This window comes from Sander vitreus, chromosome 11, assembly GCF_031162955.1.
Source record: "Sander vitreus isolate 19-12246 chromosome 11, sanVit1, whole genome shotgun sequence".
NCBI lineage: Eukaryota > Metazoa > Chordata > Actinopteri > Perciformes > Percidae > Sander > Sander vitreus.
This window is the reverse complement of record NC_135865.1, coordinates 5,330,927-5,475,105: the sequence shown is the minus strand read 5'-3', so window position 1 is coordinate 5,475,105 and position 144,179 is coordinate 5,330,927. Positions and strand designations below refer to the sequence as shown.

General features: G+C 40.5%; 1 protein-coding gene across 6 annotated transcripts; it reads left to right on the top strand.

The window, feature by feature from the left end:
* Positions 1–47,007: 47,007 nt before the first annotated feature.
* On the top strand, positions 47,008–143,548 carry gulp1a (GULP PTB domain containing engulfment adaptor 1a). Of its 6 annotated transcripts, XM_078263182.1 has the most exons (13): positions 47,008–47,129; positions 67,873–67,989; positions 81,830–81,915; positions 103,490–103,570; positions 121,706–121,767; positions 129,180–129,269; positions 134,628–134,726; positions 134,880–135,017; positions 135,231–135,347; positions 136,223–136,309; positions 137,606–137,747; positions 138,857–138,951; positions 142,748–143,548. In XM_078263182.1, exons 4-13 carry the CDS (start codon positions 103,543–103,545, stop codon positions 142,817–142,819), a joined length of 930 nt encoding a protein of 309 aa, XP_078119308.1. In that variant the 5' UTR covers positions 47,008–47,129; positions 67,873–67,989; positions 81,830–81,915; positions 103,490–103,542; the 3' UTR covers positions 142,820–143,548. The 6 variants fall into 6 exon arrangements, with proteins under 6 accessions (XP_078119308.1, XP_078119307.1, XP_078119310.1 ...); XM_078263181.1 differs by lacking the exon at positions 67,873–67,989; XM_078263184.1 differs by lacking the exon at positions 81,830–81,915.
* Positions 143,549–144,179: the final 631 nt, after the last annotated feature.

The window sequence follows — 144,179 nt, the reverse complement described above, 5'->3', positions numbered from 1 at the left end:
AACCTGAAGTCCAGCCAGGAGTCATTTGCTCTGTGTGGCCTTTCCCTGCCTGACCTTTCAGTGATTAATGCAGGGCCAGTGCCTCTGAGCTAACCGCCCAACACCTCTGGCACAAGCTGCCCTCAGCTGTTAGATTACCAGCCAGATGTGGAGACTAAAGGGACTGGGACATTTTGTGTGCTGTGTGTAATTATTGTGTTTGACAGCACATTAAATTTAGACCACTTACAGCGTCTAAAAGCTCTCTGAGGCACAATGCTACGTCACTTGCAAAGCACTGTCACGCTGGTTTCAGCACATAATGTGTAACCTATTTTCAGCCATTTTTTATTTTGTGTGTGAGGCATTTGCTTTTGATGTTTACATTAATGTGTCGCCAGCAAATCTTAGCCAGAATGCAAACAAGATTAAAAAATGAAAGGATCAATGTGTAACCTCATTCACCAGGAATGCACCCATTGTCATCAGGAATGCACCCATTGTCTTTGACAAATTGAAAAAGGAGATGCTTGGAGACTGTCCTAAAAACGCCCATAGAAGTTGTTTGTTCAAGCTGCAATGATAATCTCCATTTTTGTTCAAAGTAACGCCGCCCTCTAGTGGCCGTAGTAGTTATGACGGGAGCAAAGCAGGAAGTGAGGTGACAAAGTGTAAGAGCGCCAAATTTCCAAGGTATGTTGAGGTGGTGGATGAGTCAAAGGTACACAGGACTTATACCCAGGAGACCGGGGTTTGAGTCCTGTTTGAAAATAAAAGTAAACAGCGGGTGTGGGTTATAGGAAGTGAAGTAGCAACTGATTTTAACCAAAACCACAATCTTGGTGGGGTGGGGGGGGGAGATGTGTCAATGAAGCGACCCATTTGTATGACGTCCTGTTGTGTTCTTAAACCTTCCAACAAAGCACAAGTAGACGTGTGCTTTGTTACGTTTCTCCAAAAGTTGAGTCGGAGTCAACTTTTCGCCGCAGGCCCGTCACATTTTTTTAAATGTTCCCCCTGCGGCAACCCCCCCGCAGCCTAAACATTCAAAATAAATGGAAAGACCTGCGTTTTTGCCAGACCCTCGGACGGCCAATGCATGCAGAGTGAACACGGCCTTAGAGCGTGGGAATAAACGACCGATATTGTTGTATGGTTTAGAGGACTTGTTGGATGCTTCTCTGAAACTTTAAAAGATGGCTTGAGATTAAATTGAATGACTTGTCAACAGTGGTACTGTATTTAGGATGTATTCTGTGTAGCTGTGTTGTGTTATTACTTTGAATTTGGGGAATTTGAAATAAAAGCACTTATTTTCTGGATAAGAAGTCCGTTTTCTGTCTGTATATTTAATGGGTAATTCCAGCTCAATTACACCTTGTGTCTTAGTTTTGTAGGTATTGCTATCACTCCTATTGATAGTGATAACATTGTACAATCCTGGAACCCTGAGACATTGCTACAATGAAGACCAACAGGGAAAGAAACTAGCACTCAAGACTATCAGACAAGCAGTCAATTATAGCCACATAAGCATTTTTTTTTAAATTGCAAAACCAAAGTTAAGTGCATCTAAAATGTTAGTAATAATGTGTGTTGTGCGCAGAAGACTGTCAAGCCAAATACCTTCATTGCACGTCGATCCTCGTTTTTCTCTTCTTTCTCTCATTTCCTGTTGGTGCAGAATTACAGCCACTAGAGCCAGTCCCACAATTAGCTTTACTTAGGATGTGCCATTTCTGTGTCTGTAGCTTTAAATGCTATTGAGGAGGAGAGAGGGGAGGGGGGGGGGCAAGGTGGAGGGTGGGGATGTGGCCTTGACCAACTGCCACTTTGCTCGTTTGAAAGCCATGATGTCTCTCGCTCTCATTCTCATTCTCTGGGCGGGTAAAGCAGAGAAAGGGGAGGTATCCTTGCTCCTTATGACGTCAGAAGGAACAAAATTCCAGATTGGCCCATCTGAGCTTTCATTTTCTCAAAGGCAGAGCAGGATACCCAGGGCTCGGTTTACACCTATCGCCATTTCAAGCCACTGGGGGACCATAGGCAGGCTGGGGGAAATCTTATTAATGTTAAAAAACCTCATAAAGTGAAATTTCCATGCCATGGGACCTTTAAAAAATAAATAATGCCCCATTGATCTTGTATTATCCGGTAACATATGTATTGAAAAGTGCTAAATAAATACAGTTTATTGTTATACATTCTCCAATTTACAGAGTACAGCCCTTTTTAATTTCATTTTCACTGATGGGGAAACACACGGGTGTAACTAATTACATTGATGAGTGAGTGCCAGCACAGCAGAGCCCTAACCCTGGAACACTTCATTTGGAGTGCACACGTTAAAGTTATTAGTTACACCTGTGTTTTGACAAGTCCAAATCTCCATTTATGTACAAGTTCCAAAATGGCAACGTTAAGCTGCTTAATATCTGTCCACAAAAACACTATTTTTTACAACTACGGCTTCAAGCTGTCAATTATCTTCACGCGAGCTACAGATTCTCTGTCAGGCTGAAGCTGCTGGTGTGGTCGCTGGGAGCTGAAAAAAAGAGTTTAAGGCTACCTGTGATAACAGTTGCCACAGGTGAAACTCTGCAATAACTTAAAACAGCCAACACACACACACACACACACACCAAGAAAGTGAGACAAAAAAACAACACTACCGGCAGAGAATTAAAATATGCAAAATAAACAAAGATACCATACAGGGCTGTGAAAACTATACAGTAGGCAAATGACATTTATAAGAAAGATAAGAAATAAGATTGTTTAATTTTTCACATACAACTCTTATTTTTTAGTAGCAATAAAAATGTATATTTAGCCAAAAAATAAGTGTTGACTGCACGTTGTTCCTACTGGAGTCATACATATGGAACAGTATTTCCATGCATACAGATGGTGTTCTTTCTTCCCTCAAGGGACATAATGAGTTCAGGGTACTGCTGTAGATATAGGAAATCGATACGAGTAAGACGTTGCGTCATGCTGATACGTTAGAAAGGTCCCTATTTACATACTGTATAACACTGTATGGTCATTGATGTGCACCTTACATCTCATGATTTGTTATTGTTTTCACCATAACTAAACATTTCTATCCATAAATGAATAGCACCAATTTTGTTTGCTTGAAGAAAAAAATACTATTAAATATGTTTTGTTTTAGAAATCACAGACTAACTTGCACCCATTTTCCCTCTTGGAAGAAGGTCAACTGATTGCATATCTGTATTGCTCTTCATTTGCACAATGCTGTGATGCAGCCTTTCCTCACAGACGATTTAAGAAACTTCAGATGTTAGCGCAGCTTGGCCTCTGCTTGAAAGGATTGCGCAAATATGCCGTGAACCTGGAGATTTACATAATGAAGAGAAAGTCCTTTCAACAGTTGCCATCAACAATTATATGTGTGGCAGTAAGCGAGCGTGTACTTGTTATTCAAAGGAAGTACACTATTGGACACAGATGTGAAACAGTCCCGCATGTGCCTGCCAAATCCAACACTAACAACATGACACTAAAAGCAACAAAGGGTTATTTTATTTACACACTGTCATGTGGCATTGCAACATACAGCATTTCTGTTAAGAAGCAAGAAAAACTTTAGCAATTAGGCCTTGTTCAGACCTGGTATTAACGTGTACTGGGTGATCTGAGCAGAAGTGGACGGCTCTGAGTACAAGTGTGAACGCACCCAATTGAGGACGCATTGAGATCTGATTGCTCAGACCACATTCAGAGGTGGTCTGGGCCGCATATGGCCACATTCTTCTAGCAGTGTGTACGCGAGAGACTGTCCTCCCAACACATTCTCACTCCCATCGCGTGATAGAGGGACGCTTGGTCAGGTGCCTTTGGTCTTTGTTATTGACGCAAAAAAGTCTCCTTTAGCGTCATATTTAGACGTGCTTGGTCAGGACTCTTGGCATCACTATTTGACGCTCTCGGGACTCGCGTCCAGCCCTTTTGCGTCATATTTAGACGCGTTTGCCCGGGACTCTTGGCATTACTTTTTGACACCCCTGGGTCGGGACGTACGTTTAACTGACATGCGGCACAAGAACGGGACAGTTAGGTTTAAGAAAAGATCGTGGGTGGGGTTACAAAATGGGTTACGTTTCAGTGACACGCGGGACACAAACCCTGGTCTCCTGGGTGAAAGTCCTTTGGTGTTTGACCACCCCAACCAACCTCTCTACGTGGATTTAATACTGCATCATCTGAAGCTCTGTGTCGGTGGCACGGAGGTCCCCAGGGATGACGGTTGACAATAACCATATTTATATGTTCATAAAATGTACCCAAAAATTCAAACATTTTATACACATACCGCCATACAGAAAAAAGTTACGCCCTTCGGCACAAAAACAAAAACTGTAGGCAGGGCTTTTCCATTAGTCATCTCAATAGACTAAACAATGTGTGATTCATGTTAGAGTAACAGTTGAAATGTATGCACACACACAAGATAATATAACAAAAAAAAAACTTTTAGTAAAATATGTATTTTTATATGAGATCCGATCACAAGTGGTTACTCAAGACGCATGTGGAGCGTATTCTAATGCAAGGTGTGAACAGACGTACTTAGAGCTTTTCATCTGTGATGCATCACCCAAGGCGCATGTAATGCCAGGTCTCAACAGGGCCTTGGAGTCCATTAATGAAGATTTGAAATAGGTGGTGGAGAAAAAACAGTAGGTGAAAGATGGAACATGTCAACTAAAACAATCAGAACCAGAACAATCTGAGGATCATCGTTGTCAGGTTTCCATCCAAGTGTGGCGCAAAATGTTTACAGAATTTTGAGAAAATCAGCAAAAGAAAATGCAAATTTCCATCCACTACTGTTATGTAAATATGTTAGGAGTGCGTCAAGATAAACAGCTGGTGCCGCTCATTATCCAGTCAGGTGCCGTTAAACCATTGCAGAAGAACAGGGTACAACAAGATGATGTAATAGTTAAAAGAGCAGCACTCAAAGATAAACAATAAGTAAGAATGACGTAGAAAAACGTGATAGAAATATGACATTGTTTCTTTCATGTATTCATTTTAGGAAGGTTACATTCTGCACATATTTGATGTTTTCATCCGCCGGCATTTTTCGTCTCTCCAGTGGAGCGGAGGCTTCAGTGGACGTTTAAATCACATGCTTCATGGATGACATACAGCGTGTTTTTATCGATACACCTCCTGTTCCACCTCAGCTAAGTGTAAAAACTTTTTTGTGCATTCAGACTTACATTTCAGATGTTTCCACTATGTTTTTCTTTTGTGCATATTGAAAATACTCACAAAAACAGGAGGGTTGGAAACACACTTAAAGAAATACATGACACAAGTCCCATAATTCTCATCTAATACGAGCTTTTGGCTCACCATCACTTCAGTCATTTGAAATCAGGGAGAGGACTACAGATCCGGTCTTTCTGTTTATATGTTAATCACATGCATGATCTCAGATGCTGCTGATCATACTTTGATAAAACCCATTACACACGTTAGAGACATTACTTTGGTCATTAGTCTGCTCATGGGCAAACTGCATTCAGTGAGACACTTCTGATGGAAAGGAACAAGAAGCATGACTCATCTAATCGTGACAAAATGACATGACTGGTGATCAAAGAGTGGCCACAGCCATGTGGGGAAGTTAGAGGAATTTGTTACTGACCTGCTATAATAAGGGGCGACAGCATTCATGGACCACATGCCATGGACCCTGCTGCCTTTCATTATTCACATGCTGTCATTCCAGGGTTAAACTTGGAAGCAGAAGCAATCTTATGTAAATATAGAGTGGTATGTGGTTATTTGGGTAACCTAATAGTAGTATTGTGTTATCTGTTTCTTCAACCAGTCCTCTAATTATGGAAACATGCAGCGTGAATCTTTTTCATTAGGGATCCCATTTGTATATTTTATGCCAATGTGCCAAGTGGATGTATAAGCCCACTAAATTTCACTAACAATTTATCTTCATGCTCACCTACCCAACTGTGACTTATACAATTGAAAGATAATTCTGGCTTATAGCAGGCTGGGTTTTATTTTGTTGCTTTGGCCAGCATTTTTTTTCTCTGTTCAGCTCAGTATTCTTAGGCATAAGTACTGAGGCACAAATGCTGGAAGTAGTGTGCCTTTTATGTATTGAGACCACAATCTTTTCTAAACCTCCTACCCTTAAAGAGTAACTCTCGCCAAAATGCAACCTAGGGTCTTTTTGTGAATGTACCCGAGTCAAACTTTCGTTTAAAAGCATAATTAGGATGGAATCACGAATCGGACGAAATGTGACTAAAACTTGACTATGACTATTTGGTCCAACTCTATCTACAAACAAATACGTAAATATTGGGCAATTCTCCAAAACCCTGGCTTATGTTCAGTTACGTTTCTTAAAATCCCGCTTTCTACAATATTGGCGTTTGTCAATGGTATGGTTAAAGCTTAACTCTCGCCAAAATGCAATCTAGGGTCTTTTTGTGAATGTACCCGAGTCAAACTTTCATTTAAAAGCATATTTAGGACGGAATCGCCACTTTTAACATTTACTGTATTTTCGTTTTTCGGTCAAATGGTCTTTTGAATGGGAGTAATAGGGGCACTTTTATGCTAGCCTCAAAACATCTATTTTTAAAACACTAAGAAGGCTCGACACAACATGAAACTTTGCTCGAAGTATCGCCAGGGCCTCTACACCTTAACGAAAGCACTGACAACATTGTTTGTGTACCCAGAGTTTAAAAAAAAGAAAGGTTTTGAGCAACTCACGTTAGCAGTTGTTGTTTACGCTATCCGCCATTTTCCCAGTCAATTTTTCGATCTCCGAATGCGAATGAACGGACTCCATAGGAGGAAATGTCATTCCTATATGAGGCTCCTTTTTCAACTACAAGGTCAATATTGTGTTTCACTAACGACAAAACAACCAATTATACGTGCATTTATATGAAACTAAGCTTTAGGAGATTTCCATCTTTACTCTCCTCCCTCGACTATTTTTGACTGGCTCGATAGACGGCGACCGGAAGAACAACAGCTACAGTGAGTTCTTCAAAACTTTTCTTTTTAGTAAACTCTGTGTACACAAACAATGTTGTCAATGCTTTCGTTAAGGTGTAGAGACCCTGGTCATACTTGGAGCAAAGTTTCATGTTGTGTCGAGCCTTCTTAGTGTTTTAAAAATAGCTATTTTGAGGCTAGCATAAAAGTACCCCTAGCACTCCCATTCAAAAGGCCATTTGACCGAAAAACAAAAATACAGTAAATCGTAAAAAGTGGTGATTCCGTCCTATATATGCTTTTAAACGAAAGTATGACTCGGGTACATTCACAAAAAGAGAGAGTTAAGCTTTAACCATACCATTGACAAACGCCAATATTGTAGAAAGCGGGATTTTAAAAACGTAACTGAACATAAGCCAGGGTTTTGGAGAATTGCCCAATATTTACGTATTTGTTTGTAGATAGAGTTGGACCAAATAGTCATAGTCAAGTTTTAGTCACATTTTACAGAGCATATGCCGGTTCAATTTTGACCTGACAGGAAACGAGGTGAGAGAAAGATTGACATGCAACGAAGCTAAATTCTAAGATGAAAAAAAAAATGGATCTTTGAGCTGTCTTATGTCAAGGTTCCCTGAGACACAATATGGGGCTTGTCCTTTTTTTCCCCTAGTGTTGTCTCATCAAATAGATGCAGTAGATAAGTTCATCTAAGTCTGGTATTGTTTGAGGCAAGTTTTTTCTTTGGGAGTGGAAGAATATTTATTGTAGGCCAGGAAATAACACAAGCTTGTGTGAAATAAAATATAGACCAAAGTAGTCTGTATTTTAAGAAACATCACTGAAATATGCCTTCAAGGGGCGAAGGTTGCCTCTGTACTCTAGGATTAAGGGCACCGCCAACAGCGAGCAGTCAAAAACTGCTTTGTCTAGATTGATATCTCTAGTCTCCCTGAAATCCCACGTAAGTTGATGAGCACCTCGGAGCCGCCAAAGCCAGATTCCCTTCAGCACTCCAACAGTGACATCAACATTATTGCCGCTGACAGTGCCAAGTCCCGACGCTTTGATTTTTTTCTACCTCTGCCGTGCACTTCCATGAAAAATGAGTGAGTGTACTCAAATATCAGTATGCTACTGAAATAATAGAGGCTGCACCCCCACATTACGTTTCATTTGATTCCATTCCATTGTATAGAAACAATACACTAGACTTTATTTATTCATTCTGCAAAGGTTGAGATGTATTTGTTTATTTCCGCACTCATTAAAAAATGTCATATTCTTTTTAATGACCTATTTGAAGAGAGCGCAAACATACTGTAAGACCAAAAACAGTGCTGGTGACCAGGCACTTGATGCAATTCCTTTTCAATTCAGACACAGTGGACAAGTCCTATCAGAACTCAGCCGTCCTATCATTGTTTGATGCAACTGTTTCATTCTAGTGTAAATATGGGGGGAATGAAAAGTGTTTTGGGCCGCTATGAATAATGAAGTCACAGCGGAGAGGAGGACCTGTTTTCTATTTTCCATCTGAGTTTCATTTTTGACAATTTACCAGAAATCACTCCACAGTGCAGTATTGTTTATATCCCATTTATTGTCTATCTCTCATGTCTTAATGCTGTATTTCCAGAGTGTGACATCCTTCCTACACATATAAATATGTCATCTTAATAATTGAAGTGCTGAGAAGCCATGCTAAAAGTTTAAATAACGATTATATAATCTCGTGCACACACACACGAGGATGCGCATGCACGCAGTGATGCAATGTACTATCCTGCAAATGGTATCGCACCATTTCACTATATGTGGTTGTAATGCGCCAAGATATGCAGCAATGCACCAACGAAGACAAGGAAGAAGAAGACTGCAGAAGTACAACCTGCAAACATCTTGCTGTGAGGCGACAGTGCTTACCACTGCACCACAGTGGGCCAAATCTGTGGCATGGCTCTAGGGATGGTAACGTTGGTTAGTCAGTCGGTCCACCACTTTGGTCCAGATAGAAATATGTCAACATTGATGGATTGTCGTCAAATTTTATACATTTTTGGTCCCCTAGTCTTGCATTGCCAGACCTATCCACCACAGTGCTGTGGAGTAAGGTCTGGCTACAGCACACATACATTCCAGGATAGGAGAAAAGCTATTGATGATGAGCTATTTAAATTAACTTGGTACAACGTAATTTGCGCTTACTAGTATATCGCTGTGTACTTCTTGCACAGCAATCCCCACCAATCGGTCCCAAAACGTCCCAGTTAGATACTAAATACCGTAAACATATTCTTTGTAAATCTTTACAATCATTCACCGAAAGAACCAAGCTGGCCTGCCTTGTTGCATGATCAAAATTTTCTTCAAAACTTGCCATTTTCAGCGTGTAGCTTGCTAGCTCGAAGTTTGTTGTTGTTTCCAGTAGTGAAGGGATTTTGAAAAACGGCAACACACAGAAAGCAGAAGCAAAGTGGCAAAGCCTCACATCACAGGCCGGATCAAAAAATGTGGCACATTTTGCACAGCCATTCATGGTTTCGAGACCATAAATAAAAAAAATATTAAACCTTTTCTGATTCTGATAAAACCTTTTTTGATGTATCCCAATGACTTTTGGATGCATGCTAATCTAGCATCTAGCATGCTAACATGTGAACATGTGAACATGTTAGCATGCTGACTTTAACCTTTAGAGTAGGGTGACCAGATGTCCTGGTTTGACCGGGACAGTCCCGATTCAGAGTTGCATGTCCCGAGTCCCGACAAAAGCCTGTCGGGACGCTAAAATGTCCCAGTTTACACCAACCACTATGCAATTGTCCCAGTTGTCAGCGATTACATAGCCGATGTGGTCTTATTATAGCCCGATCATTAAGCGTCCAGCATATGATTTTAACAGTGTGTGTGTGTGTGTGTGTGTCAGTCAATCGTAGCGGTCTGCGTCTGCATAATCTGTGCAGCCAGCGTTGCAATGTATATTTGTAAACATTGTTGCAATGCCTCTTCTCATCTGTCTCGTTTTAACCAGTCCCTCCAGGTCCGCTGGGTGGAAATGTCTAGGTCTCCTTTGTCAGTTCGCCATGTGTCTACTGGGCACAAATGCTCCCGTTGAGCGGATCTTTTCGCTCATGAACAACACATGAACTGACGAGAGGAACCGCATGACCATTCCCACGTTAAAGACGCTACTCGTCACACGGGCCAATTTTGCAATTTCACAGTAGGCTTTCAGCCAACAAATTGATTATTGAGCAGATTCACTCCTCTAACAAATATACGGAATGAACGTTTCCAATAGGGAAGCTATCTGCTCTATCAAATGAGATTACATTTGTGTGTGTGTTGTTGTTGGTTAGAATAACACTGGTAACACTTTACGGTAAGGGTACATGAATTATCATGAATTCATGCATGAATTAATTGATGTAGGCTATGTATTATTATGCATTATGTAATTAATGATTTATGTGTTACTGCATACCTTAATATCCCATGAATCATCAGGAATTGATGTGTTCCTCTTTGTGACCTCATACATGAACAACACAACTAAAGCATTAGGTACGTGGGAACATCATTATGAATTAGGATTTATTAAGCATGATCATGATTATTTATTTGTCTGCAAAAAAATGTGGTCATCACTGCGCAAATTCTGATTTGAACATAACTTAATAATGCATAATGATGTAGCCACCTTACCTAACACTTTAGTAGATGTGTTGTTCATGCATGAGGTCATGAATGAGAGGTTATGAACTCATGTCAATTCCTGATGATTCATAAGATATAAAGGAATGAAGTAATGCACAAATCATGAATTAATTCATGCATGAATTCATAATTCATGCACCCTTACCGTAAAGTGTTACCATAACTTTAGTTCAAGCCTGTGGCAGCAGTTCCAAATAATTCATTTAGTGCCATGCAATGAAAAAATACCTTTTTACAAAGTTTTTCACAAGTTCAGTGGGTGCATTTTCCAAAAGAATGCTTTAATTCTGAAAAATAAAGTTGGTCCCACACGAAACTCACTCAGTGTCTTTTAATATTATTTCTTAGATATGTAGGCTACATACCAAGAAAATTCATGAATATTAACTGAGATACCCCATTATGTTGTGAGCAGTAGGCCTACATGTGCTGTTGGCAACCTTGTGTCTAATCTGTCTGTGTCTATGTCTGACCTGGGCTGGCACATGTTCACGTTAAAATGCGTGCACGAGCACTACGGTCACGCGCGAAGTGTCTCGGTTTTAGTTCCGGGAAATCTGGTCACCCTACTTTAGAGAGTCATTCACAGTGTGGCTACAGATTCTTTAAACAATTAATGCATTTTTTAAATGATTTCTTTGGTATGGTATGCATAGGGAAATATGTGACAAACCAACAATGGTTAATGTTAGGCTTCACTATATAATGTACACACTACTTCCTGCATTGGCACTGAATGTCGGTACCAGACATTCAGTGCCAATGAACAGTGAACTGTCCACTAAAATAATAGTGATACTGAGCTCCACCTTGTACAGTGAGTAATCTAATACATGGTTAAAGTACAGTGAAAATTTGGGACTGAGTTGAAGACTCAGGAACAATCGTGATCTACAGTATAGTACTGTCTCTGGAACTATCATCCATGAGTTTGAATCATGTGGCAACTTGACGATTCAGCTTCAAGAAAAATAAGTGCTTGTCAGATTTAATTTGAAAAAGCGGTTATTAGCTTTCTACGTTTTCCATATCCGAATACCTTCTACAAGACAAATTCTTTGTTATTGAGTTACCTGGTAATGGATGTGAACATAAATCCACAGTAGCCAATCTCCACAGAGCACACTCTTAATTTCCAGTCAGACCACTCAGCCTGAGCTGCTAGTTCAGTATGTCTGAGCTTTTTCCAATTATATACTCTATGCACTCTGCATGCTCCCATGCTCCATGTGCTTTACAAGGTCTACTGAGAGTTAAACCCCAGGTTAGTTCTTACTGTACGCTGTTGCTAACAATCTCTCATGGGACAGAAGCTGCTGTGCTGTCACACACCTGCTCACACACTGTCGCCTCTCTCATCTGCCCAAACTTGTGTTACGGTTCCCATCGTGCTTCATTCTCCTTCAAGTACAGATGTAATTTGGAGCAATTTGGAGTCTGTTTAAGTCTATATTCTCTCCAACTCCTCAACACTTAACAATGTGAATGTATGCTGTCAAGTGCTTTAACCTTAGGAAACATTCACTCTGCACCCCAAAGAGATTTGAGTGTTTTATTAAGACCAGTGGGAAAGCTAAGCTGTAGCTCAACAGCAACAGCCTGACAGTGTTGATGCCTCAAGTGACACTCAAAATGTAGTCAACACATTTTCTATTTCACTTTTATTGAAGCATACTCACCCAATTTAAGTTCAAGCCAAAATTCACACAATAATATACTCAGAAACTACACTGTGGCCTTCTCTTAAACTCTAAATATTTTGTGGTTAGTCTCAAACAAACATACATAAATTCCTACCTACACTGCTAACTGCTGTGTGTTTCATGGCTTTAAAGAATTAGGCTGGTATTATTCTATGTTTTTCTTATTAAAAATTTGTTACAAATACAGTTTTTCATTTTTATGAACTCAATGTTTTCCTAAAGCAGCTGGGCACTGTAGTTTTTAGCAAACGTTACTCAAACAGGAGTAAATGGTGCATTGGTTGGGGACTACTTTGAGCAGCGAATTATGATTATTTGTGTTGTAGTGAGTATTCACAGCCGCAGAGCTGTTTATATGGAATTGATTGCAAATAAACTGCTATAATAGGCTTTGGTTAAACATAGCTAACATAAATAAAAAATATTATAAAATCACCAGCTTTGACAGAGATTGGGTATGAGTCCATTTCAGTTCACTTTATTTAAACATTTAATTATACAACTCTGAAAGAGGGCATGAAGAGGATGTTAAATGAAAATGAAACAGACCTCCCGTAGGTCACCACAGCTCTGTCTCACCCTGTAGGTTTGGACATGAATTACAACACAACATGATTAATGCTCCAGACCAATCAGACAAGGGGACTATGTGGGGGCTCCTTTATAAGTGCAGTACCCTGGTTTGATTGATAATGTTATTCATTCATTTCCTTGATGGAGTCTCCTTCCTTTTAATTCATGAGGCATGATGAATGATTTGATGCTCAATTGGTGAAAAAAAGAATCTCTCTCTCTCTCTCTCTCTCTCTGTCTCTCAAGTTCAAGAAAAAGGACATGACATGTCTATTTACTCAATTACAGTAGACATAAGAATGGTCATATTTGCATAGGCTGCTACAACACAGTGCTGAAACACATCTGCATTGCTACAGTGAGCACTGCAAATGTATTTTCCGACTGATGGATTATCCTGATGTGGCAGACATGTCCAAAATAGCCTGACAAGCTCAGTGTCCCTCGCAGCAACAATTCACAATGAGGGATATAATATGTGATTCAAACCGATCATCTCTATGGCCAATGGAGGAGCATGGTGAATAATTAGTTCAAACACAGGCAGTGTTTCCTCTGGACAGTGAGACAGATGTAGCAACGGATCAACCGAGGGTGCTTCATGTGAAGTCGCTTATTTACTGTCACGAGAAGAATAGTTTTATTTATATATATATATAGAATAGAGCGCTGCGGAGGAGGGTCTGGCTATTCCACACAGCATTCCGGGATAGGAGAAAAATGTGCTCTGGTTTATTGGCATTTGTTTAAACCAATCACAATCGTCATGGGCGGCGCTAAGCACCGGACAGAGCCATGGTGCTGCTGTAAAATAGCCTCGGGAAGGAACTTGTTTAGGTTTTACGCTCAAAAGTTGTTTTAGTCATGCTAACCATAGTCCCTCATAATTCGACCGGAGTTTTACAACACAAAGAAAGCGGAAGGTAACGGACATCGAAAAGAGGGACGTCCAGCGGAATTTCCGCGGCACCGGAGCAATCCCGGATATGGAACATCGTGGATATAGACTACGAGAAGCACAACAAGAACCCAAAAAGAAAACCTTGGTAGCCTGCTATACGAAACAATGTATTTCAATGGTGTCTATTGGGTAGTGTAGGAACATTTGGTTAGAGGCACTGTTCAACATTTTTGGGAAATATGCTTTTCACTTTGTTTTTTGAGAGTTAGCTGAGAAGTGGTAGCTTGAGCTGGGATGCAATAAGCCTAGCTTAATTAACATAAAAACTTGAAGCAGGAGGAAACAGCTGACCAGGCTCTGTTCAAAGTTTTTTTAAAAAGCCTACCAACAACTTAAGTGAAGTGTGGGTGTGTTTTTGAACTTTGGAGAGAGCTAGCTGTTTTCTCCTGCTTCTGGTCTTTACGTTAACCCAGGCTAATCCCTCTCTGGTCCACATCCATTCTTATGGTAGGTGTCCATATACGCGTTGTTTTTACGGATGGGATCGCCCCCACTTCACAGCATTGCACGCTAGTGGGCTTGCCACCAGTTTCTCTTTAATGACCATTGACAAGCAAAGAAAACAGTCTCCACCCTCCTACAACCGCAATGGCTGCACCTGATACCGGACAAACGCCTCAGTTTGGTCTGGCTGCTCCGGGATTTCAAAAGCGACCATAAAAGCCACTCGCTCGAATATGATCTCTTATTTTACGAAAAATAGTTCACCGAAACATGTTTCTGAAAACATTTTAAGCCAGAAACAGGCCATGCAGTTGCTGAATCTGTCTTTATTTCAGATCGACAATTTGAGTGTTTTATTAAGACCAGTGGGAAAGCTAAGCTGTAGCTCAACAGCAACAGCCTGACAGTGTTGATGCCTCAAGTGACACTCAAAAATGTAGTCAACACATTTTCTATTTTACTTTTATTGAAGCATACTCACCCAATTTAAGTTCAAGCCAAAATTCACACAAAAATATACTCAGAAACTACACTGTGGCCTCTTACTCATATTTTGTGGTTAGTCTCAAACAAACATACATAAATTCCTACCTACACTGCTAACTGCTGTGTGTTTCATGGCTTTAAAGAATTAGGCTGGTATTATTCTATGTTTTTCTTATTAAAAATTTGTTACAAATACAGTTTTTCATTTTTATGAACTCAATGTTTTCCTAAAGCAGCTGGGCACTGTAGTTTTTAGCAAACGTTACTCAAACAGGAGTAAATGGTGCATTGGTTGGGGACTACTTTGAGCAGCGAATTATGATTATTTGTGTTGTAGTGAGTATTCACAGCCGCAGAGCTGTTTATATGGAATTGATTGCAAATAAACTGCTATAATAGGCTTTGGTTAAACATAGCTAACATAAATAAAAAATATTATAAAATCACCAGCTTTGACAGAGATTGGGTATGAGTCCATTTCAGTTCACTTTATTTAAACATTTAATTATACAACTCTGAAAGAGGGCATGAAGAGGATGTTAAATGAAAATGAAACAGACCTCCCGTAGGTCACCACAGCTCTGTCTCACCCTGTAGGTTTGGACATGAATTACAACACAACATGATTAATGCTCCAGACCAATCAGACAAGGGGGACTATGTGGGGGGGGGGCTCCTTTATAAGTGCAGTACCCTGGTTTGATTGATAATGTTATTCATTCATTTCCTTGATGGAGTCTCCTTCCTTTTAATTCATGAGGCATGATGAATGATTTGATGCTCAATTGGTGAAAAAAAGAATCTCTCTCTCTCTCTCTCTCTCTCTCTGTCTCTCAAGTTCAAGAAAAAGGACATGACATGTCTATTTACTCAATTACAGTAGACATAAGAATGGTCATATTTGCATAGGCTGCTACAACACAGTGCTGAAACACATCTGCATTGCTACAGTGAGCACTGCAAATGTATTTTCCGACTGATGGATTATCCTGATGTGGCAGACATGTCCAAAATAGCCTGACAAGCTCAGTGTCCCTCGCAGCAACAATTCACAATGAGGGATATAATATGTGATTCAAACCGATCATCTCTATGGCCAATGGAGGAGCATGGTGAATAATTAGTTCAAACACAGGCAGTGTTTCCTCTGGACAGTGAGACAGATGTAGCAACGGATCAACCGAGGGTGCTTCATGTGAAGTCGCTTATTTACTGTCACGAGAAGAATAGTTTTATATATATATATATATATATATATATAGAATAGAGCGCTGCGGAGGAGGGTCTGGCTATTCCACACAGCATTCCGGGATAGGAGAAAAATGTGCTCTGGTTTATTGGCATTTGTTTAAACCAATCACAATCGTCATGGGCGGCGCTAAGCACCGGACAGAGCCATGGTGCTGCTGTAAAATAGCCTCGGGAAGGAACTTGTTTAGGTTTTACGTTCAAAAGTTGTTTTAGTCATGCTAACCATAGTTCTCATAATTCGACCGGAGTTTTACAACACAAAAAAAGAGGAAGGTAACGGACATCGAAAAGATGGACGTCCAGCGGAATTTCCGGCAGCACCGGAGCAATCCCGGATATGGAACATCGTGGATATAGACTACGAGAAGCACAACAAGAACCCAAAAAGAAAACCTTGGTAGCCTGCTATACGAAACAATGTATTTCAATGGTGTCTATTGGGTAGTGTAGGAACATTTGGTTAGAGGCACTGTTCAACATTTTGGGAAATATGCTTTTCACTTTGTTTTTGAGAGTTAGCTGAGAAGTGGTAGCTTGAGCTGGGATGCAATAAGCCTAGCTTAATTAACATAAAAACTTGAAGCAGGAGGAAACAGCTGACCAGGCTCTGTTCAAAGTTTTTTTAAAAAGCCTACCAACAACTTAAGTGAAGTGTGGGTGTGTTTTTGAACTTTGGAGAGAGCTAGCTGTTTTCTCCTGCTTCTGGTCTTTACGTTAACCCAGGCTAATCCCCTCTCTGGTCCACATCCATTCTTATGGTAGGTGTCCATATACGCGTTGTTTTTACGGATGGGATCGCCCCACTTCACAGCATTGCACGCTAGTGGGCTTGCCACCAGTTTCTCTTTAATGACCATTGACAAGCAAAGAAAACAGTCTCCACCCTCCTACAACCGCAATGGCTGCACCTGATTGGACAAATGCCTCAGTTTGGTCTGGCTGCTCCGGGATTTCAAAAGCGACCATAAAAGCCACTCGTTCGGAATATGATCTCTTATTTTACGAAAAATAGTTCACCGAAACGTGTTTCTGAAAACATTTTAAGCCAGAAACAGGCCATGCAGTTGCTGAATCTGTCTTTATTTCAGATCGACAATGGTCAGTTTAAAAGATTTTCGTCAGCTTTTGAGAGGCGGCGAGCCGAACCGGCTGCTCCTCATTTAGTTGGTTGGATTCAACTTCATGCAAATGAGGAGTGGGCGACTCGACGCCCTGCTTCACCAAAGTCCCAGTGACGCTACCAGAATGCATTGCATGGCTGCTCCCATAGAAATGAATGGGAAGAGTTCAAATGACGCTTACACTGGAAACACACCATTAATGTGTGAGCCACGATCAGTGTTGGTCTGTGATGTGATCACTTTCTTTCAGTAACTTTAAAGGTTTACTGCTATTAATTACTTAGACATTTTAGTTTTCTGTCACAGCAGGAGTTTGACGGTTGATATCAGTTTGGTCTCTCCGTGTTCAGTGAAGTGACTGCTGGTATAACGTGTTAGCTTAGCAGAGAGGCCAGAGGCAGTTAACCTCTACAAGTAGCACAGAGGTGCTACTTCAAAGTTGTCTCATGTGAACATTAAGGGCTCTTAGCAGGCTTGCCACTGGTAAATCTCCACTTACGAATTAGCTGGATGTGTGGAGGGGGTGTGAACCCCCAACCTGAGTGTGAGGATGGGATTTCCGGAGTGCTGTGTGCAGTCACCGGAGCTAAGCTAGCTGTCAGACAGTAATACCTCTAAACTGTAGGCTGGTTGCTTGTTGAATGTTAATTTTCCAAGTAACTTTCCCAACACTGACATAACAAGAGAATGGTGTTGATATTCTCATCTATCTACTCTTGTTGGCAGATAATCGTCCTTTATATTGTGTTTTTTCTCTGCACATTAAACCTTTTCAATAGGACAAATAACTGTAGTTATGCATTCACAATTTGTCTTTCTGCAGTTCCACCTAGTGCAGCTCAAGCTGTCCTGTCCTTAAGGCTGCTGCTGGATGTTTGGCTGGACTCTGGCTCATCAATAACTGGCCCTCTGGCAGCCTGCTCACACTGACTATAAAAGCAACAGCAGCAAATGAGACTGACAGAACACGGCATAGGTCATTGATGACTCGTTGCAGTCCGTGCACTGTTGCATATCATTTAGATGGCCACGGTATAACTATTTAGCACTTTAAAAAATGCTATAAATCAAACGCAGGGCAACAGATCAGCAAGCAGCATTCATTACATTGTGTAATATGTATTGATAATATGAGCATGATGTTTTACTATACAAATGACATCATCCATGTATGGGGAGATGCAGGATAAAAAATGCACAGGTTTAACTTCAAAATCAAATGGTGGACATTCAGGTCAGAGAAGAGAGTGAATGGGCATGTACTATATCCCCAGGTATCCAAATTTGATTTGCAAATGTGCAACATTAAAAAAGAAATAATAATATGATTAATAATAATCTTGGGTTTTAGCCAACATTGCCAGCAAACAGATAAACTGTATATAGGCTACATAGATACTGCATTGGTCGCTGCTGTTCATTGGAGCGATACATCACAGGGCTGTGGTCAAGTCCACCTTTGTCGAGTCCAAGACAAGTCCAAGACCAGGACTAGTTGAGGTCGAGTCCAAAGAGGTTCAAGTCTAAGTCAAGACCGAGTCCAAATGAGAGACAGTCAAGACCGAGACAGGAAAAAAAAGAATCCTCTTCAAGACCACTTACTTACCTGTTCATAACTTATGTGATGTGAGAGAGAGTATATCTTCTATTTTAGGATGATCATTTTGCATTATTACTTTTAATGATCAAAAAGCAAGTGCAAAGTAACAACACAGTAGGATCAAATTAGGCCATATTATTTACTTTTAAGTGGCTATATGTAACTTTCAGTTTGTGTTGATTCTAGCGGCCGCTTTGGACAAAAGCGGTAGTGTTTTTTCCACACCTGCTGTCGTAAATATCTTTTCTTTACGGTGCTGTATTGCTCACTATAGATTACTGAGTTAGCGTTACTGGGAGGTCATATAGACCCAATAAATATTTTGCTCAGACAGAAAATCATTCATTTACAATAAAAGAGTAAGTTACACATCATTGCATTTTACCGTGCATACAGTAACTTAGCCTACTTTGGATGTATCGTGAGCTAAACCAGGTATCACTGTCACTATGTCACGAGCTGTAGCATTAAGAGTTTGTTGTAGCAACCAACATAATAATAACTTAGATTAATATAGTGGATTTCATGAAACACACGAGATATCGCGAGATTAACATTCTTTTTGGCCTAGCAAACTTTGAAGTTTTTTTCACATGCTGTTGCAACAACTAATAACGTTAGAAAAACTACAACACTACACTGGATCTTGTTAGACCAGAAACAAAACAACAGGCAAGCCGCACACACTTGTTTGGGCTTGCCAAAGAGTAGTAGGCTAACGTTATGTTTTAAGTGGATGGCGAGCGCGGGACGCCGAAATGGATGCCAATAAGACTCTGAATGGAAAGTTTACTTTTAAAAAGTTGCCCAATGGTTCCATTGACAAGACCAAAGTGATCTGTGTGTTTTGTCGTTGTGAACTGAGCTGTCATCGCAGCACGTCCAGTCTGAAATACCACTTGATGGCCAAGCACACAGCTGATGCCAATTCTCCGCCCCCTCGTCAAAGCCAGGCGACAATGGATCACTTCAGACAGAAGCACATGGATACAACAACTAAGAACAAACTTACTGCAGCCATAGCTAAATGGGTGGCTACTGCATGTAGGCATGTTAACGTTGTGGAGGACGAGGGTCTAGCTGCTATCATAGCATTAAAATGAGAAAAAATAATGGGACAAAAAGAAATCAAGGGACATTTAGAATAGATAAAAATGTGTGATTAATTGCGAGTTAACTATGACATTAATGCGATTAAAAAACGTGTTGAGTCCGAACTCAAGAACTACAGCCCTGATATGTCGGAGTGGCCGCCATTTGTTGCACTATTAACTTTTGCACTTTACATCCCACTCCATGTGTACTTCTCTTGAAATTATGTCTTATTTGTATATTTGTATTTTTGTATATTATGTTGATATGTTTCATACAAAAATATCTTATCTTGTGTAGCTAGCACTCGCACACGACTAACATCATTTTCAGCATCTCACTGATATAGTACTAATTAATAAAATAAAAATACATCACCTGACACAAGCTAGGATTCGTTTGGTTCACTATCAGGACAGTCACTTAACTATATGTTTGCTGAAAAGAAAGATTACCGTTTCCTGTTGTGATATTAAATTCGACACGTTCCTAACAGTAAAATATTGTAAAACATCTTTTTCATCCGTGAAATGTTGTCCCATGTTAGCCTCGTGAGACCGTCCTGATCTCGCGAGCTCCAGTTTTCCACTCGCAGATCAGTCTGGCATCTTTAGATAGAGAAAATTTGGAGCCGTTCGCCAAACGACCGGCCAATCAGCGTTGGTTTTGAGGCGGGTTTAGGTGTGACGCAACGAGAAGCGACTGTTCAGTCTAAACAACATGGCTGCTTCCACGGATGAGATGAGCGTAGCTATCGCGCAAGTTTTATCTGAATTAGAAAGTATTCCTTCATTGAAAGAACAGCAAAAAATGGCACTGGAGGCTTTTCTCGGAGGAAAACATGTTTTTGCTCTTCTCCCGACTGGTTTCAGCAAGAGTTTGATATATCAACTGGCTCTGCTAGTCTTGAAGAAGGTGGTGATAGACAAATGGTTTATCCAATCAGCTAACCAGTATTTTTGCCCCTTCCCAAAAGTTCTCCAACGGAAAGTTCCCAGATGGATATGCCGAGCAAATGCGAAGCAATCCATCTGGCGGAGTCAGGTTAGTCCCATGTTGCTTCATTTGGAATTTCTTTTGCATGGACATCGTCTTTTTCTACAAGTCTTTATGGTCAGAACGGGTCAGATGTCTGTTCCAAGATAGCTACGGCAGAGATCCATCTCACAAGCCGGAAGCGGTTACTATAACCCGCAAACCTTGCCTTTCAGGGCATCTGTAGTTCAGGGAAGTGTGTGTTGAAAAGAAAACAGGGAATGGTGGCGTCACCAATCACTTGAAGCAGCCAAGAGAGTCTCTTAGTTCAATTATTATGATGTGTCCAGCCAGTTCTCAAACAGTAATATCAAAGGCATTCCTCAAATATTTTTTTGCTATGTGACTTGTTTTATTCATCCATTCATTCATGTATCTATCTTACATCAAGCAAAAAAACACTGCCCTGTCTTAGCTGTCTCGGGGTTGTCGGTAAGAACAAAGTAGACCTTATTCCATCAGAAGAATCTGTTCGGAACCAGGGTGTGCGCCAAATGGCTCCCCACAACCATTTCAATGCCTGCACGTCAGCTCAGGATGCAATGCACTCTTGTCGCAATGACACACAATAGGAGTCACACAGGATGTCACAGCATACACTTGCTGTGTCTAGTAAACTTCGCCAACATACTTGCTGCCCAAGGCAAGATAGAGACTATAGGGGGGACTTGGAGAAAAAGACTTGGCATGGAAATCTTACCAGATGCTCAGGTACGGTGTGGAAGTGGCAGTCGGCTCTGCATGCGGGCTGCAGGGAGGTATTGTTATAAATGCGTATTTATATAGGAGGATATCAGATGCTTTGGAATGCAGTCTAGATGACACATTACATGAATAAACAATTCTAAACGTAACGTGAATACAACTTGAATCGATTAACTCGTGAAAAATATACATTCTTATCGGCAATGGTGGTTAAAAATAAAGACGAAAACAACTCCCAAGATCCCACGCATCTTCACGACCTCATCAAAAGTCGGTGTTTACATCCCTGGTTTGGATTGAGAGACCCCTAGCAGCAGGAATTGACATATTGTGCGTAAATTACCTATTGTAAATAATGTAATATGATGAATACCTCTTGGCTATTACATCACAGTTAAGGAGGAGCCACAGATTTCACCTTAACAATATTAACATACGCCAACATAAATCTATTTGATTAAATGTACAGTACAATAGAAAATGGTTGAATGTCATTGTCCTCTTTAAAGTATAAGGCTGGTGATATTCTGTGTTTTTGTTATTGACTTCAAATGCCATTGAGACACCGAATTCATACTGAAGACAATCCATACATGCGATGCTTACGCTTTCATTCTTAAATAAGGCTGAATTTTTTCATTATTTTTCGTTTTTATCATAAATTACTCAAGAGTAAAGAGTGCATTTGTTGTGAACTTTTTTCAGCTGTGGTGATTTACAGCAGCAGGTCAAGTGTGTGAGGTTGACTCAAAATGAAGCACAGTGTGTGTTCATGGTAATGAAGGAACACCCAGTGCAACAGAGTGGCTTGAGCATCAACATGAACATCGACATGTCTTATAGATCGTCTCAACAATGGAGCTCTGTGGCACAGTGGATTAAAGGCATACTATGTGACTTTTCCCTCTTCGGTCCCCCTACAGGTTGTCTCATTGGAACTACAGCTTGCGCGGCTGTAGTTCCAATGAGACAACCTGTAGGGGGACCGAAGAGGGAAAGGTTACATAGTATGCCTTTAAGAAATATCAGGCTGTTGATACAGAGACAATACATGTAATGGGATCAATTCATTGATAGTTTGAATTTGATCAGATTTGTAGATAATACGAAAAATGTCGAATATCGCCACTTATCCTTTAGTCTCGCATTGCCAGACCTATGTCCACAGCGCTATGGAGTAAGCTCTGGCTACACCAAACATTCATTCCAGGATAGTAGAAAAAAAAATCTATCTTACATCAAGTAAAAAAACACTGCCCTGTCTTAGCTGTCTCGGGGTTGTCGGTAAGAACAAAGTAGACCTTATTCCATCAGAAGAATCTGTTCGGAACCATTTCAATGCCTGCACGTCAGCTCAGGATGCAATGCACTTTTGTCGCAATGACACACAATAGGAGTCACACAGGATGTCACAGCATACACTTGCTGTGTCTAGTAGACTTCGCCAACATACTTGCTGCCCAAGGCAAGATAGAGACTATAGGGGGGACTTGGAGAAGCGCTCCGGGTTGTTTGCAGTTTCTCGTAGCGAAGTGATTTTAAGAACAGCAACACACAGAGAGCGGAAGCGGAGAAGCAAAACCTGACATCAGGCTCCATCCTTGAAATATTCTTCCGTTGATCCAGATCGCTAATCCTTAAACATGATATTTTTTTCCCAAATGTTATTGCAAAATAATTCAACATAAATTCAGATGTCTCATTTGATAGAGCCGAAGAGCAGTCTCAGATTGAATCCAGCAGTGTGATAATAAAAGAATTATGTAATGTGCATTCTGAATCACATTAGTCCGGCAAAGCGATGAGATGCGTCTCATCCCGGCGTAGAACTCCTAATGAGTAGCTCGCCACTGTGGCCTTGTGGAGAATGCTTGCACTGTGTTTCTTTTCCAGCCGTGCACACTGATAATAAGCACTGTGTTTTTCACTTGAGGCGTGGAGAGGGGCTGATGGCTGGCCCATGCTAAAACCCTGAATGCTTCATTCACTCGACCCATGTTGGCCTCAACTGGGCCTGCACTGGACCATTTGGCTTTGGAGAGAAGGAAACAGACAAATGATCACTCTTTTGTTGCGTTAGTGGGTCGTTCCACCGTGGAAATGCATGGCTGGTGGAATGCCAAGATTCATTAAAGCCTTGATCTACTTTCTTGCACATTCTTTTGGACATTAACAGCTTTGTTTTCATTTTGCACATTCGGTTTGTCCTCTCTTTCATCTTCGTCTGCCTCTTTCACTCTTTCTCAGGCTTTTTTTTTCTGTCCGTCTTTCTTTGCAGCTAACACGCTCTGTGACACCCAGGCCAGAGGATGTGGTTTCAGCACATCGGAGAAAAAAAAAAAAAAAGTAGGAAGTGTTGATAGAGCAGAAAATTGCCCTTGTTGGTCCCTAAAGTGGGGCTGGGAAATTAGGTAGCCATGGTGATATACCTCCATAGCTGCCAGAGAGGTTCCACTTAGCAGCTTACCACATTGGCAGGTATCGATCACTTCCCTTTGAGCACCCGGCTAGCCTCAGTCTTTACCATCCAAATCCAAATGCATTAAGACTCAGGGTAAACGAGGGGGTAAGCAGAGGGCCACATCCAGCAGGACTCTGAAAGTATGAGTGACAGTGTTTTTGTTTACCATTTTTCCATGTGTGGCTGGCATAGCTGTAGGGTAAGCAACCCCCGGTGAGGAAATATGTTGAAAAATATCTATAGATGCATTCTTCACCCACGCCATTGTCATTTTTATTCCCCCCGAAGAGGAGTTTCTGCTGGCCTGTGTGATATTGCTGCAGGCCATTTCCGCACACAATGAACAGCTTGGGTTGGCTTTCCAACGGCCTGATGAGCTGTCATGAAGTTGTCACTATAATGGAGCTCAGCCTGACCGGTATGTTGTGTTACAAACAAAGCAGTTATTCTTCGTCCTATGTTTCAAAGGGCTTATCTTTCAACAACATTTGGCAATGGAAATATCATGTGTCCAACTGTGTTATCCCTCTCTCTGCTGACAGTGCTTTAAATGTGTCGTAAGTAGTAAATTAATCACTGCTCATACACACACACACACACACACACATCATGGCACACATATGTCCCATGCTCATTGACCTGAATTAATATGCATCTAATAAACATTTTCATCACACTTCATAAACTGGGTGACAGGTGGGGAAATATAATGTGATCCGACTGTAAACAGTGTTTATTCAAAATCTGCTTTGTGTTTTTATGCACTTCCCCCCTGAGGTAATATTAATCGTCTAGTGCAAATTTCTTTTTGATGAAGTCTTATATGGTGTGATTACTCCTAATGAGCCAATCTGCCGGCACCCTGCTGTAAAATCTTGCTCATGATAGCATTAATGCGTGCAATTGTGGACCACATTGCCTCTCACCTAGTTAGAGACCACACACAAATATAAGACCTCGATGCGATGTGACTGATGATATGGCTCCTCGGAATTCTGTAAGGGTTTTTGAATGATTAACCTGTAATATATTTTGGATTTTTACAGTCATGGCTGCATGTGGATAGATTCTTAAATAGCAGAATTGCGCATGATTCATGAGCTTTTTTAATTCAAAGAAAGCTTTTTCATTTGTTACAAAAACACTCAACGTTTGCTTTCAGCTTCTTTGAAATAAGAAAGACCAAAGCCGGCAGTGTTTGAGAGAGCAAAGTTTATTTGTGTCCGAGCACAGTATTGTCATGATAAAATGTCCTTCAGGTTCCCTCTTTATCCTGAAAGCTGTTCATATTTTCTCTGGCGCATCTTTCTAGGCTGGAGGAAAATCAATAGGTTCAGCTAAGTAATGAATTCCTATTGGCCTGCAGCAGCATGCGCACTGGCACTGCCACTGTGCAGTGCCAGTGACAGACTCCAAATGTGTTGGAAAACAATTTCACTTCTCACCGATGAGCCATAATTCACCCTTTAAAGACCACTCTCACCATGATATCCTTATCAATACAGCATGCTTCCCCTTGGCTATTACTTCCTGATTTGGCTCTGGACAAATTCATTTTTCTTACAGCGCATAAAAAAAGAAATAAAAAGTTGCATAAAAGAGGAACACAAACCTTTTTCTAAGATAGATTCTTATCTGGAGCCTTGTTTCACTGACATGTATGCGTGGGGAAGTGAAAGTGTTGGGTGAACAAGTGCTGTTAAAGTAAAGCATCAAGCTGGTTCACATCTATCTAATGAAATGCTCCCAAGCAGTTTCGTGCGTAACTGTTTTTCTGATTGTCTGTCGATGTGGAAAGCCAACACAGCAAGCAGTCACAGTAGTGGCCAATCCCTCAACCTGCCTGAATTTTACTTATGTTCATGAAATCACTTCTTTTTTTTTCTTCTTTTTTTTTACTGAAAAGAAATATTTGGTAGTTCATATACATTTTTTTTTTTTTTTTTACATTTCATGACCCTTCTCTCTGTTTCTTTTTCACGGTCCTGTTCTGCGGCCAGAGGCTTTCAGACTTTCTGTTGTTTATGTACTTGATTTAAGATATGTGACAGTTGCACAGTTGTGTATTTGGGCTTTTCTGTTTCATTCATTGTTTGAGTTTTCTGTGTTTGTGTGTACCTCTTGTGTCTCTTTAGCCCTGCCCGGTATGTCTTCCCTTGTCAGCCTGTCTTGTCGTTATCAGTCTTTGTTGTGTTACCCCTGTGTTTACCCCTGGGTTTTGTAACTTAACCTGTTTTATTTTGTAGTCTTTCTGCTTCTCCTGTGTCATGTCTTGTTTTACTTCCTGCCTTGTGTGACGTGTTTCACCTGTTCATCAGCTCTCATGTCACCTGTCCCTCGTTACTATCCTCGTTACCTTGTGTATTTAATCACTGTGCTTTCTTTAGCTTAGTTCAGAACTATCTGAACTAAGCTAAAGAAACTATCACGGAAATAGTATCACTATATAGTCTGTTCGCCGTTTTGTAGTGGTGTTCAAATTCTCCGCGGTTCATTTCATTCACTACTCCACTATAAAATACCCACAATGCACAGCTAATTTGAGTGTACATACGATCAAAGATCCCTTATACTAAAGATAGCGCATTTCAAGCAGCGCGAATGGTATGAAACGGTACACGCTTCCTGTCTCCTAAATGGGCGTGGCCTGGTTTGAACGCGTAGTGAATGCCGTGTGGATGGATGAAAAGTTATATTTGAACAATTTATTAACATGTTCTTTTGCTAACGTTAGATATTTACAGAGCTAAAAGACATAATTAGCATCATGGAGATTAGTTTTGTTAGGGCGTTCACAAACGTTAGCTGATGTTAGCTTCTCTGTGTCGCCAGATCTCGCGAGAGTTTGGTCCTGAGACACAAACAGGTCTCAAACAAAGTAAATTTTCTGTGTCCGTCTCAAAAATGCCATTTAAGTGTCAAAATGTTCTGGAGATGTGTGGCTTGTGAGAAATGGGTCCAATCTCTACTTTGGTGACTATGGGGCAAAAGGATCGCTCATAATCTGTGTTCACGTTTACTTCTCCCACCGGAATCAATACACTCCGCTTGTCTCCTAAAGAGGCGTGGCAGTGGCAGAGCCCACGTGAAACAGATACAGGAAACTACTCTGAGTTGGGGCGTCTCGGTTCTAAACCGTCTCTGACACGATGTACGCTACATTTCACTCCCGTATACCATAATGCAACGCGGTCGTGTTTTCCCGGAGGAGAAGAAGAAGAAGCAGAAGCACCCGTGGAAACTGAAAGGAAAAATGGAGTGGCCTTTCTTTTCTAAACAGCGGAAATGTAACATGTAACATATATACACAACCTTTAAATATCCTCCTGAGTGCTCCGTTTGTTTCAGGGACGACATCAAACGCAACAATGTTTTCAGTGTAGTGTCCGAAATCTCGTTGGTCATTCCCTATATAGTTCACTATTTAATAAACACTATATAGGGAATAGTGAGTGAATGAGGGAACTGTTTCAAACACAGCTTTTGTCTATTGTCAGATCGTCATCATCCCTCTGTCTTTCTCTGTGAAGTCAGTTCCTTGGTGTTCTTTTCTAGAGTTCCCAGTGTCTTGGGATTTGTTGGATGTTCTTGTATCCTGTTCCCATATTGCCATGCCTGCTTCAGGACAATTGTAGTTTTAAGCCATTTTTTTTTTTTTTTTGATAAACCTTCAACATCTTCTCTTTCCTCGTCTCTACACTCTGCATTTTGCGTAGTGAAATTCTTCTTCCATTCATTTGACACATGCAATTTAACACAATGGATTACAATGCAGATGATACCCCAAAAAAAGCCACATTGTTTTACTTGAATGCACATTAATATCTAATTCATGTTTCAAGTTCCTATTTTTGTAAATGTATTTGTATTCTGAATACATGGCATTTCTGAAACAATATAATGCGGTATTGCACTGCGATCAATTTTCCCTCCGCTGTCTGCTTTTGGCATCACCCCCTTTGGTGATGCTAAACTATCTCTTTTCACACACTCTGACATATCACTCCTCCCCACCTCCCTCACATATGAGAATGAACATTTGTATAGATTGTGAAATAGTTGAAGACAGACTAATCACCCATGAACACTTACCTTAGTGTTGTAGACTGAACCTGAAAGCTGCACTAATCAATATTGTTAGCCATAACAACCTAAGAAGGCTATGTCCAACGTGAGTGTGATGTTCAGCATGTTGTGGAGTTCTGCCCCCAAATGGGCCAAAGGAAACTGATTAATTCAGCTTTTTCTGCTTTTAACCATTATGTTGTCGCCTTGTGACATAAATGTAGGTACTCCGTTTGACAGTTCATTTGTAGACATTTAAGACGTGGACATTATCACAACTTGATGGGGGGGGGGGGAAAGCATTCTCCTTCACGACACTCAGAAGCACGTCTTTCTTCAACCCGTTCTCACACCTGACTTGTCAAATACGGACGTTTGGTCAGTGGCTCTCCGCGCCAAATACGACGCAAAAAGCACCCTTCAGGGTGTGTATGGAACGCACCGGGCAGAGCTCCGTGGCGCGCAAAGATGACGTAGTATTAAGTGAAAATGGCAGCGAGTAGTATGAAAGCCCAAAATGCAGCATATGGAGGTTGGTTGGGGTGGTGGATGGGTCAAACAACAGAGGACTTTCATCCTGGAGACCGGGGTTCGTGTCCCGTTCTTGTCCATGTCACTGAAAACACTTTTTGGTGCAAACGCACGTTTTGCATCTGTTGGGCCTATCATCCAAACGAATCCTGTAAACGCACTGCCTGAAGACGCACTTTTTTTAAACCTGGTCCCAGGGTGAAAAAATTCAAAAACGCCGCCCTCGCGTCTTCGTTTGGACGGCGAGGTGAATACTTGCGTATCGATGATGTCATCACCACACCCCCTTGACCTCTAGCCTTCGACCTCTTACCCCGGGACGACATCTCATAACAACAACAACAACACCTACATAAACATGCATCCATCCTAATGCCCACAACCACACGGCACTGTAGCATCGAAGGTAGCATAAAGCTACCTAGCTTGTGTTTGGTTTCTTCTTCTACTGTCTGTTTGTATACAGCGCGCAAGCATGCTACGCCTCTTCTTCTCTGTTTTTGGTGAATTTCTGTAGCAGAAACAGCGCCACCTATAGGCCTGGAATATGGAGTAGCGTGTTGAGTCATTTACAAATGGATCCGTTTGGATGCTAATTTTCTTGGAACGATGCCAGGGAAGATGGAGGAAAAAAAGATTGGTTTGGTACGTGTGGACGTGGCCTTAGATATAATGCTAAAGGAGACTTTTAGCGTCAATAACGCCAAATGCACATGCCGAAGCTTCTGTATTTTACACGATGGGAGTGAGAATGTGTTGCTTTCTTCCTGAACTCCGAACCCAGTTTCTCAGCCTCTCACAGCTGCTCCCAATCTCCACCTTCGTAAATTCTCAGCTGCTTGCAAGCAGGTAAGCCACCCTCACCTAGCCTGGCAGTAAGCAGAACAGCCAATAGGAAAGATTGTGCCGTGACAATTTGTGTTAAAAACTTGGAAAATGGGATACACACATTTCCAGGTTAGGGACCCCATAAAATAGACATTTTGGAACCAGGAAATTAAAATACTAAATAATAATTCGCAGAGGTCCAGGGTTCAAATCCAACCTGTGAATATTTACTGCATGTCTTCCCCCTCTCTCTCCCCTTTCTCACTTAGCTGTCTTATCCATTAAAGGCAGAAAAGCCCAAAAAATTATCTTAAAAAAATGCACATCATGGACCTGAAACAGGAGGTAGGAGGGTGAATCTTGGCAGTATTTTATGTATTTCTGCAGAGTTTGTTTTCAAACTAAATAGGATTTGTTGTGTTTCATTTGCAGTTCTCTTCATTTTCAAACTGCACCCCATCCTCGCCCTGAAAGGATGGAAATGTTGAGCTGTGAAATTGTGAATCACTTGGAGCGCTATGCACTCATCATCTCTCTTATCGGCTGGACCATTTTTAATGGGATTTCCAATTCCATGTGTTCTGTGCATGTGGGTGCCATCTCGTGTGGTGAACACATTTGGTCATCGCCCACTGAGAGAGAGAGAGAGAGAGAGAGATTTAAGCCTCCCATCCACACATTCACATTCATTTACAGTATTCATATAGCTAGCCAAAACACACATTTAGACACCTACTCACAGTGTGTATTCAGTCAGCAGACACACATAAGCAAATGTATAAATGCGCTTGTAGCAAATTGTCATTATCTCCCTTAGATGGAGGACTAAATTCATCAGTTTTTGTAAATGAAACACAAGCACGCATGCATGCACGCACGCGCACTTAATTACTCTAAAATCTAATACACCTCTTTTATGAATACATTAAATGCTTTCATGCATACGTGTAGTATTCACAATTTGCATGTGGTGACTTTTAATCTGCAAGATTTATTAGCGATATATTTTTTTTTTTTATTTTGCCAGCAAGTTTCATTATGCCATTGTTACATAGTTACAATTAAACTGGCCAGTGTCAGGTTTTGTGTGGTTTTCAATGAAGAGTGATGTGTGAGTGTGTCTTCATGGTTGCCCATCTGGTAGATAGACAATGTGCCCTCTATGGTGGCCCTATGTGCACTAATGGGTGGCCTACATGCTAGAAAATCAGTTGGTTATAAGGTTATAAGTTATACTTTAAATCTGAGTCACAAAATAGAACAATTTTAATCCTAATCAGAGTTTGAAACTGTTTCGCTCTAAATGCATCAAAAACTTGGTACCCCAGCGCCTGCAGCTGGTGCCCTCAGACAGCTTGAGTCCACACTGAATGTGTTTTATTTATTGTCTGTCGGAATACAGTCATTACTAAATGTATAATTTGCTAATGGGAAAGTCCCACTACATTTAATGAAAGTTACAAATGGAATACATCACACACACACACACACACACACACACACACACACACACACACACACACACACACGTGTAAACCTCTCCTCCGTGATATTACCTAGATCTCAGTGCTAAAATGTTGCATCTTAAATCATTGATTGTACGGTTGCCTGCAACTGTTAACTCCACACTATCATATTTTATTTAAGGCTTTCCAGGACAAAAATAAACCATGCAGGAGTCTGCAGTGCACACACACACACACACACACACACACACACACACACACACACACACACACACACACACACGGACATTGACATTACCAAGATGAAAAGTCCTCTTTTGTGGCCTTTGATCTTCTATTTCTCTACATATCCTGTTGGTGCACAGAGCTGGATAATGAATCAGGAACAACACTCCTGGATTCGTCACGTAAGCAACAAGCTGCGCCAGCTGAGCTGAGCCAAGTCAGACTTGGTTTGACCCATGGATCTGTGACTGTATATGTGTATAAATCATCTACAGGGTCATTTGGGGGGCTCCACATGTGACCTTGTTAGTGAAATCAAGCCATGCAGAAAGACATTCGATACATTACGGTTGAGAGGATTCACTTTACGTCATGGTCACTGCAGTGTTAAAATAGCTGTATACATTAGATAGTGATGCTATGGATGGATGACATTAAGTGGACATTTAAAGAACCATGATGTCCTTCAGTGTTATCCAACCGGAGCTCTTTATTCTCTAGAAGGGGCAGTATACCATTGAAAAGAAGCACAGTATAGCAACGTGTAGGAATGTGCTATGGAAGGAGAGCAATATTAACGTTTTTCATCCTATACATTTTCCACATCAGAGCAAGAGTAGGCAAAATTGGAAATTCTCCCTTAGTCCCTTGGAGGCATTTTGAGTATGCAGCCAGACCTTTGAGACCGATGTGTATGGGAATGGGTAAAAACCAAGAAACTGATTTACACAAGTCATTATGGCTGGCTCTGTACACAGTAACTAGAGCCAGGACTTTGTTGTGGTTAAAGCCACCTTCGACCTCTGCAAAGTCCTGAGCAAGGTTTGATTTTGATGCCTGTGACAGTGGTCACAGGCAGGGTGCGATTTGCCGAGGGGGATGCGTGGGATTTCCCCCTTTCTGGTCTATACAGTGGGGCAAAAAGTATTTAGTCAGCCACCAATTGTGCAAGTTCTCCCACTTAAAAAGATGAGACAGGTACACTTCAACTATGAGAGACAAAATGAGAAAAGAAATCCAGAAAATCACATTGTAGGATTTTTAATGAATTTATTTGCAAATTCTTCTGTCAGGGTTTTGGTATTGTTCTGTCTTATTGTGGTAGTCTTGTTTTTCTGTTATGTTCTGTTTCCTGTTTTTATTTTGTAGTCTGTCTTGTCTCCCTTGTCTTTTTGATTGTTCTGCCCGACCCTGATTTGTTTCACCTGTTGTGTCACCTGTCCAGTGTTAGTCCTCGTTACCTGGTGTATTTAGTTCCTGTTCTGTCGTTGTCTCTTGTTGGATCATTGTATTTTGTTGCGTGCCGTTTCTGTATGTCGGATTCTGTGTTTCGTTTGTTTCCTGCCTGGCTACCTTCCGGAGGACATTTTGTGTAAGACTGTTGTTTTTTTTTTATAAATTACTTCTAAACTGCATTTGGGTCCAAGCCTCGCCACACACTTGACAGATCGTGACATCTTTGGGAAAATAAGTATTTGGTCACCTACAAACAAGCAAGATTTCTGGCTCCCACAGACCTGTAACTTCTTCTTTAAGAGGCTCCTCTGTCCTCCACTTGTTACCTGTTTTAATGGCACCTGTTTGAACTTGTTATCAGTATAAAAGACACCTGTCCACAACCTCAAACAGTCACATTCCAAACTCCACTATGGCCAAGACCAAAGAGCTGTCAAAGGACACCAGAAACAAAATTGTAGACCTGCACCAGGCTGGGAAGACTGAATCTGCAATAGGTAAGCAGCTTGGTGTGAAGAAATCAACTGTGGGAGAAATTATAAGAAAATGGAAGACATACAAGACCACTAATAATCTCCTTCGATCCGGAGCTCCACGCAAGATCTCACCCCGTGGGGTCAAAATGATCACAAGAACGGTGAGCAAAAATCCCAGAACCACACGGGGGGACCTAGTGAATGACCTGCAGAGAGCTGGGACCAAAGTAACAAAGGCTACCATCAGTAACACACTACGCCGCCAGGGACTCAAATCCTGCAGTGCCAGACGTGTCCCCCTACTTAAGCCAGTACATGTCCAGGCCCGTCTGGAGTTTGCTAGAGGGCATTTGGATGATCCAGAAGAGGATTGGGAGAATGTCATATGGTCAGATGAAACCAAAATAGAACTTTTTGGTAAAAACTCAACTCGTCGTGTTTGGAGGGGAAAGAATGCTGAGTTGCATCCAAAGAACACCATAACTACTGTGAAGCATGGGGGTGGAAACATCATGCTTTGGGGCTGTTTTTCTGCAAAGGGACCAGGACGACTGATCCGTGTAAAGGAAAAAATGAATGGGGCCATGTATCGTGAGATTTTGAGTGAAAACCTCCTTCCATCAGGTTAGGGCATTGAAGATGAAACGTGGCTGGGTCTTTCAGCATGACAATGATCCCAAACACACCGCCCGGGCGACGGAGTGGCTTCGTAAGAAGCATTTCAAGGTCCTGGAGTGGCCTAGCCAGTCTCCAGCTCTCAACCCCATAGAAAATCTTTGGAGGGAGTTGAAAGTCTGTGTTGCCCAGAGACAGCCCCAAAACATCACTGCTCTAGAGGAGATCTGCATGGAGGAATGGGCCAAAATACCAGCAAGTGTGTGAAAACCTTGTGAAGACATACAGAAAACGTTTGACCTCCGTCATTGCCAACAAAGGGTATATAACAAAGTATTGAGATGAACTTTTGTTATTGACCAAATACTTATTTTCCACCATAATTTGCAAATAAATTCATTAAAAATCCTACAATGGTGGCTGACTAAATATTTTTTTGCCCCACTGTATATCCCTACTTCTGCTGAAATGTATCCCCCCCCTCAAAGTGATCAATGCTACTTCACCAATAGACCATATATTATATTACCTAAAATAGAAGTATTTTAAGCTAAAGCACTGTAACGTGAACAGTGCGATAGAACGATAAAATCCGAGCAGCAGTTGCTGGTTGTATTTAACCACTACAGAGCTCCGGGACGCTGGCTACCAGCGGCAGTGGTTTAGCCGCCAATAGGCGACTGTGAGCCGGCTACAGGCACCGCCAGATGACGGTCCTTTCAGGGACCACGGTAGTGGAGTTTAGCCACAAAAAGTGAGCATCATGGGACATGACAGTTAAGTTTAGGCACCAAAATAACTAGTTAAGTTTAGGAAAAAGATTGTGGTTTGAATTAAAACACTCCCGAGGAACGAACAAGCTATTCCTGGGTGAAAGTAGTTTTTATTTTTGGAGTGAACTCCACTCACTGACTTGAAAGCGCAGATTATTTTCCATTGTATATTGAAGTGCATATTTAAGTGTTTTAGCATGGCTGGCTCTATCCATGGTATTAAAAGGGGGGATTTCATTATTGCATGTTGTGCATGATCAAAAAACATCCCCACCTCTGCTTTTTTCACAAATGGCACCCTGGTCACATCAAATGTTATCCAGCAGCCATGTGTTCTGACTTTTAAACACATTAATACTGTGTTGACATTTCTCGCATTTTACGCGAATTGTGCAGCGCGATTACATTGCCGTCTGTGGGCACCCAGAGCTCTATTGTACTTGACTTTTTTGTACAGAGAGAAGACAAAGAAGCTCTCTTGGAGAAAAAGTAAGCGAGGAAGTTGGACTACCTGATAAGTTCTGAAATGAGTTGAGTTAGTCACTTCACCTAACTTATAGTTACAGTGCTTGAAATCACAAATATGTAGTTGTTTTCATGTCTGCCAGTTCAACACATAAAGAGATAAAAGTGTATTTCTGAACTTTAGACAAAGCCAAGCTAGCTGTTTCCCCAAGAACATCTGCTTCTAGAGTTTATGCTAACTAAGCTAATCGCCTCCTGGGGTAAAGCTTACTACTTAATGCACAGACATGGGAGACATATTGATCTCCGCTTCTCTTGGTAAGAATGAAAATAAGTGTATTTAAAATGTGAGTAACCATTTATAACGATCATTCTTTGTCGGTGTTAAGTTTAGCACTGATATTATGGGGATATTTTGCAGCATCTTATAGCCACACAGTACAGTGTTGAAGTTTGTCCTAGAAACAGGATAGGTTCATGATAAGTTATTAGTAACGCTGAATTAATTTAATCTGACAATATGTCAGACACAAAAAGATCAAGAGGAGCTCAAACCAAATGGGGGGCCTGACTTAGACACTGGAGGAAAGCATGCTTCTTTAGCACAGGGATTGTATGGCTTTTCCTTCAGAATATAAAGTTTCCTTGCCTTTTAAGTTTTTAATTCCAGATTCCCAGCAATTAGCTCATTTGCCCCCACCACATTGCTCCAGAGAATCCTAAAAGGTTTCTCCAAACAAACTCTTTAAGGTTGCAGTCCCAGCTGGATGCTTAAGTTCTTCACTAGAGTGGCATCATGTGGCTGCGAGGACTCAAAGCTGCTGTGCCTCGGATCAAGAACAGAACCCGATACCTGCACGGAAGCAACGTGACAGGGAGCTCCTCTAATCCTCTGTTCTAATCCACCTCTGCTAAAGGCAACTTGCCCACTTTTAGCAGAGGTACATCACTCGCCAGAACACATGATTCAGCAGGCACAGTAGCCACATGGCTGAAATCTACAGAAATACAATTTGATCCTATTATGGTAATATGATAATAAAAGGGGAATGCGCAGACAGCACTGTATTCAGTGGGAGCTTTGTGAGCCATTTTTAGTGGCATTAAACTGTTTATAATAGCTCTGGTATTTTCTATGGAGTTCTCGCTGTGGTAGTGGAATGTAAATACAGAAACAAATTATGTTCACAATGTTCACTACAACACAAAAAAGACTTTATGCAATAATATACAGGTCACAAAACACGTTATGTCTTTATGTGATGAATAAGGTAATAAAATATAGAAATATCAGAGCCAGCGTTCTGATTCCAAAGTTTTTTTCACTGTCTGTCTCCTTCCGTTCCTACAAGACATTCCAGCATTACATACCCATAACAGGCAGTGGTGGAATGTAACTAAGTACATTTACTCAAGTACTCTACTTAAGTACAAATTTGAGGTACTTGTACTTTATTTGAGTCTTTTCTTTTCATGCCACTTTCTACTTCTAATCTGCAACATTTCAGAGAGAAATATTCTACTTTTTACTCCACTACATTCATCTGACAGCTTTAATTACTAGTTACTTTACAAATTAAAAGTTTTGCACACAAAACACATGTAGTTTATAAAATGCAATGTTTTATTATAAATGAAACTACACAACAACATATAGGCCTACAAGTCCAGCTGAAATGATTAGACCATTAAACACTTAGTTGATTGTTTGTATTGTTTCCAGTTTTTAAAATGTGAGGATTTTTCTTGTAACAGAGTATTTCTACAGTGTGGTATTAGTACATTTACTTTGGTAGATCTGAATACTTCCATACTTCCACCACTGGTTACAGGTGGGGAGTAAATCTGTTCTCCATTCAGCGGCATAAGCTCTGCTCTGAATGTATTGCATGTTTGGGTTGATCTTAGATTTGTTCATTACATGCAGGCTTTTGTTCCCAGGATTATCATGCTGACTGACGGGGAACGGTTTCACTTTGTGGAGGGGATTCTCGGGCCTGCAGGCCTCTGATAACAAGAACACTAATTGGCAGTGTCTTTAAAGAGAATCGATTAAAATGAAAGGGATGGGTGTTCTAAATTAGTTTCTGGGAGAGGTGTCTTATAATCTGACTGATGACTTTTGCTGAATGGGTAATGATGACTCATTTGTGTGTAGACCTAATCTGTCATCCAAAGTGTAACAGAGCATAACCCTACTAAAGAAAGCCGAAATGATCGGGGGCATGTGTTTTCTGACTGGATAAAAACATTGGAAGGAGAAATAGCATGAGCTAAGCATACACCTGTCTGATATGGGCTAAAACAAAAACTAAAGAGGTAGTAGAATGGTGAAGGTGGGACCTTTGTTTATGATTTTAAATTGAAGTTACAGAGTTGTTCACCTTTGTCTGTTTTCGCTGCAGGGCGGTCTAACAATGACAATTTCCACTACCCCATTTGAACAGGTTAACTACATCTTATACATTGTCTTTGGCTATTACCTCAGACAGAAAATGAGGCTGCAAAGCACCAGCTCATTCTCTTTTGTGTTCCACCAAGGAGCATAGTAATGAGGGTAATAACATCTGTAACACATGGACTCTTCAACGCCGTAATGGAGATTTGATTTACTTGTATCTGCCCTCTGGGTCTGAGTTGCCCGAGGCTGCAATCACACTCAAAGCTTTCTTGCTCCGTTCCAAATGGCTTCTCATATCTCTCTTTTTTTTCTTTTCTTTTTTACTGTGTTTTTGGTCCGCTGTACGCTAAACACGCTAAATATAGCATGTATGGAATACATAAAATGAGGGCAATTATTACACACGACTGCACAGGGGAGCATAATTAATATTTTTTTCATGAGATTCATGAGTCATTAAGATTAAGGGAAAAGTAGGTAATTTTTAAGATATCAGCCCGCATGTTGCAAATTTGATTAGATGTGCCCGAGATCAGAATTAAATTATGAGGCTCCAAACAGATTGTTTAGATAGATCCGTGGTCATGTGTGAAGGTAAAAACCCAAGAAACTCTTGGCTACAGTGTGAACATAACCTAAAATAACTCTCCACCTTAGAAAGGAATGCTGAAGTTGATGCTGCAAACAGAAACTCAGTGTGAGTTTTATTAATTACCTTAAATTGCAACGATGATTTGACATGGAACAACTGTTAAAATAACTTTAGGCCCACTTTAGAAACGTCTTCCAGACAGAGAGAGAGAGAGAGAGATGGGCCCATTGTTAGTTAATTATAGTTGATAAGTGTATCACACCTGTTCCTGTAACGATAAAGAACTATTACCACGTCACCATATGTCATACAGTTCAAATGGCCTAAACCTGATTTCTTCAACATGGCATCATGACTTGGCGTAAAACATACACGCCAAATTTCTTAAACCAATTGGCGTGTTATCTGTACGCATTTTGAGCTATCCGCGTGTATGTCTACGCTGTATACAGCAGACGGCAGTCTGTAACGTCACAGCGTAAACACACACGCCACGTGGCACTTTCTAAAGCCATGTGGCATGTTATCGCGAGGCTACGTGTTATTGCGAGACTACGTCACACGCGGATTTTAGGAAAACAAGAAACGGACAAACGGTTGGAATTAGGAAAAGAAAACCAGGTTGGGTTTAGGAAAACAAGAAAGGGGTTGGCTTTAGTAAAAGAAGAAAGCGACGGTTGAGTTTAGGAAATGAACAACTGGGTTGGCTTTAGGAAACGCCACACGTGGGACACGAACCCCGCTCTCCTGAGTGAAAGTCCTGTGTTTTACCCATCCACTACCCATCCACCACCCCAAACAACCTCCCTGTGTGGCGATTCGCCCTTTCATACTACTACCTACGGCGTCAATTCACACGCAATCGCAAGGTAATGTAAGTCAATGGAGGCCAAACGGCGTTGATAAACACGCTAAAAAGCGAGTATGCGTCTTGATAACACGCCAATAATGGCATTCGAATTGGCGTGTCATCCATACGCCATTTCATGAGATCAGTCTGATTACTGCATGGTGGCAGCATATTTAAAAAGAAATATCAATGTGTCCTTATGTGGACCGCAGTCTCTTGCTAATTAGCTACTACAACTTCAACTTTATTTGTGTGCCAGAAGGGCGATTAACTTATTAGCTACTAAGCTATACTACTATAGATGCTGTGTCTGTTTCATTAGTTATGGAATATTATTATTATATATATTGTTAGTGTTGCTGTTATTTAGTACAGTTGACCATATGGTGTTTCATTACAACCAGTAAACATTTTATTGACACTTTCAGTATCAACATTTTTATGACATGCCAGACAAGTTAACATTAAAAACATTTTCTCATTTTGTCAGTAGAAAAGAGTCCAGTCCAGTCTGCATTACCTTACCTTGAAAACCTATTTGCTTTTGCAAATCCAAATTAATCATCCAAATTTGTTAAATGGATATGGTTGAAGCAGCACCATTGCACCCTCTTTTCCCACATCACTCATCTTAAACAGCTTCAACAGCTGTCTTTTTGGCTGAACTTGCTTCTTCAGTTCTTCAGTTCTTACAATAATGTTCTTTAAAACATTGCCATTTCAGTTAGATTCAGTTACACCATTGGAGAAAAACAGAACAGAAAATAGCTGATAATGATGATGACTCCACCACATGATAGCATTGCGTCACAAAGCTACTAAAAACATGCAATGAGACTGATTGTGACACAAATTTAAGAGAAGCCTGCTAGCTGAATATACAGTAGAGTTTTATGATGTTGTTTATCCTGATATAGTGTCCTGGCTCTATCAAATCTCCTCAGTATTCTATTTTGCTGCTGCCACTGTGTTGTAACTCTTCATTCTTCAATGATTCATGAGAGGCCATTTCTTCGCCTAGTGAAGCTATTAGGATCTTGGCACCAGGCTGGGCCATCAAAATTATGGACGGAGCTTCCAGGCCTAAAAAAAGTGAAGTCATTGCGAAAGTGCCTTAAACCTGCATTCTATGTAATTTCCAGCAGGGGGCGACTCCACTGGTTGCAAAAAGAAGTCGGCTTGTATGGACTTCTATTGGAAAATTACCCTACTTCTCACGTTATTAATGACTTCAGTAAACCCTCATAATGAGTTTATGGTCTCAGTTGCTTCAAGTCTTCTTCAATACAGCGTGATGTTCATTTGTAAATTATGGTCCCATACACAGTATTTTAAAATAGAGGATAATGCTGCTTAAGGTTGCTTTAGTGCGTGGCTACATGCCGACCTGTGAATTAGGATAGGCTTAGCAATGCTAACCATGGCACTGTGTATATTAAAATAACCATGAACTTGTTTTTGGGTGTAAATCATGTTTTCGTCCTAAACTTTGACCCTCTAGCTATGTGTTTCCACTTCATTAATGTTAATTGGAACATTCTGGTTGCCTAAAAATGTCTTGTTCAGCATTCGGTGGGTTCATGCACCTTACCAACCAAGCTAGCTAGCTAACGCAAACATTAGCTGGTAACTTAGGAGAACATCTACTGATTTTCAACCAGCTCAGTAAACTGCTGTATATGCAGATAAATGGCGCTAGTACCTGGAGGTCCGCAATTACCCGCAAAACTGCTTCAGCTGGTTGAAAATTGGCAACTTTCGGAATATACGCTTTGGTTCCCGGAAATACCGTGGTCCCAAACAGCTAGGTGTTAGCACATTACGCATTTACTGTAGTATTGTTAGGGGCCACAAAATATGTCATGGCAGGTGTATTGCTAAGGACCCAAGGAAAGTGCACTGTGAGTGTGAAGTTGCTTGGATGAGCAATTCTCCAGAAAGCTGCAAAGCAGTAATATGGCCCGTTCTGAGCATCTTTTGAATGGGCACAGCACTAGTTTTGATAATAACTCCAATCAGAACATTTACAATTCAGGGTGAGGCCTAACCTGCAACCTGCTCCAGACAGCAAAGGTATCTTTGGAAAACGGAAAGGCAGCATAACGCGTTTTTTTGCAATGATATCTATTTAGATACATATTTACCAATTATCATGATGTGACTATTTAGAGATGCAAGGCCTGAATAAAGCTCACTTCTATATCAATGTCAGATTTGCCGTCAGACTCACCCTTCTGTCTGGATCCTGAACACCAAGTGAGGGAAAAGAGGGGAATGAGTAATTGATGTGGGTAAGGCATGACAATACATGCAATCATGGTTACATTTTTGGCCAATAACGTCACACAAAGATGGTTAAAATGGGCAAAGCAAAGCTCCCTAATGGCTGCTTTATGTGACATCACATCAATAGACCCATGCTTGTCTTCTCATGAGGTTGGATATGCAGGGTATAACGCTCTCCTTTTAAAACAAGCCCTAGCTCACAATGCTGCTGCATGGATTTAAAATCCAATTATTGCAGCTGCAGATCACATGACTGCTGAATTTGAAATAGCCTGTGCATAAAATGTAGCCTTGACATGGCGTACGTTTACACATCGCCTTAGAAAGAAGATATACAGCACAATGATTTTTGTTAATACACATTTCTATGTTGTGTGTGACTGCTTATATCTTATATCTTTGAAAAGCCATCCTTCCACTGTGTTTTATCTGAAAAACTTAAACACGTTGAAGGACTTAAAAAATGACTTTGAAGCCATGAGAGTTTCTCTTGAAAAAGCATATAAGAAACATAGTAAACTAAACGTGCTCATTCTTCAAAGAGACAGAACCAGACCTTGCATACTAGATAGAATTAAAGCTGTAAAATTGTCAATGAAGTTTCCGTAGCTGATACTGTGGGAATGTGCAACAATGTTGGATATGTATATCTGTCTTTAGCTCTGCTTATAATGTGCAGCCTGATCTCACCCACTATGGAAACGGATAGATTTATTGGTAAGTATTTTCTAAAAAAGAGACCCTTGTGAAATAGAGGTAGCTCAAAACCAAAAGCTGCTGCTGCGTGAAGCAAGACCTTCAGTGCAACCACTTTCGGATCTCTTTCTATGAAAAGAATAAATCTGCATGGTGGAGACGATGTGAATCTGTAATACCTGCCCGAAAATAGCTGTGGTACTGACGATACACTAAAACATACACAATAAATAAATAAAAAAAAACCAATCAACTAGCAGGGTTCAGCATGCATTTAGAATCAGCAGGCTTTGATATAATTCAGACGAGACAGCATTTGAATGCATGGAGCCCTTTTGAAAAGCATTTTATTCTGCTATTTTTTTCTACATCAGTGTATCTGCAGCAGTATATGCCATGGCCACAAGTGCAACCAGCCTTTAACACTTAAAATAATATATAAACTGGATCTTTATTTTACATTCCTAATACAGTATACCGTATTTGTCTGCCCCTGAGATTTGTTCTAAGAGGCAAAAAGGAGGTTTGATGTTTCATCTCATAATCACACAAAGACCATGGTAATAAAGAGTTTCTAATATTCAAACAAAACAAACGATCTTCCTGTTCGGTAGCTGTTTGGTGATACCCTCTAATCTTCAACGGAATTTGAAGAAATCTTTATCTTCATCAAAGGCACTTAAGAAGGACTAGAGCTTGTTGCTTGATGCATTCTGGGAAAAAAGTAATGTCTCCTGAATTTGTTTTCACTTATCTATGTTCTTGCTGAATGAATCACTGACAATGTATTTTGCTTTTAATTTTCTCTGCAATATTAAAAATATAAATGGTTTAGTCATATCTGCTCATATCATTTTCTTGTTCCTGTTCAGGGGATCTAAACTCATGGTTATGCAGGTCTTGGTTAAATATTGAAAAAGACAGCATTGATTTAAAGACATGGCGTATTAACTTTGATAAGATTTGACCAAAACCAATTTTCCCTAAACCTAATTTTGAAGGACAAGGCTGTAAATATTCGACATTCTGATATTCTATTTTGTCATTGTCAAAAGTCCAATGAAAAGACAAAAACTTACAAGGTTTTAGCCAGTAGTCTGTCAGCAATTCTTTTGACTGCCCTGTTACCCTGTTAAAGGCAACAAATGGGCCCCAGGTACGTTGGCTCCTACTGAAGATGTTTCAAAACAGATCACAAGTATATTGTTTCTTTTTTTAAATAAGCTTCTAGAATGTATTCAAACAGCTGGCCACTGACATTATTAGCAAAGGTTACCCAAACCGGGATAATTAGTACATTTGTGGGGGACTATTTTCAGCAGGGGATTAATACACATTTGTTGTTCTAATGAGCATTCAAGGCAACGGGATATGTGGGATTAACTAAAAAAAAGTGCCCAGGCTCCTGTTAATGAAGGAACATGTCACAGAGTGCAACAGTGTGGCTGATTAATATGTTTTTTTAATAGTTCTTGGACAAAAATGGAGCTCTGAGGCACACAACAATATACGTTAATAGGCTTTCTCAATTGTTTCTTTTATTGGTTTTGGTCTTATCATTGGGGTACTTCTGTTGTCTTAACCCAACTTCATTGGGAAATGTTGCCACTGGCCGTAATCCAGGCAGCAATTAAATTCCCAGGAAAAAACACATTTGACAAAACAAATTAGTATATAAATGCAATGTAGGACAATGGTTTGTGTTATCACTGGGGATTCAATCCAGACTGTGCAGGTGAGGATAAGGCCTATATATTTTACAGGTGAAAGTATACAAGATAGGAATGCTAATTAAAGAAGGAAGGTTATCTATAAAACATAAGTCAAGTATTCCTATTATTTATCATCATGGACAGTTTCATCCATCACATCGAACCGTGTCGGCCCATGCAGGCACATACTGTATCTGCAATATCATCAAAAGTGACTCTGAGGTTGGTCAGAGAGGGAGAGACTGTAAATACTGTGACAGCACATGGGGTTATTCTGCTGTGATATTCAGATGTCTTCCCCCTGAAACTTAGACAGCTTTAACCATAACAGATTTCCATTACACACACAACAAAAACTCTTTTATCTCATATTTATCTCTGTTGATTTGGGCACTCTCATTCAGGTTGTGTTGGGAGAGAAACTTGATACTGAAAAGAGCAAATAAAAAAATGGGAACATATGCGCCACTTAGTGCACTCTTCTATCAGCATGCAATGGTTTAATTCAATGGGGGGGTGGTGGTGGTTTTAGATGGTCCGGTGAATTAATGAACAACACACAGCACAGCATTAGCTTCTGCTAGTGTGAGCGTCATAATCCTTATACACTTAACATAGCAGCAGCCAAGGGAAGTTACTCATTTTGAAGGACACTGAAGGACAAATTCAACAGCCTCTCAATAGTAAACCATTCATTCGTCTCATATTTACCACGAGCTACTTTCAAATTTCACAAGCTTTTGGCTGACTGGTAGCTGGTGCTAATAGACCTTTTTCACGGCAGACATGTCATAGTAGGAAAAGCACAGGTGTATTCAGAACCATTAATGATGGCTGCATTCCACTTAGCAGAGGCCCTGGTACTGTGCATGCTGACTCACTGAAATAGCTCACTGGGACACTTGATGGAACTGAGTCATCGTTAAGGTTATCAATTTCAGCTGTGCTTTTCCTACTATGACAAGTCAAAAACGTCTGCTGTGAAAAAGGTTCATTCCCGTCTGTGCCTAGCTGTGACATTAGGTGCTTAGCAAAGTTAGCTTATTTCACCTGTTAGTATCTTTACTCGTTGATGCCCGGAACATGTCCGTTATTTTGGAGCATTTCGCTGCCTTCCTCCTCCATCATTTTTCTTGACCTTCTCAGTGCCCCCTTTCCCTTTTCTTTTTTGGCTTTCCATCATTAGACTCACACAGTGTCTGTTAACGTTACCGATAGACTTCCAAACGTGACGAGGAAAAAAAGAGGTGTTATATGTTATATGCCGACCAGGGCTATGCCATTTGGGGAGGGGCCGCGCACTGATCCCCCCTATATTTCTGAAAATCCTAGACATGGTTGTGACCTGCACTTCGTTAGTGCTTTCTGATTAGCCTGTGTTTGTGTTGAAATAAGAGGCTGCTGTGGCCGCCGTACGGGTTGAGCAGAGGCTGCACAGTTTGACCAGCAGGCAGGGGCCGCACACCACGCCGCAGGATGGTGTTGCTAAGAACTTAAAATGTATAACTATTATCAGACCGGCCCTCGCGGCCTCGAAACACTATCGGCCCACTGGGAAAAGTCCCGACTCTCCCGATTGCCACTCCGCTACTGTCGCCCCTGATTATAATCTTTTTGTCACATTGTAACTGGCCTTAGCTTTCACTACTGTAAAGATAGCTAGAGGTCTTCTTGTGCTTCAACTCCTAAATGTCAAAGTTAGATTTAGGGAAGTAGCCTTCTGAACTGTATCAAGCTTGTGATTGTATTAGATACTTTACTATGGACTTTCCATACATTTTTTAAACCCACATTTTAAAATGTGTTCAACAAGTCCTCAAAACCTAATTTATACACTATAATACAACCCAAAGGAGTGTTTCATAAATAAGCGCCCTAGCGGTGGCAAAATAATACGACCTACAGGAGCGTTTACCGTCCTCATATATACAGTAAACATAATGGTCACTGTTTAAATTAAAGTTGTGAAACGGTCCCAGTTTGTTATGTTACTTTACCTTGGTTACTTAAAAAAATGTTTTTTTCGCTGTTTACATTTCTTTTCAAACGAGACACAAAGCCCGGTCTCTCGGGTGAAAGTCGTGAGCCACGTTCAGCCCGACAAAATGTAGCAAAACACGCCTTTTTATTACCACGAGTTTACAGACACATCTCTGCTGATTGGGTATCACCAAATGACAGAAAACATATCTCAAAGCCTATTGCACACCGTTTCACACCGTTCCGAGGAAACATGTCGTTCAACCAGGAAACCATAGCAAAACGGTGCACACCGTTTTGAGATTGAACGTGCCCCCTGTGTTTGTTTGGCGCTCTTATACTTCCTTAGCCTGACAAGACTGGGAACTCACCATCAGCAGGGCTCAATCCGAGGGGCGGGATAAACGGTTGTCTTTCAAATTTCCCTCTGCGCGCAATAGGATAGCGCTACAACCAACCAGAGCAACGAAGAAGCTAGCGGAGCTAGTTCATAGATTATACTTTTGCCGTATCCGGTCGGCAAAACTCCGAACACATCTTCCATTTTTAAGAATGATTTCAGTGCCGTTCTTTGTTCTTTTCTCAAAGAAAAGCTTAACTCCAAGTCTTCCAGAAGACCGCTGTTCCCAGCACCAGCAGCCATAAGCCCGCCCACCGACTCTATACACGATGTGATTGGCCTGACCAGAGTTTGGTTTTTCCAGCTCGCAAGTCAACGGAGAGTGCCTAGACCCCCCCTGGCTGCTGCCAGGGTGCGTTTAGATTTCTAGGCTAATACTTCCTGCTTTGCTCCCATCATAATTACTACGACCACTAGAGGGCGCACCGCCTAATAATAAAACCTACACATCAGCCATAATTGCTGATTGTCCAAACCAATTATGAAGTTGGTTTTCAGGGGAGGATATAGTCTCGTTGATATAATTATTAGATTGTTTATTTAATTAATTACCTCTTTTAATTTGTTCATTAATAGCCTACAATTTGGATATGCAGTTGATTCTTTTTGATTTTGCATGGTTTGGGATAAGAAAATATAACTTTTGTTAGCCAGCTAGCATTACACTAGGCTAGCTACCGCTGGCTCAGCCCACTCAGTTACTGTATTAGCCAACAGCTAAAACTATGTATTTAACCAAATTCAGCTCATGTGATAGTAGGACCTACTTATTTAGATTTGACATTATTTTTTAAATGACTTGTTTGTTTGTTTGTGCCACTGTCTTTGCTTTTCATGAATGTATACTGTAGAGGTGTCCATCTTTGGGTGGCCAAATGCAGAAACCCCAAGCACGCAGGCGCCCTCTTTGCAGGCAATTGAGGCTGCCTCATAACTTTCTTTAGCAAGGCAAAAGTGTAGCACTTCACCGGAAGCGACTTGATGTGTATTCTCAAATGTTACGTTCACTTTATTCACCTTTTCAAAGCTGAGGATTTTTGTTGTTGTTGTTGATGATGAATGTGGCCATTGTCGTGAAAGGCCGGGTAGCCTTTAATGTGGTGCCTGTGCCTCCCCGATTCTTTCCGGTCGCGTCTCTCCCGGTCTCTCCCCTCCTTTTCCATGTATTATTCAAGTTGCGACCGAAGAGCTCCCCCCGGTTGAGACTGAGTGCTTGTTGACGTCAGCAAACTTCTCCAGCAGCTGTAGAGGCGCTGAGGAAGAGGAGGAGGAGGAGGAGGAACGAGACTGCTGGATGTTGAGCTCTGACTGTGGAGCGCCGAGGACCGTGAGCTTTTTTTTTTTCTTCTACGGGACTGTTTGGACTTCTCGTTCCAGCGTAAGTAAAGGCGGTCTCATTTTTTTCCCCCCCTGTCCTTGATAACTAACATTCGCTCGCCGCTGTTTGGAGTTAGCTGTCGAGTTTCTCGACTGCTTGCAACAATCTTTTGTAGCCTACATTGGTGCACACATTCGCCTCTGCCGATATTGTCTGCCGTCAAAACTCGTAGTTGACAATTGCTGTGGACTACTTAGCACATGCTTTCATGTTCTATTTCGTCGTGGAATATGCTACACTTGTGTTTCTGTATTAAATACACTCCCGACCTAACGGGAAACTTTGTTTCGCAAGTCCGTGCAAGGTGGACTCTGGCTGAGATAACGTCGAGTTTGCCTCTCTTTCTTGGTCGTCAAGCTTTTGCCGTTTAGGGTAGGCTACTAGTTGTCACTTTGGAGTGAAAACACGGGGAATATCTGCGTGTCATTCTCTCGTCTTGACCCTATTTGATCATAGCTCGCTTTTCGTCGCAACAAAAAAAAAAAACTGGCGCTGTCATTTGTAGGCTTGCGGTGACGCTAGATATTTGGTGTCATTGTTGTAAATGATGGAGGTAACTTAAGCTACAATAAGAAATTGTCTATTGCACCGAGTATATAAATATATATAAAACAGAAAGCACGAGTCGGGTTCAATTGCTGTACCTCAAACACATATTCTTAAGCAGTGACCAAATATAGCCTAGACCTAAAATATCTTCTGAGGCACTATTTCAGAGTTTTGCTCATATTTGCTGAGTGTATAACCTCCATGGGGTGTGCATTTGTGTGGTGTGTAATGCAGGCTAAGGCTTGGGATGTATGACAGCGTTTTCCTATTATTATGTTAGGACAGCAGAGACATATTGAGACACTCAACCTTCAAAATGAGCAAGGATCTATACAAACGGCATTCACCTTTTTTCATTTCCACTTGTCAGATATAACACAGCAGATATTCAACATGACAGTAGCTTTGTGTATTGCGTGCCATTTAGTGCTGTGGCATATTAATATCTTAAGTAATGGATGTAGGTCTACCTATTATACTTTGATGATGGCTAAGCATCTGACTGTACAGCACTTCTGGTTTCTGTTCCACTATTCTCATTTCCTGGCCGAGGAGTCTCCGTTTTTCTGTGTTTGGGGAAAAAGAGGTTATTTGGGAGACTTGCTGAAGTCAGCAATAAGCATTGCTTTTTAACAGGGTGATGGTGTAACACTCATTGAATGAGCTCTGCGTGTTTTGCAGCCACTAGTAGCAGTAATCGAATAGCTGCTCTCCAAGAGGCTCAAACTGAATAGGCTATAGAAAATCAGCATGAATTAGCCTTGAGGCTTCTACAAATTGCAGTTCAGGACAGTGATTTTTTTTTATTTATTTTTTTTCCTTCCTGTTCCTATAGTGGAGCAAGGTGGTCATGGAGATGTGATTTCAAGCAGAGTTAAATAAAGGTCATGCAAATTAAATGACAGAGTCTTACTCAGCTTCGACAGCCTTGGCTGGTGGCCACCTTGTGTTTCACTGTGTTGTTGAGTGAGTTTTGTGCTCCCCACTAACCAACCACATCACAAGTGTGGCTGAAATATACCCGCAGGGGAATATTGTCATTTATAAACAAGTCTGCTGTCATTCGTGTCCAGCTGCTATCAATCCAGGTGAATTTAAAGAGAATGTATTTCCTCATTTAATTTTAGAGTTGAATGGTGGCCAAAATCCTAAAATTGGGAATTGCTGGCAATGTTGTTAGGTTAGGAATGCTGTAAAAAAAAAAAAAAAGTCCTGCAAAATATCTAGAATTCACTCTTTGAAAATTGGATGAACACAAATGATGCAGATTTATGTTTTACGGGAAACATTACTTAGAAATGAAATGGCAGGTGCACACTCAAGTGGAAAATATTTGTATCCATCTAAGGGCCCTCAGCTGTTTTTATTCAGTTTTCTTTTATTCACAGGCTTTTGGCATTGTCACTACATGGTTAATTAGGTATGTCATATGTTATTTGAAGTCATCATTTGGCATGTCAGTCTCTCATGTTCTGGGAGATATTTTTTGGGAAAAAGAATAATTCTCAATTTAAAAATTATTTGGATTTTTTTTTTTTTTGCCTCATGTCCGTAGTTTTTCAAGTTCAGTGTTTGGGGGATAAATGAGCCATTTTGGAGGAAATTGATATGCTTATTTTTTGGTCTAACCACACATACAGTAAAGCTCATTTTCATTTTGTCACTCCTATTGTTTGCCTTTTCTTGTTAAATGAACATATATATGTTGGGTGATATAAAGAGGATGTATAAGGTTGTCATGGAGTGAGCTTTTTTTAAGCCTATATTACACAGCTACATGGAAGATCAGCGGGATCACTTTTGAGTCCGATTTGATTTCTCAACATATTTATCCTTAGTGAACAGCAATGCAAGTACTGCATAAGATTAAGAAAGAAAGTTGTGATTCAATTGCTATGTTTATGCCCCTGAGAAAACGGGTGGGGGGTTTAACATGCAACAGGTTCAGACGGTTAAACGTATTAGTACACTTAATGCTAGCACACATGTAGCGTTAAGTTACCTGTGGCAGGATTTTTGCCAGGAAGTCGACTTAACAGAGGGGTGATCGCAATCAATCACCTGCTGAGCTCAATCACACACATCCTGAAACGTCTCACTGTCAGTGTAGGTATTTGATGGCAGTGTAAACAGCAGCCCTCGCTCATTATGCTAAATTGTATATTTTACAAACATTAGTTGTGCTTTATGTGGTTGATGTTGGAGTGTGATGGTATGTGGCTGTGAGTTGCTCATCAGGATAGGGACAGTCAACTTGCCAATCTCCTGCGGGCTCTGCTATAGCCTAGGGTTAGTAGAAGCCCTACTTAAATTGAAAGTTATTGTTAAGTGAACAAAACATTGTTTGTTAGACATATGGGTTTATTCAGCATGTCGGTGTATGATACACTAGTCACACATGGCCAGACCTATCCACCACAGCGCTGTGGAGTAACGTCTGGCACCACAGATACATTCTGGGATAGGAGAAAAAAACGCACTGGGTTGTTTGCATTTCTTTAACCAATCAGTTACCAGTCGTCTTGGGCGGCACTTAGCTCCGGACGTAGCGACGGTGGCTCTGCAAAACAGTCCCGGGAAGGAACTTGTTTTAGTGGAACATTTGCACCCGGCGAAAGAAAACGCCACACACAACATTAAATGAAGTTAACTGACCACACAATACAGTAACTTGAGCAATATAAATTAGCTGGATAAGTGGTTAAACGTAATTTGCTCTTACCAGTTTACGCCGTGTGTACTCTGTCCACATCCCCGCCTATCAGTCCCAAAACGTCCCAGTTAGATATTAAATTCCGTAAACATATTCTTTGTAAATCTTTACAATCATTCCCTGAAAGAACTAAGCAGGCCTGCCTTGTTGAACGATCCACATTTTCGTCAAAACTTGCCTTGGAGTTACGGCAACACGCGCAGAGAGCGGTTAGGCAACAGACACCTTACTTGCGATTATCCGGGAGATGATGTGATGTCGTTGATCCAGACTGGCGTTACATTGACCCCATCCTCTATACAGTATGTGTGGTCCTCTAGCCTGTTAATATGTCTGGAAGACACTCGTGCAGAATATAGTGATTCGCAGAGGTTGTGTTCACATATATATTGATGGCATCTGAGAAATGACTGCATCTAAGCAGCGCATTAGGTAGTCAGTTAAGAACATCTGCATTTAGCTGCTGTGATGTTGACAGCACTCATGTTTACCACTCACTGCCTGCCTGTAGAAGGTTCTGCAGACACTTCATCCATCAGTGCAAGATCGCACAGTGACTGATATCATCATTACTATCAGCCCACGCTCCCCATTCCTCACTGTCACCAAAAACTCTATTACATCAAGTTCATCTTTCCACCTAATAGCTGTTTGTTGGTCACATCGCTGGAAAGCCTCATCCTCACGGTCGGAAATGTCAAACGGCGTTTCATCCACTGTGACTATTGCAGCTGTTACCTCTGGAATCGAAATTGAGCAGGAACATTACACTCCTGCTTATTACTGGCTCAATTTTCTTATCGTCAAGATAATTGATATTTTTTGTCTTGCTGGGCGAAGGTGTTGACACCTACAAATGTCAAAGCCTTCATTCTCAACATCTCTGCGATTTAATTAATCCTCTCGGCATTTAATATACATACTCAACCATCCGGCTTTTGCAAATGAGACAGCTGAGGGAGCCGTGTGTCTGCATGTTACTGCCTGTTTTCCATACCCCTGTTTCTTTTGTCCTGTTTTTCTTGGACAAGACTGGTTTTGTTTCATTGAATAGAGGCTCCTTTCCAGCGCTAATGGATCCATTTTATTGTCCGTGTGAAGTGTCATTCTGGAAACATATATTAAGATGCACAAAGAGGAAAAAATAAATGAATGAAGTCCCAGGCACATTAAAAGGTATATTTTGCACTCGGTGCTTTGATGTTTTGAGCTGGAAATAAAACTTTCATGCCACTTTCTTCAGCATAAATCATTTTAGAAGAGCCACATTGCAAACCAAAAAGGTAGTGTAGTAATGTATGGTGGTTGAAACATTAGTGGACAGTAGTTTCAATTGTATTTCAATAAAATGTGCAATACAGCGTGCAGTTATAGCTGTATAAATTAATCAAAATACTTTTGTTTATTGACCTCCATGTTCATTTTAAATTATTTTGATGCGGATAGATGGACTCAGGGTATCTGCCGATACCAAGTACCGATCTGATGCCAGGGCTTTATTCTTTTGCTAAACATGTTACGCCTCCATAAGGAAACTCCTTGGAATAATGTTTCGTATAAGGTAACACTGGCGCCAAAAAACAACGTTGGCAGCCCAATATCACCGAATGAATGTACAGTAATTGGTAGCAGAAACACAGAATTTTATAATAACACTGACAAAGAAAACGTATTTGGTCATGTCACGGCCGATACCTGATCTGCTTAAGAAGGTCAATATCAGGGCTGATTCCAGTCCAGCGTACAGTACAAGATCGTTGCATCCCTGTCTGTTAGGTCGGTTTAGTCTTTAGTTAGTAGGGATGTCCCCGACTAAGAATTTGTCTTTGCCTATCCTCGATTGATCGTAGAATCATGTGGGTGGAGGGGGGGCTTGGGGGCGACCGTCGGTCACGGAAAATGGAAAGTGAAACTGAAATCTGTCATGGGGATTTATTTACCCACTTGGAAAAGATGTTTTAGAAGCCTCAAAGATTCGCGACGAGACGAAACCGATTTAGAACGTTGCAGGGAAAGGTTGCAGCGGCCTGAACGAGCGACCGCAAGCACAGTATATGGTCGCGTGACCTGGAGAGTGACTGAAGAGAGCGAGCGTCGTCAAAACAAAGCAGTGAGTCGGAGGAATAAAACGTTTTCGCCGTTTCATCAAGTATCTCACTATCGCTGACGCCATCCACATTCACATTTAGACGCAACAAATGATATCCAGCTACAAAAAAAGCCTGAAAGTCGGAAGTTAGGACGGACGTACAAAGAGTCGTTTCACAACGTTGCTGACCGGGGCATTGCAAGTAGCTGCAAGTGTACACTCGTCTCGTCCAGAATCTTTGGTCTGAACTCGACGCTGCGAAGATTCGACGCTGAGACTGGCAGTCGAATCAGGCTCTTTTCATCGAAGGATCGAATATTTGACTAGGGGATATATCGACTCAATATCGTTATCGCGATATCATATCGAAAGTGTTGCGATAAGTATGCAATATATGTGTTTATATTGTGGAGTGCTGCTCCCGTCCGTTGGCTGTGTGGCTTAGTTGTGTTTGATTTAGAGCCCACTTGAAACGCTATGATGGTCATCATTTCATTGGCCCGTTACCGTGCCACTTGCACATGTTAGTGCACGTCAGCGCACGGGTCCACTACGTGACAAACCCTATGGAGCGTACCACGTGGGTTCATATTTCAACAGAGTGACAGTGGGAGTGATGAAATAGAGACAACAAAACGGAGCGAATCACAGAAGAGAAAGAGAAGTTGTGTCCTGTTCTCTTTATTTATTTATTTATATTATACTGTCCAACCAGTAAAACATGTCCAATATGACATACCATGTCGGTTGAAAAAAACCTAATTTTACATATGTTCAAACATACTGAAATTAATATATCACAATATGACATTTTGTCAATATTGTGCAACCCTACCTCGGGATCACAGCTATTAGTATAGTTTCTGAAATGGGTCCATCACTGACTTTGGTCAATTCTGAACTACTGAGCAATCAAAATGTCCTGGACACCATGTATTGGACAAAGTGCAGCCCATGGAGGGTGCCGACGGCTCTACCAAAGTAAGTGACATTGCTTCTGTAGTTCTTTAAGAACTGCCACTGATCTGGACACACACCACTGCCTGTTGACTCAGTAAGAGGTTTGTAGAGGTTGATGTGATAGACTCATGACCACTAACAGAAAATGGAACTAGATAAAATACAAAAAACCAAAGACAAAATTAAATAAGGCTGTATTATGGACATTTTCTGTTTACAGCAGTTGGACCCGCTCCCTTTAAAAAGACAAATGAGTCAGGGTTAAATAAATCTGCCAAATAAGTGAATGCAACAAGGTGCTGGCCCTAATGAAAACTTTCATCGTGATAAATGAGCCATATTATTGGCCTTGCTCCTCAGTTCGCCACATAACAGACCAAAATGGAAATGTTTTTTTTTCTTCTGTAACATACTTCCTTTAGTTGTGCCTTAAGGTGTGTATACAGCATCAACATTTACTGTCTCACTTTGTGCAGTTGGACAACCTGCCATGCAATGTTTCTTCTCTCAAGGTTGGGATTTGTTTTTAGTGTTATGGTCTGATAAATCTTACACACAAACACACAACATGATAGAGGTCGACCGATTAATCGGCCGGCCGATTTTTGGCATTTTTTTACATAAGCCGATTAATAGGCAGGCGCATCCGCAACAACCCAGACCAGCTGCCTCCAGCCCCTCCCCTCCTGAATTCTTGCGCTGTGTGTCTCGCACAGTCACTTCAGGCTCAGACGCTACCGTTAGCAGTAGCATGTTGCTGGTGTTCTTGCCTTGGGATTAACTGTACTAATACAACCGTACAAAACACTGCAGCCACACCGCTGTGGAAGCTCCCCGAATGTCATTTATCAGAGTCTGGTTGTTACCCCTGTCCGTGGGAGTCTTATCCACTCCTATAACGGAGCTAACCGCTAACAGAGCTAATCGTTGCTAACAGAGCCTTCAGTTCTCCGTGCCTGTATCCATTAACTGCTATATATCTGTCTATATCTATGGACTCGAGCACGAATAAAACCCTTAATTTTATTAAATTGGCTGGACGAGTTTTAAATTCCAACTAAGAGTTGTTTGAATGACAGAAATCTGCTCAGATAAGATCCTAATGAGTGCAACAGGACATGTAACAGTAGGATCCCCAAAACACAGATACAACACTTCACCAAATGAAGAATGATCTAACAAACAAGGTGAACAAGAACTGACTTTAGAGAGCCCTGGTCTGATGTGATTCAACAGGAGTTAGGAGGAAATAGTGTTGAGATTAATAACAACATGTCACTTTCTGTGAAGCTTGCAGATTTGTATTCTCAGAGGTTTAATAAATGCTGCTAAGTGCACTAAACTTTATTTTTTCATTGAAAAGTTTATTTGACAAAGTTTATTTTCTTCTTACCTATTTCGTTTATTTAATATATTTTTCATACAATATACAGTATGTTTTTACATTATACATTTTTAATTGAAGTATACAAGTGTAGATTGGTGAAGTGTTCAATAAATGTTTTTGTTGAGAAATTCTGTGTATATTAGTGTTACATTTTATCTTTCAAATAGAGGTTTAAAAACAAGCACATATCGGCCAAATATCAGCCAAAATAAATGGGCAGCATTTATCGGCCATCGGCTGACCCTGATTTCTAATCATACCATCAGTGGTCACATACTGATATATCCCAGAGTTGTTATAATCATCACAATTAAAAGAAATGAACATTTGAAATATATCAGTCTGTGTGTGATGAATGAATATAATATACAAATTTTACTTTTTGAATGGAATCACTGAAATAAATCAACTTTTTCATGATATTCTATTTATATGACCAGCACATGTATATTTGTCAACTGACAGGTCATCATTTCGTTTGACATTTCTAGAACGCAACTAATGATTATTTTCATTATTGATCTGCTGATAATTTTCCCAATTAATTGTTAATAAAATGCCATTCTAATGAGAAAACGTTTTACCACAAGTTCCTGGAGCCCAAAGGGACGTCTTCAGATTGCTTCTTTGGTAATTTATGATTACTTGATTATTGTTGCAGACAACCAATGCATAGATTTATCGTTTAATCGCTACATTTTTCTGCTCCAAACATAGTATACATTATGCTTAGATATTTCAAACTGGCGTTTGTATATTTCAAACATGCCACTTGAAAGTAATTTGTAGCTAGGGCTGGGCGATATGGAGAAAATCAAATATGACAATATTTTTGACCAAATACCTCTATCAATACCGCAACGATATTGTAGTGTTGACTAGTGGTGCTTTCACAAAATATTTACACAATGAGATTTTTGATAAATAATCATCAGTAATGTGGATATAATGACTAAGTGGGTAAAGGCAAATAATAGAACAGTTACAACAGTCTGGTACGTTCAGAAAATGACATCACTTTACTGTAATGAGGCCTTTAAAACCAGGAAAAGACAACACTTATGCCATATTACGATATCCAAAATCTAAGACGATATCTAGTCTCCTATCACGATATCGATATAATATCGATATATTGCCCAGCTTTAGTTGCAGCAATATCTGAGTTATGTACAGTTCTCCTAAAAGTGCACCTTTTGTCAGTGTCTTTAATGTCTCACCAGAGCCCTTTAAACATTAGTTGCTAAGACGGACAAAAACAGGTGAAATAATGCGGAAGGTGCTTTTGTATTCATAACTGTCTGTTGCTCATTGACTTTTGAGGGAAATGTCGTTTTACTGTCACGGCGATGGGTCATATCGATCTCGTAAGTAAATCACAAGTGAGACAAGGGAAGCCATGAACAGAGAGAAATGAGCAGGCGAGCTGATGAGAAGAAAGCTCCCATCAGCCTCGTGACATTATTGCTTTCACACTGACACTGACTCTAGACTTCCTCTGATTTGAGGCAAATCACAGCCGCTGATTTGATTTAATGTGGTCTATATATTTGGCTCTGTGTGCGCCGCTGCATGCTGGGCGCTGTTTCCATCTCCCTCTGTTATACTTTTTTGCCCTTCTTGTCTGAATTCAGTGCGTGGCATTTGTAAAGCAAAAATGGCCTGAAAAACTGAAATCAGTCACACATTTGCAGACAATTAGCTATTCATGAGCTTTATTCTTAAAGTGTGTCATTTCACTGTTTATTTTTAAGGATGAGTGCCTGTGTTAACGTTTAAATTTAGCAACAAGAACCTGTGACCTGGGCATGTTTTTTGTGTCATTGAAGGGTGGGCCACAGCTGACATGTCATTGAGGATTGCTTGGCATAATTTAGGCATGGATAAGGTTATACATATAGACTAATGAAAACCCTGCAGTGTAATTTCCTGATGAATGTGGCTTCTGCCTTTTGTAAGAGATAAGCTAATGGGATGAGAAACATGGCTTCTCACAATTATTTTGATTAGTGACGATAGCAACTTTCACTAGACACAGCAGGCGTGGACACGGTGCTAAATTGGTTTGAGGTTTTGCCTCGTTCCTCACACCTAATCTTCCGTATCTTATCTCGACAGCGAGCTCCTACACATCAAAGGAGATGACCTTTTAATTCTGTGGAAATCCAAGTTGTTAAACTCCCTTTTCTGTCCGTTTGTGGTCAGAAAGATTTCAAAAGTCCACATCCACAGGGCAATGCATGTTTTTCGCTTAGGAGTACATTTGTATTCTAACAGCTCTGTGAATGATCATGACCCTGTGGCGGTGCATTTGGGTCATGGCTTACCCATACTGTAGTGCAGAATAAGTTATCCACTCGCCTCTCCCCACTCTTTCACTTCGCTCAAACATTTAATGAAAACACTTGCTACTGACTAAAATGATTGCACTGCCAAGTAAGTCATGGAAACCACTTGAAACTAAAGGTGTACTTTGTTTCGGCGTCGGCAGACTTGTACCGGTCACACAGATGCACACGCGGTTCCATGCATTTTGCATATTGAGGGCCTGCCTTGGTCTGGCGTTTAAGGCATGTGCTTTTCCCGATCCAAACTCTATTTCAGTTGGTGGTCTTTGTGTCCCTATAAAGATGGCGGATGTCCTGCTTTAACACTCGCTCTCCCCATAGGAAAACAATGGAACAGCCAGCGCAGACCATGTGTAGGCGACTTGACTCTTTAGAACTTTATAAAGTTCTGCTTAACTGTCTTCAGCTATCTTCTTCTTCTTCTTCTTCTTCTTCTTTGCAAGCCAGCTAGAGTTGCATACCGGTGCATATGACAGCAACAGGACTGGAGTGTGGAACAACTGGAGCGTGTGCAGTAGGCACGCTTGCTATTTGCACAGTCTGCGCAGCACTTTTTTGGGCTGCATGCAGATGGTCCTCCCAGACCCTAGCGGACATGGGCAAATGGCGCCTTTGACGTCACGCGGACCAAACCGTGCTCCTGTGCGCGAGCTGGGCCAAGCCAGGACAGTCTGCGCCCCTCAACCGCGCTGCTTCTTATGTTCAGCGTTCAGAAGAGTTGCTGCACTTTAACGTTTTGTTCATCTGCTGTTTCAATGTTTTGCCTTCATCTAACAGACTGTTGTCTGGTTTCCTTTGCCAAGCTGTTCTTTCTGCTGCTTTTCATGTGAAAAGAGTAGAGACACACCTCCTGGAAGGTTGTCAAGTGTCTACAGTATTATAATGGGAGCGCATGTCACTGAGGTTAGTGACCAACTGCTCACTCTCAAGGCCAGATGCAGAAAAGTCAGACAGAAATGTGCATTATTTTTCATCAGGTTTATGAAGCCAAACGTGTGCATGGTTGTTTCTCAAATCTCAATCATCGGGGAACTGGGCGAACATGCACAATCCTCATTTATACAAACCAGTTTATGCGTTGGAAATGGAGTATGGATGTTTATATATCTGGCCCCTGGTTGATGTAAATTATCTACATTTAAAATATGTGCACATATTCTGCACACAGATTTTCAGATTTACATCCACATATACTGTAAGATGGGAATGCAAAAGCACGTGTGCCACAGTGAGCTGGCTAGATGAAGATGTGTAGGTGACAGGCGCATCATGTATCGTATGCAAACATTATGCTGTAACCTTTCTGTTTTTATGGAGGAGCACTTGGGCACGCGGACATGGGTATAGCAACCATATAGAAATTCGGCACAACAGGCCCCTCCATGTGTTGCCGTGCATCTTTTGTTTGGTCATATTACCGAAAAGCATGGCGCAGATAAAGGCTTCAGATATCTGCATTTCGTCATGCCATCACAGATTGTGTTTGCCGTTTATGGAGCTGACAAACATTTGGAGCTAATGTTCTCTGAGCCTATCAGACAGGGAGACAGACTAACACTGTCGGCAGTGGTGTTCCAATTTGGCTGAGGCTTTATAGCGCGTGTCTTCTTGATCCAACACCTCCAAAGAAATCACTGGCATACGCTTCTCTAAAGCGTCCCAAGTTAATTCAAGAAGTCATTCCGTTGTGGGCGAAAACAGACCGCTTTTTATGGCTCTTTTATTTCTTGATGAGTACCGTTAATTTCAAGGGGCAGGCCTCAGTGCTTTGCAGCTGGCATTTCTTTTTGTTTTATCCGCTTGAGACAACATGACTGCATTGTCCCCCTTCTGGTAATGAATTGGCAGGAGTTATGCGTGTTTTATTGGTATTGTTTAGCACTTTAGTTGGGAGGCTGATTTCTGTGTTCATTCTCTGAGTATACTGCATATCTCATCCTTGCAGGCTTGAATGGCTATTTATGTGTTGTTGACGTTTTGCCAAGGCTGCAGTCTGGAGTAAACACTTATCCTTCTCAAGTACATTATTTATTTTCTTCTACACTATCAGCCTGGAAGCTTCCTCCATAAAGATCATTCACATTAAAACTAATTAGATTTATTTGGGCGATTTACAATGCCGCCTCCCTGTGCAAACACAGTTAGGATTTCAGTGTTGTTCTATTGCCGTTGTTTGTGCTCTAAGTTGATGACAACATAAACTAGGGCTGGGAAGATTACGTAAATGCGCCGACGCAAATAATTTGAGCGTAGAAATCTATAAATAACCGGCTGCCTCCAGCAACAGCGCAGCCGCGCAAGTATGGATTCCTCGCAAGTTCAACAACACGTTGAGAAAAAGGCTCGCACACGGTCTTCTAAAGTGTGGGAGTATTTTACTTTTAATGCCAACAACAACGTGGTAGTCTGTAGACTTTGTAAAATGCCTCCCTGAGTCAGGATAACAGCAGCGAAACATCATAAGTTCTGCTCACCTTTTTGTACCTTTATTTATATATATATATATATATATATATATATATATATATATATATATATATATATATATATATATTAACACCAGTGGTGAGGTGTTAAAAAGTTTTATTGCCTGTGGTAGGAATGATTTCTTGTAGCGGTCCGTGTGACAACGAAGCTGTTGGAGCCTCTTGGAGAAGGTGCTCCTCTGTTGGACCAGTGTGGGGTGGAGAGGGTGGTCGGGGTTATCCACAATAGATAAGAGTTTGTTTCAGTGACCTCCTCTCCACCACAGCTTCAAATGTCTCCTGTTTGCAGCAAATAACGGAGCCAGCCTTCCTGATCAGTTTGTTTGTGTCGCTGGCTCCGATGCTGCTGCCCCCAGCAGATGGCGCAGGAGAACAGAGCGCTGGCCACAACAGACTGGTAGAACATCGCCAACATTCTGCTGCACACGTTGAAGGATCTCAGCTGCCTCAGGAAATAGAGTCTGCTCATCCCCTTCTTGTAAACAGCAGTGCTGTTGATTTTCCAGTTCAGCCCGTTGTCGATGTTGACACCCAGGTATCTGTACTTTCCAACCATGTCCACATCTCACATGTGTCGCAGTCATCTCACATCAGACTAATATGGGGAAACACAATTAATGAGTTGACATCTAAATTTTCACATGAATAACTTTTGAGTCATCTTTTTAAGATAATGGACAACGTAACTCGTACTTCATGGCAGTGTGTCAGTAGGCACACAGATCTCCAGAGGAAGACAACATATCCTGTCAAAATTTTTTTTTTTTAAATCTGAGTTGGTTTAAACAGAGATTCAGTCTCTTCTTGTCAGTTTTTTTTTCTTTGCTTTATCCACCTCACCAGCTTGGTGGGTGGTTGCTTGGAAAGCTTGTCTGGCAGTATGGCCTAAAATGAGGCCAGTGAGGAAATCCAGTGTGTAATTGCAGCAGTAACAGCAGCCCGGGTTCGCTCTCTGTGCAGGAGCTGAGATACAATTCTGGAGGTGGACTCCTCAGAGGCTGTTGATGAAAGATTGGCTGGATAGTCAAGCCAATTTTATTCATATAAAATATTAGAAATCACAAACATGCCTCACGAGGCTTTACAATCTGTACAGCATATGCCTCCATACAGATAAGGGAAAGAATAGACCAACATTGTACAATTACAGTGTAGACACTCAGGATGGACAAGATAGAACAACAATTTTGATGTAGTATTACTAGGAGTATACAGTGATCTATGGTGTCAAAAGCCACACTGATATCCAGTAATGGAAGTAGCGAGGTGGAGTCTGAATTCTTAGTAAGCAGAAGATAATTTTCCACTATAGAAAGCACAGTTTCAGTGTAGTGAGAGGCCCTGAAATCAGAGTGAAAAGGCTAAAAAAGATTACGATTAAATATGCTGCTGAGAAGCATTTCTTTCTAGTACTTTTTTGAAAAGAATGGTTAAAGACTGGTTGATATTGACACTATGAACTAGTCAGCTTCTGGCATATCCCTCCCTTTTAGGGTTTGGTGTGTGCAGTTTACTAATGCCATTCGATTCTTGAATTAGTGTTACAACTTGCGAACATAACATTCACACAAGTGAAGCTAATCCATTCACTGTGGATCGGACACGTCTCTATGCCAGGAAATACACCTTAAAGTGCCCATATTATGAAAAAAACCCCACTTTTTCTGGGATTTGGGGTGTTCTTTTGTGTCTCTGGTGCTTCCACACGCATACAAACTTTGAAAAAAATCCATCCATGCTGTTCTGAGTGAGATACGGTTTCTGAATGTGTCCTGCCTTCAGTCTCCAGGTGAGCTGGTCAAAATCGGCACGGCTTGTGACGTCACAAGCCGAAACGAACTGGCTAACCGCAACCATTAGCTCGTAGCGTTAGCATTAGTGCTAATGCTAACGCTAGCATGCTACCTCGTTCTCAATAGCAAAGCACTGCTACAACACACACAAGTTCACCATAATCTACAAAAGAACTACTTCCATGTGCGCCCTCATTTAGAAGTCTCCCAGCTAATCCTGCCTTGTAACTGACCAAAGTTGGAGAAACAGCCTTTCTTTTACTGTCTATGGAGCTAGCTAGCTGACATGATCTACATCTGAGCTACTGCACATGTGCGAGTTCAATCAAAGATAGTACAGAAAAAGAAAAGAGGTCTCACTCTGTAGCTAAAACAGAGACCAGGTGAAAAGACGCTCTGCAGCAGTGAGAGAGAGCGGTGCAGTACAACAAAAATATGGTGTTTTTTGAAAATTAAACCATGTAAATCTATTCTGGTACAACCTTAAAATACAATTATGAACCTGAAAATGAGCATAATATGGGTGCTTTAATGCAGAGAAAGAAATGTCAGACAGGAAAAGGAACCACTGAACTTTGTCTCGTGTCAAACAGGGATACAAAGACAAAGTATGAAGAAATTGGTGTAAGTGAAAGAATGGCAGCCAAAGTATGATTTGATAATGATTTAATTACATAGTGGCAGTGGCAGAGTAGTTTGTGTCAGGGAATGAAAAAATGCCAACAGTACCAAATAGAGCTCACGCAGCTTTGTTTTTTCTTATTATAAAAGACTAGTCATTGAACTAAAAACACTGCTCTGAAACTTACCTTGTCATGAGGAAAATTACAAGTCACAAAATTGCACACACTTAGCTGATGTCTTTAGTCACACTAGTGTGACAAAAGGAGTGTCAGTGCTTGGTGGTAAAACAAAATATAAAGGAATGGCCATGCTCTGCAGTCCGGCTGTAAGTGCAAATATCCTACATTTGCATTGGCATATTTTTTGATAACTCTGCTTAACATACTATTGTTCCTGTCAGGTTGAGATGCATCGTAGGCTGTGTTAAGACGTGAGAAACGAGTTGCGTACCAAAACCTGGTGCCAATATAGCACTGGGTGGTATTTCAGAAAGCAGGTTTAGTGAAAACTCTGAGTTTGTTAACCCTGAGATGAGGGTAACTCTGGGTTTTCTGTTTCAGAAAGAGAGGTAACTTCACCTCAGAGTCAGTTACTATGGTAACTGAGCCTGTGAACCTAACCTGGTCGGGAGCAGGTTTTCTTCAAGAAACCTCAAGTTTCTCTCTCAATGATAACGCTGATTTTTATGCCTCATTTCGGTGCCACTTACAAGCCTGTGTTGCACTCTGGTGCACCAAAACAGACGTTACAGGCAACAGAAGCATCGCTGCACGTAATGCTACTTAACATTACATTTGGCAGCAGGTAACATTAGCCTGCTTAGCCTAATTGGCTAGAAGCTGGCTTAAACGCAGTTAAAATGCTGAAAGCTAAACAGTCTAAATTGTGACTGTATTTCACTGGAAAGGATTCCAACACCGGGACATCCAAAAGTCTGCAGCTAAAGACACAGAGGAGACTAGCTACACTTTTCAAGACACCATGGCCTCTGCTAGAGTCGAAGTGATCGGAAGAACAACACTGATGGGACTTAATGGTGCATTCAATTGCACCTCGTAAGCCCATGGTGCATTCAAGTGCACCTCGAGAAACTCAAGCTGTTGTAGTACCCTTCTGCCATCTAGTGATTTTTCTTTGTGTTGTTTAAGCAATTGACTGATTAAATAATTTATGGTTATTACATTTTTTGACCATATGGCCTCTATTCTTTAATGTTGCCAACTGTCGTTTTGTGCTCTTCTTTTTTTTTTTAATAATGTATCGGTTTAGGCACCAGCGCCATTTTAAAAGTATTGTTTTAGCACCGGGATCGGAAAAAATACCAAACAATACTCAACCCTATGTGGAAATGCCCTCCAGACTGATGTTTGTCCTCATTGTTCCATAATAGACATATTACCTGTAGCCTACAGGGTTCTTACCAATGCACCTTCTCTAGCTTCCCCGCACGCAGAAAACGGCTATTCAGACCTCTGTCATCTTCACAAAGCACACATTTCCCCCCCGTCTTTATCTTGACCTTTAAAAGCTAATGTCCCAACGTTGTCATTGGTTTCACCTGGGCCGGGCTCATCCTCTTCCCTCCCAGGCTTCTTTCTTCTGCCATGCTTTGCTCTTTCACCCCTGATTGTGCCTCCTTCATCTGTCACATCCCTCTCGCTGTCTGAGAGGAACAGGCAGTGATGGATGCTAATCACTTAGGCTGTGTGCCCATCCACCCCGCCTCCTAGTCAGCTAGCTCAGCCCAGGCTTCCCCCTTCTAGCCTACGATTAAATGAGTTGCTCTCCTCATTTCTTATCCCACTGTCACTGTTGGTAGTAATGCACCTGTACCCCATTATTTTTGAGCTCAGACAGTATTCATTGTGGGCTGGGCAATATATCGATACGATATCAATATATCAGACTAGATATCATCTTAAATGTTGGATATGGTAATATCATGATATAAGTGGTTTCTTTTCCTGGTTTTAAAGGCTGCTTTACAGTAAAGTGATGTACTTTTCTGAACTCACCAGACTGTTCTATTATTTGCCTTTACCTCATTGGTCATTATTTCCACATTACTGATGATTATTTATCAAAAATCTCATTGTGTAAATATTTTGTCAAAGCACCAATTGTCAACTTTATAATATCGCCGCCATATTGACACCGATGTATTTGGTGAAGAATATTGTGATATTTAAATTTTCTCCATATTGCCCAGCTCTAATTCATTGTGCTTGGTGCACACTTCAAATATGTAAAAACAAACAAGAAATGTCTAATGTCTAAAGCTTTACCTCAAACTAAACAAACCTCAAAAACCTTATTTCCTTTGGCTTTCTCTCTGATGTGAAATACAAAGTGAGCTTTCATTGGCCTTTTAATCTACCGTGCTATTCATAAAGTGTTTATAAAGTGCAGGAAATGAAACACTTTGCGCTACGAGACAGTCAAAAATATCCAATGTGATCTTTTTGTGGCCCCAAGCTATTTATTTACTCAGCTTAAAAGACGAGGTGCTGGCGAGGAGAGGTCTCTTGGTAAAGCTACCTCCAAATAACCACTTTGATCTAGGCAGGCCTCACGTCCTGTTTGTTTGCACAGATGGCTTTGTTGTGTTTATTGCTGTGGTTTGTTGCTCATGATACTTGCTGGAAATATTTGTAGGCGGCTGCTGATCAAAATTCGTGCTGCACAAACTATTAGAATAGGATCCACCCCACCCCCAATTCATAAAAGCTTCTGCAACATTATCTTTGGATTATTTGGTTAAAGTGCATGATTTTTAATGTGGCATGCAGTGTTGTCGATGTATTTCTGAAATGTTTAATTTAGCATTAGCTTCGTGGTTTGCAGATATTATATTCCGGCCAAAATCAATAATAGAAGCCAGCTTGTTTCACACTGCCAAACTATGGTTTGTGTTTGATTATGGCTTCTCTACAGTTCTGCTTTGGAATTCAGAAAATCAATTTTCAGTAATGACCTGCTGAATGAATTTGTCAGGGAACATTTCAAGCAATTACATTTTGATTGAAAATCACCCACATGTCAGTATTTGAAGGACATCAACACTCTAAAATGATAACTGATTGCTGTGGTCTTCCCGAAGGTTGATGGAATTGTATTCTTATTAAAGTGAGAAATGTAATTTGACAATTTCCTAAAATCTTCAAATCAGTGTTGTTTTCCAATCAGCTATCCTGAATAGAATGTATTCACTGTACTATCACATCAGGACAATAAAAGCAGCAAATACTCACAATTAAGAAACCAGAATAATGGAAAACTAATTCCTATATTCCTATTCCTATGAACTGTTGAAATGTGTCAACTTTATAATAAAACCAAGATGCATTCCAACATAGTCAATGACTAATGGATAATATTCCCTACATAAGCCAGAACCAGAGGAAAATGCCAATACAAACTGTTGGAAAATGTATTTCTTTCTCTTTTCCTTACCTTTGTCTTTGAAGAAACTGAGGACAATACAATTCTCCTGCCTTTTCAAAAGTAGACCTTCCTGAATATTCCCCTGAACAATTAACCTGCCCACAATTAATTATGGGATATTGAGGGTTATGAAGTACACAGTAATTATGTCCCACAAATTGGGACAAATGAAGACCACATTCCCTGTAGCCTTTGTTTAGGCTTAAAATATTAGGTTTAGAAATGTGGTGGATCCGGTCCATACACGGTGCCACAGTAACAGTATCATGTCTTTGTTCAGGAGCCGTGAGCTGGCAAAGCTGGAGCTCATTGAGTCTGATGGTAACCAGGTTTACAAGGCAGTCAAGTGTATTCACCTGAAACCGATTCTTCACTAAAGCTTTGCAATGATTCAGTAGGCACATCCTTGTGGACAAGTGCCACCGTTATTTGTCCTTTTTTATTTTTTATTTTTATTCCTTATGGCTTATTCACCTTGGTCTCTGAATGACAAGTGATGAATATGAATTGTAGCAGCCCTGTCAAAGAGCACTTCACTGTGTTAAAGCGCCCTTATTATGCTGATTTTCAGGTTCATAATTGTATTTTAAGGTTGTACCAGAATAGGTTTACATGGTTTAATTTTCAATAAACATCATATTTTTGTTGTACTGCACAACTCTCTCTCACTGCTGCAGATCCTCTTTTCACCTGGTCTCTGTTTTAGCTACAGAGTGAGACCTCTTTTCTTCTTCTTCTTCTGTACTATCTTTGATTGCACTCGCACATGTGCAGTAGCTCAGATGTAGATCATGTCAGCTAGCTAGCTCCATAGACAGTAAAAGAAAGGCTGTTTCTCCAACTTTGGTCAGTTACAAGGCAGGATTAGCTGGGAGACTTCTAAATGAGGGCGCACATGGAAGTAGTTCTTTTGTAGATTATGGTGAACTTGTGTGTGTTGTAGCAGTGCTTTGCTATTGAGAACGAGGTAGCATGCTAGCGTTAGCGTTTTTAAAAAAAAATAAAAACAGCTGTTCTTCACAGGCTGTGGCATGAGGTTATCTGGAGTGTGATAAATAGTCTATCATGATAAATTATGTAGTTGGCGCAACGCTTGCATGCACCTGACAATATACAATATACTGTATATGCAAGAGATAACAATTTGTTTCCAAGTGGGAGCGTGATGACTCGTTCAACATTGGGGAAACTATTTTTTTCTCGGTTTAAATGCTCTTATTCTGCCCCACAGGGAGTTTGAGCTCTGTGCAAGAACTGAGGAATCCTGACCTCTGAGTTGAATTACTAAACCGAGATGAGCTGGAAGAAGTCTGAAGATGTGTTTCGCTTGCTTAGTTACCCTCGAGGCTATTTCCTGTCACAGCTGCTCTGTACACTGACAGAGAAGGATCGCCCCCTGGCAGATTGTTTTGGCCACTGGCCCACACATGCATTGAACTTTCAAGTTGGCATGAGGTCGGCCTCTCTTTGTGTGACTGGAATCCACTCCAGTGAAGTTCAGCTCATGGGTATTTTTTACAGTATGTTGGGCGGAGCAGACCTATAATGAAGCCGATAATATGAGCGTCTCAACAGCACAGTTTAAATCACGTCAGTAAATTCCCTTAGACAGACTGGTATTTCTAGCTTTTACCTATTGACGCACCTGAACGTACAGCATTGAGTCCCATCTAATCCAAACTTCTATCACTGTCTGTCAAAGTGTGCTTTTTTATTAGTGTGTGGTGATTCACAGAAAGTAGAGTTGGCATTGGTCCACCTTGCAGTTAAGTGAAGGCTAATTAGCCTTAAGTGGGGGAAAAAAAATTGATTCATGGTATGTATCTTGATTTAAAAAAAAAAAAAAATTTCCAACAATTTTTAAAATCCATTCTTTTCCCGAGAATTGATATTTTTAATTTTTACCAATGATTCACCTAAATATTTTCAGTTTACACGGTACCGCGGGCGGCGACTACATCTTAACCAAAAGCAATACTTCTAGAATCGCAATAAATGAAAATCGGCACCCATGGATCGTGAAAGAATCAAATCAGGACAAAAGCATATGTTCCCAGTCCAGTTTAACGGGAAAAGAGAAAACGACTAAAATGTTGGAGAAGCCACAGGTGGGATTGAGGGTTGCAGATGAAGAGCTTTAGGCTTTTTATATGTCATTGTCTTGTATGTCTTTGTATTGTCTTGCTGGAAAACCAATTGCCCTTTGGGGACAAAATTAAGCTGGTACAGGAAAAAAAAAAAAAAAGGTGCCATCTCTGTCTTGTGGGTACACTTTGGCTTCAGGAAACATGACTGACAAAATAATTGAGCTGAATGTCTAAAAATAAATGTGCAATTTGTTCCATCTCAGGCATCCCAATCATTACAGATTGTGAGGTCATTAGTGCTTAATCCCACGGTTGACCAGGACAGCTCCAGTGTTTGCTAATGACACGCATAGCCTGAAGCCTCCCCCAGATGGAATAAGGTAATGGAAGCCATTAATTTGTGTTATTGAAATAATTTCATGTTTTAAATTATTCTATTTTTCTTTTCTATTTGCAGGGAATGTAAAACAGAGCTTGTTTTACTTTGAATATAGCACACAAATGCTTTCATGGTTCTTAACTACTGAATGTGTGAAGTACATTTTACTCGGGGTTAAAGTCAGTAATTTACTCTTTATTGTTCAGTATAAAGACTAGGGCTGCACAATTAATCGCAATGTTATCAAAATCACAATATGGACTAGTGCAATATCCAAATCGCAGAGGGGCGATATGTTTGTTAAAGGCAAAATATGTGTCAAGCCATTCTGAATGAAGTATTGTGGCGCTGCAGAGATGTCCCGGCCTACAAATCCTCTCCTACAGACTACAGAAAAACATCTTTGTTTGGTACAGATCCTCGCCAAAATCACACTATAATCATTTTCATTTTTTAAGATTTAATATTAGTCAATAAAAATGAGAATAATGATACAAACATGATCATTCCCTTCAATATCGTGAATCATATTGCAATCGCAATATCAGTCAAAATAATCGCATATTAGGTATTTTCCTCATATCGTGCAGCCCTAATAAAGATTTGATACACACATACTATAATCCTGTGCACAGATGACTATACAAAAAAAAGTGTTTCTAAATATAACAATGTAGTAATATGTAGTAATGTAATATAGATTTTAGTTCATATATCCAAATCCACTTCCATGCAGTGTCACCATCATAAACTTTGATTTCAGGAAGCGGTTAACCCATAAAACAACTAATATGTACTGTACTACTCCAATTTAGCATCTTCCTTTGTCCCACCGTCTGAGATTCTAAACACTTAAATTGCGTCTGTGTTTTACAGTATCAGAGTTTTTCCGCATTTTTCCCTTGGTCACCTATCTTTAGACTGGCACACTTTACGCCCTCCTGTTGTCCCCCGCAGAGTCGCCAATAAAGTAAATGAAAACTGATGACTCCCCAACAGAGTGGCTTAAACCTGTTGTCTAACGCATTCCCATCAAATTCCAAATCAAACCTGAAGTCCGCCGTCAACACATCACGGCTGCCGGGATGCTTCCAAAGGCCAACAGATTGAAAAGGTCACTTTTTCCCAGAATAGATGTAGAACATCCGGAGTAAAAAGGCACTGCTGAGATTAACCTCAAGAAGAACCAGTAAGTCTTCTGAGTGAATAATGCAATGGTTTTAACATTTTTTCACTGTTAGTAGTGTTTTTGAAGAGAAAATAATGAAAAGGCCTATATATTTTAATGATCTATGCTTTGGTAGCCTTCACCCCCCTCACCATTGAGACGTTTTAAGCGATGTTTACATTTTTCTCTGAGTTTCCGTGATGAGCATGTTTTGGAGACTGATCAAATCTTCCACTTTTATATTCCACAATATTGGGACAATACAGCCACCAGCTATTCAATGAGCTTGGCTCTCTTGGTTTCTCTGGCCCATATAATGCTTTTCAGTTAAAACCTTTATTGACACAACTATAAAAACACAATTTTAAAGCTGGGACTTTGTTGCAGAAGATTTCTGGAAAGGAATGCTCTGAGCTGAGATCAGAGTGTTTTCAGGAAGCTAGCTGCACAGTCAGGAAGCAGCGATGACCAGAGTAGAACTCCCGTGGTGCTGGATTGCCAACTGGGCCCCAGGAGACATGTGGGGAAATAGAGATTCTGACTACAAGACAGACAAAGTCTAGCAGCGTGTTCCACTTTCAATCCATTGAGTCAAAAATAATGTCTTAACTTACAATTAGTTTGAAGGGAACAACTTGACAGAAAAGCAAAGAGATGTACAGACAGTTTGTGTGCTTTTTTTGTTGTTGTTCCAATTAAAATGCAAAAAATATATATAACACATCGACCAGAAAACGTAGTTGATCATATGTGTAAGAGGAAAAAGAAAGTTTTAAGTGTCATGTAATGCACATCCAATTTAGCAGAGCATACCCACAACCGTGATCATGAAGAGTAAAAGCAGCTTCACAGATTTTTACACAATTCTCTGAACACCCAAAACTCCCGTACTAGAATATCTAAGAGGCTTCTGTTTGGTTTTCTTTTGTCCGTGTTACTGTAATGCAAGTATTTTTACACAATACGTACAATGTTGCAATCAATTCTAAAATAACCTGGCAGCCAATGTAGTCTCCTGCAGCCAGGTTTGGCATCCTCAGATGTATAATTTTCCTTCTTGATAAAACTCTGGCTCTGGCACTCTAAATTAACTCATCACCTCTTTGGAGGAAGAGCAGTGGGGAAGACATGCCATCTATTTTCTGGAGATAAATGCATCTCCACATTTTCTCTGCATCCACTGAAAAGAGGGCTGAAACTCTCAAAGTCAGTCCTCTGAGGCCCCTTATCAACCAAATAAGCTCTGGTTCTTGAACCAGTTTGCGTTCAGGATTCTTGGAACTTTGCTGCTATCGAGCGAAACAGCCTGCATTTTCACCATCTTTAAGTGTAACCATTGTAATCAAAGATGTGTAGGTAATGGGACAATGCAAAACAACAGTGAACAGTAGTAGCAAGACGCAATTGATTGCATTGATTACCTGCAAGCTTTTGTTCTGTTCTAATGCATTTCCTAACGATTGCTCACTTGACTTCTCCATTGTTGCCTTCTCTATACTCCCTTTTCAACTTGTAGAATATGACACGCCCACTGATGTTGTCACAGTTTGCACATCAGGTCAAGATAAACCTGCAATTGTTTTGGTTCCAGCTGGGAATCAACTTCTCTGGTTCCGCACCAATTTGTTTTTTGTCAAAATGCTCCAAACGGTTGATTACATTGGGTTTGCGAATAGGAACGGAACCTGTTGAAGGTTGGTGGAAAAGTAGTATGAGTAGGAATTGGACTAAAGATAAACTAAATACATTTTCCAGGCTCAGAAATGCCTCAGCTAGAGTCTGAATTAATTGCCTAAGCCTTTAGTTGTTAGCGCCTACATGGACAATTATATCCTGAGCAGCTGGATGGATTGCGTTTGCCTTATAATTAGAGTGAATAGCCATATCCCTAACCAATCAGCACTGAATTGCGAATCTGTCCTCTCAATGTCATTTTCAGTCGATATAGCAGTTGGCAAATGTTAGCAGGTAGCGGTAGTGGTAGCTAGGAGCAATCACTGTTTCTTGTCTTGATTGAAGAAAGAAAGTTGTTTCCCACGTTGTACATCTCATAGGGCTGGGTATCGTAAAAAGAAAATGTCGATATACTGCCCATGGATTCTGCACCTGTATTCACCCCTCTGTATGGGAGACACTGTAGGAGCGCCTGTCTCTTTAATCCCTCCTCCCGAAAAAGCCCAGTCTGCTCTGATTGACCAACGTGCTTCCTGGAAACTCGGGAGTCTCCGCTCCGTGTTTCACTCAAGGCCCCAGGAACAGCGCCATGTCTTAAAGCCACCATGGGCTTAGCGGATAACGGTGGAATTGCACCCCTCTGGCCCAGAAAGACTTTTCTCATAGACTTTGCATGGCGAAAGAAACTTCTATATTTCAGCTGATAATTTTTTTTGGGGTACATCAACTTACCAGCCTGAACACTTAAAGGGTCCTTGTTTAAAACGTCACATTTTTAACATTTACTAGTAGCTGAATTCAGAGTTATTAAACTAGGCATGATGAACGCAACCCATAAAGGACGCGAGCAGGGAGCAGACCCACGGGACTGCCCCCGCCCGCCCATGTCGCCCTGCACTGCGCATGCTCATATGACTGTTCAAGCTAAATAATGGAACTATTTAGGTAGCTAACGTTGACGTAATATCTTATATGTCCCTAAGAGCCGATGTGGGTTTAGGGTTTAACACTTATCTTACGATACATCTGAGGGCTGTATGCTGTAAAGCCTGTAACGTGGATCAGAGATGAAGCCATAGATGTATTAAGGGAAGTTCTGTTCACGAAACTGCAGGCTAACCTTAGTAGCTAGCGCTAGGTAGTAGCTAGCTAGTAGCACGACATAATGATTATATCTCCTTGGTTGTCTAAATATATCCATCGTTTATTAAGATAAGCATGTAAACGATCAAGAACAATGAAAACACAATGTTTAACGTTAGTGAATATTTTAGACAATGAAACGGAGAGTTCATGAGTTCGCCACGTATACCATGAACGAACTATACTTGTAAGACACGAGAGACAAGCTCACGAGCGAGCATGTTGCTACCGATTGCTACGACAACACAAACAAATTGTTGCTAGTGCATGTCCATCGTGACGTCATGGGCCAGTCAACGCGGAAGATCTGAGTTCCATGATTGCTTTATGCACCTTTTGAGCACATTGGAATGTACAGGGCTTCCCGTCGAACTCTGTATCCAGTTCTCTTAATACATCCATGGTTTCACTAGCTAGTTGAAGCTGGCGCTACATCAAAGGAGTATATAGCAGGACTTGTACCGTGAAAAATCACCAATAAAGGCTTCTAAACCAAATACTACACAAGCCCCAGCAGTCAAGTGACCGGAATTTGGGGAGAAATTACTAGCATTGGCCGAGATTATAGCTGTGTCGTGTTAGCAAGTAGCTACTTAATAGTTAGCAGTATGCTAACGTTAGATTGTAGTAAAACGAAGCAGCACTTTCTACCGTCAAAAATTGTAGATAAAGGCTTCTGAACCAAACACTACCCAATCGGATATTTCAGCAGTAATGCGACCTGAAATTGGGGAGAATTTAACAACATTGGCAGCCAAGATGACATTGTGTACTGCTTTTATTTATTTTTGTTAAAAGTCACATAGTATGCTCTTCCATGTTTTCTGTCATATCTATAATGTTATAATGTTGGATTTTCATGTTAAACGTGGCCAAAACTTCAAATAATGAGGTAAACGTATTTTAGACAAATCCCTGTGAGCTAAAATGTCCAGATTTCCAACTATTCTGAACACCCATGATTCACACATGATTGGTCATCTGCTCCAGGTAGGCGGAACTGGAGTATTTTTTTTTTTGTTTTTTTTTTAAGCCACTGTGGCTGTAAGCAATGTTGCCTTGGCTGCTAGTGTCATTAAATTCTCCCCAATTACTCCTGAAACATTATCTGTTAGTAGTATTTGGTTTTAAAACCTTTATTTGCGATTTATGACTGTAGAAATTGCTGCTATATTCTATTAGTGTCAACTGCTAACTAAAGTAGCTACATGGTTAACGGCAGTAAACATTACGGCACATATATTTGAATTTATTTTTCAGCTCCTACTACGTGAGCCCCGTCTCTGTCCATAACATAGTTTTTCCTGCCTCTACGACGGGTAACGTTACGTTAGACAGCCAATCACCAGTATTATTAGAGCTTGATAGAAGCATGGTGCATGCTTATTGGCTCACTGACGCCGATGAGATTTACTGAAATTTGGTATTGAATGACGAGGCATTTTTCAAAACTTACTAAGAAGGCAATTCGGTCGGTGCCTAAAAAATATCGAATTTGGTACCCAGCCCTACACACTGAACACTGAAACCTCAGCATTCACTCGCAATACCTGGCAGTTGAAGCACTTACAAACGGTATATTTTTACACCAGAATTACTGTGACTTAAAAAGCATTGTCTGTTGCTTTGACTTGCTCAGGGAACTGCTTGAGAAAGTGTCAACGCTATGAGAAGCTCTCCTCAGCTTTGAGTGTAATGCTCAGCTGGGGGTATTTGTTGTCTGTTGAAACCCTCAAACCACATGAGAAAACCGTATAATTCACTCACGCACTTTTGAAGTGAAAATGTTTATTTTTGCACAGCAAGCCTCGCTCAGCAGAATCAGAGATGTGCAGTGCTTCTATATGTATTCCAAATCAAGGAGGTGGGCTGGTAATGTGTCATCAATAATACAAATCCCCTTGTTGCATTTGCTTGTCAGCCAACGGTCTTGCCGCGTGCACACGATGGAAAGAAGCTGATTAATTATGCTTCGCTCGCACGGAGTCACAGTTCAACCTAGCTCGAATGAAGTTGACATGGAATATCAGTTAGTGTTTGAACTGGGTCAGGTTGTACATTAAAGCTGTTGTAGGTCCCTTTTCTTCTAAAGAACACTAAGGGAGATTCAGTAGAGTTCTGCTGCATCAAAATCGAAAAATCAAAGTGTGTGTGTGTGTGTTGCTTAGCAAAGTTTCTAATCTTCTGAGCTGCAGCATCTGACATGAGCACAAACAAGGTAAAGAGCTCTCATATTGCTCAGCTTTTCAATAGACTTAACTTATTTAGACCTTTTATATATTACATGTCAAACTCAATTTTCTCCTGTGTGCTTCAGCACTGAAGGACGCCTGCCTCTCAGCTCCAAACAGGGTGATGAAAAATATAGTTTTCACCTCGTGCATCTATATTTTTTTCTTCAATATGGTAATAAAGTTGAGACTGATTCAACTTTTGGAGAAAACCTGACGTCACGCTGCGGTGTCCAGTCATGTCACTGCCGATCAGACTTGTCAGTGTGTTTTGAGGCTGTGTGATAGTCATGTACAGGAAACAGGAAACATCCCTGCCTCTATCGCTGCCACGAGAAAAGTCTTAAAACACTGTGAGGGTAAAGAACAAAACACAACTCGTCTCTTTTCTTTCTCTCTTTCTCCGTTAAATGAAGCTGCCTTCAGCTGCGGCCGGAAATGTGATGATCTATAAACGATCCAAAGTCTTCTTGTGCTACATTAGGGGTGAGGGGGTTAAATAACGGGCGTCACACAAATGAGCCATTTAAGTGACACGTTCTTACCGCTGCACAACCCTTCGGGAGTCCTGATCAGTATTTTCATAGCGTATGGAATACACCAGAAGGTCCATTTAGTTGCTGTTCTGGTGCTTTCGATCTTATTACATGGTTTCCCTCAGCAGACATTGTCATTGCAATATAATCCACATTTTCTGAACATTTCAAGGACTTCTCATACACATCGGGGGTGGACTTGCTTTCTAAGATCCTTGAATGCACTGAAAGTGCATCCACTAGAGTCACTGCATCCCCACCAGGGAATAAAAGGTCATAGCCAACATGAGTAATGGGCCGATTTTAGAAAATACATGAAACAAGATCCACGGTATGAAAAATAACTTCCGTAATAAAATTTAATACAGTTTAAAAATCTCCAGTACAAGATTCCTCAAGAGCTGCTCTACAGTTCACGGTGGTGTATTTTAAGCACACATACATAATCCCGTTGTCATTTTAATGCTGTAAGAAGACTAATGTACCATGAAGGATGAGCTATTAAAAAAAAAACCTAGGAGTCACAAAGTCTTGGCTTGTTATTTTGAGCAACCTATTTTCTCAAATGTCTGAAAGCGGATGCATTCTGTCGATGTAGTTTCTCTGTGTAGGTCAGGACGCTGCAGGTTTTAAGATGCACTTGTCAGCGTGTAGCCTCAGTACACAGAATCTGACATCTGCCCAGTGCAGCCAGAGTCCTGCCCCTCAGGAAGTGGGATGGGTCGGCGCCCGCCTGGTGCTATCGGAGTGTCTCATGTCTCTTATCTACCACTTCCAGCATGTTACGTACTGGACGTGTGCTGCTGCCCTTGTGATGCTGCTCTCTTATCAGGAAACTCTTGACTCTTTAGAGTAGTGCTGCACAATCAATTAATACAATAATCAATTAATCACCCATATTTAATGCTGTCTTTTTTTTTTTCTTTTTTTTTTTTACTTTATCCTTGCACTGCTATAGTTTTTATAGCACCTTTCCATGCATACTGAATCCCAGGGTCAGTCCCTGCTCTGTCACTGCAAGCGTCTCATGCTTATACATCCCTTAGTACATTCATATGGATTTTTTTATTTAGTATATTTTCTTTTATTGGCCATATTATTCATGTGGATTTGTTATTTTATCATCCTGTTTATGATGTATGTGTATGTTGTGGGTGATGTTTTTAAGCTACTGGGACCTTGGATTTCCCCTTGGGATCAATAAAGCATCCATCCATCCATCCATAATTTTATCGAAATCACAATATGGACTAGTGCAGTATCCAAATCTCAGGGGCGGGGGGCGCAATATCTGTTAAAGGCACACACACCCACTACAAATCGTATCCTACAAATGAAAAAAAGTTTTTTTTGGTACTGATCCTCGCATAAATCACACTATAATTCATTTCAGTTTTGTTTTATTTTAATATTTTCCAATGAAAATGAGAATAATGATACAAAAATGATCATTCCCTCCAATATTGTGAATCATATCGCAACATCGGTCAAAATAATGGCAATTTGAGATTTTTCTCGTATCGTGCAGCCCTACTTTTAGAGTCCAAAGGGAAGAAAACGGTTCAAGGTCTTTGGGACACTTTTTTTAATTTATTTTTTTAATGAGGAGTATTCCATTCAAACACATTTTCCAGAACTGTTCCATCCACTAATACGCCCTCCCCCTCCCCTCCTCAACCTCTCTCCCCTTCCTAGCTGCACCTGGAGCAACGGGAGGAATTGATTCAAGTGTGTGATGGGACTGGTTTTATCGCTCTCTTTCCTGAGTATATTTCTCAGATTTACTTTATTAGATGTCTTATATTGGATTTGCCAAATTAGTATTAGACCTGTTATAATCCTCCTGTTGGAATTTAATCCAATTTTCTGTGACAACTTTATTATTTTTTTCCCCCTCCGTTGTCTACTGCAGCCCTATAGCCTTGAGGAGTATGTGCTTTGAGGGGTATTTTTGGGGGCTTTGTGTTGCCTTGGAAACCTTAAGCTGGGTTCATGTTTTGGCCCTCTAAATCCCTTCAAATCCTATTTCATATTGGACCATACATACAACTAAACTTGACTTGGAATACTATATCAAGGCCTGCTTTTTTGAGTTTGTTTCGGAGTCGACTTTCTGCCGAGCTGTCAGAACTTGTCTAAGAAGATTAATCCAGTAGACCTCTTTCCTTCATAACAAGACAGCCACCCCGTCAAGCTTCTCTTTGCCAGGGTATCTTAATTATGATGTTTTTGGGTGATTGGCTTACACTAATGAGGAGGAACGGGGTGAATTAATTTCAGCTGAATGGTGCTGTGTGATCCTCTGCCATTTTCTTTCTTAGTTTTTTTTCCAACATGCAGTTATTACAGGGACAATTACTACAGCATAAACTGAAGCCTTTTATAGGAGGGTTCATTGCCTGCCCACCCGCTGCAGACCAAAATAATTACTTTCATGACATTTATACTACTACCAGTGTGCAAAAATAACTTTTTGACACAAGGGCGAAGTTGCCAGTAGAGCTTAGTTCAGGCCCAAAAAAATCAAGCCCGACCCTACCCGACAATTCTTTAATACGTGGGCCTTTATAACTGACGTTCTCAACTACAATTCCGAGTTGTTTGAACTACAGAAATCTGTTTAGAATTATCTTAATAAATACAGGTAATGCAACAAGGACTAAGCACGTAAACTGCGTTGTTGGTTTATTCAGAATGGAATGGATCGCAAATGGATCTGAATGAAGAAACGTAAAAAAAAAAAAACTCGACCTATAGCTCCCTCAGCCGAATAGTGTGGGTAACAGATCAAGGCAGCAACATAATCAAAGCCCTGGGACCATATAGGAGACTTTCTTGTCTCAGTCACCTAATTAATACTGTCCTTCGCAACGGTCTGCATGCTGATGCACTGGCTGTGAACAGTGCTGCAGATGGGGGAGACACAATTTAGTACAGTTTACCTCACACTCAAGTCAGTGCAGGACGTATACCCAGAGCTACGGGAGACGCTGGAGAGGCATAGCTTTCTCCCCACCCAATTAGGCTAATGAAGTAATGATTAAAGAAAACCCAAATGCTTGATGAAGGGCCCAGCCCGGCCCGAGGATAGCAGCGGAAAACCTCGGCGGGCCGGGTTCAGTTCGGGCTCCGGCTCGGGCAGAGAATCTAAACTCTAGTTGCCAGGTAGATGAAAAAATCCATCGACCAACCATATTTTTTACCGGACAAAACCTGAAATTGTGTTTTTTTTTTTTTTTTTTTTTACATATATATATATATACAAACTTCACCAAACGGATGGCTGACTTCTGGCAAAAAAAGTATTGGTATCAGTACTGGTATTGGAGATTTTGGAACGATACCCAACCCTAATCATCTTCTGGAAACAGACTACGAGGACCAACTCTTGTTTTGATATAGAAAATCTTTTTATTTGAAATGTGTCCCTTATTTCACTTTTCTATCACATAACCACGCATCCTTAAGTCAATCTCACGGAAGCGGCCGATTTGGGGACCACGGTATGCTTTTCTTTAACCGTTTTCATTTTTAAGATTTTCTTTTTGGGCTCGCCATCTCCGTACATTACATTCTGTGACACCGTGTTTCTTCGCCGCTTGACGATTCTGCTGCGTTTATCACCGTCATCCTAAAGTTAGCATCAACACTTCTCACGTGTTTGCTAACTTGGTCTACTTTTCAGCCGCTTTGTTCAGGATCGCTCACTGTGTCTCTGCATCTTTCAGGCCCCTGGGACTGCTGGGAGTTTTGATTCACAGCTCCGATCATGAGGGGCACATTCAGGTTACTGCTATTTGGCACCACCTGTTGTTTATGTATATTGGTGTTTAAAAGTCTAGACCCCCGAATATAGGACAAACTCACTTTTTCAGATACATTCATAGAGAAACCAACCCGTCTTATATTCGGGTCAGTACGTTTGTGTTGTCTCCAATGCCTCGCTTGCTCATTTTCAAATTTCAAAATGTGTGCGTGCATGGATGATCTGCAGGATATAGCAACACAATCTCACAAATACTCGCTCAGCTCGTATTAATGCAAGCCCTTCCAAATGTATTACTCTTTACCCTTTACATCTATCTCTGAATGTCGTTTCCTACAAACTCCTCAGGGGCTTCAATGATTACCACTCAATACTCCGTAATGGTAAATGGTGGCCCTCGTTTATCAAGTGAGTTTAGTACAACCACTTTAATCTTGTACGGAGTGTGTCCTTTAAGGTACTAATTAACTAACTTCTCAATTCCAAAATGTTTAACCGAGAGTCCAGTGGGAAGAAACTTGAGGGACTGCATAAAGACAAAGGAGATGTAGCATTCTAGTGACTGGGATTTGCGCTTTTTGATTTCAGATTTGCCAGAAAACGCATTCCATTGACTTTTGTTTCCCTCAACGTTGCTTTTTTTGTGAGTGATTGAGTGATTGAGTGATTGATCAATGTGTTTGTTTGCTTTCTTTAAACTATCAATAAACCCTGACAGCTCACAAATCTCCATAGCTGACACTGTGCTATAAATGTAATAGCTTTTATGAATAAAAATGCTTTATAGTATTGGACAGAAGGCCCAGTTTATTGTGCTTGAACAAGTAGCTTTTGTCATGTGCGACCAGTGGAAAGAGCTGAGTCAACATCTCAGTCATCAAGCGCACGCTAACGTAATAACTGTGGTCGAATATATTCTCGGATTATATTTTTTTGTCTAGTTTTCTTTTCTTTTTTTTTTTAATGCATACCTTTCCTGTGTGTGCCCACTGTTCATGTGTACTTTGTGTTCTTCACACTTTTGTACTCTAAAAGGGTCTACACCAGATTGACAGGGGACCTACAAATAAACTTACAATAGTAGGTGAGCTCGTAGGTATAGGCTTCTTCCACTTGGCAGTCTTAAGGCCAATTCATGCTTTTATTCTTCCAACCCTATGCCAGACCCTTCGCCATCGCCTGACGTGCACCTCTCAAAAAAATGTAACTACATGTTGCGGCGACGCAGACCGCAACAACTGTTATTGGTCCGCTTGGCAGTGGGCTTGGTAGCGTCACATTTCCCCTGACTCATTTCCGGCTTCTTCTTCTCCATAAACAACATGAAATCAAGGAGAGGGTTAACTTTTCCTGCTACAGAATTCCCACCGTGGTCAGAAAACACAAAGGAGACTCTTTGTTTCTCTCACTATGACTCTAGAGTCGGTACTCGCTCCGAAGCTAATCACCGTCACTCTCTCACTAGCTCTACCACACACTCCCCACACACACACACACACGCACACACACACACAGACACACATATACATACACATACACACACACACACTTGCCGGCCCTGCTATTCTCTTGAAGAGATCGACGCACAAGTATAAACTTCAGTCCACTAACGTAGAATACGGCAAAAGCTCTGCGTAGAGCTTCCGCAGAAGCATAAATTGGCCTTTAGGTCGACATACTGGTTCAAAGGTTTCCTGCCACAAGGCTTGGTTGGGTCCAGTCAGATGTCTGAGAGAACTACTCTATTATGGTTGGATAGTCTTTAAGGCTTTTAGGTTGTAAAAAGTCCTCTTTACAAATGTTGTATGAAGGGTAGGTCTAGGAATAACCAGAGGCCTCACCATACGATATTATCACAGGACTTATGCCACGATACAATATTATCACGTGACTTGTGTCACGATACAATATTATCACGGGACTTGTGTCACGATACAATATTATCACGGGACTTGTGTCACGATACGATATTATCACGGGGCTTATGCCACGATACAATATTATCACGGGACATATGCCACGATATGATATTGTCACAGGACTTATGCCACGATACAATATTATCACGGGATTTATGTCACAACACGATATTACCACAGGACTTATGCCACGATACAATATTATCACGGGATTTATGTCACAACACGATATTATCACAGGACTTATGTCACGATACAATATTATCATGGGACGTATGCCACGATACAATATTATCACGGGATTTATGTCACAACACGATATTATCACAGGACTTATGTCACGATACAATATTATTGCGATGCTAAACATTGCGATATTCTGCGATATATGGCAATGAGTTTTTTTTTTTTATGTAAACGTGGACGGTGCTTTCCTGATTTCTTTCTCTGATCACCTCTTCGGACCTCACCAGAAAAAAATCCCCAACTGCAACATCTAGTGGACTTAAAAAAACAATTGCTTGTATTATTCTAGTCCCAAAAAGTTAAATTTGTATGTGCAATTTATATAATTTCAATAGGAACAGATTTCGATTGTCAGTGTCAAGTGCACAATAACAAGCTGGAACTAACAGGCAGCGTGTTGCTTTAGCAAAGCTTTTCTTCAAACTTCACAATAGAGATAGGTTAGTCTCCATTTAGCACTATTGGAATATGAGCTGAATATACTTTGGACTGACACATCACCGTTTAAATCTATTTAACTACTGAGTAGACTGCGGAGGGCTCAAAGAAAAACGCAATAACTAATTATTAAGAACCCAAATGCACCGTTGTGGTTCAGTAATGATCAAGAGTCACTTAAGAATTCCCGGACTGGAAAACAAATAGAAAATCAAAGGCTATTGGGGGGGGGGTTCCAACAGTATTCTCCCCTGTCATGCAACACTGTGGGGACATCAACTAAATGCAAGTTTTAATCTTTTAATTCTTCTTCTTTTGGTGCCAAACCTATTTCAAATGTAAATAATACATGTGGTGTCTAATTATATTGTTTGTATCCATATAGATAGCCATTATTGGAAGAAAGAAGAGAAACATACACATGACAGCTAATTCCAAACTTTTGAAACGGTTGTGTTCGGTAGAAAAAAACTCTTTGACGGTGATCCTCATAATGTATCTGTCACAGCCTTAATTGCAACTGGTTGTTTCTTCAATCTACAAATACATTTTCTCTAGGCTGAATGAAATGAGAAAATGGCTTTTAGACGTAAATAACTGTATAGATTGTATTAAATTGCTTCATGTAATCAGCACAGAGTCGACTTGCAGCATTGCTCGTTCATATCTAAAAGCTTGAACCTAAGTGTTGGTTTTTTTCTTTGCTCTTCCTGCCCACAGAACATGCAGCACTAATGAGCACCCGTCTGCCTTTAGATGAGTGAAGCACAACAAAGAAACCCGAACATCAACAGCCCACAGTAACAGTAAGCCACCATATCCGCTGTCTGTTGAGATATCATTATATACTCTCATTATATAGTTATACCCCCTACTTCAAATCCCCCTCAGTCGAGATCCTCCCAATGCACATGCACCGGCTTATTGTTGAGTGATTCTTTTTATTTATTTATTTTTGTGATTATGGGAGCAGCCACTGGCATATGGCAGCACTCACACATAGAGCTCTGATGCAGTATTCAGCTGTGTATGTTCTTGTCAGGGTCTCTTTGCTTTGTGATATAACGTAAACAGGAGTGGGTTGACATTTTGATGCCATCCTGCTTATCTTCTTAGAACATATATTTATGCCTGGCAGTGACATTTCTACTCTCTACTTTAAAGAGCAGCATTCCAGTTCTCACAGTTCCGGTTAATGTCACGGCATAGGATAGACACTTTAACACTGGTGTCCGTATAGCCTCGGTCAGGGGTTAACATTTGTTAAACCATGAAACCCCTTCATAGTGTCACACACACACACACACACATCATATGTCACATATATGATATATATGCGTATATTATTCGGAACTTAAATCATATGTGAACTAGAAGGGCACTCAGACAGCACAGACCTCCATCCAATATGCAAGCGCAACTACTATGTATGCAACATATTCTCACTCCCAGCGCGTCAAGAAATGGCGCTTGGTCATTAAAGTCTCCTTTAGCGTCTCAGTCAGAAGCAGCCCTTTGGCGTCATTTTTCGACGCGCTTAGTTGGGACTCTTAGCGTCACTTTTTCACTGGGGTTATAAAATGTACGTTTCAGTGACACACGGGACAAGAATGGGACACAAACCCCGCTTTCCTGGGTCACGGTCCTGTGTTGTTTAACCCATCCACCACCACAACCTGCGTCCTTACGCAGATTGTCTGTCTTTCATACTACTCGCTGTCGTTGTCGCTCTCCATACCAAGTCATCTTACAGCGCCGCGGTCGAGGTACTGCTATGCCCGATGCGTTCCATGCAGACGTTTAAAGGGTGTTTTTTGCATCGGTATCGCTACATATGTACAAATATCAAATGCTTAGACTGACATAGCACCATGAACATTGCAGCTTTAGCGTACAGCCAAACCAAGCACAGCACATAATATGACCTCCATACCAGGTGTTAAATAATCACAGACAGCAACAAGTTACCGTCATCGTGACTCCTAACTATTCAGCAGAAGAACCAGCAGTCAGGATTAATTTAACCAATGTTGCATAAATGAACGATTTGAGAGTGACACTGTGTAACGCTGATACTATACATATAATGTGATAATCAATCACACAAAGAAAAGAAAATCACCATCCAAACGGTGCCAGTAAGTGTCTTTTTTTTCAAACGTTTAACGCGTAACGGAGACAGCGAAATACACAGAGCTACCTATAAAGCCGTAGCCCCACCTACTGGAAAAGTCACGCCGCAACACCGGTTACTAATGCCCTTGAAAAATAATTTTTGTATCTACCCATGCAACACCCTCCTTAAAAGTCTTATAAAAATAGTTGTTTCCCTAATCCTGCTGACAGACAGACAACGAAACATATGAGCAGCCAAACCGAGCCGAAAACATCACCTCCTTGGCGGAGAAAATAAACATTAGGTAAGCTAATTGATTTGCTATTTGATGCAATGCATTTATTTTGTTCTGTTCAGAAGTAAAAATTAGCTTGCATTCAGCTTTCAAGGACAGCAAGCATTCACACATGGCATCATGCATTGACTCCGTTTTTCATTAACCTCTCTTAGTCCCTTGAGATATTCAAAATCTATGCAGGCTAAAGAGGTGCTTTGTCTCAAGAGTTATCTCTCGAGCTTGAACAGCATAATTACTGCATTGTGCAGCTTTTCCCTGCAGATTAGGTATTCCGATGTTGGACAGCTAGCTTCCCCTGTCCACATAATGCCATGAGGAGCTTTTACTGTCTGCTCACGTTTGGTTGTATCAGACCTCGTTGAGGACTGAGATGTACCACCATTTCTTTGAGCTCAGTTTATGATGAGAAATCTTTCCATCGCTTTCTGTGACAGTCAGTGCTTCTGACTGCTGTGCAGAAAGTGCTTTGCATTAATATGACAACTGGCAAAGTATGAGTCGTTGTCACCAGTTTTAGCTGTTTTTCATATAGAGGTTTTGGTGTTTATTGCTCATTTCTTTTGTATTGACTGTAAATGTCAATATAAATGTAATATAAAAAAGTAGTGGATGAAAATGTCGCCACGTTTTTTGATGTGGTTAAACAGTAGGGCTGAAACCATTCCTCGAGTAACTCGAATAATTTGATTACGAAAAATCTCGATGCAAAATCTTTTGCTCTCTGTACACCGTGTGTACTTCGTCCCACAGCAATCCCGCCAATCGGTCCCAAAACGTCACCCAGTTAGAGAGGAAATGCTGTAAACAAATTCTTAGTAAATCTTTACATCCATTCCCCGAAATAACCAAGCAGGCCTGCCTTGCTGCACGATCCAAATTTTCTTCAAAAGTTGCCTTTTTCTAGCTCAGAGTTTGTTGTTGTTTCCCAAAGCGAAGAGAGTTTGAGAACGGCGACACACAGAGAGCAGAAATGTACCTCCCTTTATCCAGAATATATATGCAGAGATAGGCTGTATACTGTAGATATAGAATTAGAATAGAGATTTTATCTGGTAAAAAGTCCAGACTACATGATACTGGGTGTCTTTTTCAATTTTTTTTATAAAAAAATAAATAAATCCATAATTCTTTTTTATAGAGGCACAATGGGGACAAAGAGTGACAACGAGGCAGAATAAAGGAGAGCCCCGTTCGATAATGGGTTCTTGCATTGAGAATGGCAGTGTGTAGAAAATGTGATCAAAGTGTTGTTATTTTTTATTTTTTGGCAAGACTTCACATGATTAGTGTGCCTCTGTAGCAGCACCTTGCTTACCATGTAAACGAGGGCCGTTTGTATGGTTGCAGGGGGTCTTTTATCATGTCGGTCCCATCTGAGCTTCTGTGGACCTTTTTGGCTTGAGTATCGACTGCCTTGTCTGCTTCTTATACACTTGTATTTGAAGTGTCAGAGTAAACATGGCCTGCAAAAGGCTTTGCATGTATAGTTTGGAAATAGGGCTTGCCAGTGTAGTCAGTACAAAACATGTAAAACAGTTGCTGACAGTGAGGTATGGCCTCGTATAAATGACTTTGGCCAGATTTTCTGTTGGAGCTAGGGAATGTCTTATCCTGCAGAAACAGGAGTGTAGATTAGAAGTAAATTATCGAGGTAGATTTGGGTCATAAATGGGCCATTGAAATCCTTCTTTAAGATTTACGAGGGTGTTCCATCAGCTAAAGGAGCATTTATATTTCCCATGAAACATGCCTGCGATCCTGAGGCATTGGCGAATGTAATGGGTAGCTGCTATCATGCACAGGATTGCTTTCTGTCTCACTGGTACTAAGATTTTCTCTCTTCCTTTTTTTTGTTGTAAAAAAATGACCTTGTTTACACTTTAAAAAACTCATTTCAGTTAGAGCGTCAAAGAGGGTTTATAAGGGAGCATTCTAGATTAAATTTCTAGATTTAAAGAAGACATTATTTACTGCAGAAATAAGTAGATATGCCCTCGACTAAATACATTCTTAGTCCACTAGTGGTGTTGAAATGAATCATTGCATCGATGCATCGTGATGCGGACGTGGACGATGGCAGTGATGCAGTGACAGACCATAACTGATTATTGCCTACTGATTTTCTGTTTGCTGCTTTTTTAGTTGTTGCCTTTTGTCGGATGTCTGCTGTGTTCAGACTCTGCCTCATTCTGGAAGTGTCTTTTTTTTTTTAAGAGCAGATACAATAAAAAAAGGGAGTTCATATACATCTGACTGCTTGAATTTGTCGATGAAAACCATGTGTAATAATATATAACAATATTGAGGAGGTGATGCATCGTGATATCTATATCTTCTAATCGAATCGTTGACAGGATAATCGTAATCGAATCGTGACACCAGTGAAGACTCCCACCCCTATAGCCCACTAACACTCGACTGGTTGATGTCAGATCTGTACAACTGAGTTTCTCCACAAAGAATCATGCAAATTAGGCATCCCTTTAAATCTTGTGTTTACCAGAGTTGTGCTTATACGTTTCTCGGAAATAAGTAATTTAGCATGAAAAAGCATGTGCAAGTGCTCATATTAGGCTATGCTTTTGGGCTTTTCCCCTTTCCTTTATTGTGTTATATATCTTTTTGTGCATGTTTATAGGTTTACAAAGTGAAAAAGCCCAAAGTTCACCCCAAAGGGACTTACCATCTCCAACAGAAAACACTGTTCACAAACTGCTCCAAACAGCTCTATTGTAGTCCAGCCTTTACTTCAGAGACAAACGTGCGTCACTTTGGAACACACGTTATAATGCTCGCCTAGCTGCTAGCATGGCACACCCTCATACTCTGCTTCTGACTGGTTAGTAGTCCTTACCTAGCTACTGAGCATGTGCGACTCCCAACAAAGATGGTACAGAAGTGAGATGTCTCACTCTGTAGCTAAAACAGAGAGCTCAACACACAGGGTGAAAGGAGGAGCTGCAGCAATGCGTAGTATGACAAAAATAGTGTTTTTTGAAAATTAAACTATGTAAACATATTCTGATATAACCTCTAAATACAATTATGAACCTGAAAATGAGCATAATATGAGCACTTTAAAAAAATGACTAATCGACTAAAGAAATCTGAGTCGACTAAGTCCAAAACAACCCATTATTTGACTAATCGACTAAAAGGGGCCAGTCCTAGAAATAAGTGTTGGTTTTGAGAAGGCAGTGGGCATGCGTGTTTCTGTCTAGGATACAGTGAAATAATCCATTGATTATGGCTGCAGATGAAGGCCCTTGAGAGATCTGTGCAGTGCTTATCCACACACTGTGGAGAAGCTGCCGTGCCGTGCTTGGTCAGCTGTTTCCTCGCCACAGGAATTCAGAACCAGACTTCTCCGTCAGATCAGAGCTTAATAAAGAGAAAAACTACTCTGACACTAATGATGAGGCTTGTACCCAAGTCAGTGATGCACTACTTTATGAAATGAAAACCTTTCATGTTGACTGCTAGCATCAAACTTAAAAAAAAACCCAGTGTGGGCTGTTGTTAAAGTGGCAAGTTCCATATTTGCTTTTAACATAGTTCCGTATCTCTTAAATGTTTGCCTGATTAACTTCAGGAAACACTATTTTCCTAAAACCGATATATCATTTTGTGATTAAACCATTCAGATGTCATCCCTATACTCCCTGCTCAGTAGTGCCAGTAATATGTGTTAAAGGAACATTTCAACATTTCTGGAAATATGCTTATTTGCTTATTTAAGTGTGAGATGAAAAGGTCGATATCAATCGCAGGTCTGTGCGTTAAGGACAGAGCTGGAGTCAGTATGTATGGGGTTAGCAGTAGAGATGGTCCGATACCATTTTTTGCTTCCCGATACCGATTCCGATACCTGAACTTGCGTATCGGCCGATACCGAGTACCGATCCGATACCAGTGTGTCATATATTTTATTATGTTTTAACAACTACTATCCCTGTATGGATGTGATATGATTTCTATCTTTGTTGTCAGTCTGGCTCAGGTTAAACTCTTTGTGAAACATGAACAAACACAAACAATGAACGCCACAGAACTTTCTTTTATTATCCAGTTTGACAGTCAACGCAAAAAGAACATAAATGAACTACTTTTAACGTAGATTTTCTTTAGGGCTTTATTACGTGGTATCGGATCGGTGCATTAACTCCAGTACTTCCCGATACCGATACCGCCGTTTTAGGCAGTATCGGAGCCGATACCGGTATCGGAACATCTCTAGTTAGCAGTGCTGATCCATAAATTGTATATTCACCGTCATTGGGATACGAACACATGACAAAAGCCTGCCTGAAATGGGATGAATAAGGAAAATCATTTTATTTAGGGATAGGTACTGGAACCTGGCCAAAGACTGTAATATTTATCATCACGCTGCAGCCTCTCCCCTGCTCTGTATTGGGCCTGAGCTCCTACACACACAACACACACACACACACACACACACACACACACACACAGACTCACAAGGTGAAAACAATACCCGCGTCGCTGTTGCGGCTGGTAACAAGACTTTGGGCAGCGACCCACAGGCACTGTTGTTTGTCAAGATAAAGCTCCCCTTGGTTGTTATGCTTCACAAACATAATGAGGCTTAACTAAGTCATACTACCCATGCGATAGGATTTTAAAAATGCACGTCATAGAATTATAGCTACATAACTATACAGTAGCTAGCTCTAACAATATGACTTGGTAAACACATTGTTAAAAATTTCAGTAAATCGTTAAATTAATTTACTTGCCAAGTTAGATGAAGGTTGACCATTACAGCTAAGACTCTACTTAATAGATTAGGGATGCTCTGAAAGTGGAAAGCACTCCACTGAAAAGGTCTATAATTGCAGTAATTGTAATGAGATTTCCTCCTCTTTTTCTCAATATATTTCTTTCTTGATTAAGCTACTTATATGTATTGGGTTTTGGTGGCAGATTGCCTGGATTCTTTGGGCATTGTTTTCATGATTGAGGCATTATTAAGCCATTTTAGCCTTTGATTGTGATTAGTAACAAGACAAATATACTTGACTTATAATGTAAATGTATGGTTTTCATTCAAAAATTCACTTTTGGCCTTGAGCCTGTAATTACTTTATCAAGTAGCTTTGTCACAGATTAAATCGTTAATGACCATTATCAAGAAGAACTAAAATATGCCATGAGTTCAGACTGCAGCTCAGAGTGCCATAAATCTGAGTGACAACTTCACTGTCTGGTCCAACTGGGAATATTTTTAGCCTTAGTGCACAACTTTCAGCACAGTTACTTGGGTTTTCTTCTGATATGCCTCACACGTATGGAAGATAAAAGAATATACTGAATACATGGAATTCTAAACATTAAGTGAAAGGATTGATCATTATCTAGAGTTAAAAAACGAAACGCTTGCTGTGGAGGATTTTTCCTTGGCCAATGGAAGCGAGGTTGCACCTTTTTTGTCGCTTTAAGCACTTGAAAACAAGTGTATACCATCTGTTCTTAAACAGAAATCCCAAGGGTTGAACATGTCAGAGTCAGCATTTAATGCACATCATTCCAAAGATATTTTTAAACCTCCTGATCCTGCCCATCTGAAGGATGCACTAAAGCGCTGTTGTCTTTGAAATGTTCAAACTTGCACGTCATATCAAGAAGAGATCAGGGAGCTGCAGTCAGAAACATTTGAGGCAAACGTGCAATATTGCCACAGCAAGCAGCATCCAGATATGTCATAACCTTTTGTTTCCCCGTGGAATACCACACACATTTCTCAAGCAATATAAATATATTTTGACTTTTGAAATCCCAAGGGGAACAGGTTGTGTCAAATGTTTCTTCAGACAGCATGAAATGTCCTTCCCTTGTGGGCCCTCTTAGTGTGGACTGTACAGCCGAACCACTGCTAACTGCCAATTTGGTTTCACTAAAAATGTGTTCACTACTTTTCTCCCGCCATAACTTTCCATCCTCAAGAAGCATTTCAACGATTTTTCAAAGTGAGGTGGCAGAATGTTCCCCCTTCTCCCCTCCAAAACATCTGGTTCGTCCATTACTGCTTTTAGAGTGTTTTACAAGCATGTGCAGATTTTTAGTCCCTGGCCTGCAGTATGGGAAGCACCAAGTCAGATGTTTAACTGTGCCCCCCCTCCCCCGTGTACAGTTTGTGTTAAATAGAAACTTACTAAACCTATTTCTCAAACATTCTGTGATTATTCAAGCAGAGAATGCAGTGATGGTGTGTGTGTGTGTGTGTGTGTGTGTGTGTGTGTGTGTGAACTGTATATAAATGTGCATGTATCTGTCTGCATGTAGTCTAGACCAACGTTTTCCATTCATCTATGATTTTTTTATAAGGGACATATGAAAAAAAACTCACTTTTTTAAAAACAGGACACAGCGTTTGAGGTGGAGCCCCCCCCCCCAAACACACACACACACACACACACACACACACACACACACACACACACACAATTTGCCTCAAAGACCGGCACACTTCTTTGGGGGCATGCTGCCAACCCACAAACTGTAAAATAAGACAATCCAGTCAGTTTTTGTGTGGGCTGCCGTGAACAGAATATATGGGATTCAACAAGCCTTTCAGATTTGGTTCCCCTTCCTATGACACATGCAGGCACATTACAATATACCACCCCTCCATCTAACTATCACCACCCATGGCTTGAAAACTACCTTTGCAAAGGTGCGTCATATTTTCTCACATGCCAATCAGAGGGTTTGAAAGAGACTAAAGAGCTAAAATTGGGTGTGAATACAGGTATATTGAGACACACTATGAGAAAAAGAATGTGTTTTTTGAACATGTAAGCATGTAAACATGTTCTAGCAGAAACCCAAAATACAAGTATCAACCTAAAAATGAGCATAACATGTCTCCTTTACGTATAATCTAATTCACCACTGGAGTGATTTAGACAGAACCTGGAGGGGTGACGCATCGTTTAACTTCCACCGCTTAAAGATAAGCTAATGGACTTAAAAGAGGCGCCTTGAGAAAAGGTCAGAATTTGTAACTCAGACATTGTGTATCATAACTTGTATCCAATTTTATGTAATTTGGACGGATAGCCAATTTCAGTTCTCTGTTGACATTTAGAATGTAACACTGATTATCCTCAAGGGTTTGATACTAACATAACTGAAAGGAGTGACTACATACGTATTTCTTTAAGGTGGTTTCACCTACAAATGACTTTTTGCCCTTTTAACAATGAAGTAAATGTGCTTATTGTAGCAAGGTTGGTGAAAAATAGCTGATTGGTGCAGCACTCTCTAAGGATATGTGGCCTTGTTAGAGCAGAGAACTCACTACACTGAGTCCTGTCTTGTATAAATGTCCAAAGTACAGGTTTGCTTATCACACCATGGCAACAGATTTCGGATCTGTGAAAGTAAATCTGGTAGATATACACATAGGATTTTGATGACATCCAAAATGCAGTGCAAATACCTCTAACAATATGTATCACTCCCATTCAGGACTCTCATTTAAGCTGGTAACCATCAATTACGTCAGCTAAAATGACAACTGTTGCCTGCACATTATCTCAGCTGTAGCTAATTCTGTGACTTGGCCAAACTACATAATAAAATCCATTGCTGAATGCACTAACACAGCGCATGAATCATACATACCAAAGAAGATTCCCCAGGGAAGGAAACAAAGTATTGGCATTTGATAAGGTGGAGCATTTGTTGTGAGTAGATCTGTTGGCCTCTAAACTTATTCAATCTGAAATGCCCCCACGTTTCACTTCTATTGACTTAGGTGAAATGTGGGTGGCTGTTTTATGCTTCTGCGTCAACTCCACGCCGTTAACTACGGCGTCGCTCCTACGGCGTCACTCCTCCGTCGTCGTGACCCTTTCAGAGTTCTGCGTCGGGGTTGCTTTGCATCGCGGTGCATTTCACCGCCATAACGCTAGGGGGGTGTCGCCTGTGTCTGTGTCCCTCACCACCGAAACGGTACTCAGAATGGCAAACCCCATAGACTGTCGTGCTAAAATATTAATCTTATTTGTTTGGCCTTTTCTTGCTTAGATTTTGTAAAAAAAAGTATCGAGATTTACACAGTAAAATCCATTGACCTAGTTAAAGTAACCAGAAAATAAGTCTGAGGTTATTTGCGAGGTGTCTGCCAGCCAGTTTATGTTATGTTAGCAAGCAAACTTTAGCACAACTGCCCCCAAAGTACTGCTTGCTGACGGAATGCTAATTTCAAAAACGTTACTGACATATAGACGTGATCTCAGAAACACCTTGAGGCAATCTCTTCACATTTGGCACAAACGCCCACTTGGTCTGGGATGAACTGCACAGAAACCCTGTGTCTGCTGTTTGGTACTGAGCTTGCTGCTGTGGCTCGACACAAGGACACAGCTCGACACGGGAACAGAATATTGAAACGTTGAGCTGAAAGATGCAAATACATTATTATTATTATTCATAATACTGTTATTGCAGCTTTCATTTTGTTTTAGTATTTTTTTACTTTGTTTATTGGATTTTCAGCACAACCCGCATATACAAAATAATTGCACTTGTAAGTTATTTAGTAGGAGTATAGAACAACACAACAAAAAAACAAAAGAACAGGGTGATCAGAAAGGAAAAACGGAAGGAAAAAAGTTAAATTCTTTTTGTGACTGTTGCAAAATGAACAAATGATGAATAGACTAGTCAAGTTTTGAGTCAGTCCAACCAATAGTTTAAAAAGAAAGAAAGGAAAGGAAGAAAAGACCCTATACACACTGGTGGATTATAACTTTTTGTTAAAAAAAATGTTGAGGTACTTGTACTTGACTCTTTTTTGTTTCATGCCACTTTTTACTTCTACTCCTCTACATTTCAGAGAGAAATATAGTACTTTTTACTCCACTACATTAATCTGACAAAACACATGTAGTTTATAAAATATGATGCTTTATTATCAATGAAACTAGCCAGCAATATAACGGCCTACAAGTCCAGCTGTAATGATTAGACCATTAAACACACAACTGTTTGGATCGTTTCCAGTTTCTAAAATGTGAGGATTTTTCGGCATTGAGTACTAATTTTAATACTTCAAGTACTGATGATACTTACATACTTTTACTTAAGTTACATTTTCAACACAAGACTTTCACTTGTAATAGAGTATTTTTTACAGTGTGGTGTTTGTACTTTTTCTTAAGTAAAGGATCTGAATTCTTCTTTCCCCACTGCCTATATGGCTCATTTATAGTCTACATTAATCTTCCTGGACATACTGTTCAGCAGGTATATCTGTTTCAGGTTTCACATCTCTGTGGCTAATGATACAGAATAGATCAGCTCAGAAACTAAATGAGTACTTAGGTGCCACCCACGTCGTTTAAATAGCAAATGCACCTGCGCCCATCTGTGCGCCCATGGGCGTGCTGGTCTTACAGGGAGGTGTGTTCAGGTGCATTCTTGGTGTATTGCTATCTTGAGGCAGCAGTAAGTGATCGCGCCATTGACCAACAAAAACCTGGTCTAAAGTCAATAACGCAGCATTTCATTGTTATTTTAACAGAGCATTAGTAAAATGCTCCTAGGCTCGTGCTCAGCGCGCACTCACTATGCTTGTTACACAAACAGGGAAGCGCAGCAGCACACAAACATGCAAAAGATTTAAAAAAATTAAAATATTACAATGTGAAATAGTATTATAATATGATCTGCTCGCACGCTTTCACTTCACGCACGAGCAGATCAGTTTCTTCTCCTGAAAATCTCTCCTTCTTGCTTAGCAAATCCTCCATCATAATAGCAATGCGCCAATGTACAAACGCTCCTGGCTTTTAAAAGGGAATGGGAGATGACACTCTGATTGGTTTATTTCATGCTACGCCCAAAACACACCTATGAATTAATTAAGACACTAAGTACAAATCTTGTGAACCATGCGCCTGGCGCACGGACCGGTGAAATGAAACAGAAAAAGTTGATTTATTCATACCAATAGTACAGCATAGCAGCAGAGAATACATGACCTGTGTGAGCTGTCTAGAGCAAGTGTACTGTATAGCTCTACAGGGACAAGAGGAACATCAGCAGTAGGCACCTTCCTGCTTTCACCCTTTTGTATCAGGATACTGCATGGCATGTCTATTTTAATTAGCTTGTGTAGATTCAGCAAAAAAAAAAAAAAGGCCAGTTCATGACCTATTGGGTTTTTCCTGACGTACAGTTTGAAGGCAAATTGATTTCAGTGTGACATGTTCCCCTTTTTTTTTTTTCTTCAAATGAATGTTAATGCACTTTGCCTCCCATTAACGAAGTGCTCAAGACAGAGTTTACGAGGAGAGCACATGCTGTAGGGCTTCAGTGTGAGTCTATAGATTGCTCCCCAGGTGACATTATGTTTTACTTGTAAACAGGAGCAGGCATAAAAAGAATCATTATCAGGCTATAAATCAACTAGCTTCAATCTAAAAAAAAAAAGACCACAATATCTATGGGTGTCTCACATATTTCACTGTTTATTGCATACGTTGTATTATCTAAATCACAGTTGATGTGCAGTGTGAATTTTATGTTATCTTTATATTTGAATAATACATTATTCTAAAAAAAAAACTGCATTCAATGAATTCAATGAATGAGACGTAAAACGGGTTAAAACAAGTACTGTACTGTGTAGATTTTGAGACTTGCTGACTCTGTGATGTATACATCTCTTCCCACTCTCACCACAGAGGAATGATAAACATCCGTACAGAAGAGGTCATGTCCAACTGTCTTCATGAAGACTGAGTAAATAGAGTGGAGTATCCTAGCATACTATTTTATTTTCCCCACTCTAATACATGATCAATATAAACCAAACATGTCTGTAGTATCTGGTATAGCTTTTTGTCCACCAAATATTTAAGATCCAGCTTGACTGGATATTCTGGTCTCAGCCCAATGTCTTAATGTAGACTCTTTTCATTGACTGTGACTCTTTATTTGAATGTTGGCATGTTGACATCAGCATTTATTTATTTTTTCTCCAAAACGCCACAATTTCGCGATGTCGCGATGGCGCCAATTCACGCCAATTCAACCAATCACCGTGACTTTGGTGCGACTCGTAATTTTGACCAATCACCGCTATTTGTCCGCAAATTTTGACCAATAACCGGAGTTTCCCGCGACTTTTTTTGCAACTTTCACTGTCTCCCGCAACTCCATTGCAACAACAACTTTTATCGCAATTTTTTTTTACAAAAGCTCCCGCAAAATCAGGCATTTTGGGCCGCAACAATCTCAAAAAAAGGCCGCGAAATCCTGGAGGGACTGATAAGTACAGCCTCACAGAGCCGATTGGGTGACAGGCATGTCTTGTAGTTTGCTCTTACACTACTCTGTTTGTGTTGCATGTGATTGGCAATTACTTACAACTCTTACACTTACTTACAACTGTTGTCAGAATGATTTGATAAAAAGCTTTGTGAGACCATTTACCCAGGGATTACAGTGCTTGGTTTTTATGCCTCCTTTATCAAATTTGGCAGAAACCACTTGGACTGAATGAATGAACTGATTCGATTGTTTAGGTCAAAGGTTAAAGGGCAATCATCCCATTCTAGTGAACGTGATATATCTCAGGAATGCCTTAAGGGAAATTGCTTCAAGTTTGGCACACATGCCCATTTGGACTAATTTGATTATGGAGATCACTGTGACCTCACAAAACATGTTTCTGGCCATAACTCAAGACATTGATTGGGTAATTGTGACCAAATTTCACATTTGGTTGGATAATAAATTGATGAAACTAATGTCGGATGTCCACCTTGAAACTGCGGTGAGTGTATAGATCTGCTGTGCTGCTGGGTTGAAGATGTGTGTGAAGCATCCATGTTTCACCAGAAAATACACTTAATACCTTTTATTAAATTGCTTCAAAGTCTTCACTACATATATGAGTCTGGACAGAGATGGATGCAAACTGCAACTTGACTAGTTGGCAGAGCCATACAACCGTGAGGCCAATTCTAGTTTTGACACTGTCTTTTTACAAAATATATAGCCTGTGTTGACATTGATTCATGGAAGAGGACAGTGCTTCTGAAGTCTGGATTCATAAACTTGAACTGCTGATTTAAAGTCATGTTATACCTGCTATACTAGTCTACGAATCAGGGGCAGGTAGTATATAAATCATTTCAACTCAATCCTTTGCTTGTGTGAATGTAGTTGAGATTGTTCAATGTACAGCAGCAGTGGATGGAAATGATTGCTTTCACTCCTGGCTAATGGACATCATCATTTTTGGTGCAGTGAGTGGTGCAGGGACGTTCACTAAGCCATGCCTACTGAAAACACATCGCTGGTACCGCTCACTGCTGCTTTGCATTACCGCTTAGATGGAGCACAAATCATGAAGAGGCTGCAAATCTCAATGAAAATCCACTGAGATGCTTCTCATTGAGATGCACATTCCTGCTTCTCCACTCACACACACACACACACACACACACACACACACACACACACACACACACACACACACACATCCCAAGCAATGAGTGAAATAATTGGACTTTGAACTTGTGTAAGACAGTAAACGTTTGCGCAGAATTAGTTGGTAGCAAGATGACGGTGCTTTTAATCTTCTGTGTATTTATTTGTCCTATTGTCCAACTTGATTCTCTCCTTGAATATTGCACTGCTGAACGTGAAATATGAACAAATTATGATTCCGTAGCCTAGTTACTAAACAAAGTCTAAAAAGATGACTCATTGGCATTGTTTCCACTGTTGACCTAGATGCGTTTGAGTTGTTGTGTCTGTTGCTGCTGTATAGAACATGCACTTGTAATGGCAACTACATTTAGATATAAATGCATATTAGCGGAAAAAGTGCTACTATATCATCAACAATAGCTTACATTTTTCTACATCATCTGTATAAAGGGCCCCATTTTCCCAGAAAGGGTCTGGGCCAGCCACTTCCCTTACCCCACCACAGCTGTTAATACAAGACGCAAACATGAAATGATACAGGCCAGTGCAAAGAAAAACCCTAGAAAAATAAAGAACAGAACAGCCCAAATCCTGGGACCCTCCCTGTTTTAATGCTCTCTCAGGCAGAAACATAAGTTCTGCTGGCCAGCAAAAACACACCACCACCCAAGGCCCTGACCAAGCGAAATCTCTAACCAGATACCATTTCAAGAACAAGGAATGCCTTCCACTGATTTGAATGACCGTAGAACATTGGCTGATAAGTGTTTGTGACCTTTTTTTGTCTTTTGATTTGTCTCTTATACAGATTGTTTTCCCCAAACACAGATTCCACGATGCTACTTTCTCTCCGAGTCGCTACATGCCACATGCACACACTTTGACAGCAGCTCTTTGGAGTCCATGTGCAAAATATACAGCACACTCGGCACTCATGCATTCACACCAATGCTAATTCAGACATGAATTCATCAGGGTCCAAAGTAGGCTCATTATATTTGGCTGAATGTCTCCATTGTTGTAAACCAGCTAAAGCCCAATATTAAAAATTCCAATGTCACTCTCGAACCACAGCCGGCTGTGCATCTCCAATATTTTTATGAAGACGTGAGCCATCTGTATATTAGAGTTTATTAAACTCCTTTTCATCCTTTATTGATGAAATGTCACCTTTACCCCGAGTGTGTTTTTCTGTATTGTCTCTTTGTTGAAAATGCACATACACTCTTTCAAAATTCTTTTTGCCTCTTTAAAAAGTGGCCAGTTGCCCTTCCTTGAGGAGTTCTGTTGAGACAGTCAAAAGGCTGTGAAGGATGCAGTGTAAGACAGATGGTTTCTTGATTAGACCCCAAAGAGACAACATTTGCATGAGGTTTAAGATGTGGAGCTAATAAAATAAAGTCAACCCACCGATCAGCTCTCTGCCTGTGCTCTCCGTAAGCAGAATAATTGAGGCTTCACTGTCAGGTGTTTGTCAGCTCCAAACTTTTGCTTTTTAATGCCCCCCTCTCCCCCCCCCCCCATGCCCTCTGCTCTTCACTTTGAGGATTTCCCAGAAAGTTCATCTCTAGGTGATGAAAAGGACAATGGAGTGTCACATTTTAAAGTGGAATAACACAATTCAAGCTGCTGGCATACACACATTTGAGCCTTGACTGTTTCTAGAGTGCAGTGGGAAAAAAAAGGAAAGGGTATTATTAAGTTGACATAATCTCACAGGGAGGCTTTTAAGGCTTTGTATTGGAGACTTTTACTCCATAATATGTTGGCCATACTGCTGTTTCGATTGGTGCCAAGATGTTGACCTAAGGCTGTTGCCAGTGCACATAGCGTGATGATGAATCACATACTGCGGCAAAAAGGGTCAGACTGAAACCTCTTGCATGTTGGCTTTTATAGGTCATCTTCGCTATGCCACTGTTCACCTCGGTTGAGCAGTTCCCTGTCGAAAGGGGTCTCTTTTGCACATGCAAAAGTCCAAAAGAATCCCTTTGGACAAACTGTGGGCGGAGGAAGTTGGGTTTGAATGTCAAGTATCATGTGTCTAGGCAAATGCTTCTTGTTGAGTTTGCAAAACCCCATCATCTCTGCTTGCTGCAGTCCTTAGTGTACCACCATCTGGCCCACAGCTGAAAACTATTAAGATCGGCTGGAACTTCCTCCTCCTCACTATTCCTCCCCAGTTTGAAGACAAGTAAGTAGCTTTTATCTCGGCTCTGTTGTTGTTTGCATGTTTCTCTCTATAGATCTTTTTCTATTTTTTTTTCTTCTTGTCCTCTAGCTGTGTGATATAGTTTGTCAGGGTGCTGCATTTAACCTGCAGGAGTTTAAGTACCAGGCTGTGAGAGAGCAAGCCTGGCTTTTAGATTAGACACCAAGACACCACGGTTGATTCAACTGAGGAATTCTGGGACTAAGTTCATAAACAGATTGGAGTTGCGATGTCTTAGCCAGCAAGATTCCAGAGCCTGGGTGAGAGCAAAGTGAAGAAAACAAAGGATCTTTGTTGATTTCTGAGGCAATATGTTAGGACCACAGTGCATGCTCTGCTTCTATTCCATGTTAAAAGCCTGCTGCCTTTTGCATATGGGTCAGATTAGTGACTGGCTGAGAGGCATTTATAAATGGAACGTTAACTTCTTTTGCTTTGCTAAATAAGCCTTTTTAAACATTAACTTTTGTCAAACTTGAAACATTTTGATTCCTGTTTAGCTGGTCATTTGGGCTTAAGAGAGTTCACTCCACAGGGTCAAAGTAGGTCGCGCACATTTCCAGAAAGTCTTTCCCAAGCTAAATTCCAAATGTTTGAGTCACTGAAGGTGAAGAGTTAGACTCTAGACATGGCTTTTGCTGTGCTTTTTGAAGGATGATATTCCAAGTTAGTGAAGTGTTGGCTCCACTATTAAGTTCAGAAAACACAATTCAGGCTTCAAATAGCATATATATATATATGCTATTTGGCAAAATCATTAGTTTTTATATATATATATATATATAAAAACTAATGATTTTTTCTTTGTTACTCTCATGTTCAGACTGTCTTAGTACCATGTTAGGTCTTAGTAGACTGTAACTGCATTATGTGGTTTTAATTACCATTTAATTGCTTATTTAATTTTCTCGTTAGTCCTACTAAGTTCAGTCATGCTGTAACCCATGTATGGACTCTGTTGTTGTTGAGAGACTGTGAGCACACTTCATGTGTGCGTGCGTGCGTGCGTGTGTGTGTGTGTGTGTGTGTGTGTGTGTGTGTGTGTGTGTGTGTTTTAGCATGCATGCTCATGTACACACATTCCTTGGGTGAGGAATTGAGGAGACCTAACCTGGTGCATCCACTGCAGCTGGCAAACATAGAAGGGGGAGTGTGTGTGTGTGTGTGTGTGTGTGTGTGTGTGTGTGTGCGCGTCTTGGGGTCGACAGCTCTCCCAGGGGGGGTGCTGTTGATTCACCAGACAGGAAGCTATTAAAACAGTCCAAACACTGCAGCCGCCAATCAAAATGAGTGACATCACAGTCAGGTGTCAGGTGAGGCATTGCATTACACCACAGTATGTCACAAACAGAAAGGTAGCCAGGTTGTGTCTGCTGCCAGACCTTTCTGCAGTGGTTGCCCAAATGAGACTAGTCTTTGCTTTAAGAACTTAAAGCTCTTAATGGCGACATTTAGGGACGTCCTAAGCCAAGCCACAAGATTGGCATTGGGGCCATTTTAAGGTATTTTTTTTTAGTCATTCAGTACCGGAAATAAAAAAAACCTGATCAATTTCCACTCTTGTTTGTTATCACCCATTTATCCCTGAGAATGCCACAACATGCCTTTTTTAAAACACTGGAACACAGCTCCAGTGGGAATCATTTAAAAAATAATTTAAGAATAGGCCTATTTTAACTACATATTCAGGTGAGTGCTGCACTTTTTTATGTTCTTGATGGAAATGAAGAGAGGCAGTCAAAATCCCTTCCATACTTCCTGCCACAAAGGATTCCCACTGACACTTTTTTCTCCCCAGCTTTTTTTTTTATAAAAAATGTAAAACTTTATGCCACTATAAAAAAAAAAATACCGGAAACCATTAAAGAGAAGCTGTATTTTCCTAATGCAGTGTTATTTAATGCAGCAAGATGAAGGCAACAGTGCTATTAAATCCAAAAAGCTGTTTCTCTAAAATGCTAAAACCACCACTTCCCAGGTCATAATTTGGCAGTCCAGATACTGCAGAGTAGTTTGGTGCTGAGATCTGCAGAATCCACCCTCCCTTGCTTTGGTGAAATGCAAACAATAGCAGTGTCCTTGTTCATCTGCCCATGCAATGTCAACGGCAGCCTCTTAGACCTGTAAATAAGGAACACAAGTTGTCTTTTTTAGCAGCGAAGATATTCTGTTTTGGCAGACTAAGGAATGTCCAAGTCCCCACCCTGAAGCTTGTTCCATTTAACTTTTCTCCAGCCCTTTCCAGGGCCTCTGTTGCAGTAAAATATCCCCTTACTGTAAGAACCCACATACATTGTATTTGTATCCGCAAACTACATTTCCCTCAATTATGTCCCATATATCATTCTGTGTCTTATTATGTACAGTCTTCAGCTAAGGTTTTCTTTTTCTTTTTTCCATTTAAAGAGACCGTTGCTTATCATCGCGGTGCCTGTTTAATGCAAAATCCGAAATAATTGGAGCTATAGATCTTTCTTTTTTTAAGGATGGGTTGTTTGTCACCAGCTTCTCCCATCACTAATCTATACTGTTAAGATATTTGACTCAATAGAATAACTCCTCATTTTTCAGTGGCACCTCACTCTGATTCAGTCAAAGCTAATGACCCATTAACCTCCCATGTAACATTAATCAAATTGGTTTTCACATCTTTAGTTTTTCTTTCTTCTCAGCCCCATGGACTATTGGTTGATAATGCCCTTTACAACAGTTCATTTTCTGAATGGCATCATTTTTTGCCACAGTCATAATTGGTGTGTGTGTGCATCACGCAGCAAAAACTTCCTCAGAGTTTGTTGCAGTGGCGGGTGATGTAACAAGCTAAGATTTATGGCAAGAAACACCAACAGAAAGCGAGAGAGGCTGTAGAACCAGCCATCTAAAATGTGATCTCAATACAGGTGACCCAATACAGTGGACAATTAAGTGTTGATACGTGTAGCTACAACAATTAGAAGTCACCTAGGTAGTACAGTATTAGAGGTGTCATGATTTGGAAATGAACTTTCGATTTCGATTATCAAAATCAAAGCAGGATTGGTGATTCTCACAGTAATCTTTTTTTCTCTACATCCACGCCTATTTGAGGCGCATCCAAAGACGCAGCATAAACTTAGCTTACCGGGAGCCTGCAGCTGCACTGTTCTAGACGCCATGGCCACTGCCAGTTGGAGACGACCGAGAAACAACAAATAAGTAACAAATGAAAATGTAAATGAATATATGAACGTAAAGTTTGGGTCGGTTTTTCCGGAGTTGTATTCCAGATCATGTCCAACATTTGGACCCATGAATACTTCTAATCCATGTATGCCTTAGTGTGAAGTTATACCTCTAACACTTGATTTTAAACCTACCAATGTACTAGAATGCGTCTCAATTTCACATACAAGGAATCACGTTTTATAACACCAGTTTAAGGTTGGTATAGTGTTGGTATAAATACATAAGGGAGAATATTTACAAATTTTTTTTTATATTCACTAACTACATATTTGATATTTTTTTAATGTGATTACCCAGATCCAATAGATCTTATAGGATGAAAGCTTTCACAGTTTTCATTCATCAAACCTTGTTTCAAAAATTGTAGCAGTTTGTCGTTGGACACGTCATGTTGGCAGTTTGTTTCCAAGGCATGAGAGCAGGATTTATTTTTCCATCCACTAAAAACGTGTAATAGCTCAGGCTTCGCTTGATAAATGGAAAATGCCAAAGATGGAAAAATTCAATTCATTTTCTAGATTGCCCGGTCACGAGTTAATTTGTTTGCAAAGGCAAAGATTGAAATAGCTGTTATGCGGCATGCCTTGCATATTCTTCCACAGTAAGAGAGTGAAGAATATTGATTGTGGAGCAGGCTGACAGCTACCTAGTCCTAGACAGTTTGTCCTTGCAGTCACTCTAGATTGCTGAACTCCCGTTGGGAATTGATGCAAAGGCATGAAGCAGTCAAAGCAAAGTGTCACATTTTAGGGATGCTATGGAGGTGGATTTGTTAAAGAAATAGCACCTTTTTCTGTAATGTACTGTCAATGTACTTTACCAGTTGCACCAATTGGTAGCCATACACAACCAGGCTGCACTGCTATGACTACAGTTCATTTAAAAGAAAGAAGAAAAACTGATTTTGGCCACAGCCCACATTCATCTCTCACTTTACCCAGACTATAATAATGATGTATACCAGTTTTTTGTGAGATCATTTTATTACTGAGATGACTATTTGTAACAAAGCACTCACGGTTCAACGTTGGCATCTCTGATGATGACTAAACTTCATGGGTTTAGTTTTCAGATTTTGTGCTCTGTTACTGTGTAGCTGGATGTGTATTGGTGATACAGTTGAACACGTAGCTCTTAAAGGTACATTTTTACAATATTGTAAAAAGTGAAAAATGTTTTTTCTCGATTAAAAGGCAGATCGAGGTGTCAAATACTGTAAAATGTGTAAATACTTTAAGTATCACAACGGTCAATCCACAGAGAGAAGCACGTAGTCCGTGTTCATAAACGGTGCCGTTAAGCGAGGCGTCAGGACTTCCGTACGGTTGTGATGTCACAACTATACTTTATATAGGTAGAAAGTGCCTTTACAGTCATTCCCCGTTTGCAATGATGGTGCAGAAACTCCGAAAGTGCAGATGTGGAAGACCCAGGAACTGCTGACCAATCGGAGCAGACAGGTCTTTTTCGGGACGGGGGCTTAAAGAGACAGGCGCTAAAACGGAGCGTTTCAAACAGAGGGTGGATACAGGTTTATTCAGACACAGTATGAGAAAAATTATGTGTTTTTTGAACATTAGAGAATGTAAACATGTTCTAGTAAAAACCCAAAATACAAGTATGAACCTGAAAATGAGCATAATATGGGACCTTTAAATATGCCCTAGCTCTATTGGAAAGATTAGAAAATAACACCGCAGGGACTCAAAAGTAAACAATGTTATATTTTACTGTGCAACACTATTACTTGATTGCATCACCTAGATATGTTCTGTGCTCTAGACCAGAACGGACAGTGAGTACTTTGTTATCAACACCACAAGATTATGATGACAACATCCACAGATTATGAGTATGATGTGGCCCATTGGTGAACAACTGTAATTCAGATGGTCTGAGAGTGTAATGGGAACACATTCTGACAGCTGAACATTGCCTCACTCTCAGAGGCTGGGGATATTTTACAGAAAAAAAACTTCAGAGTGTTTGTTTTAGTGAAGGCTTGAGGGGGAAAAAAAGCCATTTTTAACTCATTTCTCCCTGCTGCTTTTCCAGGTGGAATATAGGCAGATACTCCGGAGGGACCTCTGAGACGCACATTGTTCACTATGAACCGCGCCTTCAACAGGAAAAAAGGTGAGCAGAAATAACTGGTGCTCATTTGGCTTATAGAATGAAGCATTGCCTTTTTTAGGTACAACAGTGCCACAGGCTGCACAGACTCTTATAGAGGTCGTTGGACAAACTATGATCTCTCTTTGTCACTCTTTTTTGTTGTTTTTACAACAACACAATTTTCTTACAGTAGTGTTCTGCCACCTAAGTGTTAGTGGACATTGCACACTTTAAAGGGCACTCCAACTATTTTAACACATTAAGTTAAGGTTACTCGCCACAAGGAGTACTACTCAGCCTGTGAAAACAGTTGGATAATGTCTTCTGTGGCTCTAGAGGAGCTTTCTAAAGTTTGAAAAAATAACCCGGGTGATGACGATGCCCACTTGCACTAAGGAAAATGTAGGAGCAAGTGTTTTTGGAGCTTAAAGCCCATACTACAATCTAAAAGTCATTTTGGGCCTCTGGTGCTGTAATTTTGACATTCTACAGACTTGTAAGTCTCATAACCCATTGGAGTACCCCCTTTAGGATACTCCAAGCATTTCCTTTCAGTATTTCTTTTCAAAAACTGAAACAAGAACTAAATGAAATATCTGTACACTCCATGGCAAAGAGATAAAAGAGGATTAATAACTCAATTTGGATGAAGCCCTCACTTACTGCCGGTTTTTCTCGTATCTTCATCAAGATTTAAATTTTTCTTACATATCCAGAAAAATATGGGGGGCTTGCATGATTTCATAATCCCCGCATTTTCGTTGCATAAAAGTCCCATATATCTTATCAGAAAGTTGATAAATGTTGCGTTTACTTCACACAAGAGCAGCCATTTTCCCCTGTTGCCATGGGAACGTTATGAAGTGACGTAATTACGCGACGTGAACATCATCGAGAAGCTGCAAACCCCGCGATGAAGCCACGATGAAACCACAGTTTTTGCTCCTCACACAAGCTCTGAATGAAAAACAAAACCGTTGTGATGTTTATTAGTCTGGCTGATTATTATTAGTTTAGACAAAAGTCATGTATGCTGTGCAACATCAAAGGCTGTTCCACCAACACTGGCTGCATCAAACAGCCCAAATGGCAAATGATTCATTTCCATAAAAGCTATGAAAGACAACAGAACCGTCAATACAAGCAGAATAAAAAAAGCAATTCCATCATGTGCTTACTGCATAGGTGGCTGTGACAACTCTGCAGCGTTCTGAGGTGACCCTGCCCAAATGCAGAGGAAAAGTTATTTGGGACCACAGTTTGTGAAACAGCTTGATGTGTTTACCACCATCTGCCCCGCTCCCTCCGGTGTAAATCATCAGACCTGGAGAAAAGAAGCTTTGGACGGTGTTGAGCAAAGTGTCCGGGGCCCAGGTGGTGCGGCAGGGTTTAATGATGTTTCGGGTGTTATAATTCACTTTTTTTCCTATTAAGTCCTCTATTTTAGGGGCTAAAGATGGTGATCAGGAAGGGCAGATAGTCCCTTCTCACCTCACATAAAATTTCCCCTTGATTGCGCGTAATGGAAATGGCTCCATTCCTTTCATTTTAACTGGGGTTTTTATTTCTGTGAATCTCAGCTGATGCCTCGGCTGTGCATTTGCACACACAAAAAAAAGAAGCAAATTATCTCAAAGTTTGCTTTGGCAGCAGACAGATAATAAGGGTCCCCGCAAAAAGGAAGGACGGTTAAATACACAGTAAACAGTTCTTTTAAACAAATTCTCCCAGACAGTCTAGCACACACTGTCCATCTCTTTGCAACTGTGAGGAGCTGCAAACGCTGCATCCATTCACCCAGCCGCCATAAATGTGTGTTAAAGCCTTTTTCACCATGACCGCCACCATGCACTATTATATCTAAACCGCAACAGACGCCTGACCCTTAGGCTTCGCTCTACATTTAATTTCTGCAACAGTTGTTACAGTGAGTCGGAGGCAGGCGGTGCCAAAAGGTCCACAACAGATAGCATGACACAAGCCTTTTCCCCTCCAGGAAAGATAAAACGTGTTTTAATTTGAAAGCATGAACCATGATATACAAAAACAAATATCTGGAAGCATTCATGTGTATACACGGTATATTTAGCTCCAGGCATGCATGCTCAATGGACCTCAGTATTCCAAGTTTCCTGTTAACTAAATTAATGTTGGCGAACAGATTAAATGTCACTTCAAAGTTTATCCTCCAAAGATTTGAATACACAAATCTGAACAAATGCCTTTATATGAGGTTTGAATTGGTGTTTGAATTAGCTGGTATCTTGAACTGTTCCTAATGAAAATGCTCTGATGAGGAAGATAAGAAGATGCATGGTGCAATAATTGTTCCTATGGACAGGACTGTGAATCATACTAGAATAGACTTGGACCAGCCTGGAAGATTGCTTCTTGTCTCATCATGCAATGATTTGGTTCCTTTGAAAACACAACTTTTTCAGCTCCTTCCCAAATTTGACTGGAGTTGTGGATTAAAACGTTCCCAGTAGTCGGAAATATCATTTGATCTGCAACTTTGCTGCTGACCAGCTCCCACATGGGCTGAACAAAGGTTTTACTTGCTACTGATTTGACACATATTAGAGCAATTTATTCAGGCTCTGCTGAACTCTTACCACGTCCAAAAAGAGGAAAATTGCCTTGTGTTGTTGATGCTGTTAACATTGCTCCCTTCCATTATCATTTGTACATGTTTTGTTGATTTATCTATTAAGACTAGAACCACCAGGCCCTTTAGGAGTACGACATTATTTCCTCTAAATTCGATGCTCAAGAGTTTTGTTTGTGCTGATGAGCCTTTAACGCCTCATCACTCTCCGTCTCTCAGGTAGCTTATTTACCAGCTTGAACCTGCAGAAAGCTGGTATACTCTTAGCAGTGTAAAATGTGCTGTTTTTATATGCTATCTATTTTTTATTTATTTTTTAGAACAAATATGTTCACGCTGCCACCCGATGAAATAATACTCCGTGGTGAAGCAAAAGTACCGCAGCTTATGGAACGAATACTGAGATGAGTGCTGTTTTGGTAAATTAGTTTAAGTCTACATGAATCTTGATTAGCTCAGCTATGTGATTCTGTTCTGAGTGCTCAGCAGCGTAAAAACCTAAAAGGCATGAAACAAATGCTGAAAAATTCATAATCAATTCCAGCAGTTGTATTTTGTCATGTAAACTAAATAGCAAATATAATCCCGCTGCAAATGATTACATTATCAAATTTTGTCTGAGGAAGTTCCCTCCTCATTTATATTTGTCTCTCCATCTCTCCCGTGTGCAGTGAGTCTTCCAGTTCAACACACAACCTGCCGTCTGATCGCCTACATCCACACCAGCCAATTAAAATAAAACCATTTAGAAAAGTTAGTATTTTGTTGAAATGACTTGCATAAATTGCATTCCCGATATTATTATAGTGCTTGGCGCGCACACAGGACACAGCTTTTATAGTCAGACAGAAAGTGTGACTAGTTTCGCTTTCATTTCTGTTATTTTACACACATGAAAGGATGAATACTGTGGGCCTACATGCCTTAGTGGGATTATAAGTGCATGTGAGTGAATATTGGCGTGCAAATCAGTTTCTATGTTCCATTTATTGTCTCAATGGGCGTGTACGGCCATCGTGCAAATGCGTCATTTTGGCTGCGGTGGAGAGTACTAACGTTAATAAATAATGGGTGTTTTTTGTGAAAAACAATCGTTAAACGTTAGAATAAATGTTGTTCTGTCATTATGCCAGTATAGGAATGTGTAGAAAGGCATTTTTGGAAAGGTCAGGCCAGGAGAGAAACATACAGTAGCTTCCCCAAGATGGATTAATTCAAATGTGTTAACCACAAAGTTAAAGGCCTTGGCTATGGCGGTTTTAGTGTTAATACACAAGGGTGGTTTGGATGAATGCTGCAGGATGGTTCCAGCTTGATTCTCATTCTTTTCTTTTACGTCTGAATTTGTAATAGTTAAACAACTGTGTATAAAGCGGCTATGCCTTTCTAATGTTTTGTACGTCTCCTGACTGCCCTGGCTTCTCTTGGCTGTGGGAGTGAAGGCTGGCACTGACAACAGGCCCTCTCCACTGATTTACCTCCCACTTTATCTGTGTCTGCCTGTGTTTTGTGAACGTGATCACGTCCAGCAGGTAAAGCCAGCAGAGATCTTGATCATTTTTATCTCCTATGTTTATTGCCTCATGCTCTTGGATGTGACTTTCACTGAATAGTTGGACAGAGTTCTGGTGAGCCACAGAGCAGCAGTTTAGACTACAGAACTCATATAAGATCTGTACCAATAACTGAGCCTACTGTGACCTCTCATAGCAGGGGTGTCAAGCTCAATTTCACCAAGGGCCACAATGGAAAAAGAGAATCACATCAGGGGCCAGACATGTATAGTTTATTGACGTGCTTTTATTTAATAGAAAGAGTCTAATATCTTTGCCCTAAAAAAGTCAGCAAAAAAGTTCCTTAGCCATCCTAGAGTTTAGCAAGTCAAGCAAAACAATCATTGTGATTACATTTGTCAAAGGAGGCTACCCGACTCACAACAACCTGTTTCACAGGTTTGAATATGCAAACTTAGACTTCGACTTCTCTTTATTGATCCTTTTGGGATGACTCCCGCAAGGAAATTAGATTTCCAGCAGCAGATTTTAGCAGCTTACAAAACACTCTTTAAATAAAGAAAATATACAGTATAAGAATAGCAATAACGATAAACTTTTAGCTAAATATTTTTTACAAAAAGTAAACAAACAGTAAACAACAATAAACTACAGATAAATAATGATAAATATATAGATATATAGGACTGTGTATGGTATTGTGTTATTATACAGTTAATAAATAAATGACATTTAGCATAAATTAGCAGTTAGAGTGTCCAGGTATGTATGTGAGTAGATCATTAATTTATTGCACAGTGAATGAGTGAGTGAGTGGCTACCACTCCATCCCTTCCTTCCTGTTCTGTTCTGTCCTCTTTACCCTAGTTCCTCCTCCCCCCGAGTGAGGAGTTGTAGAGTATGATGGCATGAGGGACAAAGGAGTTGGTCCTACACTTGGGAAGGAGCAGCCTTCCACTGAACAGGCTCCTCTGGTTGCTGATGACGGTGTGCAGGGGGTGGCTGGCATTGTCAATAATGTCCAGCAGTTTGTCCAGTGTCCTCCTCTCTGCCACCGTCACCAGTGAGTCCAGCTTCATGCCAACCACAGAGCCGGCCCGCCTGATCAGTTTGTCCAGTCTGGAGGTGTCCTTCTTGGATATGCTTCTTCCCCCCCCCCCCCAGCACACCACAGTGTAGAAGAGGACGCTGGTAACCACAGACTGGTAAAACATCAACAGCAGTTTGCTGCAGATGTTGAAAGACCGCAGTCTCCTCAGGATGTACAACCTGCTTTGTGTCTTTGTACAGGTGGCTGGTGTGTGTTGTCCAGTTTATTATCCAGCCACAGCCCGAGGTATTTGTATGATTGTACAGCCTCCACCTCAGCTCCTTCTAGCAGGACTGGTCGCGGTCTTGGTCTGGACCTCCCAAAGTCAATGACCAGCTCCTTCGTCTTAGAGGTGTTGAGCTGTAGGCAGTTAGTGTGACACCAGACAGCAAAATCCCCCACCAGACTCCGATACTTCTCCTCTCTGTCACCCCTGATACACCCAACGATGGCTGTGTCATCGGCGTACTTCTGTATGTGACACAGCTCCGAGTTGTAACAGAAGTCCGAGGTGTACAGGGTGAAGAGAAGAGGAGCCAGCACTGTGCCCTGGGGGGCTCCAGTGCTGCTTACCACAGTGTCAGACGTGGTGTCCTTCAGCCTGACGTACTGTGGCCCATCAGTGAGGTAATCCTTGATCCAGTCTACCAGATAGGGGTCCACTCCCATCCTGTTCAGTTTGTCCTGAAGTATAGGGTGCCGGATGGTATTGAAGGCACTGGAGAAGTCCAAGAAAAGGATCCTCACTGTGCCGCTTCCCTTATCCAGATGGGAGTGGACTCGGCGTAGCATGTAGAGGATGGCATCCTCCACACCAACATTTGGCTGGTACGCAAACTGCAGCCGGTCCTGGGCGTGTTGTACCTGAGGTCTGAGGAGGCTGAGGAAGAGCCGCTCCAACGTCTTCCATCAGGTGTGAAGTGAGTGCCACCGGTCGGAAGTCGTTCAGCTCGCTGGGCCTGTTCTTCTTGGGAACTGGAACGATGCAGGATGTCTTCCAGAGGGTGGGCACTCTCCTTAGCCGTAGGCTAAGGTTGAAGATCCGTTGTAGTGGTTCCCCCAGTTCTGCAGCGCAGGTCTTTAGTAGTCTCGGACACACTTTATCCGGGCCTGCTGCTTTCCTGGGCCAGAGCTTCCTCAGCTGTCCTCTGACCTGGTCTGTGGTGATGTGAGGCAGGGATTGTGTTGAGGGGGGGTTGTGGTGTCAGGGGGGAGGTGTGTAGAGGGAAGAAGGAGAGATGGCTGCGGTGAGGGTGGGGGTGGTGGGGACAAAGACGAGGGCTGGTTAAACCTGTTGAAGAAGTCATTCAGCTGATTCGCCCTCCATTGTCCCCCCTGTAGCTCTGGTCTTTGTGTTGTGACCTGTGATGGTCCTCACACCTTCCCAGACCTCCCTCATGTTGTTCTCCCTCAGCTTCTGCTCCACCTTTTTCCTGTAGCTGTCCTTAGCTTCCCTCACACAGTGTTTCACCTCCTGCTGAGCTGCCTTCATGGCCTCCCTGTCCCTGCTCCTGAAGGCAGCCTTCTTCTTGTTGAGGACGGCCTTGACTACCTGCGTTACCCATGGCTTGTTATTAGGGTAACAGTGGACAGTCTTGATGGGGGAGACCACGTCTGCGCAGAAGTTCAGGTAGTCCGTCAGACAATGTGTCATCCCCTCTATGTCCTCACCATGCAGAACTCTCTGGTTCTGTGGGAATTTCTGAGTTCAAAGTCAGCACATCTGCCAAATGCTTTGAGTGTTGCATAATCACAGTTTGAAAAACTGTTTCCCATCTTTTCGGTTTGGCGCACATCTAGCTGGGCCAAAATGTATTGTGAATCTAAATTGATTTGCGGGCTGGATCCAAATCTGCGAGGGGCCAGATTTGGCCCGCGTGCCTTGAGTTTGACACGTCTCTTAAAGTGATGGCATGACTTGGCAGCTCCTGACCTTCTAAATACTGTATAGTATTCACACTCTGTTTATTAGATACACCTAGCTGAAATGAATACAACAGCCCTGAATAAATCCTACCTTCATGAAGGTTGTTATATTGAGTTTTTGTTATACAGATCTGTTGATTCTATGGTCATTTCAGTGGCTATAGTTTGTGGTGCTGTTGAATTGTTTTGGCTTATAACGAGAGGTGCTTCTAATATTTAGTCTAACCTCATTAATATAGGCAAGGCAATGACGCTTTATTTGTATAGCACATTTTAGCAGCAAGGTAATTCAAAGTGCTTTATAAAAACATTAAAGAGCAGTTAAAAGCATCTGTTAAAGAGAATATAAAAACAACTAAAGTAGAATAAGACAGCTATGAAATGATAACAATAATAAGGGTGACAGTGCATGAACAATTACTTAAAAAAGGCAGCGTCGAACAGAAAAGTCTTCAGTCCTGATTTAAAAGAAGTGAAAGTTGCAGCGGACCTGCAGTTTTCTGGGAGTTTGTTCCAGATATGTGGTGCAGAAAAACTGAACGCTGCTTATCTGTATTTAGTTCAGACTCTGGAGAGTCTGTCCCAGACCACCTGAGAGGTCTGGGTGGTTTATAGTCTATATCCACGACTTTCCACTTCCAGGATTTCCCCGTTGCTGCTGGAAATCCCGCCGTATGTCCTCCTTTTTGGCCGGATTTCCATTACCTAATGCGTTCTTTGTGTTGGAATTCTAACCTCTGGTTGATTTATGAGGACTATGCTGCCCTACAAAGGCAAAGCGCAGTAACTACACATTTGAGTTAAAATCCAAGCTAATACCAAGGCAAACCACAGTAAGTGAAGTTACACATTCTGGGGTTGTTTTCCCGGGTTTGACACTGCAGATACTGCGGTTTGGCTTTGTAGCCTTCTCCAGAAGGACATTGTAATACTGTTTGTCCCGATCGTAACACTCCCTCACACAGAACCAACAAGCCAACCAGCTAGAACAGCATGAGACAACACCATGGCACAATCCCGAGGCAAAATGATGGTTGAACTCGCATTAAAACACAAATATCCAGAGGGTAAGGAAGATAGCAAAGCACCTAGCAAGGCAAATAACTACTTTATAATCATACTAGCAACCTATGTTACCGGCTAGCCAGCTGCTAACAATCATAGACTGCTAACAATACATATATTAGAAACATGTTAGCCTACCTGCTAACTTGAAGGCAATATCCACTCTGACAACTTAATGATAATCGCGTTGATAATTCTTGATTTGAACATCTCTTCACGTTCCAGGCAGCTAATCCAATTTTAGTGATAGTGGTTACTCCTTCAAAAGCTAGTAGGCTCCGGTAAAGTTAGCTTTGCCTCCGCAGCAAAGTGGAGGAGGGCACCCGGCAGCATCAGAAAAAAAAGCTGTCAAATCCGCCTGTTACTATCCCCATGTCAGATCACGTGATTGAAATAGAATAGTATTGGCTTTATTGAGCATCAATAAAATTCAACAGTTGCCTACCATAGAAATATTACTCTTTATACTGCAAATATCTTTTCATCTTGTTCTCATGCTCAAAGTGTGTCGTCACAATCTGAGGCCCAATTTATTTATTTATCTCCACCGATAACGTTAGTTAGTAGGCTATATTAGCTCAGATTAGAACTCGAACCCTGCTGATGTTAAAATGAGAAAAAGAAACGTGGTAAAAACCATGCCAAGTCAGCCTTAAATTGGCAACCCCATGACAAGACGGATGCTGTATGATAATAGCTTTTAGATAAATAATACGTGAATTAAACATAACTGGGCAATTTAACTTGTGTTGGTGTCATATTAGTTTAAGCATTAGCCTATGATCTGCTTTTCTGTTGTCAGAGTCCATCTTGCCAGTCAGTTTTTTTGATCAGTCACAGATAGCTAAGAATACATATGATTACTCTATTTTAATGATGTTTATAGGTTAATGAGAGTAGACAGCATGATAGGAAATGTAAACGTCTGAGAATATCCTAGATGTAAGGCTACAAAGACAAGAAGCATACATGTTACCTTCAGATCTCTTTGACCTCTAATTCAAGGAAAGTGTTTATGGTAATTTTAAAATATAAAAAAGTGGAATAGGTTACTTGATTAGGATACTAATTATAAGAAAATCACATTCATCTTTTATTAATTATTTCAGGAAATTATGAGGAAACTACTCCAAAAATCACTGAAGCAGAAGAAGATGGTGAAGAGGAGAGGATGAGAAAAGGTTTATCTGGAGGGGTTGTTTCACTGAGGAGTGGGTAGATAATGGCTTCTCCCGACTAGAGTCTTTTGCTCAAATGAACGAAAAGGATGAGGGCATGGTGATGAGTGCTAATGACAGTGATGAGGATGATGAGAGGGATGCTACCTATGTACCAGAGGATGGGGGTGATAATGATGAAGATGGTGATAATATCAATCATAACGCCCAAATAATTTTTCAAGAGCAGTCGGCAGCTGAAGGTGAACACAGTAAGGTTCCACAGATGGGGAAGCCTTGTGGTCCAATATGTAGGAAGAAATGCATTACAAAAATTACATTTTTTTTATTAGGATTTTTTCCACATGGTCTCACAGCGCCAGACCATGCGCCACACCTCAGCTGTTCCTAGCAGACGAACCAGGTCACTCAGCCACCATCTGAAAAATGACCTCGGCCATCAATAATGACTTCCCGAGGCTATTTTGCTGTGCCTCCGTCCGGCACTTAGCGCCGCCCATGACAATTGTGATTGTTTTAAAGAAATGCCAATAAACCAGAGCATGTTTCTCTCCCATCCCGGAATGCTGTGTGGACTAGCCAGACCCTCCTCCGCAGCGCTGTGGAGGAAGGTCTCACAATGCGAGACTAGGTGGTTCATAATGTAGCAGCAGATCAGACATATTTGACCCTAATCTGTTCAGTGCTTCATAAACCAACAGTAGTATTTTGAAATCAATTCTTGGAGAGACAGGAAGACGTGACTCTATAGTGTAATATAGATAGGGACACCTTCTTGAAGGAAAACATATTAAAAGTATTAGGCTACTTGAGTGTATTTCATTACCTCTGACTCACTCGCCATATTGTATTTACTTTGCCTGAAATACCCAATTTACTGTATTCATTTTCCACATAGGTGTTTTGTGTCAATTACCTAAAATGATTAACAGTCTTGGTTGGCACAAGCTGCACAATATTTCCTATATTTAAAAAATATATATTTGGTCTCGTTTTGCTAACTTATCTGCTAAACATTAAAATGCAAGTCAAGTTTTCCTTTATCCACTTAGGATGTTAAGGTGGACATTTTCTTAAAGATTATCAACATTGTGGTTATTACTTACTTTTAATAAACAACAATCAGATACAGTAAACAATCAGTAAAATGTAAATTTCAGGCATGTTTCAAGACAGAATTACAAATGTGTGTCTGCTATTGTTTCCCCAGACAAAAGTCAACCTAGTTAAAAGAAATCTTAGAATTACCCTTCCCCTTCTCCTTCTTTAAACAATCCAGAATCTATGAATATGCAAAAAAAACCCAATTCACTTCAAAACGTTAACTACCAGACACAAGATGTCTTTACACTGAAAACACCATTTACAGTATATGTGCACTTGACGTTTCAAGTTTCCACACCACGTATTGCATATTGAAAGATTAACTTCCGAAACTAGTTGTGATGTCACAAGATAATATTGTATGTTGATGTTCACATGTTAAACTGAGATTTAGCGTTCCACCTTTACCAGAAGAATGTGAAAACAGCCTTCCAGTGGAGATCAGACATCACAGTTAAGGAACAATAGGCTAAACACATTTTTGAGTGAAGGGGGACTCGTTGCTGAGATTAACTTCCTTGTTAGGATCCTTGTTGAGTATAACGGACTATTACAATGTATAACAAACAGTTACTACTGTAAGTATAACAGACCGTTACTATGTATAACAGGCCGTTGCCATGGACAGAGTTCTGATCATAGACTCTTGGCGGATCACGTTCTACTTTATCCCTTACGTATTTAATTTAAGTATCGATATAGTTTACCTGTTTTACAGTGCAACAACATACAAAGGTTACAAAGTAGCTGTAGAACTTGGACTTTAACAGTTAAGATGAGGAAACATAGTTGACTGTCCAGTTATAGTGTCACAATTGTGTCCTGGTGATGTATTTGCAAACTCCCAGACTTATTCATTCTGTCAATGATTGGAAGCACACACTGAATCCACAGGGTGTATCTGGTATCTAACTGCAGAAACCTGGGTTCATTTCATTGCAGGTCACTGTAAAGTGCTGCATCATATCTGAGCTGATTGACTGCAATGAAACATATTTTACAATTCTGTCACAGCAACAGAAGGTAGCTGAAGATTAGTTATGTTAGTGCAGAAGAATAGCTTGGATCTAATGGCCCGATGCACTATGAGGCTTATACAGTAGACGAGGACAGTGCACCGGTTGCCCTAGATTCTCTTACAGCAGTGGGAAACCGAGCTATACTTAGGTATCTTTGTGAGACATATTTTCTGAAGTTTATTCATGGTGCATCTGTCGCTATTGTGTGTTATTCAACTGCTGGAACAAAATAAAGAACCAATTTTATAATATTTTCTCACTTTTTCAACAGTGACTCATTTCAGAATTGTTGTCAGTAGGTACAGTATGATAGCTGGTCAAACCAAACCAAATAACATGATTGCAGGGATCATTCCGTTCCCATGGTTACAGGGACATATTCATCTGGATTGTGATGTACACATAATTTTTATACCTTTTTTTTTTATCAAGGTGAGATGTCCTCTTTCAATATGACTGACTCAACAAAAAGCACTCATACAGAAAAGTAGATGCTAAGGACACAAGCTTTTTAATTCCCTCATGGCCTTACTGGGCAGTATAAATACAGTGTAAATTATGCTCAGTTACAAAATGTACCCTGCAAATATTACGCAAGCCATAATTAATAGTTTGTAATTTGCTTCGAGGCCAGATACATTGATCCCCTAAATGTAATTAATGCCTGTCTGATTGGAAGGACACTGGTGTGAAAGGAAATCCAGAGCATTACAGTATGTGTGTCATTGCCTGAATGTCTGCTCTGACCATGCTGGCTTATAAAGCCATATGTCCATGATCCTTAAGCATTTCCTTTTCTGGCTCTTATGTAATCCGTATTAGTCCTGAATGGGCCGTGTACTGACTAGCAAAATGTTTTGCATTTAATCTACACATTAAATTGAGTGAACCCTTTCAAGAGCTTTGCAACGTAATAGAGAAGTGGCATTAGATGAACTTACAGGAGTGTGACACAAAAGCCTGAACACTTAATCCAATGGTTAACCCTACCATCGTGAACCTTATAATATTCTGTTTTTATTGTCAGACAGGGTTCCCGCGGATCCTTAGAAACATCTTAAAGTCTTATTTTTCATGATGGTAGGTCTTCAGGTAACAGGATTAAAGAAGTACAAAAAACAGTTGGCCAGGGGGTTTCAGAGAAAACAAAAAGTCCTATTGTATTACTGATAGTTCCTAGAATCTGGATAATAATGTCTTGAGTGCAGAGCCCCAACTGCCAATATGCAACACAAAGGAAAGGAGTGGACTTTAAATTTGGTGACCACTTAGCTGGAGCTGGATGAAAGGTAGATATACTGTAACGTGTATGTGTCTTAATGTGGATGTGTATACCCTATTAGTGTGAGTGAGTCTGAGTGCGAGAACCACCAGAACAGCCTTATTGTTTTTCACAATATTGTCGAAATTAGCAATTACAGAAAAATGTCTAATTAAAATTGTAATAAAAAAATCAACACAGTTTTGTCTTATGTAAAGTATAACCTAGAGAGGTTACATACAGTATGTCAGGCTGTAGGTGTAGATGGCAGCGTTACATTCAATTACAGGGAGCTTGTGATGTTTCTCTAAATGTACTGTTTATGGCGCAGACAAAACCTCAAGTGAGATTCTCTCAAAGGACACCCTGTGGCTGTTTGCAACATGTTGCATTTCACCCTTTATGTCAAACAGTGGTTGATGTATTGAAGCAGATGGATTTTTGTGCCCACACAGTTTCAAACAGTTCACCTCACAGGAACACTGTCCTATTGGGCCCCAGTGGAAGGGTGGTGCAGGTCCTTTCTGCTTGGAGACCTTTTGAAGTTGTCTTCTGCATGATGGAGAACTGTGCATTCCCAGCAAAGTCATTGCGTGTCATTGATTGAGCACGGCAGTGAATTAGGTTATTGCCTGCCCACTTTTGGAGGCCCTATAGAAAAATTGTGCTCTTACAGTGCAGCACTAAAGCTCTGTAAGGCAAGAGCTGAGCACAGAGAATGTTAAAGAGGGGTGACCACACTTATAAGTTAGAAATATGAGTTAGAAAAGATAATGTTTTAAATGTTTGTCTATATCAGTAGTAGTAATAGAAATTTTGTTGTATAACCACGGTTCCTTATTTGTATTCTACTAGTACTTCACTTAGTGAGGTGATAAAACTGCAAAGTGCTGAAAAGAAAGCAACCACAGAAATGGATTAGTCATTAGAGAAGAAAGCTATTTAATTTAGTTAATCCAGTGGGTAATTTAGAGGATGCTAAACACTTTTTCTTAGGCCATTGACTGCAACATGTTGCTGCTTTGAGAAGAAAAGCTCCTGAGCTATATATGATCTTTGAAAGCTTCTTGTTGGCTGATCTTCTTTGTTTTACTTTTTTTCACTGAGATATTTTATTTTGACCGTACTTACATTCTTCTCAAAGGTGAAGAATGAGTATAAAATGATATGTAATAGTTTTTTTTTAGTTTTTTTTTAGTGAAGGACTTCTGAAAACTGTAGTAGTTATTCTCTTTGCATATCTCATTGACCGGGAAGACCCTTTGTCACGTCAATGCCTGGATTCGCAGTAGAATGGGAGATAAAGGGAAATACAGCTGTTAAGGAGAGATTGTGTGTGATAAAGGTCTAATAGATCAAACCATCAATACATCCACAAACTGCTGCAAAAACCGCTCATGTGAATACAGTAATAGCATCTGTGTTATATGCAACTGAAGCAGGTAAGAGCCATCACTATCACTGCTCCTGATCCCCATATACAGACAGACAGACATGCAATTAAGTTTCAAAAAAGGTATGTGTAATTTTTGTCAAAATTACAGTAATCCGATATGGTAAAATGGTTTTTGTTATCATATTAAATATACTACTGTAGCCGAGCGCATATACTTATGAAGGTAATACAATAATAACAAGAAGGCTCCGTAGTCTGAACCTAGACTACTGACTCTTTATTGCCACAGCATTACATCTTCACCCTTTCTGTTCTGACCTTTCACAATAAAAGCCCTTTGGCTAAGAGGCAACCCAACGCTACCATACACATGTGCACACATGACACACGTAACACTTCACGAGTCTCACAACACCACCCTGGTCTCGGGTGAAACCAATGTCCTCATGTGTTGTGCACTTTTTGCAGGTCTATAGGATATCGAATCTTCCACAGATTTTAAACAAATGAAAACTCATAATGTTAACACATCTTTACCCTAGGTAGACAAAACAATCCGCTAAATCTGCTAGATTTTCTAGATTTCGGCATCACCGCTGAAAACTGAAACAAAAATCTGCAAATTCCGTTTGGGCCTGGTTATAACCTCACTGATTTGTAATCACTGGATGGAAAATTCCGAAATAGCCATTTTCAGACCGAGCCAACCACATGACGGGACAGGGGAAAGATGAAGGCAGCAATTAGGGCTGCAGGATATGACGAAAATATGCGATATGAGATAACATTGTTGAATATCGCGATAACGATATTACCTGCGATAAATAAACCTATTAAAGTGTACTCACTTTTTCAATTCTGCTGCCTTCACTATTCCGCTTAAATACAACAACTTGCTTGTTGTATTTAAAACAAATGAAATGAAACATTTCCAACATTCTTTTATTTACAAATTGAGCATTGAATTGAATATAAAAGGCACCACTAAAAAAAGAATGACAGTTACATTTCAAAGTGCAGTTTTCTACTGGTATTTTCCTTCAACTAACGCAAAAGTGTCTTTCCCGATATGAAGCAATTTCTTCATTGCACCAGTTGATATCACGATGACTAAAAAAAAAAAGAAAAAGAAAACATGAACATATTGTGCAGCTATTCCTACTACTGGAGTACACTGGAGTGTAACACGCATGAAGGAACTATGACCTGTATGATGTCACACGTCCCAGCTAGTCCAGCAGGAAACAGGGAAACACTGAGGAGCAATGCACTCCCTGCATGCAGTACACTACACTACAGCGTGACACTTTTCAGGCTGTCATCCCTCAAATTTTCCCTCATCTTCATCCAACACCTGACAACTCAACCACACACAGTGACCTTCAGACACCACCACTCATCCTCACGCCCCAACAGTTAATCTTCCCTTTTGGCAACCCGGGCAGCACTTGAAACTTTTGCCACTCTTGGTGTGCTCACGTTATTGCCTTTTAATGCAGCAAAGTGAGAGAAAGAAGTATGCCCCCCCCCCCCCACACACACACACACACACCTTCCCCTTCCCCTCTTTAATCAGAACACTGTGTGCTGACGCCCCTCGGAAAAAAAAAATCTGCCTACCTGCCGTGCCGCTGTGTCAGCCCTCACCACTCTCCTCCTTCCATCCTCCCTCGTTACTCTCTTTCTTGGAATTTACAGTTTCTAAGCCTCCTTAGCTGTACAATAAAGGAGGAGATACATCATTTATTATATGGACTTTCATTCAAGAGTCCCACTAGGAAATGAATTGCATTTTGGAGGAGACTGTTGCAAGGTGCAAGCAGGGATAATCTCATTGCACAGCTGCTAGGTAAACTTAAAACCATGTACGTAGAGGAAAAGGCCCCCAGTTTACTATGCAGTGTCTGGAAAAAGTGAAACAAAGCTACCATCTCTGTGTCTAAGTGTGTTGTTTTACCTGTGTCATTAGTTCCTTCCATCAGACAGATTGCCGGAAGAATTAAACACGACTTCCTTTGTAAGTCAAGAGTAAGCCTGTTAGTTTGCGTGTAAATAATATGGGAGATTGGCAAACATAAGTAATCACAATTAAGCCAATGCGGGGCACCAAAGGAACAGTAATTAGAGTAGACTTTGAAATGCATTAAAGCCACTTAGCCAACAACATCAATGTGAACAAAGTCATTAGCATACTTGTGCAGAGGACACACATTTGCACCTTGCAAAAAGTCTTGCTTAACGTAATCAACCTACAGGAGTCGAGTGCCCCCCCGAGGTCACTGTCATGCATCTTTTATCACAGGATTCATCAACAGGGCGATAAGCCGCGTAGGAGAAGGAAATGAAGGAAGAAAAGAATGCTTAATCAGTGGACGATCAAGAAATGCTGAACCCTATCAATGACTCATAATGAGCTCTGACCCACTGCTCATTTAGTGTTGGTGTGATCTTCAAAGGCTGATTCTGTGTTAATTAGGGCTGCACGATATGAGGAAATGATGCGATATGCGATAACGTTGTTGAATAACGCTATACCAACGTTACTTAACGATAAATAAAGAGAAATAGAAGTCTACTCAGTTTTGCATTACTGCTACTTTCAGTATTCTGCCGAAATACAACTTGCTTGTTGAATTAAAACAAATGAAAAGCAATAGTTTCCAACATTCTTTAATTGAATGTATAAAAGGCACTACTAAAAAAAAAATGGCATTTACATTTTAAAGTGCAGTTTTCAACTGATAAACTGACTAACACAAAGAATCTCTGAGTGTCTTTCGCGATATGTCGCAGCTTTTCGCCATGTGTTTATTTGCGCAAGTTGATATCCCAATGATGATAAAAATATATATATATATATATATATACAGTATATATATTGTGCAGCCCTAGTGTTAATTATCACTGAAACTGTTTCCTGCACCTGGCCTAACTACAATACAACTACCTCTCTCAATGTGTATCACTGAGCACAAAACTTTCTAGGAATCCCAGTCTCCTCTTTTTATCTTGTCAGCCTTGGTTCCAAGTACATGTTAGTGTTGGTCTGATGAGTGATGTCATCGTCCATCTGCGATGCCCAGCAGCCATCGTGACGTCCACACCAACACCGCGCTAATGGCTTTCATTGCCTGCTTAAAAAGTAATACTTCAACAGTGCACAGACTGATTTGGTAATGCAGGTAAACACTCATGCTGTTACTTTTTCAGTTTTGATACTTAAAGTCTCACATTGCCAGACCTCTCCAGAGCACTGTGGAGTAAGGTCTGGCTACACCACATATACTTTCCCTGATAGGAGGGGGAAAAAAAGGCTCTGGGTCGCTCTTCGGATTTCGTTAAACCAATCACAATCGTCTTGGGCGGCGCTAAGCTCCAGACGCAGTGACGGTGGCTCTGCTAAATAGTCTCAGGAAGGAACTTGTTTTGGTGGAACATTTGCACCCCGATAAAATAAAATGGCACATAAAATATTAAATTAAATTATATTAAAAGTTAACTGCTAAGTAACTATAGCTATAAAATGAATAGTAAAGTAAAACGTACAATAGGCCTACTGGACGCTGAATTGTGGTGGAGTAGAAGTATAAAGTGGGAGAAAATGAAAATTCTTAATTAAAAGTACCATACAATTGTATTGAAGTACGGTATAGTTACTTTCCCCCGCTGATAAAATGTAGGCTAATGATATTAGGTGTAGCAAGCCTAAACATTAATTCCCAACATGTTTATATCTGTAAGCTGCTCGGACACACTGCTGTCCGCGCTGACGTAACATTACCTGTTGGGACACAGATGTTGTCCGTATGGGTATAATATTACCAAAATGTTATCAGTAATGCGTTATGTTACTGCGTTGCAGCAAAAAGGAATACATTACTGTAATTGCGTTACTTTTGTAACGCGTTACTCCCAACACTGTATCGGCCATATCTTATTAGATGAGACCATTGATTCAGACTGCTTTATTAAGTGAGCTCTTTGTATCATTTCAGATAAATCATGGATGCACACCCCGGAAGCACTGGCCAAGCACTACATCCCCTACAATGCCAAGGTATGTTTCTGACTATTGCAGAGCTTTGTGACTGTAAAATAAATCAACACAGAAAAAAGACCAGAGGGCCATTTTGCTGATAAACAATGGTGAGAGGCTTTACTAGTATTAAAAGTGAAATACCGAAACAAAACAAAATCTCTCGTTTTGTGGCTTCCACCTTTACTGCTCATTTGCTCGCTCTCTGTCAGGCCTATCAGGCCATTCAGTCCAGGTGTCCCATGATGCATTTCTCCTGAGACAGCCAGGTCTTTCATTGAGGACAGCAACTCACAAAGGGCAAAGTCCGGCATATTGGCATGGCTGATTAGCATAGCACCTGATGGAGTCACCCTTTACCCCTTTACATCATCCATTTGATTTCCAAGTGACTTAAGTTAAGAATTGCGTGATAATATCGCACCTGAAAGGGTGATTTTGGTATTTTTGAACCTGGACCCTATTTTCCAAAGCATTGGTGTCTAAGTGACTAATGTAAACAACAATCTTTGAAACTGATCCATAAATAAGTGAGAAAGCTGTAACCAGTAGCCATAAACCGGGCTGCAATGTAGACCTATAGGGCAAATGCGCACCCTCAAATCTACTAAAAGGTGTTTTTTTTGCCGCTGACAGGCTCAGATTGTTGTTGTAGGTGTACTAAGTGCATTAAGTGTGTAAAGAGTAAGATCCTTTTTGTTTAACCAGAATAGGCCCTGATATTGTCATTGCCAAACTAACCAGATTCCATATAAATAAACAGTACTTTTAGCGTCTATAGAGCCAGCATATTTGTACATGTAAATGGATGAATTAAGGGTTCATTTCAACCAAACCCGAGTGGTGATTGTTGCAACAGTGGAAAGACAAACCAAGACGGCTTTTGATAGTTTTATTTTGTTTTTGTAGACTTTGAATGAAGTGTGTTTTATGATGATAAAATTACTGTTTATTTAAGTGGAGTCTGGTGGGTTTGGCGATAGAGATCTCGGGCTGTTTTTAATATTAAACAAAAAAGATCTTACTCTTCATAAAACATGTCTATTTCTGTAGAGATCCTTTCCATAATGTTGTCAGACACTAAGAATAATAATCTGAGCATGTCAGCGACAAAACATGCACTTTTAGCGGACAAAAATTGAAAGTGCACAATTTCCCATTAACGTTACATTGCAGCTTGTTTCGCCGCTGCTGACTGCAGCTGTCTTGCTTAAAGCAACACCAGGTAACTTTTCCCGCTTCGGTCCCCCTACAGGTCAGAAGAGGAATTGTCCATTACATTACATTGTCCAGTTCATTCAAACTACAGATCCGCTACCCGATCTGGCAAACTTGCATAATGTAATGTAATGGACAATTCCGCTTCCAACCTGTAGGGGGACAGAAGCGGGAAAAGTTACCTAGTGTTGCTTTAATACTGGACCAATTTAAAAGATTGTTGTTACCATCAGACACGTAGACACAAAAGCATGGGAAAATAGGGTCCAGGTTGCTGAAGTTACCCATTAAGTATGAACTGTGTAAAATATATATATATATATACACAGGGGTTAAATTGGAATTTGTTATGTGGGGGGGCTATCCCTAGGGGAGTCCGGGGGTATGCCCCCCCTGGAAAAGAATTTGAAAAATAAACCATTAAATGGCACTTTCTGGAGAGTTTTGTGGAAAGAAATGGAGAAATCGAGTCTTACATGATATGTAGGTTAAGAGCCTATACTTTGCATTGTTGTAGTATCAACAGGTATTAGGGCATTTAGCATTTACATTACTGTTAATCAGTCATCACTTGATTACACATTGTATTACCTTATGATATCAGAAGTGACCCATACAATATGCCAAACATAATGTGCCACATGAAGAGACAGTGCAGCATATGACAGTAGCAACAGCTGACAAGATTTGGGTCTGTGGTGACCAGGTCCACCTCACACAAACTTCCTTCTCCCATTCTCTCTCTTTACTACTACCACACGCACGCACGCACGCGCGGCGGCGAGGACCGGTTCAACGGCTTTGTCAGCGACATGACCTCCTAGCAGCCGTTGGAGCTTCCGAGCACCGGGCTTCCACAGTTGCGAACGGGGTTTTTAGCTTTAGGAGAAGGCATTTAAATATCATGTTTTCAAAAGCATCACTTCCATTACATTTAATGTGACATATTTCCAGTAGGCAACTGACTGCAAGCAGGCACATCCAGACACAAACGAGCCGGCTTATGTGCCGGGGCTGAGCCCCGGAGAGCCCCGGCCCAATTTAACCATCCATTATTTTATTTATATATATATGTGTGTGTATATATATATATATATATATATATATATATATATATATATATATATTGGTATATTCTAGTATTTATCTTCCGGAGCAGCTGTTTTGCCTCAGTGCTGTGATGGGGGAAAGTCAAACTTGTCAAACTTTAATTTAAAAGATTTTCTCTGTGTTTTAGCCATTTTGATTTATTTTTTTATTCATAAATGAGTGTGAGCGTGGGATGTTTATGTGAAGTGACTCACGCTTCTGTCAAAAGGAGCCAAAACTGGTCTTGACACGAGAGGAAGTTGAAATGAAACGGAACACTTGAAACATGGCTTGCGACAAAATACTTATTCAAAAGTTTTTTTTTCACTTATCCAACAAACCCATCTTGAAGGGAGGACTGTCTACTTTGGGGAGCACTTTTCTGTCAGTCGGGTTTTTGTCTTCGTTTCGACAAAAACGTCCTCTCCTGCAAGGCTATGGATCTGTCAGCCTACATCCTGAGCTTCCGAAATGTTTTGATGGAATTGAGGGAAAACAAAAACAAAACTGCAGCTTCCAAACTGCTTACTGTATGCAGCAAAGGACACATCTCTAAAATCAAAGCCATGCTGTCAGTTCCCTTACTGTCTGCTTTTTGTCGGCTTTCACTGATGAGATGCCTATCTGGCTAAATTTGCTGAGATCTGAGTACACCACTCGTCACTGAAGGAATTGGAGGGAATGAGTCAGCCAAAGTGCTGAGACTGTGCTTGGCCTATTCTCCCTAGTTTAAAGCACTCAGAATTGTTAAAAAAATAAGCTCAGTTATTAATTCATTGTCTCATTCATCGTCTAGCTAGTTAGAAAAGAGAAGGCTCCCTCAAGAAAATACAGACGTTTTTTTTATTATTTAATCCATTGGTTTAACAAGGTCATATCAATCTTCCGTGTCTTGAATCATTTCGATTTGATGGCACTTCTAAACTACCTTTTTGTCAGATTTGTGGAACTAAACCTAGATGAAGTATGATTTGTGACATGGCACATAGTGGAAAGCAGCGCTGTAGCTACTAATGAGATCACTGAGGTCATGTTCTCTCTATTTCACAATCTGCGGGTAAAACAACACACATGGTGGGTATTACCTAAAGTTAATTTAAGTATTTTTAGACTTGTCTTTTAAACTCTGACTACTTGCAAGGCCACAAGAAAAATACACAAGTAAAGTATTCAGTATTTCAAAACCACAGTTTTATTCGTAAACTGTAAAGAGCATTATGTTCCTTATGATTTTGGAAATAACAGTAATGCTTTGATGACTGCAACTTGTTAGTTGTTTTTCATCAACGATTAATCTGCTGATTGTTTTCTCATTTAATCAAGTAACTGTGTATTCAGAATAACATGAAAAACAGCCAAAGGTGATGTCTGGAAGTGGTTTGTTTTGTAGTCCAACAGTCCAAAGATATTTCATTTTCAATTATCTAAAACTGAGAAAAGAAGCAAATCCTCACATTGGAGAGGCTCGAACCAGATTGGCAGAATGGGGCTCTGGGCTTCAACAACTGACCCCAAAAAAATAAAAGTTACATTTTCGGACGATTATTCAAATAATTGGTTCAGCTATACCCTAATTGTTGCTTTAAATCTTGTGTTTGCCAGAGATGTGCTCATGAGTTTCTTGGAAATAAGTCATTCAACATGAAAAAGCATAAAAAATTAGTAATCGAATAAAGAAATCTTAGTCGACTAAGAACAAATCAACCGATGACTCAACTAATCGACTAAGAGGGGGCAGCCCTATGATCGATAATGAAAATTATCGCTAGTTTCAGCCCAAAATGATACCGTGGGGCCACATATGTATTAAGAATCCCTCCAACACCACCAGCCTCTACAGACAGATCTGCAGTTCTGTGTTTATCCCAGGATCCAGGATTTGTCAGTCCAGGTATTATTATTTTTCCTGTTCTGAATTTAATCAGCGTTATGTTCTCATGAAGTGCGACTAGATTAGAGACTGTCATCTACTGCTGTAGCCCATCTGATTCAATGCTCTGCCACTTCTCTCTTCTCTGCTCTGAGATACTCCACATGTATTTGGCTGTTGTATGAAGCTGCTATTGGTGTTTTCTAATGAGTTTCTGCTGACCTCTAAGTGTTATTGACCTCACGACTACAGGAAGAGAGAACATGTTGAGGATTCTAAGCTGGTAGGACCAGTGGGTCCCAATGGCCAACTTTAAGCATCAATCACTTAATTCCCGGCATTGAGGTTAATTTCTATGTAACAATTTGTGCCTTTTCTGCATCAATTTCTACATAAAGGAAATTACTATCATAAATTATTCTCCTGTATTGTTCACTTCATTGTTGTATTGAACAGTTATGTTTTTTTAAAGGTAATTTTTTGGGCATTTTAGGCCTTTATTTTTGACAGGACAGCTGAAGACATGAAAGGGGAGAGAGAGGAGGAATGACACGCAGCAAAGGGCCGCAGGTTGGAGTCGTACCCAGGCCCGCCGCGTCGAGGATTAAACCTCTATATATGGTCGTCTGCTCTACCAACTGACCTATCTGGGCGCTCTAAACGCTTATGTTTTAGCTCTTTTGGGGTTGTTGTTAATATTTTAACAAGGGGGACAAATCTACCTCTTCTAAATATTGGCTGACATGTATATTATTCCCCCCACACACACACACACACACACAAACACACACACACACACACCTACGCCTATGCTGTGTCCATCATCAACAATCATATCACATCTAGAAGTCATTTGAATTGTACATGACACAGATCCTGCACTTTACCAGAATGTCTCCAAAAATTGATAGAACCTTTCTATCAGGAGGAGTGAGCCATGCATAGACAATGAGGTGAAACTCTGCAGTTTTCACTCCTCGTGGTGTCATCTTAATTAACATTTCAGACCTGCCATGACGCATATAAAGTGCATATTTTGTTAGATTTCTGCATCCGAGGGTGCACGTTCCCCTTTAAGCTAACGCGTGTGTCGTCACTAGGGGTCAGGGGTGGTTCGTCTTTCAGCTGCTTGTACCAATTGATGGATGAGCCTCCGAGCTTGGTCTACCTTGTGAAACTTCCCCAGTCGCAGCCCAGAATGCACTGGTCAAGAACGAGAGTTTTCTCCATTCTATTCCGGGCATCTGTCAGCGGCGCTCTCAGACATGTCCTTAAGTGTGTGGAGTACATTTGTCACACTGGTGTAGAGAGCTGACACAGTCTCTTTTCTGGCTGTATTGATAACTGCTATTTTGGTGTTTTTTCTCCTGCCTCATTGCATTTGGACAGGTGGAAAGAAGTTGAAGGTTACATGTAGACACTGACTGTTATTTGTAATACATAAACATTTTATAAAGTCCTTTAATTACATTTTTTTTTTTACATTTCATTTTATTTTATATGTATATATCAGTGTTTTTTTTATGTTGGCATGAACACACTGCTTCACAAAATGTCAGAATAGAGCTCATCACTGTGGTTCCGGAAGTAAAAATCCCGTTCATTTTCTCCATGAGGATTTTGATTATTAGCCATAATGTCTAAACCATCCAAGGTAGCCTGACCACGAGCTATGAGAATGTAAAAAAACAAAGGTTTTATGCACCTGTAGAAGCCAGGAGTCCGTAGGCTATCAACCATGGAAATGTTTAGTGCACCGGTGAATGGCTAGGGAAACGTTTTTCAAAATGTTCTTTTGCGCCGAATCAAATATTTTATATTATCATCTCGTAGCTGGTTGACTTGGTTCCAAGCTTAAAACTTTTTATATAAGCATTTTAAACTTATTGAGATATTGAATGGGGAAAATTACATCCGGAACCAGAGCCGTTCAAAAAGTGGGAGGTCACTGTTGAGCTTTATTATAGTAACTAATGTCCAAGTTCATTAAATGCCCAAAACAGACTATTGCTTATAAAGTATTGTATTATTCCATAAAAAAATGTATATTCTGTATACTTAGCCAATTTGTCTGCAAGCCGAGCTGCAAGATTAAATGGACATTAGCAAAGCCAAGTCATGGAAAGCTTCACACAGACTCAGTTGTGTCGTCAAGGCAATCCATGTCTGTCTGAGCTGTTTGCTGAGTTCCAGTGGGAGACATTGTTATTTTGTTTCCCCCAACCTTTAAGGGGCTGACACCAGTGCTTACAAAGTCTGATATTTTAACAGGCTACACACATTAAGCTCAGGGGCCACTCAAGCAGTGCGTGTGTGACTGGAACAATATACTACTACTGCTGCAGCCAGATGGAAAACACCATGTTCAGGCATAAAGGTTAATGGCTCCATCTGTTGGTGACTGGCAGAAGTGCTGCTGCTTGTGTGTGTGTGTGTGTGTGTGTGTGTGTGTGTGTGTGTGCGTGTGCGTGCGTGCGTGTGTTTGCATATTCCTCATGTGCGTATGCTTTGGTACCCAAGCAAGTTAAAGGTGGTTAATGTATGTCTCTGAAGGATGTGAGCATGGATAATTTGATACAAATGTTATTTACATTCATTTGAACTTAGAATAAGAAATAATGGATGATAGTGACTGAAATGTCACCAGTGATTGGTATGCTAATGTAAACGACTTCATTCTTTATGCAGTTTATGAACGAAGGACGATAACACATTTACTCCTACTGGCCTGATTTATTAAATAATTGTCTATCATGTCCAATGTATGCATACTTCTGAATAACAATCATTTCTATCCTCTCTTTGTTATTAGGGGTGGGAATCACCAGAGGCCTGATACGAAATCATCACGATACTTATGTCACGATACGAATAATTGCGATTTTAAACATATTGCGATATTCTGCGATATATTGCAAGTTATTACCTTTTTTCCAGCTTAAAATTATGTATATCTGTTTTATCTAAAACAATACATTTCTCTGTTTGCTCATCTCACTTCAATTTTATTGCTGCAAAATGGGATTGTCAAGCAGACAAACTAACCAACGCGTATATAGCAATAGATCGATACTTGGCATCTGTGTATCGATACAGTATTGCCATGGAAAATATCGCGATACTATGCTGTATACATTTTTTCCCTCACCCCTGTTTGTTATCTTTTTGTGCACCAAACACCGTCTATATACAGTACAGTATCTGTCCTTGCTGTGTTGCTGTCATATCATAGTATGCCTTTCTGTTCTCTTTCTAGTTCCTTGGAAACACAGAGGTTGAAGCCCCAAAAGGCACAGAAGTCGTAAAGGATGCAGTCCGAAAGCTGAAGGTAAAGCCAGTCCTCAGAGTAAGCTGTAGCCTGAAGGATAGACGAGTGTTCTTGAGTGACCGGATTGGATGGTCGTTTCAGAGCAGGAGAGGTGGGAGTGAGTGACAAACGTTCCCCTCCCTCATCAGTTACCAGCAAGGTGCCCTTAGAGTTTTCCAGCTCCCAAGTGTGGATGCCTATAACTGCTGGATAACCACGGCAAGTTGCTCAATCAACCTTAACCGGGTAGATGCAGAATTCAATAAAAGGGATATTTATCTGCCATGAAACCTGTTGTTTCTTTCCCCGAGCTTGAATCCTTCAACCGTTAACATTTTTTCTACTAATACCAACATACCGTTTTGACATAAGAAGTCACTTCATGAAAGCACAGGTACTTTAATACACACTGACAGAACTCAGCGACACATCATAAAAACTCTTGACACTTAATACTATCCACCACTGGTTCCTTGTGTGAATTATAATCTAATGTTGTGCTATAGTTACATTTGCATATTAATGGAGAAAAAGTTGATTTCTTGAAATAATATAATCCCTTAAAACTAAGGTACACTGTTAGTAGGGTTAATACCACTCATGTACCCACCAGGGTTAATAGTATAGGTCATAAATCCCGCCCCCTCCATGTTAGCAGATAGGAAATGGGCCAATCAAAGCACCACTCAAATAAATGTTTCCCAGAGATGGTTTCTGTCATTTTAGGTAGTTCTGATCACACGGATGTTTGATTTTTCTGATAAGTTTGGGGTTCTATTAGTTATTTGATGCTAACAAATGAGGTGAAACATCGTGATTGACAGCGGTGGTTGACTCGCGTTTGGTCAGGTGGGTGTATTGGCCGGACTCGGATACCTCGGCTCCACTTCTCAATCACTACTGCCAGCCTATGGCACTGTTCGCTGGAACAACTCAAGTAGCCAAAAAATAATTATTGCAGTTTGAACCTTGTTTCAAACCTGCATTCATTGATTCTTCTGGCCACTCTGGGGCAGTGTAACACGCTTTAAACACATCATTGATTGACATTGTCACATCGTACCGTTGATTTGGCAAACTCTACTTTTAGCTCTTTGTTTGGTCTCCACAAGCTCCTGAGAAAGAAATGTGTCCACTGTGTTCACCAGCTAGGCAATAACTTTGTCTTTGGTAGTGATGGCGCTCTCTGTTCAACGAAGGGTTGCGAATACACTGAATTGCAACGTCTTAGGCCTTTCTCTTAACACCAAGAGTGCTATCTAGTGGGCTCAGAAAATAAAGACACTGCTTCACGAAGCTTCACTTGGCCATCACTACTGTTTGGTGCTGGACAGGTAGGGTCCATTACTCATCCTCAGTAGCCTCGGGTACATATTCATTTCCAGACCTACTGTCATTAAAAACCTCCACCTAACTAACTGTTGATGGTAGCTACCGTTTTTCATCATTCAACCATTTATTCATAGCAACAGTGAGTCCAGAACAAGTTTCCTTACAGGGACATTAAAGTACATCTTACCTTATCTTAATGTACAACAAGGCCACCAAACCGAAAGAAAACATTACCTGCTATGACTTGCATCCAGCAAAATGTAAAAAATTAGAAAAACTGTTTATTTTTAGAACTTACTTAAAAAAACAAATAATTTCAGGAAAACCAGATGGATGAATGCTTAATTAAATTAAGTTAGACAGGGTATAATGTAGTCCCGGGTCACAAAAGCCCTGAGGCATGCGTTTAAGGGTTAAGGTTATAGGGCAGCAAACACTCTCTTTTCTCAAAGCTTCTTGGTATAATGTGGCTGTGCTCGCTGCCTGCTGGCCTTGCCTCTATCTTCTCCTGCCAAAAGTTTAATCTGTGAGGCCACTCTTAGGGGAGGACTGTTTTTCCAAACCCGTACCTCTATTGTTACATTACATGTGATCTTGAAAGCCTTGTGGAGACTAAGGTTCCGTGGTTACTTTCCCAGAGACACTGGCAATTAGGACAGGCTTAGTTTTCATTCCAAAGATCCTGTGAGGAGAATTTAGAGACAGCCTTGGGAGGCATGTGTCTTTAGGTCAACTACTGTAAGTCTCATATCAGTTAGAATATAAGTGCACGTGTGTTTTTACTCAAGCAAGATGAATCTCCTTGAAACTCACACTGACTGTTCTCTCTCTTAGGCTGTTGTTAAAATATATTAAATGATAGAAGCTTAACTCCAGGCCTTACAAGGGATTGATTACAGCTGAATATATTCTCATTTTACTGTAAGCCTTAAAGTCCCAAAGAGTCAGAGTGTTAAAATACTGCAGTTTCTTGTTGCATGTGTATGGCTATAGGGACAACATGTATACTTGTGTATATATACAGAATTGAAATAATTGTAGGGTTTTTATCAGCTTCCTGCAAGTTTCTTTACGTTGAATGATACAGTGTCTCCTCAACTGACAGTGTTCAAGCCCCCTTTATCAGACGTTTTCATTGGTTGTTGACCTCAACTCCTGTGATAAATCCACTGTGCACTACCTGCTCAGCACATAGACACAGTAAGAGTCTACCTGGTGAACATAGTGCAGCATTTAACTGCTTAAGAGCCTTTTTCTTAGAAGTTGGTGGAGACCAAAACAGAGCTAAAACAAGATGAATATTGAACTTGCATATGCCAGAAGGCCAGAAATACAGTAAATGCTAGATCGTACCCACCAAACGACAACACGGGCATACTGTACAGGCATCAACACACACAGTTATTTGAACCCTGCTACAATGGGATGTTGTAGTGAATATATGTATATGAGGCCAAGCGCAGCAATGATCAACTTTATAATTCATTATACATGAAAATGTGACTTTCGTTATAAGTAACGAGATGTAAACCTAACCCAAACTCTGTCTTTTTACCTAACCCTAACCTCGACCCTGCATAGCTAGCTAGCTACTGACTTAAGTGTTGACGCTTGCGCAGTATGTCAGTTCCGTTTGGTGACTCGTTTGGTGGGTACGATCTAGCACCTATCCAGAAATACTGGGTATAAATCGGTAATCGATTGCCAACGCGTTCGTCATAACTTTTTTAGGTAACAATGTTGTGTTTTCAGCTTGTTCTGCTTTCCTCTAGTGGCCAAAGAAATTAACGGATAAAGTTGTGTACATTGAAGAGGTCTTCACAGGTCCAAAAATGAATGGCCTAACCCAAAAAGACTCTGAAATGTACTACCCGGAACCGAAACTGGACCGCTCTACTTAAAAAGAAGCTGGGACCCGGACCTGTGCAGAACTGAGAAATGTTGGACCTGAGCTTGGGAGAACTGAGACAGACAATTGGCACCGATTTTACAGCTTATTGCTTTTAACAAGTTAATGTTAATTTGCAAATCCTCAAAACAAACTTTGTGTCTTAACTAATGTAACATTAGTAGCTAGTAGCCCCTGTGCCTGTTGGTGTCGCATATAATCCATCCTCCTTTCCAAGAAAGTTGGTAAAATACATCCAGGTTTTCTGTTATTCCTTCATTGCTCCTTTAAACAGCATGGTTAATCCACTTGTTATTTTTAAAAGTCCTCTTGCTGTCACGGTGACAGATGACAAACGCGACTTGTTTACAATCAGCTTTGCAGTTTATTGCATCTAGCATAATAGAGATAACTATTATAAAATTATAATATGATAATGATTGCTCGTTGCTAGGGCTGCTTATGTTAGCATTGCTAAGTTGCTACCTGAGCAGGGGCACTCACTCATGCACGTACCACCTTGTGGCCACAAATGCACTTTGAATACACACACACACACACACACACACACACACACACACACACACACACACACACACACGGCACTTCCATCATGAGCAGCACTGTCTGATCTCCACTCAGGTATTACACAGGCATTATGTTGAACTGACCCAGACCCAGTTGACCGTATAAACCGTTGATCCGAACATGTGCAGGTCCTGGGTCCTAGGGTTCAGATAGACCCTGTGAAGTCCTCTAGTACATGGGTTATATTTTTGACAAGCTCCCTTACTAGGCTTCTACAAACCCCAATTCCAGTGTTGACGTTGTGTAAAACATAAATAAAAACAGAATACAATGATTTGTAAATCCTTTTCAACCTATATTCAATTGAATACGCTACAAATACAAGATATTTAATGTTCAAACTGATACACTTTATTGTTGTTTTTGCAAATATTCACTCATTTTCAATTTGATGCCTGCAACATGTTCCAAAAAAGCTGGGGCATGTTTACCACTGTGTTACATCACCTTTCATTTTAACAACACTCAATAAGCATTCGGGAACTGAGGACACTAATTGTTGAAGCTTTGTAGGTGGAATTCTTTCCCATTCTTGCTTTATGTACGACTGAAGTTACTCAACAGTCCGGGGTCTCCGTTGTCCTATTTGGTGCTTCAAAGTGGCCACACGTTTTCAATGGGAGACAGGTGTGGACTGCAGGCAGGCCAGTCTAGTACCGGCAATCTTTTACTACGAAGCCCTCTGTTGTAACACGTGCAGAATGTGGCTTGGCATTGTCTTGCTGAAATAAGCAGAGATGTCCCTGAAAAAGACGTTACTTGGATGGCAGCATATGTTGCTCCAAAACCTGTATGTACCTTTCAGCATTAAGGGGGCCTTCACAGATGTGCAAGTTCCCCATGCCATGGGCACTAACACACCCCATACCATCACAGATGCTGGCTTTTGAACTTTGTGCTGATAACAATCTTGATGGTCCTTTTCCTCTTTGGCCCGGAGGAAAAAAAAAAAAAAAAAAGTGGACTTGTCAGACCACAGCACACTTTGTGTCAGTCCATCTCAGATGAGCTCAGGCCCAGAGAAGCCAGCAGCGTTTCTGGGTGTTGTTGATATATGGCTTTCGCTTTGCATGGTTTTAACTTGCACTTGTAGATGTAGCGACGAACTTTGTTAACCTTATCCTTTACATAATGATGCCGGTTTTTAATGCAGTGCCGCCTGAGGGATTGAAGGCCACGGGCATTAGTGTTGGTTTTTGTGGCCTTGCCGCTTACGTGCAGAGATTTCTCCAGATTCTCTGTATCTTTTAATATTATGGACTGTAGATGTGTTTTTGAGCATTCCTCAACTTTCCCAGTCCTTTGTTGCCCCTGTCCCAGCTTTTTTGGAACGTTTTGCAGGCATCACATTCAAATTGAGTGAAAATAATTGAAGTGTATCAGTTTGAACATTAAATATCTTGTCTCTGTAGTGTATTCAATTGAATATAGGTTGGAAAGGATTTGCAAATCATGATATTCTGTTTTTATTTAAGTTTTACACAACATCCCAACTCCATTGGAATTGGGGTTTGTTCCTTACAGATGTTGGTGCATTAATTGAGTGGATTCATCAAAATGTTTCTGTTTGTGACTCCTCTCTTTGGCAGTTTCAGAGACATATTAAGAAGTCAGAGGGACAGAAGACCCCTAAAGTGGAATTACAGATCTCCATTTATGGTGTAAAGATACTAGATCCCAAGACAAAAGTGAGTCCAAAGATTAGATTATTAGTTGTTGGTGGTGCAATATTGTACATGACGCCTTAAGTTATCCTGAAAACAAAGCCTGTATAGAGAAAGAAGGGATTCGTAGTCAACATGAAGTAAATAAATAATGAATTTGTTGTGTTTGATTTCCAGGATGTGCAGCATAATTGTCAGTTACACAGGATATCCTTTTGTGCAGATGACAAAACGGATAAAAGGATTTTTACTTTTATCTGCAAAGACTCCGAGTCCAATAAACACCTCTGCTATGTGTTTGACAGTGAAAAGTGTGTAAGTGCCTTCTACTTCCTTGTCTTTGCATCGAGACCAATGTAGAGCACATTTGACAGAATGTAGAATTATTGTGTATGTTTTATATTTTGACGCCGTGCTATCATTTCTTTGGTATCTTGTAGTTAGCCGTCAATGATCAACTCAACTGTAAATAAGCTGTGGTGACATTTAGGTAAATATGGTGAGCATGTCTTTGTTGCTCTGCCGCAGGCAGAAGAAATTACTCTAACGATCGGTCAGGCCTTTGACTTGGCCTACAAGAAGTTCCTGGAGTCTGGAGGCAAAGACGTGGAAACCAGGAAACAGATTGGAACCCTACAGAAAAGAGTACGTCTCACACGGACTTGAACTTAGCTTTGTATACCACCATGCTGACACATTGATGCGTTTATTAATGATTGCATAGCTTGTTTCTATTGACTGGTTTCAACCATGCAGCGTGGACAGTTAAGCTGTGTTGATGAAGAGTGTCAGTAATGAATATTAATGAGCGGTGTTGTTACAACCGGTGACTGGATTATTGTGCACCCTGCTGAGACTGGAGCTTTCCCTGTGGTTTTGATTAAAGGGTGACTTATTAAAACATTAGTATGAACTTGATTAAATGAGGGATAAGTTGTAGTAGCTAAACACCAGTGTCAGCGTCAGACTGTTTATAACATCTATGTCATTCATATTTCGGATTTTCAGGTTTCAGATTTTCACATCAACGTAAAGAAGTACTTTGATGTGTTTTTGTGTTTTATTCTACCAAGAGCAGTTATTCCCATTCACTGTTGTATCTGCACTATAAACAATTTGATTAATTTACCAAATAACCACATATATATTGATATCGCAATATGAAATTACATATTGTCCAGTGACAACCATGTATCTCCAAATGTGGTCTTTTTGAATTTGAAGAAGGTGGAAGAGGGTGAAGTGTTAAGTTTAACAAACCATTGAAAAAAAGATTGGATTACCACAGAAATGCAATGTCACAAAGCTGAAAACAGACTATGAGTTTCCACAGGAGTGTGACAATTTAAAGTATCATGGAAAGATGTTGTCCACCCCAACCTCATTAATACTATGTATGAGATTTTCTGTAAAACTCCGTGTTAGAATTGAGTTGTCATAATTGATGTTTCAATATCAGACACAATACAACGATTCATCACTTTGGTTTCTTAAATGACTGAACTGCTCTTGTTTTGCAGATTCAAGAACTGGAAACCGAAAACTCTGAGTTAAAGCAACAGCTTCAAGATCTTGAAGAGCAGCTGATGATAGCTCATGTGCCGCCAGTGAGGACAAACTGCACAAACACACACAACTCTTCAGTTTACAGATTGGACAAAATGTAGATTCTACATAATGAAGATCTATGTAATTTTGCGACAGCAGCCTCTGTGGCCACAATTAAGTAAAAGTGTCATATGCTTAATGTAGGGTAAGCTAACATTAGCCATGTGCAACAGTAAGCGAGTAAAATGTATTTAAATAGTGCTTTTCACAGATAAAAAATCAATATGATACATATTAAAACACATTACAATTTAAAATCACAAGGTAATACATGAAAATAAAGTGCGAGAGGTCATCCAAAGGTTTAAAAAAGTACTGGTCAAAACGCCTGATTGCACTGAATTCAAGAAATTTCTAAGACTAAAATTGGGTTATTTCGTATTTCAAAAGTCACACAGTCTTACTTTTAACTGCGGTGTCTGCAGACAAACTAAAACCTATCGACTGAAGACTCTGAAATCATTTGGGATTCAAATGTTCCACATCAGCCAAAAGTACACAACCACGACCATCTTTTTAATTATAAAAGTAAACTTTGCCAGTTTTTAGTTTTAGGGACGGCTGGTTTTTGCAGATATTGTTCGTGTGATTAAACGCGCCACCTCAAACTCGCAAACCTATCTAGAGGGAGTTTCTGTTGGGGGGGTGGTCTAAGCTGTGTCCGAAGCAAAGCAATTACACACCTGATTGGTCTGATGAGGAATGGCGATACATTCAGCATGTAATTGAGCCAAATGCCAGTACTTTGTGACGGCCTCCTGTGAATGCAATTACCCCACACCTTTTTTTTTCCTAATCTGCAAGACTGAATAATATTGTTCCTCTCTGGTCATTGTCTGTCTGCGATCTTTTTTTCTCTTAGCCGCTGCATATAAATGCAGCCAATGAAGCGTACATGCTGCAGAGGCCCTCCTCTCTCTTCTGGTGTCACAGCATCTCCTGTCTGGAGATCTCCTCTGTCACGCTCACTCCTATGAGCTCGCCTGAGTCCAACTTGTCCAGCGGGTTACTAACTCCTCCGCCTGCCAAACCCGCTCTCCTTGCTCCTAAGCCTACCGAGGGATGCAGCATCCCGCGGCCTCGCGTAAACACCTTCCGCTTTTTCTTTCTTTCTTTCTGCTCTGTGCTTTGTCGCTCGCCTTGAGTCCTAAGTGTCTTCTGCTTTTGCCTGTCTTTTGCTCCTTTTTTCTGCTTCTTCTCTTGCTTTTGTTAACAAACAAAAAATTGCTGTTCAGTTTGTCTGTGTGCGAGCTTACACAAGTGCGACCTCGCCTTAACCGTTTCTTTCTACACAGGCAGGGAGCATCTGCATTAAACCCCAGATGTCTACAGACGTTTTCGACATGGTTCCCTTCTCCACTGTGACGCCGCTGGAGCCCGTACTGGCCAGCAACGGCTGCCCACCACCACCACCGACCACATTACCACCAGATATAAGTCAGTGGCTACTAGTTTGTTTTTTAGTTTTATTTTTTTTTTTATTGGCATTGAACAAACGTGCTAACAAATAACTATATCAAACATTGACAAGGGAAACAAAACAGAGGGTTCATACTGGTATAAAGAACAGACAGTAACACTGAAGTTGAGTTGAGTTAAAGAATTATTGGATAAGGTGTGGAAGATTGTGAAAGAAGAAGAGGAAGAAGATATAAAAATATAACAATAGAGAGGTACAATTGGTTAAATAAAGAGAAGAAAATAAAGCATAGTACTTACCAATTATAGCTAAAGTCAATGATGATGACTACCGTAATGTGAATAATAAACTTTTTTAAATATTTCATTATTAATACTAATAATAATAATAGTAATAGTAGTGTTCCAAAAAAAAGGGGGTGGAGGAGGGGCTAGCTAGTAGCTAGAGCGGTAACAAATCCAGATTTAGCTGTACAATTAATTGTCTCATAAAATAATTGCAATTAACAATACAATTGTCTCTTTCAGTCAAATTTAAAAATGTGTATTTATTCATTTATTACTTTTTTAAACAAATTAAAGTTTTGAATGAATTCCAGGATACATATTTTGGTTTTATCATCGTTATGTGAGCCAGATAATGTAGTAACACAAATACATAGCCCATTTTTTCGATCTGTATCCCCTCCTTGTCATCTTTGTTGCTATGAACGTGTATAGGGTCAAGTGCCAACAACTAACAATTAATAAAAAGATATAGTCCGACTTATATTCACTGATATAGAGTAATTACAATCTGGCATATCTAAATAAAATCAACAATTACCAGTCACACGCCTTAAGACCTTAGCTAATGTTAGCAATTAGTTGCGGTTAAACAAAGAAACCACGATTATGTACAACTATTGACAATTAGACAATTATGTCATCATTTATTTCAGGCCTACTAGTAGCTACTTTCTGATCATAAGATTTACAGATTTTAAGAAGTTCTTCGGCTCCTGAAAGATTTATTCTGCAGAAATAAAGGATTGCAGCTGTTAAAAATACTTGTTTTTCTCTGTTTAAACACAGCCGTGTTTCCCTTTCCAGTAAGAGTGATGTTTATCTGCACGCTGTGTTTGTAGGGAAAGACCTGTTTGGTGCTGAGCCGTTTGATCCGTTCACCTGCGGGTCGGCTGACTTTCCTCCAGATATCCAGTCAAAGCTGGACGAGATGCAGGTGAGTTTGAAAGAACTGTCAGGAGGCCGTCAACAGTGGCCTCCTGGCAACTGTTTTTGTCAGTATCAGCACTTTGAAGATTTATATTTTCTCTTGTTTATATAAACCAAGGCTTTGTGCATCATGGGCCATGCTGAATCATTTCCGGACAGTTTGGTCCTAATTGGCCTGCTGTGGACTGTAAGCGAGCTCCAGTACATTGTTTATTAAAATTCATAATGGTAAAACAGATCAGGTTGGTCGTACCATTGTGCATAGATCAGTGGAACAAGCCCATGTGAGTGATTACCTAAAGTTATATTCCTGGGGGCGTTTTTTCTGAAAAAAGCTGAGCACATTAAGATTCCTAATGAAATCCTCAGCTGACTCAGTGATGACTATGACTCACTTCTTTATTTAGATCTATAAGGGACATGACACCACTTACACATTCATTTAGAAATGCATTAATACCACAATATCCGCATGATTTATTTGGACACCAAACAACATGTAGCATTTCGCAAATACATCAGTGGATGTCAAGAAACTACGAAGAATGTTCCCATCTTGCTGCATGGCTCGGCTCTATTCGACTTGCTACGTTTTGGTTTTAATTCATTCGCAAAAGTTGTGGATAGTACCTGGTAAATTGTTTTGGTTCCACCTTGGCTAAGATTCCAAGCGAGCTGAACCGATACTGGAAGGTGGGATTAAAACATCGCAGACCACTGATTGGTCAGAGAGAACCAACACTAGCGCGACGCGGCACATCCTGCACAAACGCGCCATTTTTAAATAGCCAAGCTACCGTCGATATCAACCACAATGTTTTTATTCACTCAACCCGCATTTTGAAAAATGTCAACCCGCAAAACTAGGACGTACACCATGTACAATACGGCACACAATTGACAAAGTGCAGACATCCTTCTGTTTGTTTGGAGATTTAAAGAATTCAGCAAGTTGAAGATAATGTCACAGCAGTTTAATGTGCGTTCTACGGCGAGGGGTATACTATCTGCAGGGGAAACGAAAAGATGCTGGTACCAAAAGGGAGTGGAGTGGAGCCGAACCGTGCAGTGGAAAAGAGCCAATAGAGTGTAAGCTTTCTGTCTTTTGGCAGCTTGGGCTTAATTAGCTTAACTCCTGGTAAAGTGAATGGAATTAGGCAGTTCATGCTTTATTTTAATGTGTTATTTCAATGAACTCGACTTGTTTTGTTACAATGTACAGACATTATAAATGGGTTCAATTTACAAACGTAAGTTTTCCTGCTGCCTTTGGAAATGGGAGTTTACTAAGTTTAACTAAAGGAAGTTTTATAATTGATTAACTGATGCTAATAATTGATTAACTGAACTTGAAAAGTAACAAGTTGTTCAGTTAGCAACTGTTCAATCACCCTGATATACTGTACAGTCAATTTTGCTCGCCATTTACATTTTCATGTTTCATTCCGTTTTCACTTCCCAAAAAGACTGTCTATCCAACCCGTTCTCACTCCGAACTCGTAAAATGCGGACGTTTGGACAGTGGCTGTCAGAATCGACGAAAAAAGGCATCCTTCAGCGTGTTTGTATAACATTCCGGGAAGAGCAGGCAGCTACACGTGGTTTTGCGAGTAGTACAAAAGGCCGAAATTCCGCGTTGGGAGGTTGGTTTGGGTGGTGGATGGGTCAAACACAGGACGTTCACCCAGGACACCGGGATTTGTGTCCCGCTTGCTGTTATTCCAGCGTGTCACGGAAGTGTAAGCCCACCCACGACCTTTTCCTTAACATAACAGTGTCAAAAGGGACGCCAATAGTCCCGACCAAGCGCGTTTAGATAAAGCGTGTTATATGACTCTAAAGGAGACTTTTAGCGTCATATAACAACAACAAAGGCACCTGACCAAGCGTCCGAATTTTACAAGATGGGAGTGAGAACCTGTTGGTATATCTGTGAGTCAGTCTGTACCAGAGTTAGTGCAAAGGCAACATGTGGGGCTAATCTCAGTTCCCTTGGTAAATCATAAGTTCAAAAGGGATTGGTTTGCATTGTTTACATCATTATGAGAAGAAACTTAGCATGTATGGAAGACACAGAAAGTGTGTGAGTTTATTCCTTTATGCTGTTTGACAGTGTACTATTCTCCCAATATTATTAGTGGTTGAGAACAGTAAAGTTGGTTTACAGTGGTATTAGAAGGGCTGCTCGATTTATAGAAAAAAATCATAATCACGATTATTTTGGTCAATATTAAAATAATTATTTAACACAGTTACTTGACTTTTGGAAAGATGTCGCAATTAAATTAAAAAACAACAACAGTGAAACAGTTAAACTGTCACATAATGACTTCTGAAAACTAAAAATGTGCTGCAACTTCTGTGACTGTGTTTGCAAAATAACTGCTGAGATTAAGCAGGCCGTTGCCAGTCGGCGGCAATGTTGCACTGGCAGTCTGGCACATTTGCTTTCAGTGCACTTAACCTTTTCTTTCTCGTCTTTACGATTAACAAGTGGTTGCATCTCTTGTCTTTTCCACTTGTAGCGTCAGAGATGGTTTGTACTCTTTGCTCTGCTTCTGTGTCGGACTCTGTGACTGTGTTTGTGTCTTGCATGCTTTGGAGGATGTTGCATGCTCTCACACACACCGTGCGATTGAATTTACCTCATCCATCCAGGGGCGATTCCAGGATTTTTTAAGTGAAGTGGCACATGAGGGACCAATAATCAGTAAAGGGGGGCCAGGGTGGGGGCTGGGGGGGGGGGATTTTATCAGAATACAGCATAGAAAATCTGCTTTGAAATGTAGGAAATATTGGATAGGATAGCAACACGGCGTAATGTAAATGTGCTAAATAAAATATCACATAAAATACCACATCACATACAATATCACATTCATTATTCACTTCACTTGTTTTCATTTTAAACAAATTGTATATCCAAATACAAAACACATTTTCTATAGGCTCAGTCTGCCACTTTTTTTTAAAAACAGTTCCAGTGCTGGTTCCATGGTATCAGAATTTTGGCTAGTCACCATGGAAACAATAATTGGTCATGTGACAAGGGCTGGGAAAATTGGCAGAACAGGCAGCCAAGTGACAGTACTCTGATCCAATGGTAATCACAATTGTCAGATTGACAGCGGGGCCAATCATATTTCAGGGGGGGCTGGTGCCACCCCGTGCCCCCCTTCTAGCCCCGCCCCTGCATCCATTGTCTCTAAAATGTCCATTGTTCTCAGGCCTCAGTGTGATCAATTAGCAGTTTGTTCTCTCAGCTCCCTCGCTCTGTAGTTAATGAGCTGCTCTTGTCTCAGACTGGGGCTTGTTAATTAATGTGAGCAAACACATTTTCCTATCATCTAAGATGTTGATTTTCAGCCAATAATTGCTTCAAAGTATGCTATAGCTTTTGGAACCGATGTCACATTTAATAAAAAAAAAAAACCATAGTGCAGCTATATTAAAGAGCACATTAAAACAATTACAAGAAAATGTTTACAAGCAGGTAAAATAAAATAGCTTTTGAATTTCTCATCTGATATAAATGAGTTCCACGTGCTACTCTCATCAGCTGCATGACTTGTTGTTTCTGCTAAAGTCCTTTTTATCTTGAACATAATGCATGGCCAAGCATGATGGAAAAACAGTGTTGTAATCTCCGTTTTGTTTGGTATTTCATTCTCCTTTACCCTCAGAGGTTTATGGCTCTAATCTAAACATTAGTTCCACCTCCTGCTCATCGACTAAACTCACAGAGAGCGTGTCGGTGCGCGTGGTCGCTGAGCGTCACAGCTGTTGTCTGGCTTGTCTTCCAGGAGGGGTTCAAAATGGGACTAACCTTAGAGGGCACCGTCTTCTCTCTGGACCCGCTAGACAGCCGCTGCTGATGCCAAGAAGATGCTCTTTGTCGCGTACTTTTAACTCGTTTGTATGAAGAAGTGCCAAAATCCACTCCGAGGTTGAGTCAAGATGTCACCGTTTTCATCTTGAGGTTTATATGCATTTGCATTTAGATTGTTGTTGTTTTTTTTTTGTTGTTTTTTTCGATATTTCAAAGGTAAACTTCAGATCCATTATAGAAATGAACTATTTTTGTAAAAAAGAGAAGTACTTTTGCTTGCACAGGCGATGAGAGATGTAAATAGTCGAATATGTCCAATGGTACACTTTGTGGCAGAATTTTCATATGAGACAGTTTGTGTGTATGCACCGTTTGAAGTCTGTATTGTTAACACATTCCTGTTTGTATGCCGAACACAAGCCGGCGAAGAAAATAAATGGAATCTGTATCATTAACACAAACGTTCAGCTCGCCCATAACATCACATAGCTTATTTTACTCAACATTAGGTGACACATTATGTAGTTAATTAATCCAGTCTATTGACATTGAGTTGTTTTGTTTTTTTGTTTTGTTTTTTGCATTTCACAAGTTTAAGTTGCCATTTCAGTATTTCTTGTCATATTTTTACTTTGTCATCATTTTAGTCTCCTTTTCTCTTGCACCAGAAGGCACTTTTTTTGGACTGCCTCTGTCCACATACAGTACTATTCCATTATTTTACTTTTGGTTGCATTGACTTTGCTGTTACAGATATTAAAGAAATCATCTATCATCTAATGTTTGTGTGATGTTATTTAGCTGTTGTGTATTTTTGTGTTTGAAATGTTTTCTCTTTAATGCAAATATTGTATTATTAGCCATGCTGCCAGTATGGCTCTATGGATGGCAGTGTTGGTCGCTTAGTCCACCACTTTCCAAACTGAAATATGTCAATGGCAATGAAATCTTGCATTTCTCCAGAGGATAAATCCTACTGTTACTGGTTATCCCATGACTTTTCCTCTGGTGCCACCAGCAGTTCAAAGCTTTCACTTATTCAACGAATTAGCTTCCTATCTGCTAGATCGATTGTCATTGAACATTTTGTTCACACATTCTTGGTTCTCAGATGATGAATCCTACTGACTTTGGTGATCCTCTGACTTTTCCTCTAGCACCACCATGAAGGTGACATATTTGATTCTGTTTGAAAAATGTTGACAACTATTAGATGTATTTCTATGACATATGGTATGGACATTTACGTTTGGTCCCCACCGGATAAATTGCAGCAACGTGATCCCCTTGACTTGCCGTGATCAGGTCAAATGTTTAAACTTTGGTTTATGATCAAATTAACAATTCCCATCAGTCTCAGCTATTCTTTGTTTTTAGTGCTAATTAGTATGATGCTTCATTAACCA

Excerpts from the sequence above, each read along its gene's own strand:
- gulp1a (XM_078263183.1), top strand. The coding sequence starts at position 103,543 with ATGAACCGCGCCTTCAACAGGAAAAAAG. Across the intron at positions 121,768-129,179 it reads ACATCCCCTACAATGCCAAG|TTCCTTGGAAACACAGAGGT; the intron begins GTATGTTTCTGA and ends TTCTCTTTCTAG. Across the intron at positions 129,270-134,627 it reads AGGTAAAGCCAGTCCTCAGA|TTTCAGAGACATATTAAGAA; the intron begins GTAAGCTGTAGC and ends TCTCTTTGGCAG.